Source organism: Marmota flaviventris, chromosome 6 (genome assembly GCF_047511675.1).
Source record: "Marmota flaviventris isolate mMarFla1 chromosome 6, mMarFla1.hap1, whole genome shotgun sequence".
NCBI lineage: Eukaryota > Metazoa > Chordata > Mammalia > Rodentia > Sciuridae > Marmota > Marmota flaviventris.
In genome coordinates, this window is record NC_092503.1 from 99,866,221 (window position 1) to 99,988,923 (window position 122,703).

Here is a 122,703-nt window from a genome sequence, read left to right on the forward strand (position 1 = left end):
GCTCTTCTTTTTCAAGGATTTTGAGATGAAGTATGAGATCATTTATTTGTTGGTTTTTTCTTTTTTTAAGGAATGAACTCCAAGCAATGAATTTTCCTCTTAGAACTGCTTTCAATGTGTCCCATAGATTCCGATATGTTGTGTCTGTGTTTTCATTAATCTCTAAGAATTTTTTAATTTCCTCCTTGATGTATTCTATAACCCATTGATCATTCAGTAACCTATTGTTCATTCTCCAAGTGATGTATGCTTTTTCCTTCCTTCTTTTATCGTTGATTTTCAGTTTCATTCCATTATGATCAGATAGGATGCATGGTATTATCTCTACTCCTTTACATTGTCTAAGAGTTGCCCTGTGACATAATATATGATCTATTTTTGAGAAGGATCCATGTGCTGCTGAGAAAAAAGTGTAACTGCTTGATGTTGGGTGGTATACTCTATATATGTCAATTATGTCTAGGTTATTAATTGTGTTATTGAGTTCTATAGTTTCCTTATTCAACTTTTGTTTGGAAGATCTGTCCAGTGGCGAGAGAGGTGTGTTGAAGTCTCCCATGATTATGGTATGGTGGTCTATTAGACTCTTGAACTTGAGAAGAGTTTGTTTGACGAACATAGCTGCACCATTGTTTGGGGCATAAATATTTATGATTGTTATGTCTTGTTGGTGTATGGTTCCCTTAAGCAGTATGTAGTGTCCCTCTTTATCCCTTTTGATTAACTTTGGCTTGAAATCTATTTTATTTGATATGAGTATGGACACTCCTGCTTGTTTCCGAAGTCCATATGAGTGATATGATTTTTCCCAACCTTTTACCTTCAGCCTATGTATGTCTTTTCCTATCAAATGCGTCTCCTGTAGGCAGCATATTGTTGGGTCTTGTTTTGTGATCCATTCTACTAGCCTGTGTCTCTTAATTGGTGAGTTTAAGCCATTAACATTTAGGGTTATTATTGAGATATGGGTTGTTCTTCCAGCCATATTTGTTTATTTATGTTACTAAACACAGTTTGTTTTCCTCTTTGATTATTTCCCCCCCTTTACTGTCCTACCTCCCACTGTTGGTTTTCATTGTTATTTTTCATTTCCTCTTCCTGTAATGTTTTGGCGAGGATGTTTTGAAGAGATGGTTTTCTAGCTGCGAATTCTTTAAACTTTTGTTTATCGTGGAAGGTTTTAATTTCATCTTCCATCCTGAAGCTTAATTTCGCTGGATACACAATTCTTGGTTGGAATCCATTTTCTTTCAGTGTTTGAAATATGTTATTCCAGGATTTTCTAGCTTTCAGAGTCTGTGTTGAAAGATCAGCTGTTATCCTGATTGGCGTACCCCTAAATGTAATCTGTTTCCTTTCTCTTGTAGCTTTTAAAATTCTCTCCTTATTCTGTATGTTGGGCATCTTCATTATAATGTGTCTAGGTGTGGATCTCTTATGATTTTGCACATTCGGCGTCCTGTAGGCTTCTAGGATTTGGGATTCTGTCTCATTCTTTAAGTCTGGGAAGTTTTCTCGTATTATTTCATTGAATAGACTACTCATTCCTTTCGTTTGGAGCTCTGTACCTTCCTGTATCCCAGTGACTCTTAAGTTTGGTCTCTTGATGTTATCCCATATTTCTTGGATGTTCTGCTCATGGTTTCTTAACAGTCTTGCTGAGCTGTCTATGTTCTTTTCAAGTTGAAATACTTTGTCTTCATTGTCTGATGTTCTATCTTCTAAGTGTTCTACTCTGCTGGTAGTATTCTCCATTGAGTTTTTAAGTTGGTTTATTGCTTCCTGCATTTCTAGGATTTCTGTTTGTTTGTTTTTTATAACCTCTATCTCCCTGTATAGTTGATCCTTTACTTCCTGGATTTGTTTGCGTAATTCATTGTCGAGGTGATCTTTCATTGTCTGATTTTGCTGTTCAATGTCTTCCTTGATACTCCAGATCATCTGAAGCATGTATATCCTGAATTCTTTATCTGACATTCCATCTGCTGCAGCTGTTACCTCTTCTAAAGTTGCATTGACCTGCATTGCTTGTGGTCCTTTCTTTCCTTGTCTTTTCATACTGTTTGCGTATCTTTCCTGCAGGCATGGGCGGCGGCTCTGCTCTCTCCTTATTCCAATTGGGGTGTCATGGCTACCATGCCGGCAGGTCACTGGGCCTGTTCTGGGCGCTGGCGGCGGCTCTGTTCTGCCCCTACTCCAATTGGTGTGACGAGTGTACCACGCCGGCAGGCCACCGGGCCTGATCCGCCGGTCGGTTGCAGATTTGCCTACCCTGCAGGCGCGGGCGGCGGCTCTACTCTGCCCCTACTCCAAATGGGGTGACGTGTCTGTCGTACCGGCAGGCCACTGGGCCTGTCCCGCTGGTCGGTTGCAGATCTGCCCACCTTTCGGGCACGGGTGGTGGCTCTGCTCTGCCCCTACTCCAATTGGGGTGTCGTGACTACCCCGCCTGCAGGTCGCTGGGCCTGTTCCTGGCACGGGCGGCGACTCTGCTCTGCCCCTACTCCAATTAGGGTGGTGTGTGTACCACGCCGGCAGGCTCTTGGGCCTGATCCGCCGGTCTGTTGCAGGTCTGCCTACCTTGGAGGCGCGGGCGGCGGATCTGCCCTGCCCCTCCTACCACGCCTGCGGACCCCTGGGCCTGATCTGTGGGTTGGTCACAGGTCTGCTCACCCTGCGGGCACAGGTGGCGGTTCCGCTCCTCCCCCACTCCAATTGGGGTCACGTGGCCACCACCCCGGCAGGGCCTGATCCGGGCGTGGGAGAAGGATCTGCTCTGCCCCTACTCCAGTTGGGGTGACGTGTGTACCACACTGGCAGGCCACTGGGCCTGACCCGCTAGGCTGTCACAGGTCTGTTTACCTTGCAAGCGCAGGCGGCGGCTCTGCCCTGCCCCTCCTACCATGCCCAAGTACCACTGGGTCGCGGGTCTGCCCACCTTGCGGGTGCGGGTGGCGGCTCCGCTCCGCCCCCTCTCCAATTGGGGTCACGCGGTCACCACGCTGGCGAGCCGCTGGGCCTGCTCCGGGCGCTGGCGGCGACCCGGCTCCTCCCCTCTGGCTCGACGACAAATTGAGGAGACTCGGGTGTCTGTGCCTCACCCCCCCTACCAGGAGACCAACTGTTTCTGTCGCGCTGGTATTGATGAAGTTCTCTCCTCCGCCGCTTTCTGATGACATCAGATCTCTGCCATGTTGGTATCCTATGCGAATGGCAGCCTTTCGTTCCCCTTGCCGGGCAACCAAAGCAACGGGTGAGTCCTGACCGGCCCTCAGTAGGACCCGGACCGAGAAGCAGTTTCCGTGGGCTCCTAGCCCTGGGCCAGGGCAGTTCCGGGAGCCAGAACTCGGCCGCTCTGTGCTTGGTGTATGCCTATTAATTTGCTTTTGATTGGTTGTTTCTCATATTACCTTATTCTTCTCTCTCAACTTCATTTATTTTACTCTAGCTTCATATGAGAGAAAACATTTGACCTTTGAGTTTGAGTTTGCCTAATTTCACTTAGCATGATATTCTATATTTTCCATCCATTTATTGGAAAATGTCATAATTTCTTGTTTTTATAGCTGGATGGAACTCCTTTGGAGATATATATATATATATATATATATATATATATATACACACATATATATACCACAATTTTTAATCCATTTAAATATTGATAGATATTGATGAAATCCCCATATAATACCAATGATATTCTTCACAGAATTATAAAACACAATAATTAAATTCATTCGGAAGAAGAAGAGACCTAGAATATTCAAAACATTACTAATCAAGAAAAGTGAAGCAGGAGTAATCACAATACCTTATCTGCAATTATACTACAGACCTGTAGTAGCAAAAGAGCAAGGTACTGGTATCAAGATAGACATGAAGACGATCTGGGTTGATTCCATAATTTAGCTATTGTGAATTGTGTGGATGTAAACATTGAAGTGGCTATATCGCACTACTCTGCCGATTTTAGAACTTCTGGGAAAATGCCAAGGAGTGGAATAGCTGGGCCTATGGTGGTTCCACCTAGTTTTTTGAGTGATTGTACTAGTCTGCAGTTCCACCAAAAATGCACAAGTGTAACTTTTCCCTCATAACCTGACCAGCATTTATTGATGTTTGTATTTTTTATAATTGCCATTCTGACTAGAGTGAGATGAAATCTTAGTGTAGTTTGGATTTTCATTTCCCTGATTGCTAAGACATGTTGAACATATTGTCATATATTTATTGGCCATTTGTGTTTCTTCTTTTGAGAAATTTCTCTTTAGATCTTTTGCCCATTTATTAATTGTTCTCTCTCTCTCTCTCTCTCTCTCTCTCTCTCTCTCTCTCTCTCTCTCTCCCCTCTCTCTCTCAAGTTTTTGAGTTCTCTATATATTCTGGAATATTCTGGACATTAACCCCCTATCAGATAGGTTGCCGACCAAGATTTTCTTCCATTTGTAGGCTCTGTCTTCACACTTTAATCTTTTCCTGTACAGAAGCTTCTTAGTTTGATGGCATCCCACTTATTAATGCTTGGTTTTATTTTATTTTTTTCTGCTTTGGGGGTCTTATTAAGGAAATTGGTGCCAGCAGTTGTAAAGTCTTGATCTAATTCCTAAGTCTTTGATCCATTTTTATTTGAGTTTTGTTCAGGGTGAGATATACAGTCTAATTTTATTTTTCTACATATACTATTCAGTTTCCACATAATTTGTTCAAATGGTTATCTTTTCTCCAAGGTATACTTTTGATATCTTTGTCAAATATCAGATGGCTATAGGTATGTGCATATTTTTCTGTGTCTTTCTATTTCATTGGTCTTCATGTCTTTTTTGATGCTAATACTCTGCTCTTTTGCTACTACAGGTCTGTGGTATGATTTCAGTTGAGGTATTGTGATGCCTCCTGCTTCACTTTTCTTGCTTAGCAATGCTTTGGGTATTCTGGGTCTCTTATTCTTCCAAATGACTTTTAAAAACTGTGTTTTCTAATTCTGTGAAGAATATCATTGGTATTTTATCAGGATTTCATTGAATCTGAATATTGCTTTTGGTAGTATGGCCATTTTGGCAATATTATGTCTGCCTATCCAAGAACATAGGATGTTTTTTCATCTTCTAAGGTCTTCTTCAATTTATTTCTTCAGTGTTCTATAATTTTCATTTTAGAGCTATTTTACCCCCTTGGTTAGATTAATTCCCTAATATTTAATTTTTTTGAGATTATTGTGAATGAGATGGTTTTCCTGATTTATTCCTTCACTTAATCACTGCCTATTGTTTTCTTATTCTCAATTCTATGATTTCAGCAATGATCTTAATTATATCCTCTCTTCTACTGGTTTGTGGGTTAGTTTGTTCTTCTTGTTCTAAGGCCTTGAGGTGAATCATAATCTTATTTATTTGGTATCTCTATAAATTTTTGATGTAGGCACTCAGTGCTATAAATTTTCCTCTTAGAACTGCTTTCATACTGTCTCAAAGATTTTGATATGTTGTATCTCTGTTTTCATTATTTTTAAAATTACTTAATTTCTATTCTCATTTGTTCTTTATTTTTTATAAAATCACCATGTGTTGATGTGCTTTCTATTATTTTTCTTGCTGTTGATTTCTAGCTTCATTCCATTAAGATCTGATAGGATACATGGAATTACACCTTTTTAATTTTTTTTTTGTATTTGGTAAGGATTTTCTTAGTCGTCTAGAATAGGATCTATTTTGAATAAAGTTTCATGCCAGGTTGAGAAGAAGGTAAACTCAGTTTTGGGGGTGAAATATTCTGTAGATGTCTGTTAGGAACCATTTGATTTATAGTGTTGTTATATTGAAGATATCTTTACTGATTTTATGCTTTTGTTGGGGGAGGGGCAGGTACCAGGAATTGAACCCAGTGGCACTCAACCACTGAGCCACTTCCCCAACCCTATTTTGTATTTAAGTTAGAGACAGGGTCTAACTGAGTTGCTTAGTGCCTTACTTTTTCTGAGGTTGGCTTTGAACTTGTGATCCTCCTGCCTCAGCCTCCTGAGCTACTGGGATTATAGGCCTAAACCACCATGCCTAGCTGATTTTATGTTTTGATGACCAGTCTATTGGTTATAAAGTTCCATTGAAATCCTTCAGTATTATTGTGTTGGAGCCTATGTGGAATTTAATGTCATGGAGTATTTTTTTTCATGTACTTGTATGTGTTAATATTTGGGACATAAGTGTTTACTATGGTTATAGCTTCTTGTTGGATTATTTCCTTTAGTAGGATGTAGTGACTGTCTTTGTCTCCTATGATTTATTTTTGCTTTATCAGATATAAGAATAGCTACTCCTCTTTATTTTCTTGGATCATATTCCTGGAATATATTTTGTCATCCTTTTACCTTCAGCCTGTGGGTGTCTTTGCCTTATAAAATGAATCTCTTGTAAACAGCCTATAGTTGAATCATGTTTTTTGATCCATTCTGCCAATCTGTGTCTTTAAATTGGGGAGTTGAGACCATTAACATGCAATGATAGTATTTATATGCATTTGTGGTTTCTAGCCATTTTGGGTTTTGCTATACTTTATTCTGTCTTGATTTTCATTTAGTATAGTTCCTCTGCATGTAGTTTTTCTTTGTGTATTCTTTACAGTGATAGCATGGTACTTATGAATTCTTTTACTTTAGTCTTCTGTATAAAGATTTTATTTCTCTGCAAATTTGAAATTGAGCTTTGCTGTTTATATTAAACTTAGCTGTGAGTCCCTTTTATCTAGGGCTTGGAATAACTCATTCCAGGACCTCCTTGACCAGATTGCATGGTCACTGTACATTCCCAACAAAAGGGGTTGTTAATACCCCTCACCCCTGCTAATTTTCATGTTGTATCTCAGCTGCCAGTTAGAGTGGCATAAGATTGAAGCTGTTTGATATAAACTTCAGCTTCCCTTCTCACCAATGTGAGGTGTGATGGTTTAGGAAGCAATATCATTTTGTCCAGTTAGACTAGTTTGCTCACTCCCAGGCTCAGGAATCTCCCCCTGAAATCCAATTGTGGGGTAGAGGGGGCAGATATTCCACTCAGTGCTGCCCATGAGCACAGCTTTCCCTGGCTTAGTTCCTGAGTGTATTCATACCTGGACTCCTGGCCTGCTCCAGCTGGTTGCATTGGACACCCAACACAAAAAAGAAGCAAGCAGGCTCTCCTTTGCCCTTCTAACTGGAATCCCCCTGCTTATGGTCTACTCTCCACCTGTTGTTCTCACATTCCACCATGCCAAGCCTAGATCACTAGATAAGTACCTGCCAGGATATTGTGGCTGTGTTTGGTTTGGTTTGTTTTTTTCCAGATCTCCTGGGTTTTACAGATGCCTTAGCAGCATGCTTTCCCCATAACAGCTACCACTTCTGCTCTCCTTGGCCAGTTGAGATATAGAACACACTGTTCTGGTACCAGTATGCTCTGCAGCCTCTGGATCAGCTAAGATTAGGCAGCATTTCTTTTATATCAGGTATCACATGAATCAAGACTGTGATTCCTCTCCCTCTGCCTGTGGTGTATCCACACCCTGGCACCTGTGGAGCTGTGCATTAACTCCAACGTATTCTTTCTTCTTTGTTTATTATCCCCAAATTTCTGAGTGCAAAAACTGATTTTAGTGTCTAATATTCAACTGTAGTGAAATCCCTCCATCACCTACCTGGCTGAGATGAAACCTGCTGCTTTGATCTCGCAAAACAGCACAGCCTGAAATGAGCTTCCTGTACTCCACCATCTTCCTTTCCTGCACAGCTTTTTGTCATAATACATCTACTTATCTTTTAAGGTATTTTTTATGATAACATTAGAGAATGCAAAATAAAATTTATAAAGGATCATGTCCACAATTTTTAGTGAAAAATTATTTCTTTATATGAATATTGAAATAGAATAATATCCACATTGTGTGTGTTTGTGTGTGTGTGTGTGTTCTGTGAAGTTTCTGTTTGTATTTCAGCTTTTTTGAGGTGTAGTTAGCAAAAATTATTTATATTCAACATGCAACATAACATTTTGATATATGCATACCTTATGAAATGACTGCCACAACATATATCCATCACCTCACATGAATTTCAAATACTTAAGACATATTTCTTAGCAAATTTCAAGCATCCAATAATTATTAACCATAGTCTCCATGCCATACATTATGTCTCCATAAGTTATGCATTTTGAAATTTCAAGTTTGTACCTTTTGACCAACGCTTCCTTATTTGTGCTATCCCCTGAGCCCTGGTAAACACCATTCTGCTATCAGTTTTTATGAATTTGACATTTCTAAACTTTAGACTGAAGTGAGATCATGCAATATTTTTCTTTGTCTGGCTTATCTCACTTAATGTCCTCAAGGTTCATCCATGCTGTAGTAAAGGCGGTATTTTTCTTTATTTGTAGCTGAATAATATGTTTTACTGTATTTATACCATATTTTCTTTATCCACTTATCTGTAAATAGACAATTTGATTTCATATATCTACTATTGTGAATAAAGATGCAAGGAACATGGGGAACAGATTTTTTTTGCTATTCTAGTCTCATTCTCTTTGTATATATAATATATAGATATATAGATATAGATACAGAGAGATAACTATGTATATGAATGATTACTGAATCATATGGTAGTTCTGTTTTTACTTTTTTAGGAGATTTTATGCCGTTTTTTAGCATTACTGATTTACCTATTTACATATTCACCAACAATATATAAAGGTTGGAGGGGGGTTTTTTGTTTTTTGTTTTTTACAAAAACCTTGAAAACACTGGTTAGATTTTGACAGTTTGAAAATAGATGTCCTAATGGATGTAAGCTGTAATCACTTCCTGATTTTAACTTGTCTTTCTTGGATGATTATGAAATTGGGTGACTTTTCATATATTTGTTGGCCATTTATATGTCATCTTTTAAGAAATGTTCATTAAGAGTCTCTGCCCACGTGGCTGTATTACCAATGTGATACTGCAATCTGTACACGTGGAAAAATAAGAATTCATACCCCATTTGAATCAAATGTATGATATGTCAAGATCATTGTAATGTTTTGAGCAACTAATAAAATAAATTTTAAAAAGAGTCTCTGCCCAAATTTGAATATTAATTCCTAATTGGATATATAGTTTGAAAGCATTTTCTTCCATTCTACTGGCTACTTTTCCAGTCTGTGGATTATTTTCTTTGCTGTGAAGAAATGTTTCAGTTTGGTGTATTCCAACTGGTTTATTTTTGCTTTTGTTGCCCGCGTTTTCTGAGACATATCTTAAAAAATCATTGACAGGACCACTGTTATAGAGCTCCCCTCTGTGTTTTTATCCTAATAATTCTATGGTTTTAGACATTAAATTTAAGTGTTCAATCAAGTTTTAATTGTTGAGAATAGTATGCAATTTCTTTTCTTTATTTTCTTTTCCACTTGTGTATATCCATTTTTCCCAAGAACATTTATTGAAGAGATTGCTTTTTCCCTGTTTCATATTGTGTGGTCATAATTCTGAGGTTTCTCTCCTGTTGAATGGACTATGTGTCCTTTTTATGACAGTATCATAACATATTAATTATTATAGCTTTATAGTTCCTTTAAAATTGGTTCCTGTGATGCCTTCAGATTTGCTTTTTTTGCTTTTTTTACTTTAGCTACATAGGACTTTCTATGCCAAATAAATCTTAAATTGCTTCACTATTTCTGTTAAAAATGACATTGGGAGGGATCCAAGATGGCAGGCCAGAAAAAGGGAGCATTCTGTGTCCTTCCGTGACCTGGGTCTCAAGTAGTGAGAATACTGCTTCTCTGCAAGCAATATTCCTGCTCCCGAGCAGGAATCACAGCCACTGTGCCCATGAAGGGCTCCAGGTCTCAGTGTCAGAGTAGGTCTCCCAACTATTCACCCACACAGGACTACTGGGTGCCTGAGCAGGACCATCAACATCAGCACCTGTGCAATACTTTCAGCCACGTACCACAGCAGAAATTCCAGACCTCACCCTACGCAGCACACTGGGCAGCTAGCTACCCACTTGCAAGAACTCCAGCCATCACTTCCATGTGGATCCCCATCTACCAAGTAAGGCTCCCTTGATTGCTGCCATATTGGGACTTTGCAGCAACAGAGATAATCCCCTATGCTAGGTGTCCTGCCTGCACCAGGGGACATCACACAGGCTCTGAGCCTACAGCCATAAAACTACACACCACAGAACGCACCTCTGAACACACCTCCCAATGCCATCGCCTGGCTTTCCCCAACTGACCCGACACCTCATTGCTGAAAGCAGCCATTTCCATCTTGGGTCACCTTCATCACCATCTTTAGTGGGGGCAACTCCCAGTTTGAACTCTGGCTGGCCAGGTACCCAGTTTCTAACTCTCCCCTTTCCCCAGAAGCCGCTAACCTGGGACAGTGACTGTCCAACACAAAACAGCTCTTAGCAGCAGGTGTGCAACACTCCCAAAGCACCACACTCAAGACCCTCAGAGAGAAAGGTCCCTTATTAAGAAGTAATAAGGGAGAGGGTGAGTGTGATACAGTTTAGATACTATTTATAGAGACCAGAAACTTGGAGGTCTTCAGGGGAGATAAGGAGATAAGACTAGGCTCTCACATCATATGAGTGGGCCCAAAAAGAGATCCTTGAGGTGAAGTTTCCCTTCAGGGACCAGGGGTGCCACACCTCACTTCCAGGTGCCCTCCACACAGGACCAACCCTCCCACCCTGGTCACTTTTACCATCCTGAGGGTGGAGATACCAGCTAACAACAGACGACCCAACCTATCGGATGAGAAGGGAAGCAGGAAAGATACTGATCTCCAACCAAAACAATCCTTATTTCTTCCTTTGAGATTTCTTTTTTCCTGCTCCCTCTCTATTCTCCCACCCTCACATCCCCAACATATGTGAAACCAAGTACTTTGTATAAATTAGGATTTTGAGGAATTGAATGTCTGAATAGTATATTATAGTTGTGTTGAATATTCTTTTTTATTTTTCCTCCAATTGTTACTATTTTAACATTTTTTTTATTTTTCTTAATATATAAGTGTGTTTGCTTTATGTACTCTACTGCCTTCCAACTTACTTGTCTACCCAAAATTACTTCCTTTCTATTCTCCTGCTACTAACTTTCTTCTTTAGATTTCTCTTTCATACTTGCTAAGATATAATAACTCAATATTCTCACCTACTACCTCCTTAGCGTATCTTCCTACCACCAGAAACTGTAAACCCTTTTATAAACCTACTGAGTATATTGTAGATAATAATTGAATTCACCATGTCTGTACATTGTGACCAAACTGTAAAACATCTTAGTAGCAAACATTTGTTTTTAGGGTGTATATTGTTTATATTGGGATTTGTTAACATTGTCCTTCACCTCAAAGGAGAGGTATTGGATCCCTACAGGGGCACTATGAGCCTATAGGGTAAAAACACTAACACCTCAGATCCACAGTGCTAGAAGGGAAGACACACAAGCAACATGAAAAGACAAGGGAAAAAAGGTGTCCCCCAAAATTAAGATACCACATGATTAGAATCCATGGCCAGCACAGCAGAAGAAATTGCAGAGAATGAGTTCAGGATGTACATAATTTAAATGTTCTGTGAATTAAAGGATGATATAAGAGAGCAAATACAGACAGCAAAAGGTCATTTTGACAAAGAGCTACATAAACAAATACAGGAAGCAAAAGATTATTTCAATAGGGATATAGAGGTTCTAAAAAAAATAAAAACAGAAATCCTTGGAATTAAAGAGACAATAAACCAAATTAAAAGTTCAATTGAAAGCATCACCAACAGATTAGACTATTGGAAGACAGGACAGAATATATAATCTTGTAAAGAATGTACAAATTGGAAAACCAAATTCAAGAGGCTTACAGGATGCCAAATGTATAAGATCACAACAGATCCACACCAAGTCACATTATAATGAAAATGCCTAACACAGAGTATAAGGAGAGAATATTAACAACCATAAGATAAAGAAATCAGATTATATATAGGAAGAAACCAATTAGGTTATATGCAGATTTTTCAAATCAGATCCTGAAAGCTAGAAGATCCTAGAATAACATATATTAAGCTCTGAGAGAAAATGGATGCCAACCAAGAATCTTGTATTAGCAAAATTAAGCTTTAGATTTGCTGGTGAAGTAAAAATCTTCTATGATAAACAAAAGTTAAAAGAATTTACAGCTAGAAAAAGTTTACTACAGAACATCCTTGGCAAAATATTCCATGAAGAGGAAATAAAAAACAATAATAAAAATCAGCAGAGGGAGATATTACAGTAAAGGAAAAACTAATCAAAGGAGAAACCAAGTTAAGTTAAATAACAAAAATGGCTGGGAATACAAATCAACTCTCAATAATAACCCTGAATGTTAATGGCCTAAACTCATCAATCAAAAGACAGAGGCTAACAGATTGGATTAAAAAAAAAAAAAGACCCAACAATATGCTGCCTCCAGGAGACTCATCTCATAGGAAAAGACATACACAGACTGAAGTGAAAGATTGGGAAAAATCATACTGCTCACATGGACTGCAGAAAAAAGCAGGGGTTTCCATCCTCGTATCAAATAAAGTAGACTTCAAGCTCAAGTTAATCAACAGGGATAAAGATGGACATTACAAACTGGTCAAGGGCACCATACATCATCAAGACATAGCAATTATAAATATATATGGCCCACACAATGGAGCATCTATGTTCATCAAACAAATTCTTCTCAAGCTCAAGAGTCAAACTGATCACAACACGATAATTTTGGATGACTTTAACACACCTATTTCACCACTGGATAAATCTTTCAAACAAAAGCTGAAAAAAGAAACTCAAGAACTCAATAATACAATCAATAACTTAGACTTAATAGACATATATAGAATATTTCATTCTTCAACGAGTGAATACACTTTCTTCTCAGCAGCACATGAAACCTTCTCTAAAATAGACCATATATTATGCCACAAAGCAATTCTTAACAAATACAAAAAAGTAGAGATACTACCCTGCATTTTATCAGATCATAATGGAATAAAATTAGAAATCAGTGATAAAATAAAATAGGGGATGGGTTGTGGCTCAGCAGTAAAGTGTTCACCTAGTGTGTGGGGGGTGCTGAGTTTGATCCTCAGCACCAAATAAAAATAAAATTAATAAAATAGAGGTATTGTTTCCAACTACAACTAAAACAACATATTTTTTAAAATAAATAAATAAATAAAAACTACTCCAACACTTGGAGACTAAATAATGAACTAAATAATGAATGAACAATGGGTTGCAAAAGACATCAAGGAGGAGATTTTAAAATTCTTAGAGGTAAATGAGGACACTGATACAATATATTAAAATCTCTGGGACACTATCAAGGCAGTACTAAGAGAAAAGTTCATTGCATGGAGTTCATTCCTTAAAACAAGAAAAAGTCAGCAAATAAATGACATAACATTATATCCCAAAGCCCTAGAAAAAGAAGAAAAAAATCAACAGCAAAAGCAGTAGAAGATAGGAAATAATTAAAATCAGAGCTGAAATCAATGAAATTAAACAAAAAAAAATGAAAAAAAATTGACAGAATAAAAAGTTGGTTCTTTGAAAAAATAAATAAAATTGATAGGCCCTTAGCCATGCTAACAAAGAGGAGAGAGAAAACTCAAATCACTAACATATGTGAAGAAAGAGGAAATATCACAAGAGACACTACAGAAATACAGAAGATAATTAGAAATTATTTTGAACATTGTACTCCAATAAAATAGAAAATATTGAAGGCATCAACAAATTTCTAGAGTCATATGATTTGTTCAAATTGAATCAGGATGATATACACAATTTAAACAGATCAATTTCAAGCAATAAAATAGAAGATGCCATCAGAAACCCACCAATCAAGAAAAGCCCAGGACTGGATGGATACACAGCCGAGTTCTACAAGATCTTTAAAGAAGAACTAATAACTATACCCTTCAAATTATTTCATGAAATAGAAAAAAAGAGGGAGCACTTTCAAACTCATTCTATGGGACCAGTATCAACATGATTCCAAAATCACATCAAAGAAAGAAAACTTCAGACCAATATCTCTAATGAACATATGATGGAGTTGTCTGATATCTCGCGGACTATGGTGGATCTGCAGATATTAAGGAGTTAATGTCCTCAGAGCTCTTGGCAGGCCATAGCAAGAAAGAACAGCAGTCTGTTCTCAGGACATGCTCAGTTTTTGTGGTTAGACTTGCCATCAGTTCCTCTTGAAACTGTGGACTTCCTTCATGTTTTTCCCTTATGGTGAAGTTATTTGAAGAATGTTCCAGTTAGTTTATGCTTAGCTGCTAGTATAGATCTAGGACATAGATTAAGGAAATAAATGTAAATATAGCATTGTTTTTATAAAGATATTTTGGTATTTGTCTGCCTAACCTCAAGGTTGCATTCCACGGTTGGGAACACACTGTAAACTATAAAATGCTGTGCTTGCCAATAATAACCGTCCTTAGCTGCACCAAGCTTTGGATCACCTATGTCTCTTCTTTTGTCTTATGGAGCTCTTCAGTCCCCATCACAAACATAGATGCAAAATTTCTCAATAATTTCTGACAAATCAAATACAAAAAAAAATCAAAAAGTTAGTGCACCACGATCAAGTGGGGTTCATCCTAGGGATGCAAGTTTGGTTCAAAATATGGAAATCAATAAATGAAATTCATCACATCAATTGACTTAAAGATAAGAATTATATTATCATCTCAATAGATGCAAAAAGCATTTGACAAAATACAGCACCTATTCATGTTCAAAACACTAGAAAACGTAGGAATAACAGGAACATACCTCAAAATCATAAAAGCTATCTATGCTAAGCCCCAGGCCAACATCATTCTAAATGAAGAAAAATTGAAAGCATTCCTTCTAAAAACTGGAACAGGAAAGAATGCACTTTTTCACCACTTCTATTTAACATAGTTCTTGAAAAAAGGCCATAGTAATTAGACAAATGAAAGAAATTAAAGTCATACTGATAGGAAAAGAAGAACTCAAATGAGCACTATTTGCTGATGATAGGATTCTCTACCTATCAGACCCAAAAAATTCCACCAGAAAAATTTCAAGAACTAGTAAATGAATTCAACAAAGAAGCAGGATACAAAATCAACACTCAAAAATCAAAGACATTTCTGTATATCAGTAACAAATCCTCTTAAAGGGAAATGAGGAAAACTACTCCATTTACAATAACCTCAAAAAATTAAAATACTTGGGAATCAACCTAACAATAGTGGTGAAAGACCTCTATAATGAAAACTATAGAATACTAAAGAAAGAAATTTAAAAAGACCTTAGAAGATGAAAGATCTACAATGTTCTTGGATAGGCATAATTAATATTGTCAAAATAGACATACTATTTAAAAGCAGTACACTGATTTAATGCAATATCAATCAAAATCCCAATGACATTTCTTTTTTAAAAATAGAGAGAGAGAGGAGAGAGAGAGAGAGAGAGAGAGAGAGAGAGAGAGAATTTTTTAATATTTATTTTTCAGTTTTCGGTGGATACAACATCTTTATGTCATTTTTATGTGGTGCTGAGGATCGAACCCAGCGCCCCACACATACCAGGTGAGCACGTTACCGCTTGAGCAACATCCCCAGTCCCCAATGACATTTCTTATAGAAATAGAAAAGGCAATCATTAAATTAATCTGGAAAAATAGGAGACCCAAAATAGCCAAGGCAATCCTTAGCAAGAAGAGTGAAGCAGGTGGCATCACTATACCAAACCTTAAACTATACTACAGAGCAATAGTAACCAAAAAAAAAGCATGGTATTAGCACCAAAATTGTAGACCAATGGTACAGAATAGAGGACACAGAGACTAACCCACATAATTACAGTTCTCTTATATTAGACAAAGGCGCTAAAAACATACATTGGAGAAAAGATAGCCTTTTCAACAAATGGTGCTGGAAAAACTGGAAATCCATATGCAACAAAATGAAATCAAACCCCTATCTCTCACCATGTACAAAACTCAATTCAAAGTGGATAAAGGACTAGGAATTAAACCAGCAACGTGGCACCTAATGGAATAAAAAGTAGGCCCAGATCTCCATCACGTCAGACTAGGCCCTGACTTTGTTAATAAGACTCCTATAGCACAAGAATTAAAATGAAGAATCAATAAATTGGATGGATTCAAACTGAAAAGCTTCTTCTCAGAAAAAGAAACAATCAGTGAAGTTAATAGAGTGACTACATCTTGACAGCAAATTTTTACCATTTGCATATCAGATAGAAGACTAATCTCTAGGGTATATAAAGAACTCAAAAAGCTAAACACCAAAAAACAAGTAACCCAATCAATAAATGGGCTGAGGAACTGAACAGACACTTGTCAGATAATCATACTCAATCATCCCACAAATATATGAAAAAATGTTCAACAACTCTAGCAGTTATAGAAATGTAAATCAAAACTAAGATTTCATCTCACTCCAGTCAGAATGGCAGCTATTAAGAATACAAACAACAATAACTGTTGGAGAGGATGTGGGGGAAAAGCCACATTCATACACTGCTAGTGGGACTACAAATTGGTGCAGCCAATATGGAAAGCAGGATGGAGATTTCTTGGAAAATTGGGAATGGAAGCACCATTCAACCCAGCTATCCCACTCCTCGGTCTATACCCAAAGGACTTAAAAACAGCATAATACAGTGATAGAGCCACATCAATGTTTATAGCAGCACAATTCACAATAGCTGAACTGTGGAACCAACCTAAATGCCCTCCAGTAGATGAATGGATAAATAAAATCTGATATATATGCACAATGGCATATTACTCAGCAATAAAATAGAATAAAATCCTGGCATTTTCAGGTAAATGGATGGAGTTGGAGAATATAATGCTAAGTGAAGTTAGCCAATCACACAAAACCAAATGCCAAATGTTTTCTCTGATATAAGGAGTGTGATTCATAATGGGGTTGGAAGGGGGAGCATGGAAGGATTAGAAGAACTCTAGATAGAGCAAAGGGGTGGGAGGGAAGGGAGGGCATATGGGGGTAGAAAAGATGGTGGAATGAGATGGACATCATTACCCTAAGTACATGTATGAAGACACAAATGGTATGAATACACTTTGTATACAACCAGAGATATGAAAAATTGTGCTCTATTTGTGTAATATGAATTGTAATGCATTCTGCTGTCATATATAACAAATTAGAATAAACATAAAAAATTTAAAAAATCACATTGGAATTGTTATTGAATCTATAAATTACTTTGAATACTATGGGCATTTTGACAACATTGAGTCTTCTGATCCAGAAACACAGACTACCTTTCCATTCACTCATATCTTCTTCAATTTATTTCATTTGTGTTTTATAGTTTTTAGTTTTTATAGTTTTTAGTTTACTTCCTTGGTTAAATTTATTCCTAAGTATTTTTATGATGCTATAAATGATAAATTTTCTAAATTTATTTTTCAAATATTTCATAGAAAGTCTATAGAAACTCAGTTGATTTCTTTTGTGCTAATTTTGTGTCCTGAAAAGTGACTTTGTTTGTTAGTTCTAAGAGTTTTGTCATAGAATTTTTAGAATTTTTTATATGTAATTTATAATCTATATATACAATCAAGTACTCTGCAAACAGAGATAATTTCGCTTTTCCTTTTCTAATTTGGATGTCTTCTGTTTTTTCTCTTGCCCAATTGCTTTGACTAGAATGTCCAGTATCTTGAGGATTAAAAGAGATGAGAGGACAATTTTTCTCTCATTTTTGATCTTAGAGGAAAAGCTTGTAGTATTTTTTTTAGGAATCTTGACTTATAGTTTTCATTTCTTTAGTGTCCTTATCTAATTTTGGCATAAGGGTAAAGCTTACCTCTTAAAATGAGTTTGAAAATGTTCTCTTCTTATCAATTTGAGAATAAAAATGAGAAGGATCAAATTCATCCTTCTGTAAATGTTTGTAGAATTTATCCATGAAAAGTCCTGGACTTTGGATATTTTTAAATACTGATTCAATCTCTTGTCATTTGTCCCTTCAGATATTTTTCTTCATTCTTTAGTATTTATAGGTCATATGTTTCTATGAATTTATTCACATTTAAATACATAAAAATGGTACTTGAACATCAATACAGTTAAAAGGTCCAAGACTAAAATTTAGAGGTACTGCTGCACCTGCTTCTTATTTAGGACTACTTTTGGATATGTATAGCTGTTATTTTTTTTTTTTTTTGGTATCTCTTTTTTCAAAATCATTAGGCATTTCTGAATTTATGTTCCCCTCTTCTTCTAGTGCCTTCTTGTCTTAATCAACAGTTCACTTCCTCCAATAAATCAACAACTTTATTCACTGCAGGATTCTAAATCTTTATATTTTGGGAAAGACCCTTAAATTTCCATATGCTTTCTACAAAATAAATTTTATTTCAGTTATTTGATTACTTTCCTCACTTCCTTCCAAGGACTTAAAAAGATAAAAGCTGATATACTTTTTAAAAATTTCAACCACAAGTTAGATAACATATTTTTATCAGATGGACCATCTTACTTCACATCAAGACCTATTCCATGAAAATCCTCCAACAGTGAACCACTAACCTAGACCATGCAGAGAGAAAATACTGACATCCTTACAAACAAATATATTTCTATAAATTCTAAGAAAACTAGGTTCAGATGAACTAATTTCTAATTGAAATATATTACTTTATAACCTAAGGAGGCTTCATCCAAAGAAATTCTATAAAAATTTGTCTTAACAGTATAATTTAAAATATAATATTTATATACAATGACAATAAATCTTCCATAAATACTAATTTACCCAATATATGAAATTTTCATTAATTCATAAATACCTAGTGTGTATCAAGCAATGCCTATTGTTTTGAGGATAAAGAATGGCCAAAAAAGACAATGCTGTTAATCTCAAGAAACTGACATCCTTATAGGAGGAAAATCAAATGAAATTAATTGGTATAAACATTTATATTTAAAATACATTTATATTTATATTGAAGTATAGATTTATATTTATATAGAAGTATTGTGATAAAAGTCTATGGAAATAAGAAATTGACCTGAGCGTAAGGGGCTACTATGAATGGAGCTGTCAAGGAAAACTCTCTGAGGAAGTAACCTTTTGCTCAGATCTAAATAAATTTAAAATTTAATTTAGCACTTGGTCTAAATTAAAATTATTTTTGTAAAGAGAAGGTTTTGAAAAAAACAAAGTACATAAATGAGAGTCATAAAATTCAAAGGAAATGAAAGTAATTTAAAAGACACATCAAATGAAGGTTCAGGGTGTATTTTTTAAAGCAGACTTCATTATATTGATAAGAAAGTATTCACTGGACATGACTGAAACCTCAAGTGAGTGCAAAGAACACTCTGTACACATTAAAATGATAGAAGGAAGATAAAAAGCAGGAGTTAAATTAAAGATCACCTATCTATATTTTTCCAAGGATGGCCCATATTTTCTCTTTCAATCACCTCTATAGGAAAATAAGATTTTTCTTGCTGGATTACAATATTGTTCTGTTATTTGTGCAATCATTCCAGCAAGAATCAAATATTTTTTGCATCAGACAAAAGCAAAAGCTTTCAAAACAGGGTTGTCATATTTGTGCTTTCAACTGTAACCAAATAGAACTACATGCATCCATCATTGAGCTCCCATTTCAGATAGAAGATTTTTATTCAAGAACTATAAGATCTTTTATTTTATAGAGGTTTATATACAGCTGAATATGATCACATTTTCCAGCCTAATTCTTCCTCTAAAATCTTTCTTTTTTTAAATCCAACATCTGTATTCCAGTTGGCTATCTTGAAAGATAGAGGAGATACAAAAGTAAAGAGTCAGTTCTAGAGCTGCAGTTGAGGCAAGTGCTACATTCATCTTTTAGGCTATACTGTGGGTTTTTTTTTTTCCTGCCTCAAAGAAACTTCATGATGTTTGTTTTACCCTGTTTTACAAAAGATACATAATGTGATTTGGGGTACATGAAGCCACAGGAATTGTTCTGTTTTACTCAGCTTTTTCGCTGCTGTGACTAAAACTTTTGACCAGAACAATTTTAAAGGAGGAAAAGTTTATTTGAGGGCTCATGGTTTCAGAGGTCTTAGTCCATAGAAGGCCAGCTCCATTTCTCAAGGCTCAAGGTGAGACAGGAGAGTGTGGCAGAGCAAGTAGTGAGTGAGTCTCCACTTGCCAGATACACATATGTACTCCAAAGCCACACCCAATTCCCACCTCCTCCACCCACAGCTTACCACTTCATTACCACTCAGTTAATTCTCATCAGGGGATTAATTCCCTGATTAGGTTAAAGTTATAACCAATAATTTCTTCTCCAAACCTTCTTGCATTATTTCACATGTGAGTTTCAGGGGGACACCGCACATTCAAACTGTAACAGGTTCCATTGCCATTCTCTAGGACCTATTCTGGTCATAGTTCCGTAAGAGCCAGTATGTACCCTACTCATATTAAGATATGATTAATTATGGTTTTAATTCTTTACTGTATAGTTTAGATATAATATATATCTCTACATTCAAATCATATTTGCTTTAATACTAATATTTTCTTGTATAACATAGCTGTTAAGTAAATGGCAAGCCATCAAATATGTTTGTTTTTATTTAATGAAAGAATTTAGGCCAATGAAATTAATTAGCAGATATACTTGGGTTTGTTATACTAAATTATTTTTTATTATTTCTGAAGTGTATATACTTTAGCATTTTCTTTAGTGTGGATATGCAATGGCATACTAACTTTTATTTCTCTAAAGTATCTTTAACTCCATTTAAAAGTATTCTTTTCCTAGTTGTAGGTTATAAGTTGTTTCTTCTACCATTGAAGTGTTTAGGCAACGTTGTGTTTTTGTTTTCTGGGTTTTGTTGATGTTGTTGTTTTGTCTACTTATTTTTCATGTTATGACTTAATGTGCATAGGGTGAAATATCTAGCTAATGGTGGAACTGTCAGATTGAAAGCCACATTGCAGGGAATTGGCTACTAAATAATTTGATATCGTAGAAACCATAAGTATAGATAAATTTTTTACAAAATTTTATATAAACAAAAAGTGAGAGGAAAAAACAAGTAAATTGAAATGGACATGGGAACAGTAAGTGTCACTACTTTTTAGAATGAAACATAGTTTAGCAAAATGAGTCTTTTTGCAAAGACAGCCTATTTTACACAGGTGAAATATTGGTCAGTGTTGTAACATTCAAATTATTAATTTTAAAATGACAAACATTCTTCTAACAACAATGGTTATTTAATTGTTAAAATAATTTTATGGTGTGTTAATTTACATAATAAATATTTTTATATCAATTATGTAGGAGGACTATAAAAGAATCAAGGATGAATAGGACATTTGTTCTATCTTCAAAGAAGCTTATGAAAGAATACGGATTTGCAGATATATATCAGGTGTCATAAAATAAGACAGGATAGGATTTAAGATGATGCAAAGCAAAGGGGAGGGTTTCTTGTGAGCAATACTCAGGGAGGGCTTGCTGTGGGAAGCCTAGCCTAGTCTTACAGGATAAGCAGAGTTCACTAATAAAAATAGAAGGAAATCTGGGCAACGAAATTAAAAAAAAAAAAAAAAAAGAAGAAGAAGAAGACCTAACAAAGGTGAGAAAACATAAGGCATTTTTGAAAATAGCCAGCATAATATTGCCTGGACATATCTTCATAAATCTACTGTGTTATATATCATGACAAAATTTTAATGTCATGTTTCTGGGCATGTCCACATGAAATGATTAAATAAATGATTTACCTTAAAACAATGATTTTTTTTTATAATAAGTTTTAGTAATTTAAATATCTTCACCCATATTTTTCTGTTAGGGAAATTAAATCCTTGTTTAAAAAATCCAATTATAATTTTAGTTATAATGTTTTTTCTAAAATATTATGTGGCTCACTATGGATGCTTCATGAATATGCAATCAGATGTGTCAAATCAGTATCTTTCCACTAGAGTCACATCCCTGACAGGCAAAGTATTCTCAAACCGTGAAAGCTTTCGATTTCCTTATAAATGTGCTCAAATTAGAAGTATTTCAAAGAAAACAGCAATTTTCTCAAGGATAAGTGAATATGAATTAAAATTTTATCCTCAAACTCCACAAACCAAATATTTATCTTGATTACCAAGAACCAACCACTGCAGCCAATTTTTATAGTAAAAATAAATATTCATATTATACTTTGATGCTAAAAGAAAATAAAATATCAGGAACCCAAAATTGAACATGAGCTGATTGAGATCTGACATCACTTTGTAATTCCTTCAGTGTCCTCTGATGTTGTACAGAACCTCTCTTCTTATGACAAGGATGCAGCACTGGATCTCATCCGGGCCTGCCCCAGCTCTAGGTGTTAGATTTGTGAATCTGGGGCTCTCTCTGAAGACTCTATAGTACCCACTCTATAGTCTGCCTTTTCTCTCTTTCTCAACAAGGAGAAACTGAATAATGAAAATTATTATACAGCCACAGCTCTCTCAATAGGTCACTCATTCTAAATAAAAACACCATGGCATTTATTATTAAAAAGAAGAAATAAAACTAAATCACTTGATTTTGAGAAATGTATTGAACAGTAATCTAAGATTTTCCTCAGCTGCAATTTTCAGACTTTGTCCATGTTTCTAGTAATCTTTCAAACTTTATAATTATCCCTCATTTTTTCAGCTATATTCAAGTCATATGAGACATCTTTCCTTGAATAAAGTAAAGAAAAACAAATTGCATTATTTATTAGCAAAGCAAATGTTATCAATCCTATTGTAATCCAATCCATGGCATAACCATATGTATTTTATTCTAAATTGTAAAGACAAGCTTGTTGTCTTGAGTTTATTATAACTTAATTGTTCACCATTGGGGAAAATGTATGGACAAATGATTCCAATGATTCATCTAATTGCCTTAAAATTATATCAGAGAAACATTGGAAGTTTCTTAGGACTTTTTAGTTTAAGAGGATTTAATTCTGTGAGTGGACTATGCTTTGATAATGTACTGACCAAAAGCCATCATTGTCTTTCAACTTTCAGTTTTAACTGGGACTCAGCCATTTTTCCTATTTCAGAGTTAGTGATTGCCAAAGTCATGGTGATTAGTACTTGTGGGCCTGATTGTGGTTTCTCTTGTCTACAGGGAGCTAACGGCCTCCACTTTATCCTTTTGTGCTGAAGGTCTTATCAACTGTGTGGACCTTTTAGCTCCATATAAAGCCCGAGCCCTGTGAGAAATAGAGCTCCATCAAAGGGCAAACAGAATTGCATGCTGTTCTCCTTCCCCACATTTATGGGTAATCAATGTCCATTTAGTTTTGTTCTCTAATGGATAGTGTCTACCCAGTTACATAAAATGAAGAATATTTTTATGCATGTTAATAGCACTTATTGAACTGTTTCTGGTGTCTTAAAGTTAGAAAAGAAATTTTTAAGCAGGAAGAAATTTATAATTTCAAATGATGATAATCCATTTCATATCAAGAACACATAAAAGGCCTATATTCCTAAGTAAGTATAATTTAGGTGTACCGTGTTACCAAGAACTTTCTTTATTGGACTTTAAGTATAGAATATATGAGAGATGGGAAAGAAAGATTATTTGGATAATAGATGAAAACCTCTGGAGGCAAAAAGCTACTCCTTATTAACAAGTATCTCAGTGGGGAGAAACTTCTGTGCTTTTCTTTTGCCAACAGAAACAAGGTTGAATTTGGTTCTTTTCTAGCCCAATAGGTGTTGCTACATCCAATAAACATCTGGTGAAAGAGGAAGGATTCAAGAGTGCAGAGACCTGGAACAGGATTTGAGGGATCCACTATAAGGAACAGCAGAGGGAATTTGCCCAAGAACTAGACAGATGAGGAGGTGAGATGTACTATGGGCTCATATATCCTTTCAGATGTTCTGTTAAATATTTATGCCTTCATATTAAAAATTGAAAAACAGCAAATGGGAATAGGTGATATTACATTAACATGGGTAATCTTAGTGACAAGTAGAATTGTATCTGATAACATATTTATGAAGAAATATATCACAGTACAAGATATGTCAATAGATATAAACACTTTTATAAGAACAATGTTGTGGTTTTTGACAGAGTTCTTATCCACCCTATCACTACAGGACCTAAAAAAGATGTATTTGAATATTCAGATGAGGTTCTTGGTGGCTAGGGAATGAGGAGAATTAATGAATTATGAAAAAGATTCACCTTCAAAGATTTGATCCTATAGTCTCCCCATGAATTTCAATAAGTTGGCAAAAATATAGTCAGATGAGGGATAGATGCAAAAACAAGAGGGTAGGTAGAGGCAGCCTAGGCAAAGATGGGCATAGATAAATAACTTACCTGTTCTGGTAACTGTTCTTTCTGCCATGTTTTTCATTTATTAGTTCCTCTTCGTTGCATTTCTGAGTGTAAAGAACTCCAACTTTTCAATCAATGTCTGTTTGCCTGTTCCCTCCACAGAGAGACTATTTTGATAAGACCTATGCCACCCTGAAAAATTATTGCTTCTTCCTTCATGGACAAAGAGAATTTTTTTCTGGAAATTTATTTGTATAAAATTTGTAGTCAGCAGTGGTGTTTTGTCCATCTTCACATTGAGTACTTAGCATAGTCATCAATAAATGTTTTTTGAATATAATGAATAAAAAAGCAATGAAAGGACTTGAGTCTAAGCACTGAAAATTTGATAAATTCCCCATTATCTTAATCACACACCTAAGCCTTTACCATTCCACTGGCATTAAGCTGCATTTTCTTCACTTTTATTTTTTTTTACTTCCTTTCTACAATATCTTTCCTTTTATTACCTTACCTCCTGTCATTTTCTTTTTTTTTTCTCTATTTAATGAAGGTCTTAATTTTTAAAGACCTTAATTTTTAGGTATAATTTTAAATTTACTATTAATTCAACTTTATTTTTCAACTTTTTATTTATGTCACAGAGCTTTTCTTGTCCTTAAATTTTTAAGGAATGAATTTTTAAAAATTTCTTTCTATTTCCACTTTCCCTGATCCATCCCACATTCACAAGATTCATAATAGAGTATAACTGAAGTTACTTTTTTCTTTTTTAAAAGTATAGACAATTTTTTGATGCATCTATGAGGAAGTGACCATCAAAGGAAAATTGATTTCTCCTGCCTGATGTGTGAGACTACTTATCCCTGGGGTCTTGCTCTTGATTAATCCTGGGAGATTCTCAGTCCTTACAGATAAATTGTATCCATAAACAGGATAATGTCCCTGGAACCACATAAAAATATGAAGATTTTAATTCTTTTTTTTGGGGGGGAGTATTTTTTATTTGTTTTAATTAGTTGCACATGTCAGTAGAGTGTACAGGTTTGAGAAGATTTTAATTCTTACATCAGAAAAATAAATAAGCAAATAAAAGATTATCAATCATAATTTCTATTTTTGTTTAAGAGGTCAAAACTGAAATGAACAGTAGAGGAATTTGTATGTATTCACCATAAGGAATGATCAAAGTTTAAGGTTATGATATGATAATTTTCCTAGTTGATCACCACCACTACCCAATACTTACATGGATCAAAACATCACATTTTGCCTGCACAGTGCTGCTTGCTTTTAATCCCAGCAGCTTTGAGGTTAAGACAGGAAGATCTTGAGTTCAAAGCCAGCCTCAGCAAAAAAGCAAGGCGCCAAGAAACTCAGTGAGACCCTGTCTCTTAATAAATACAAAATAGGGCTGGGGATGTGGTTCAGTGGTCAAGTGCACTGAATTCAATCCCCAGTACCACAGCAAAAAAAAAAAAAAAAATCACATTTTACCTCATATATACTTACAAATTTTATTTGTTAACCAATTATATATATATATATATATATATATATATAAACTCCCTAGGCTTTTCTTTTTCGAGTTTTTGGTTTTCTTTTTTTTTTCCATATTGTTTTATTGGTACAGGTTTTTTTTCCCTAATAAGCTAAATGATTTTGTTCTGATCAATTCTTACATTCAAGTATATTTTCCAAATAATTTATATTTTTTATTGAGGTCAGATCATATCCTTTCACCTTCAAAAATTATTTACATTTTAAAAGACAATATGGAATATTTGCCCTCAGTTTTCTAGCAATTCATTTTCTTGTTTTGGTTTTGAAATAGAGACACTTGTTTTGTGGAGGATATGCTGCTCAAACACAAGGATAATTTATATTACTTTTTGATGCCAAATACTTTGAAAGCCAATTCTCATCAGAATGTCCCAATAGATAGAAAATAAATCAGTTATCATTCTTATTTTTATAGATGAGCACACTGAGTTCCAGTGAGGTTAAGTGACATGGCAATATTGAACCTATGCTATTATAATTATGGTTTATTTCCCCTTCTAGCATATTCTTCTGCATCCATGTCTATGATAAAAATCAACATTAAAAGGTATCATACCAGTCCAACAGAAGAGGCAAAAGAAATACACAATATACAAGTCCTTGATAGAGCAGAGGTAAGTTCTTTATAGTAGATTACATTGTAAAATACATGAATCACCTTGGCATCCCTGTTGATGTTCAGTTTTTAAAACCAATCCAATTAATCTCAACATATGCACTTACATAGCACTGGGAAAAATAAAAATCAATTATAATATAGTTAAATATGCAATCATCTGTCAGAATGTCTCACTTCTTCATATTGTTCTGACTTCTTAGTTTCTGTCAACAGTATACAACTTAACTAGTTTAAGGTTCATGTAGAAAGGAATATATTAGTCCACATTGAAATCTCAGAGAATCACTGGACCTCAGACTCCAGTACTAGGAACAAATATCTCCTGCTACAGAACTGGATTGAGAAGACTCTTTATGACCCTTATAATTCCAGAAGAACTTTGGCATCATACCACAATTGAGAGTCAGAATTTGAAATGCTGTCACATTTCAAACTGCCAGCTTGAGAAATTCCATACTGAACTGGCTCAATTAGGGATTTGTCACTGATGTTCATTAAAAATCAAGTCTCAAGACAGTTTAAGTGCATTTTCCATGGTGGGCCTGTTCCTTTATACAATGATATTATAAATCAAAGTGTAGGAAGGTTGTGCCACATTGGAGGAAACTAAATCTTCTGTCTGATCTTAGTGAGAAGGGGCCTCCACCTAGCATTCAATTAAGAGAGAATTCAAATACGGAGGCCTATCAAAATGTGGAGGAAATGTTCAAAATATTTGAAGCATATCTGAGTGATATGACATCATTACATCTGTGAAAAAAATTATTTGTAAACATATATAGAAAATCTAGAAGAAAAAAAATTAAATACTAATCATTCTCCAAGTTTTTGTTTGTTTTATTTTGTTTTTGTGCAAATGGCCCATAGCTCATTTATTCTCAGGTACTTCCCTAGAAAAAAGTTCTGAGGAAAGTTTATTTTTAAGTTGTAAAATTTAAGTGTTCAAATATCTTAGTTGTAGTTGTTTGAGAGGTAATCAAAGCAGATTTCTAAACCCGTGATTTTAAAAGTTGAAGTATCATTGGGATTAGCTGAAATGAATCTGTCTGATGGTGAGACCATTAATGAGAGATACTGCTGTCTAGGCTTATCAAAGCTCAACTTCTATGGATTTAAAACATAATACTAAACTTTGTTTACCTTTAATATATACTTTTCAGCTTTCACTTTCTTTGTAAAACTTTATTGAATGCAATTATTTCTAGTGGCTTATTTTAGAAAATATTCTTCATCAATAAAGGCATACTATTTTGCTGTTGCTAATTAATCCAGTCTGTGATCTATCTTCTCTTTCCTGCATAATTTTTGTTTTTTTTTAATTTATCCATGTGTTTTAAAGTTTCAAAAAAAAAGGAATTTTCATTTGATGGCAGCATCATTTAATAATTTAAATTTTACTTAAGAAAAGTCCTTTGAAAATGTATTGTATTATGGCCACATTTGATGCTGTAGGAAGAAAATATCCATACAACTTATATATAAAGATATTTTATTTCAAAGTAGTTTTTCAAATAGGTTTACCAATTTTACATGTCAAACTCTACAAAATGTTCAGTAGTATAAAGTATTAGTTCACTGGTGATTGATGTCTTAAGAAATAGATACACATAATTATTTTGAATTATCATTAAAGTAATATTTAATTTCAACATATCTTTTTTCTCTGCTTCTCTATCTCAGTTTGCTTTTGAAGAGTTCATTGGCAGAGTTCAAATGGTAATAATATAGGGACAGTAGTAAGATCTCACTTACTTATATACATTCCAGCACCCTATTTTGGAAGATGCCCATAAAAGGGGAGAATCTGTTATTTTTGTATATTTTCACTATCTGATTAACTAATTTTCAAGTGATTCCAATCACAGAAGTCTAGATTCATTTCCAGAAAGCAAGGTGGGAGGACATGGGAGAGTGGTGTAGAGAAGGGCAGAAGAATTTTGATGATCCTGCTAGTTAACTAACACAATAAGAATGCCTTCCTTGCATGAGCTCTCAATTCCCCCACAGAGTCAGAATCAAAGCCTTTTCATCTTTTATTTTGCCCCCTTTTTAAGAATCTTTTCTTTACACTTCACTGAAAAGTCCTTCATTTCTCATTAATGCTTTAAGTACAAAGCTTGCTCTGGTGATGATATAATTTTTCCCAAGTCTAAATTAGATTTCATACAGAGCGTTACAAAGTCAAAAGGCAGAGCTCATGCTGTTCTGCTATTTTACTTAGTGTGTATATAAACCAAGAAGCCTGGCAGTTCAGAAGTTTATTTCCCCATTTCTTTTTTTAAAAAAAATCACACATTTGTAGTTCATCATTTGTTAAACCCAAAATATCAAAAGTGTACAGTTTTGATAGTACTCATCATTAGACATTTTATTCGTGTCCAGATTTCAAAAGGATATACAGAGTGTCATCAACAAGAATTATGAATGTAAGCCAGGAATGAGCTATCTAATTTTTTTTTTTAAACAAGTTCTATGTATTTTTATAGGGAACGATGGCCAGCGTCTCATTGTAGGGGGAGTTTCTTTCTGCCCAGGACGGTGTAAGCCACCTGAAGTCTAAAATAATTACTGAAGAACAAAAGACAAAGAGTCATATTTACAAAAAGCAGAGACCTTGATTGATCCATTTCACACAAGTGCTAGAACTAGACAAAGGAAAGATGGCTCCAGTGGTTTATTTAAGGGAGTACATCAAAGGCAGGGATATGGTTTCAAGGGCGGAGTCTTGCTTCATGAAGTCTTTCAGTCAGCAGGTTGATTGGCATCTTAGCAGGTTACACCCATCTCAGGTGCTGTGTGGGATGGGGCAGAGGGGCCTAGGAATTCACAGTGTGTCAGGGTAGTTAACCAGAGGAAATGTCCACTGGTCATTCCCAGGCACCAGATATTCCTATCCACTAGGCTCAATGTGTGGTGGCCCACATGCAGCCCATGGATGGCTCACGACAAATTTGCACAATGCAAAGCTCTATAAAATTCCAGGTGCTATTAAAACTCAACTTTTATTTGTTTCCTTGGGATTAATCATGATTATCTCATTCTACAGACATTACTGATAAAGAAAAATTTTGACTAAATATTGGAATGCACGCCAAAACTTTGCAATGGTTCATTTATATTATTTGAGCTTTAAAATATTGGATATTCATCAGAGAAACTATATTAAACATCTGTCTACAACAAAGACTACACTAAGAATTATTGAGGATATAAATCTCCTTTCTCAGGATTTCTTGAACAATGAAAAGAATATACATCATAAACATAGTTTTTCTTTCTCTCTACTCTCTGTCTGCATATATATATATATATATATATATATATATATATATATATACATACACATATGCAATATATATATATATATATACAAATATATATATATATTATATATATACAAATGCATATATATGTATATATATTTATGCATTTGTATATATAATATATATATAATATATATTATATATATATTATATATATATATATATATATATATATAATATATATATATATTTGGCACTATGTTATGATGGAAGAAAGCTCTGTCATTAGTGGTGCTACAGTCTGTGTGTTAATGAAACTATATCTTCTTCAGGTACATGGAACACCTCCCAAATCAAGTAAGAAATTTTATGAACTGTATTTATCATGTCACTCAGTACACATCAGAAGCCAATGAATGTTAACACGATTAATGTAATAATTGAGTTGAACAATAAAATAAACAAGTCAAAGAAGTTTAGTCACTTCCCTAAAATTCCAAAGCTACGTTTTCTGGTAATTAAATACACATTAGGAGTCTTATTGTATTCACAGGTGCTTTTAACACTGGATTAGAATAGGAAAAATGCTAATCTTATTGCTTCACTCTGTCTACATCTAAATCATTCCATAATCCTTCTCAGCACTGTTCATATGCATGCAAATAAATGAAATATTCTGCCAAATAATCAAAATGTGGCCTGATCTACACATGGAGCTTTCTCAAATCTAAACTAATAATTTTTTCAAAGAAATCTATCTCATGCCATGTTAAATCATGAACAAAAGCAAAAATTAGACAGAGTTCATTAAACACTAAAGAGATTGTAAATGGCAATTATATGCAATGATTGCAAAGTTAAGAATAAACTTACTTCCTTTGGCCAAATTTCCTCATGCTGGAAACATAACTGAGAATTAACATAGCAAAATACTAAAATAGATTCAAAAGAAATATAACATGCTGCAGAATCTGGAACAGTAAATGCCAAAGTCATTTACATTTCAGATGACTTTTTGCTATTCTTCTTCTTCTTTTGTCTCTGTGGGAACCTAGTTCACTAAGGAAAAAAGTTAAAAAAAAAAAAAAAAGACCTATATCTTACAGTTCTTAAAAAAGAGAACATTGGGACTCGGTTTGTAGCTCAACAGTAGAATGAGGCACTGGGTTCAATTCTCAGCACTACATATAAACAAAAACAAACAAACAAACAAATAAATAAAGATCCATCAATAACTAATAAACATAAAAGAGAGAGAGAACATTGTCATCTTAACTTCATAAACTACTATTTAACCATCTGGCCACAGACAGTGAACTACCCTTGGAAACATGGCTTTTCATGAGTAAACACATTCAAGAGCTATCCCACTGTGAATTTTCTAGTTTCAAATACATATCAGAGACCTAAATAAATAAAACATGTTTCTTTCAGAGCAAAATATATCAATGAAGTTAAGTAATCAAATCACCGCTTTTTATGTTATTGAATTATTTTTACACTGTATTTGTAAACTTACTGAGGGGTATTATCTGAGGACTACATGAAATACATATAGTTGTAGATCCAAGATGGTGGGCCTGAGGAAGGCTGCATTCTGTTGCTCCCTGACCTGGAATTTAAGTAGTGGGACTACTGTTTCTCTAAGAGTTATTAGAGGACCCCCAACAGCTGCTCCCACACAGGAACCCTAGCCACTGTGTCTGCACAGGTCCCTAGGTCTCAGAATCAGCGCAAGACCCCCAGCCACTGGCTCTCACAGGACTTCCTGTCAAGCAGGACCACTGCCATCAGTGCTTGCACAGGACCCCTGGCTGCCCACCCACACAGGAATCCTGGCCACTGCCCACACACAGAACATCCGACTGCCACTCTTGTGTGCACCCTCATCTACCAGTGTGGGGCTCCCACAGTTGCCTCCATTTTGGGACACTGCAACCACTTCCATAGTCCCCTACATGCGGTAGCCTGTACCAGGAGACACCGGACAGGGTCTGGAGATAGCTTCCAGCCACAATACTGCACACCACAGAGCTGCATCTCCAAACATGCTGCCCAATGCCACCACTTGGCCCCACCTGACCCAACACCCCATCTCTGGAAGCAGAAGCCTCCATCTTGGGACACTTTTGTTGCAATCTTTAGTTCAGGCAAATCCCAGTTTAGGACACAGGCTGGGGCCTAGAAGCAATATCAAAGTACCTGTAGTCCTCAACTCTCCCCTCTCCCCTGCAGCCACTAACATGGCACAGTGCTTGCAGCTATGCAGCCAGTCAGTAGCTCTAAAAGCCTGGTCCTGAACTGCCCAATACAAAACAGTTCTCTGTGATAGGTTCACAGCCCCCAGAGCACAGTCCACAAGACTTCTGGAAAGAGAGGTTCCTGATTGGGAAGTAGAAAGGGAGGGGGCGAGTGAGATACAGTTTAGAGACAAAATTAGAGACCAGGAATTGTGAGGTCTATAGGCGATATAAGGAGATAAGACCAGGCACCCACATCCTAAGAGAGGGACCCAAATGAGATCCTTGGGGTGCACTCTCCCATTGGGACCTCTAGGAGCTCCGCCCCAAGACCAACCTTCCCACTCTAATAACTTTCACCATCCTGAGGGTGGAGATACCAACAAACAGACAAACCCACCTATTGGATGATAAGGGAAGCAGGGAAGATAATGAATTCCAAAAAAAAAAAAAAAAAAAAAAAATCTTTGTATTTTCCTTGGAGATTTTTCTTTTCCTCTCTCTCACTTTTTTTTTTCTTTTCTTTCTCTGAAGGGAAACACGAAACATACTGAACTCCAACAAAAACAATCTTTGTATTTTCCTTCAAGGTTTTTTTTTTCTTTTCTCTCTCTCTCTCTCTCTCTCTCTCTCTCTCTCTCTCTCTCTCTCTCTCTTTCTTTTCTCTCTTTTTTCTCCTGCCGTCACATTCCCAACATTTGTGAAACAAAGTTCTTTTCATGGATTAGGCTACTGTGGACTGGGATGTCTGAATTTTATAATACAGTTGTACTGTGAATTCTTTTACCTCCTATTTCTACATTTGTCATTTGTCCTAATTTTTATATTTGTTTTTTTGTACTCTCTATTGTATTCCCACTTACTTGTCTCCCCCCAAACACTTTCTCTCTTTTCTCTTGCTACTAGCCAACTTTTTTAGATTCCTCTTTCATGTTTCCTAAGATCTAATAACTCTATATCCTCACCTCCTACCTCCTTAAGATCTCATCCTACACCCCACCCCCAGTTTTCTCTTTGTCCACCATCAAACACTGTAGACCCTTTTGTAAGCCTACTGTTTATATTGTAGATGATAAGTGAAATCACCATTTCTGTATATTGTGACAAAACCATAAACATCTTAGAAGCTTTTGGTTTAAGGCTGTATATTGTTTGTATTGGGATCTGTTAATATTGTTCTCTCCTTTAAAGGAGAGGTATTGGAACCCTGAAAAGACACTATGAGGCTATAAAAGGTAAAAACTGTTAACACCTCAGATTTGCAGTACTAGGAGGGAAGACACATGAATAATATGAGAAAAAAAAAAGAGAGAGAGAGAGAGAAGAAAGTGCCCCAAACAAACAAGATACTACATTTTTAGAATCCATGGCCAGCACATATCAAGGAAGAAATGTCAGGGAAGGAGTTCAGGATGTACATAATTAAAATGTTCTGTGAATTAAAGGATTATATAAGAGAACAAATACAGGCAGCAAAAGATCATTTTGATAAAGAGCTACATAAGCAAATACAGGAAGCAAAAGATTACTTCAATAAGGAATTGTGTGACTCTGTGTACAACCAGAGACATGCATTCTGCTGTCATATATAACAAATAAGAATAAATAAATAAATTTTAAAAATTAAAATTAAAAAAAGAAATACATGTAGTTGAATTAACACAACTTTTCTCCAGGCTTAATTACTCAATTGTGCTTTTAAGAAAATTGACTAATTAAACTTCTAAACAGCTAAAAGATACAAAGATTATAGTGAAAAGTATCTTATACAGAGCACCCTACATAAATGCCTAACTTAGAAAAAAAAAAAAGCTCAAATTTAATGAGTTGAGTCCAACTTAAGAAGCCAGGAATAAATTGTCAGAATAAGTGCAAAAAAAAAAAAAAATTGAAAGAAAATAATCAAGATGGGAGCTGAAACAAAAGTCCATAAAGAGTATCAATAAAACCATACCAATTTCTTTGAAAGAGAAAATGACTGGATAAGTATTTAATGAGCTTGTTCCAGAAAGTAACAAATACAGAGAGAAGCATAAAGAATAAATAATGTTAGAAGGAAAACTGAGAAATAAATTAAGCAAGATTATACCAATATTAATAATACTATCTATACTAATACCATAGATAATAAGTGAATATATTTCTATATATGAATTACTTCAAAGTAATTCAGGAAAAAATATAAATATACTCATTTAATGTTTACTTTTAATACATATTGTATTATACTATTGACAAATAAATTATAATCTTATACCCTCTCTCCAAAATAATTGAACAAAAAAGGGGAAATTCTTCCAACTCAATGAAATCAGAATAGTCTTACTATTAAAATCTGTCAACGATAGAATATAATAAAAAAAGAAAATCTATAGGAGAATCTCATGCACTGAGATGTAGAAATCTTCAACACAATCAAAAAGGTGTTTTAGAGATTTATAAAATTATATTTTATGTCCAAGTTGGCTTAATTCTGAAAAGGAAAGAGATTATCAACATAGAAAATGCAAGTATAATTTACCACATTAATAGAATAAAACAAAAATATGTAATCATCTCTTTCGATTTGAGAAAAGTTCACTTGATAAAAATTGGATCCCCATTAATGATCCAAAAACACATGAAGAAGAAAAAACTCCAGGCACATGATGACTGGTCTTACCACTTAACAATTAGTGCCATAAATATCTGGGGACTGAATTGGAGAAAACAATGTTATATGCATTTATGAATATGTCAGAATGAACCCCAGGATTATTTATAACTATAATATACTAAAATAGAAAAAAAAGGAAAGATCCCTCAAAGTGGTATGACTAATTTGATTGACTTCACTTCCCCAAACCTCCTCTTCATCAAATTATATTGCCTGAATGTATGAATATGAAACCCACTATTCTTTATATTTAATATGTACCAATAAAGCTTTTAAAGTGATAAGACTATATAAATGAAATACATCATTATAGTTTGCATCAAAAATTGGCAAAGAAGCCGTCTTGAATATGTTAGGGATAAATAAGGAAATTTAAACACAGACTGGGTATAAAAATTTATTGATATAGAAAGAGATTGATAAATGAAAATAGCAGATTACAAAACAGCATTCATAGTAAGACCATCCAAAATAGTGCTCATTTTTTTTCTCTCTTCCTACTTCAAGCATAATGGTATATTATTTTATAGCTAAAATAATGGAAAAACATTAGGAAATTGAAAATGCCATGTGTTGACAAGAATGAGGATTAATGGAAATTCATATATTGCTGGTAAGACTATGAATAAAGAGCAATCTGTCGTTGTCTTATAAAGTTAACAATTAGATGTCTCAAACCTGATGGTTTTATAATATATACAATACCCACACACATACCCACCAAAGCAGTTATTCCCAAACATTAAAATGCATAAATGACCTGGCAGATTTATGAAAGTTTTCTGGACTCCCCCCCATCAAAGATTCTGATGCAGTAGTTTAGTGGGGGAACCTATGAATATGCATTTTTATCAAGTGCATGGGTGCTATTCCTCAATAAGTCCCAAGTTTTCAATTTTGCAAACATAATAAATATTCAAATGTAATTTCAAAGTTACCACAAGTGGTATATTGTTTATTTAATTTATATTTGTAAAGATATTTTATATTTGGGATTATGGGATAAACTGTTAATTCTTCTGATCCCAGAACCATATTTTAGAACCACTGCACTCAAGAAATTAGTCACAAGCCACGAACTATTATGATGATATTGTTCATAACAGCCAATAAATCTAGACTTATGCTAAATATTCACTGGCATGGAACAGCATAATGAATTAATTACAGTTACACACAATAACATGGGTAAATTTTGGAAGGCTGCAGAAAATTATATACAGTATGACTACAATTTTTAAAAAGTAAAAATCACACAATATTAGACAATATATTGTTTAAGTGTCATGAATATATAATAAAACTATCGATAAACAAATCTCGGGATTGTGGTTCCCCCTAGGGCTGAAATAAGGCGTTAAGAATAGTAAGTAGAATGCCCAGGTAGATAAAATCATATTTTTAGTGTTTTTCTTTTATTTGTCAAATGTTCACTTTATTTTTATGTTTCAGTAGTTATGCACTTGTTGTAAATATTCTACTATATATTAAAAACATAATACATTTAGGAGACTGCTATAAAAGATAATATAAAATATTATTGGCTAATATGAAGATTGTTAACTTTAAAATGTTATAGGATTACTATACAATGGGTTCTTACAACTAAAGTGAATCTTTTCTTTTTGAAAGTACTTTATTGAAGTATGATTCACATACTAAACATTGTCTAACTTGATGAGTTTGGCAATAAGAATATCCGTCTCCCAAACCATAAACCTGTCCATCACCTTTAAAAGTTTTCTCTGGCCTTCTCATTTCTAATACAAGGACATTGGGAAGCAATGAAAATGATTACTGTGAAACTGCAGCTGATATGCCCCTCCATAATGGCTCACTAAAACCTGGCAAGTCTAGGGTCTAGGATTTACAAAGAATAAATCCTTGAGGTAACTTATTTATATAAATGATTCCGGGTCTAAATGGAAAATATTCTTTCACGAAATGAATACAGTTCTATCTGTAACCTTATACACCAGTACATTGTCATAAGAAATTTTGTAGCAGCTCAGACCTAAGGTACTTTTATTTAAGGCTATATTTTGATAGTGGCATCAAAGGTAACTTTTAGAAAATCGTAAATGCTCCCTGCTATATTAAAATTCAGAGGTTAGAGTATTCCAGTGTCTCCCTAAATACTCATTAAGGAACTTTCTATTCTAACTGCATCTAGGCCAGTATCTCCCAAAATGTGTTTTAGAAAAGAGTAATTAGTGAGTAAGACTGGACAGGGACTGTCTTGGTAGTTGCCTGCTGGTAGGCCTAGCACCTGGCATGGTAGCTACCACACTGCAGACGTATTGTAAGTATAGATTGCTTAATGAAACTCTTCCACATAAAAGGGTCTGAGGTCATATGTGGAACTACTGTGTGTAACTGAACATATTGATCACCACAGAGTGGATGATTAAAGTGAGTACAGAAAAACTGCTAAACTTTACTCCTGGATTCCTCTGCAGCCTAACTATGAAGTGTGGATCTTTCCGGCAGATAAAGTATTAAAGATATTATAGTCTCTACAACTTTTTCTTTATAGTCTCAGAAGACAAGTCTTTCATGGGCCACATCTTAGGAAAGATAGAACTAAACTGCTTACCTTAGAGGGTGTGGGAGATGGGGGCTGTAGACAGAGGGAATAATTATTGCTGTTTATTTTCTAACTAATGGGGCTTCTACTGGTGGTGTCTCTGAAGAGAAATCCTACTTGGCTAAATTTACTTGTTAATGGATTTTTAAACATTTCCATTATATATTTTATTAAAATTGTGCACAATAATATTCACAGTTGAACAGGTGAAGCTTTTCCCCATAATTTAATCACTCCATTCTTGATGGTGATAGGCTGATTTCCCACACTTTCATTGACATCTCTGGAGAGGATACTTCTGTAATCCTTTATCAGTTCCCATTTTGGTACAATGGCACCTGAAAGAATGATGTTTTACTCTCCTGAAACATTTTATAAAATGGTTGCTATGACATTCTACTTTCTTTTTCTCCCTTTCATTATCTTTGAAAATGGAGCCAGGGATGGTATTGCACACCTGTAATCCCAGCTACCTGGGATTCTGAGACAGGGAGGTCACAAGTACATGACTAGTCACAGTGACTGGTCAAGACACTGTCCCCAAAATAAAAAAGGGTTGGAAACATAGCTCAGAGTAGAGCACTTGCCTACCATGAGGTAGGCCATAAACTCATCCCTAGTACCACAAAAGAAAAAAAAATAGAATCAATCTCCATCCAAAGAAAAATAAATGTCCTGAGACAGATGACCATAATCTTTCTGATAGGCAATGGTGGTAAACATCATATTAAGTCCTGTGAAACAAAGAAAGTTGAATACAAAACTCTCTGTGTACAGATTATAATTTATTCCCCATATGTCAAGAGGATAAAATTGTGTAATAACAAGCATTACATTACTTAAGACACATGTATTAACTAAGGGACTAAATTCATGAACTGTCAACCACTGATAAGCTATTCCTTTATATAGCCTTAATTTCTAATATCTATATGAGATCAATCAACAGTTTGTTTTCCATGTTTACCCTGTGATTTATCTTGCCCTTGCTGTACTCTGTATCTAATAAAGCATGAGAGCTGACCCTGACTGCTTGATTTCATAACCCCCTTTTTTTTAATACTTGCCTTTCAATAGCTCAATGCAATTTGTTGATGAGAGTTTAGAAAGTGTGCAGTATGGAGAAGCCTCTATTCTCTTCCATTTCTGGCATATTTGACAGCCCCATGTCTTTCCATGGCTCCACCAGACAGTTCGGTCATGCTTACAGATACTGCTGTGAAAAACCCAGCCCATAGATTCCAGCAACCCACCTTTATCTTCATTTTGTCCTTCACTCTAGGAACGAAAGCAGCTCCCCACTGCTGCTGGCCTCTGGGCTGATTGACCAACCCTGGTAACCAATTGCTTTCACTATATTCCCTCTATTGGAAATACTGAGAAAAATTTCCTTTTTACTGGTTGTACCCCAACTAATGAATGTCATTCCAATTTATACATGATTAAGAGAATTTGCAAAAAAATTCTAAAGAAATCTTTTTCATTGTTTAGAATCAAATGAGATAAGATGTAAATGCAGTGAAACCAGCATGCAGGATCCCTGACTTTAAGGTCTTTTCTATGTCTTCCTTTTGCATATTTCTTAGTGTTACCTGAATAACGAGTTATTATTTGTTCAGGAGAGTGGCTAATCTTTAACTCAATGTCTTACAAGAGTAGAATTTCATCTTTCCCCAACAAAACCTTTATATAGTAACTAGTTTAAACTACACCCCATAAAAACATGTAACTGTCACATATTTCTGACTAACCAGGAAGAAAACCAGGTCTTTTTTTTTTTTTTTTGTCGACTAAATTTTTTTTTTATTGGTTGTTCAAAACATTACAAAGCTCATGATATATCATCTTTCATACATTTGACTCAAGTGGGTTATGAACTCCCATTTTTACCCCAAATACAAATTGCAGAATCACATCGGTTACACACTCACATTTTTACATAATGGCATATTAGTGACTGTTGTATTCTGTTACCTTTCCTATCCCCTACTATGCCCCCTCCCCTCCCCTCCCATCTTCCCTCTCTACCTCATCTGCTGTTGTTCAATTCTCTCCCTTGTTTTCCCCCCTTTCCCCTCACAACCTCTTATGTGTAATTTTGTGTAACATTGAGGGTCTCCTACCATTTCCATATGATTTCCTTTCTCTCTCCCTTTCTCTACCCCCACTCGACTCTGTTTAATGTTAGTCTTTTCCTCATGCTCTTCCTCCCTGTTCTGTTCTTAGTTGCTCACTGTATATCAAAGAAGACATTTGCCATTTGTTTTTTAAGGATTGACTAGCTTCGCTTAGCATAATCTGCTCTAATGCCATCCATTTCCCTGCAAATTCCATGATTTTGTCATTTTTTAGTGCTGCGTAATACTTCATTGTGTATAAATGCCACATTTTTTTATCCATTCATCTATTGAAGGGCATCTAGGTTGGTTCCACAGTCTAGCTATTGTGAATTGTGCCGCTATGATCATTGATGTGGCAGTATCCCTATAGTACGGTCTTTTAAGATCCTCAGGGAATAGTCCGAGGAGGGCGATAGCTGGGTCAAATGGTGGATCCATTCCCAGCTTTCCCAGGAATCTCCATACTGCTTTCCAAATTGGCCTCACCAATTTGCAGTCCCACCAGCAATGTACAAGTGTACCCTTTCCCCCACATCCTCTCCAACACTTATTGTTGTTTGACTTCATAATGGCTGCCAATCTTACTGGAGTGAGATGGTATCTTAGGATGGAGAAAACCAGGTCTTAATGTTCACAGTGTCATCCAATCTGAGACATATTGTCTTGGATAAATCAAATTATCTTTATGGATGGTGTTTCTCTCCAGTTCTCATGATGTGAAATGATAAAATCCCATAAATGTAAATTAGAGACTGGAAATGACATACACCAAATGTGTTGTTCCTTTCATTGCCTAATCTAGGCTGAAGTTAACAAGGACCACTTGCACCCAAAATCACAGCTCAGGAGAAGACACATAGATATCTACCCATAGTTCTTCAGCTCCTAGGTTGGGTCAAGGAATATGCCAATGCTAACTTCTGAAAGTTGTCTCAAGGTCCTTGCATGATAAATAGAACGAAACATGATCTTTAAAGTTACAAAAATTAAGCCAAGTGGGGTGGTGTACACCTGTAATGCCAGCTATTCAGAAGGCCGAGGAGGGAGGATTTGAGGCAGTCTGGACAACATAGCAAGAAATGCTTTTATAAAAGAGCTGGGTAGGGGCTGGGGATGTGGTTCAGTTGTAAAATGCTTGCCTGGCATGTGTAAGGCCGTGGATTTTATCAGTACTTCAAAACAGAGAGAGACAGAGAGAGAGAGAGAGAGAGAGAGAGAGAGAGAGAGAGAGAGAAGGAGGGAGGGAGGGACAGATGGAGGGAAGAAGAGAGGAAGAAATAAAGAAAGTTGCAAAAATGAGAAGTGACATTATAGAAGGAAAGGCTCTGACTCAACAAACTTCAGGAATAACACCATTCTGATCCCACTGGTACACTCCTGGCCCAGTTAGTTTCAATATCTTTCAGTTCTTGTTCTGTAATTGCTGGATAAACACACTTCTGTGCTTTCCTATGAGATTTACTATGGTGGAATTTGCTTTCTTTCTTTTTTCTTCTTTTTTGGGTACAGTTTTCTCCTTATTTGGAATCATAAGAAAGGTAGGGAATTGTAAAATGCATAATAAGGGCCCACAAGCTACAATGTAAAACTTGATTTTAATACCTTTATCCAGTTGAATAACAGAAGGAAGTGGAGTCACTTAATCCCATAAGTGCTTTAAAAAGGAATGTTAGTCATCTGGTGCTTTCGGTATTATAAATTTGTTACTTCCATGGTTTTCAACATCCGAAGAATATTTTTAAAGTGCTTTTCTATCCATACAAAGCCCTGCCTACTTGCCTCACTTGTACTATTTCAGTGGACCTCATTCTGACATTGTGCAAGGACCAGGACTTGCTTTTATTTGGTGTGTGTGTGTGTGTGTGTGTGTGTGTGTGTGAGAGAGAGAGAGAGAGAGAGAGAGAGAAGAGAGAGAGAGACAAAGAGAGAGAGAGAGAAAGAGAGAAAGAGAGGAAGGAAGGAAGAAAGGAAGGGAGGAGGGAAGGGAGGGAGGGAGAGAGACTGGAATGTATTTTCCCCATTCTTTTGCCATGCTTGAATTCATGAACCCCAGAACAGACCTTTCCTTGGGTGGCATAGATCTATGAAATGTAATTAACAGTCCCCAGTGAGATACGAATGAGTTGCCCAGGGTGGATTTTACCTGCCGATGCACCCTTTATCACTAACAATGACAGATAGTCACTCCCCACTGTCTTCTCTTCCAAACAAATTATTTGTACACAAAACCTTTTTGTAGGGGCTGTTTCTACAGGAACCCAGACTGAGAAAAAACAGATTATTTCTCAATCCTCTGGGGAATGTTGGCCAATGCTGACAAGGTGAATTGCCCTCCTGTAAGTTTTCTATGAGAGAACAGAGTGAATAGATACTTCTTCTGATAAAGCTTCAATGATTAATGAAAAGAACAATTGCAACCATCAATTTTCTTCTCTGCTTCCTCCCATTTTCAGCATGTCTGGCTTATCTAATCAGGGTAACTTTGGACAAACAACATAAAAATCCCCACACTGAAAATTAAGATGATATAATGCTCAGAAATTCAGGTCTTGGTTGTACTGCCATTGACTACAGATGGCTGTGCTCACTTACAGACCAGCCTTACTTCTTTATTTACTAGTTTGCCATTTAAATGGCAGTGAATTATTAAGAGATTATATCCTTTCCTAACCATTATTATGTTTTTGTTTGTTGCTATTTTTGTTTGTCTGACTATAGAGAAATAAAATCACAATTAGATGCAAATTAGTGCCAATTTAGCTTACTTTTAAAAATCTCAAGCAGTGAACTGTGAAACACTTGTGATAAAAGTGTATTTATTTTTCTGAGTCATGGTATCATGTTGCTGTTTTCAGGGGCAAATATGGTATCTTTCTAAATATAATTTTACAGCTAATTTTAATAAGCTGCACAAAGTATGCTTGCTTCCAAAAGTAAGAGTGTATGTGTGTCCACACTGTGCTTCTATTATTATCATTGACGATTTCCTTACTCAACATCTTCTCTGCCTTGGAGACCATTCCATAGGACTGTGAATAGTAGCTATTTTCTGTGCATGGTTGCTTTTCTCTTGTGACTAGATTGCACGTTTAGGTAAACGAAAAGAAACAAGATGTTAGCTTATTGAGAGAAACAACTAATAATCTATTTCCACTGCTTTCAGCAAAACATAAGCAAATTTGGATTAAGAAAGGCTTATTTAGTTGAAAAAAAGAAAGTCATAGATATGACATATTGATGAGTTTCCAATTTGCTTTTTGTTGTCTGAAATCTTCTTTGGTCCAGGAAAGCAGCCACATTGTTTTTGTAAATGAGTGCAATGACTTTTAAGACAGATCTGGTCATCTTGCTTATGAACAATTAAAGACAAAGGGACATTATCATGAGAGAAGAATAAAGACAATGTAAGAACTTTAAAGGCAATTAGCCACTCTGCTGCCTTTATTAATGTTTTCATATACTCAGTAATATAAAGAAAGCAAAAGTATAGAGCCTGAGGTAAAGCAAGCAAACAGGCAAAATTATATATATATATATATATATATATATATATATATATATATATATATATATATATAGTGAAGACACAAAGTTCCACATTGTGAAACTTCAATTTAAGAAGTTACTTAAATGCATGGCCTTATGGAAATTTAATATGTTATGGTTCATCTGAACTTGTCAGTTGGCCCCAAGCTGCAATAATCAACTTTTCAATGTCAGATTCATTTACTCCACGAAGAATCCTAAAATAGCCATTCTCTCCCCATGACTTTCCCCAGGAATTGGCAGCAATCTAAAGAAAAACAAAAATTGAGAATGGTGAGTTTAATACCTTGGTATCTTTAAATTCTATCTATAAAAACACAGGAAACTCATATGTATCTTTAACTGCCTTTGGCATTAGAGACTATAATAGCTAAGAACCTAAATGTTGTCAAAATAATAATAAAACAGTTTTATTACTAATGCTTTATCAGTATGGGCATATGTGTGTAAGCTGGCAGAAGCTAGAGCTGGTGTGACTTAACACATGCTTGAGAGTTTGAAATGCTACATCAGAGGATGACATACAAACTACAGATACAGAAGTCTTCACAACCATGTGCTAGGCACTGGAAGACCAAAGAAATATGATTCTGTGTTCAGAGTTTATAATCTAATAAAGGATAGGCAACATAAGGCTAGTGGTAAGGAAGAAATGAGCATCAAGTGCTATGGAAATCAGTGTAAATGCATCTCAATTATTTAGATAGTTCAGAAAACCCTTGTGGAAGAATTGCCACGTGAGATGCACAGTAAAGCCTAAATATAAATTCACCAGATTAAAAAAGGAGAAAGGGAGGTTCTGGGGAAAGGAAACAATAAAAACACAAGTACAAAAGCATGAAGTAGTGAATTGAGGTAATGAGCTTGTTATAATTAGATCCTAAGAAGGAAGTCAGTTATGAGGCAGAAAGGGGAGGTAAGGATATTGATACTCAGAGACAGTGGTAAAGATGATGTGAAGTCATGAGTTCTTCCCAACACAGGAGGAAGATGGGCAATTTTATGTTTTTATTACATTGTCCTATGTGATATGAGGTAGATGGATTTAAGAGAGAGACAGAACAGGGAGACTAGCTTGCAAATGCCTATAATGCTTCAAATGGGTAAGCAAATTGGGGCAGGGAAATTAGAGAAAGTATTTGAGAAAACTTCAGAAGGTAAAATCAAAAGGTATTAGCATTTTTTCTTTTATTCTTTTTCTTTTTAAACTATGATGATGGTTAGAGAGTTGGGATAGGTCCAAGATATCTCGTGGATTTAAAGCTTGAGTAAGTACATGTTGGAGCCAAGACAATATGGAGAATATCATGGAGGCCAAAGAAATGTACCAGAGGGAGTTAGCTGACCACAGCTTAATGAAACAGACAAGCCCAGAAAATCAGAGACTTTACAACAGCTGCCACACTGGCTCATATTCACTTTGCACTAGGCCTAAAATGGAATAATGGTCTAGGGCACAATCTACACTGATATTTTCAAGGCATATGCTGGTGCTTTGAGCTTTCTCTATTTCTCACCACACAAGAGAGGACAGATCCATTCAACTTCAAAAATTGTCATGACAACATTGCTTTAAGAAAGAGCAGATTACCATCAATATTTCTTTTTTAAGGTTTGACTCTTTGCCTCCTTAATCAGCCCTGACACCTTATGGAACACTCGCAAAGATGTGTCTAAAATTATGAATTCAATTTACCACTTCAAAGATGAAATGGACTTTGAATAGCTGGAAATGGGACAACATCAAAGTGTGTGAGAGCTTTAGCAACAATGAATTAAACTAAATTACAATTTCCATATTTTCTAGTCAGTACCAATATACATATTTCCAAAGGCCAGGAAGTAAAATAAAAATAGTCACAACCAAAGATAAAATTCTAAGAATATTAATATTGTTCAATTCTTGAAACTGGAGATTATTGACATCCCAAATTTATCATTACGTCTTTGGCAAGTCTGGGAAGGGTATCAGAAGGTTTTTTTAAGCAATTTTGTGCTACTGAGAGCTAGCCATGGATTTGCAAAAAAGTAAACATAATGATAAAGAATGTGACTTTGTAATTTAGCCCTAATAAAAGGCATCTCAAGACATATATTTCATTTATTCATCTTATCCTTCATACTCTCAATCCTTCCCTTTCCTTACCTGTTTTGTTCATTTCTTTCAAAAGTCTGAATTTGTATTTCATTATAGACACTTTTGCACTGAGTTGTAGTGTAGTCACACGTATAAAGTGCATTAATCTCGAGTGTACAGTTTAGTGAATTCATACCCGTGTTCATGAAGTTTATGCCTGTGTAATCTCCACTCATGTCAAGATATAAATAATTTATAGTGCCCAGGTCTACCATGTTACCTTCCTATCATCATCTACCCTCCTCCTTCCTATCACGTGTACCTCTCCTTGGTCTTTATAGTACTGAATAATGCAGTATGTACTCTTTTATGCCTCAAAAATGTCTCTGAGATTCATCCATATTTTGGAATGTCCACACATTTCATTCATTTCATTGTTGTATATTTTCATTGTGTGACTGTATCACAGATTTCTTATCCTTTCCCCGTTGATAAACAATAAACATAAATACACCATCTTCATATTCATCAATAGTACGTGAGTTCTTGTTATGCTCTACCCTCACACTTGGTATTGTCAATCTTTTAAGTTTTACCAATGTAGTGTTTGTATAGAGATATCTGTGTTTTTAATTGGGATTTCCCTGGTACCTAATAAAGTTGACCATATTTTCATATGTTGGCCATTTGGATTTCTTCTTTTATAAAATTCCTGTTCAAAGCTTTTGTCTAATTTCTATTTAATTCTTTTTGATCTTCCTACATACTTGTAAGAATTTCCATATATTCTATATGTGAATTCTTGCTGGATATCTTTCTAGGCAGGTAGGTAGGTAGGTAGGTAAGTAGACAGACTTTCTCTTGTCTATGCTTACCTTTACTATTTCAAAATTCTGTATTTGAAATAGATGTTCTTATTTTAATAAAGTCTTTTAAACCTTTTCTATAAAGTTAGTTCATTTTGTGTCCAGTTTATGAGAGGATTGTCTAATCAATACCATTAATGTATTTGCCTATGTTTCCTTTTAGAGACTTTATTAATTTGCAAAAACATTTAGGTAATATTATCCATCTCAAATTGTTTATCTGTATATATTCTAAGTTAGGAAAACTGTTTAGTTTCTTTCACATACATAAAATTTCTGTAGAAAGGCATGGGAAAGTTGGCTCATAGGTCAGCCGAGCCAGTGGCCTGTTTCAGTATAGCTCATGAGCTAAGAATATTTTTCATTTGTTTATATTTTAAAGAGTTAATTTTTTTAAGTCAAATATGTGACAGAGACTATATGTGACCTAAAAGCCTAAAGTATTTACCAGCTAGCAAAATATTTACCAACAAATATTTTGCAGATTCCTGTGCCGGCACCATTTACTAAAAATTATCTCTTTTCTAATTTGAGATACAATGGTATTTGTTGTTAAAGAAGTGACTATATTTTGTGCTTCAAATCTGCATTATTTGTTTTATTACATCAGCCCATTTCTCTATTATTGTGTTGATAGAATGTCTTCTTAATTACTGAGGTTTTACATTAAACCTTGAATTCTGGTAGTCTAAATCTTCCAACTTTATTCATCTTGACTGAAGTCAACTTAGGTTAAGATTTCTTTAAATTTATAGATTGACTTGGTGAAAAGGAACATGTTAATATAGAACTCTCAATTATGAACATGGTATCTTCCTTCTATCTACCCTAGTCTTTTTTTAATTTCTCTCAACACAGTAAAAATCTTACACAAATTTCATTGGAGTATTTCCTAGAATTTTAAGAAGTTATGCAACTTTAGACTGTGTTTATTTTCTATTTTGATTTACAATTGTTTCTTGCTACTGTAGAAAAATAAAATTTATTTTATGTATTTACCTAACATCCAGAAACATTTCTAAATATGCTTCTTATTCCCAATAATTAATTTCTATATTTTTTTGCATTTTTCACATATATAATCATATCATCTGCAAATAATGTCAGTTGTATTTTCATCAAACTTTTCCTTTATTTCTTTTCCTTTATTTCTTTTCCTTGCTTAATCCCGTTAGGTTGAAACTCCAGTGAAATATTGATGGAGGTGATAATAATGAATGTCCATACTTTACTTTGCAATGATAAAAGCATTTAGTGTTTTATAATTAATTATGATATTAGTTTGTAGAGTTTTATAGATAGACTATAAGACAAAGGAAGTTCCATTCTATTTTTAATTGGCTAATTTACATCAACCCAATTAAAAAAATTCTAGATCATGAATGAGTTCTGTAGTATACAGAATTTTAAGATGGGCCCCGAAATTCCTGTCCCTGGTGTACATTACCAGTGTGGTCTCTTCCACTTTGATGTGAACAGGATTTGTATAATACAATGGAATATATTATATGTATTTTGTGATTAGATTGTTATTGCAAAGTTTAAGATATGATTCAAATGCCCCCAAAATTAACTGTGACTTAACCAAAAGGGAGATTATTCTGCACATGCCTAACCAAAATTTAGTAAGCCTTTGAAAAATCCAACTTGAAGTCAGAAACTACATTTTCCTAATGTTCTAGAAGATGTAACCTGCTGCTTTGTGAGAACACCTGTGAGAATATCTATAAAGGGACCACATGAAAGGAACTTTGATCATCCTCCAGGATCTTAAAGTAGTCCCAGCCAGCAAGTAAATGAGGTCTTGATCCTATTACCATAAGAACTGGATTCTACCTACAACGTGTAGCTTAGAAGTGGACCTCAAGCTTGAGATGGAAAAAGCACCCAGTCAACACTCTGATTTTATCCTTGTAACACTCTGAGTACAGGACCCAGCTAAGTTGACTGGACTTCTGACCCATGGATCTCTGGGATGATAAAGGCATGATATTGTAAGCTTCTATATCTGCGATCATTCTTTAAACAATAGAAAACTAATTCAAGTGCTGACTTTTATTATTAATTCATTGTATGCATCAATTATGATAAATATGTCTTTCCCCCTCTTTGACTGTGATTATGTGGCAAAATAAATAAATTTCAATATTTAAAACTATCTTTGCATTCTAGAGATGAATCTCATTTGACAAAATATAGTATTTTTTAATATATTTCTCAGTGCAGTATTTTGTTTGCAATTCTGTGCTCCTAAGAAATATCAACTTGTAATTTTCCTCTTTTGTACTGTCCTTTTCAAGTTTGATATTGGTGTTATGTTGGTTCATAAAAAGAGTCAGGGACTCTTCCTTATTTTCTGTTGCTCTAGATATAAAATTGGTTTTATTTGTTTCCGGATGTATGGAAAATTTTGCCAGTAAAGTATGTTGAGTCTGAGTTTCTTTACATGATTGCTAGATAGAATGGAGTTGGTTTTTTTTCTTTTTTTTTTTTTTTACATCAACCCATAATTGTTAATGCTTTCTATTTTCATCTTGTAAAATTTTGATATGTTGTGTTTTCCAAAGAATTAGCCATTTTATTTATATTTTCAAAGAGATCGTCATAACTTTTTCATAATATCCTCTTATTATCTATTTACTATTTATGAGTATACAGTAGTACTTTTTTTTCATCTCTGGGTTAATTTTATTTCTCTCTGTTTCTTTTTTAGTTTTCCTAAGAATTTAATCTTTTCAAAGAATCAACTCTATTTTGTTGATTTTCTGTATTACATGTCTGCTTTCTTTCTCATGAATGTCTATTCTTAACTTTATTATGTCTTTCATTCTATCTTGAATTTGTTTTAGCTTATAAAATCAATATTTAAATCTATTTTTTTAAAAATACACCAATGTGAATATTTCTTCTTTTCTAATACACACATATTTCTATTAAATTTCATAATGCTTTAGCTAAATAACAAAGTTTGACATGGCATGCTCTGTAAAATTTCAGTCTTTTAATTAATCAAACTTGCCTTACAGCCTAGCACGTGGTCAATAATGTCAAATATTTCAAGTAAACTTTAAGTTTTCTTAAGAGAAAAACTCTGAGTTTCTGGTTACATAAAATATCTAATTATTTTTCCAATCTTCTATATCTTTATTTAGGTATTAGTTGCTTTTTCTATGAGAGACTGAGTGTGTTAAAATATTGTATCTATTTCACTTTTGTTCTGTAAGTTTTGCTTTATAGTTTTTGAAACTGTTATTTCGGCTTTTGTTTCTAAATGTTTTAATTTTGATTTTATGTTGAAGAAAACTGTCACCAGATATAAAATTCTAGGAAGACAGGTATAACTTCATCATCATTATCATCATCATTGTCATTGATGCACTTCAGCCTGGTCATATTGGTTTGTTGTTGTTTTTTGTTTTGTTTTGTTTTTTAAAGATTGAACTCAGGGCCATAGACCACTGAGCCACATCCTCAGCCCTACATTGTATTTTATTTAGAGACAGGGTTTCATTGAGTATCTTAGGGCCTAGCTTTTGCTGAGGCTGGCTTTGAACTTGCAATCCTCCTGCTTCAGCTTCCCGAGCTGCTGGGATTACAGGCTAAGGTTGCTTTTTGAAAGGTAAAAGCATTATATTTTTAAAATTGGGATATTTTAAATTTTTACTCTTTATCTTTTATTTTGAACTATTTGATTGAGACATTTTGGAGCACAATTTTCTTTACTTCTCTTGGAGTTTATGGAGCTTCTTGAATCCTTTGTGTGATATCTTTAGTTTTAAAAAACTTTGCTAGTAGGGATTCAAATATTCTGTCTCCCTCTTTGTATTGTCCTTCTGGAACTATAATTATATGCCATTTTAAACAATTTGATTGTGTCCAACCTATATTTTCACATTGTTCTGGATTTATTTTGTTCTTCATTGTATATTTTCTTCTGTGTAATATAGTATGGTTATATCTCATTGAACCTTATTTAGGAGCATTAATTCTCTGTGCTATTTAACCCATACTATGGAACATGGCATTAACAAATTCAAGAATCCATTTAAATTTAATTAATTGATTAAGTAATTTTGGTACCAAGAATTGAACCCAGGGGTGCTTAACCACTGAATCACATCCCCAGCCCTTTTTATCTTTTGAGACAGGATCTCACTAAATTACTTAAATCCTCGCTAATTGCTGAGACTGGTTTTCAACTCGAAATCTTCCTACGTTAGCCCCCTAAGTCACTGAGATTACTGTCATGCACCACTGAAAAATAATTTATTTGATTTAATTTTTTATTGATCAACTTCTCCATCTTTTCATTTGTATTTTCCTTAATTTTTATAATGTTATTTTTTAAAGCCTACATCAAAACATCAAAAATATCATCTATTACATTTGATAGTCTTTAATCTTCATTATTGGTCACATTTTTCTTCTTCATGTGTCTCATAATTTTTAAATGTATACTAGAATTTTTTATGGCAACTTAGAGACTGCTTTTAAATTTTTTTTTATTTTATTATTATTTTTAATGAAAAGAAGGCTAGCACTTTCTTCCAGGTACATATTTCAAGGGATAAATCACCATATCTGTATCATCAGGAATTCAATAAAGTTAGGACTGGAGAGAAGCTTTTGTCCATAGCTGGTTTTAAATGTTTTACGGGTATGTGATTTTTTCTAGGTTTTTCAGGTAAATCTGTTCCCAGGCTTTGTGATGCTGCAGGAGATTTCTCCCTTCCTTTCCATCCCTTAGCTCCTCACTCTATTCTCTCACTCAGGAAATAGTCTCTGGGAAGAAATGGCTGTGTGTTTGGGGTTCCTCTGGATTCCCATCCAGCTGGATTTTCTTTCTCTTAGAAGTTTTCTCAGCCTGTTACAAACCCAATTCTCAGCTTAAGCCCCGACCTACTAAACTCTCCCAAGACAGAAAAACTCCAGATTCATATCTCTCATTTCTTTTAAAACACAAGTTTGGAAAACTATGCTGTTATTATTTTCCCAATTAGTGGAATTTATAGCTTGTTGTTATTTATTATATTTTATTCAGCAATAGAAGCCATCCAATTATTGTATTATAATAAAAAGCCTATGTTGTAGGTCTATTTGTAAATATTTTGAAACATCTGTGTATAAGTGGGAAAATAAAACTTGCCTGAGTTTCTCAGTGCTCTCGCAAAAAGTCCTAGACTCGTGACAAACAAAATGTATATAATATAAAAATAAGGAATGTTTGCTTTCACTTGTCTTAGAAATATTTACTCTCTGCATGCCAGGGAATTAAATCTACAGCCATTTGTCTAGTTAACTAATCTGATCTGAAGAGATATTGAAACTCCTCTTATCTCCTCTACAGAGCTAAAGAGAGCACAAACAAGGTCCTAAATTAAGCCCCAAGGTGCCAGAAGTACTGGAACATTATCTGCCTTAGTATTTACATGTCAGAAGGGAGGAAACCCAGTATTTGCACACATTATCTGGAGTTTATCTAGCTCTCAGAAAGACATATTTATGTTTCTAAAGGTGAGGGTGAGAACACAGTATCCTTTCCATCACATCCTAATAGAATAAATGTTTTGTTCTTTTACTTTGGGAAAGGAGGAAACTATCTTTCTTCAGTATACAGCTGGAGATAATCCATTGTTCTCTGTCCCTCAGTTACAGGACACCTACTGCTAGCTTCATATAGTACTTTCATCTGCTCTCATCACATCACTTATATGACTATTGTGTGGGTACCCATAATGCAATGCTGTGATGCTCTTCTTCCTATTGATCTGGTTCTACTATCAATTACAAATGCTTTGCTTATGATCCAGGTGTTTGTGTGTGTGTGTGTGTGTGGGTGGGTGGGTGGGTGTGTATGTAGGATAACATCTCAGACATTTTACAACTTTTTTATACAGCAGTTCTATAATAGTTAAATATTTCATATTTTCATTAAATCACTCTTAAGTTTCACAACAAATTAAGATTATGTTAATGAATGGACTAACTTTTCTCAAGTGCACAAAACTATTCACTCACTCAATGACTATTGTTCATATTCCCACTGTGTGTCACCCTAATTTTGCCCTTGGGATACATTGCTGAATAAGGCAAACATGCCCCTAATCCAAGATGAGTATACATGACTATGCAATGTAATAGAGGAAGAATCCATCCAAATGTGCAACATAAAAACTTATTGCAAATTTCTGTTTGATTTTTATATTCCTACAACTTACATTCAACAATTTATCCAAAAGACTCACAGCAGAAGGAAATCCTGCTTTCACCCCATGAAGTAGTTTTCTTTGAAAAATGCTTGATAATTAGTACTTCAGAATTGATAGTAGCTACAAAAAAATGATTGAAAAGGACAGTGTGTAGGTATGTAGTAAATATATCACAGTGAGCATGAGCACAGATGTGTGGTGGGGGGTGGGGTACATATACAACACCTATGAGCTCTGGTTAGAAATTGTCAGAAGATACATTATTTGAATAATCATTATAATTTTATAATCATTTATATTAACCATTAGACATTAATTGTTATCTACTAAAAGTTTTTTTTAGTGAGAAAAATATTTTTAAAATTTCAGTTTTTGTGTAAAGAATCTTTATACTTAAAGCATAATAACTTCATATATCAACCAGACAATTATAAGGTATGGTCACATACTTAAAGGATTAATTATGGGAATTACTTTATCATGAAATCTACCAAATTATTCTGGTGAGTATGCATACTGATACCCAGTGTTTTGTAAGCTATAGTACACTTCGTACTGTGTATTACAGGTTGTTAAGAGAATTACACTTGCAGCTATTGACAAGTAACATTACCTAGACTTTATACTATTTCTGCAATGAAAGTAAATAAAGACTTGAGAAAATTGTCCAAATTCATAATTAACTGAATGCTTGCAGTATCACATTCCAATATTTTTTCAAGTTACTTCTTACCTATACAATTATGCTATTTTTGAGACTAGACATTGGTTATTTCTCAATAAAGATATAAGTGTGTGTTATAATTAGCAAAAAAAATTTAACTTCTAGAAAATATATATGCATATATAGTACTATATACTGTATATGATATAATATAAAAAGAAATCAAGTTGATTGGCATGTGTATATGCATATATGAAAAAAGCTTAAGCATTATTTTAACATATATGACAAGGAACAAAAAGTTGTCCTATTGATTTTCAATTTGAAAACAAAATATTGATTCTTATTGTACAATTTGAAATAAGAAGACTTGAGGAAAACCCTCATTATAGTGTAGATGACTGCAGTGAACTTTGTGTTAGAGAAAACTCTAAAGTTATGAAAAACAGAACAGAGACTTAGGATGTGACTAGATAATACAAAGCAGAGAGCAGAGGGACCCAACAGTCTACACTTCACAGCAGAAATTCAATTAATAAAAGTTACATACCCAAAATTTTTCTTTCTTCTGATGTGCTCCTCTCAGTATGCCCCATCTACAAACAATAGTAGTGTTGTTATGAATGTTTTATTTGTATGCAGTTTATTGTCATTTAACTTTCCTTTGCCCCACTCTGTTTTACAATGAAGATGTTATCATTGCCCTGTGGGAAGTCTTTGTATAACTTTCCTCTTTATTCTAACATCATTTATGTGCACATAACAGATTCATCTATATCCAAATACTTTGAAATATAATTCATTGACCAAAAGAGAGATATCCTAAGGCAAAGGGGTACAGTGATTTTCAAGTACTTAAATATTGCCCCCTCTCTATCTAGCCCTCTGAAATGCTATCCTAAAAGAAATAAGCAAATAAAAAAATCTTGAAGACTACTGATGAAAATCATAATGGAAATGTAGATGATTGTTATAGATTAGGAACTTTATATAAAATATTTATATTTATGTATTCTTTAATTAACTGGTAATATGCCAAATTTATGTATCCATCAGTATATAGTGTGACTATTGAAACTTATGTTTCCAGTATTAATTCATTTTCATTTCCTTTTTGTTTTTTCCAGGTACTGGGAATTGAACTTGGGTGCTTTACCACTGACCCTTTTTATTTTGAAACAGTGTTTTGCTAAGCTGGCTCAACTTGGGATCCTTCTGCATTAACCTCCCAAGTTGCTGGGATGTACCTTCCCTTCATGCCTGACAATACTGGTCCATTGTCAGTGTAACATATAACAGTTCATAAAGAACCTAAACTTTTAATATTTAATTCTATTAAGATAGTAAGGTAAGTATTATTCACATGTTCCATTTACAGAGATAATGGACATTTATCCAAAATCACATAGTAGGAAATGTTAGGCCAGGAACCCTATCTCATGTTCTTGTTAACATATTATATTGCTCTTTTCCTTATACAACCTCCAACTGCAGTATGTCCTAAACAACATTGATTTTAATGGAGAAAGCACATTGAGTACCACCTTCATGGAGTTTGAAGTATTGTGAGAATATAATTAATTCTGCCATTTGTCATCTCATTACCTATTCCTAATATCCCAAATCCCATCATCAGAGTTCCTTTGCACTAAACTATGACCCACCATTACACTACAACCATTCCTAGGAGAGATACACTTAAAAATGTATTTTTCAATATGTCAGTTTGCTGAAGTCTGTCTTTGATGGAATTTGGAATAGAAAGATGGTATTATAGCAAAAAGTTACTTTCTAAAGATGACAGGAGATCTTCTGAATCCTTTATCATAAAAGCAAAAGAGACAAAAAAGTGATAGGATGGGAAAACTCTAAAGACAAACTTTGCACAAATTTCCTTTGTCTTGTTTCTGATATGGAGTGATAACTGTACTGATCACATCTCTTTTTGTGTTTTACGACACTGTTCAAAATGTTCTGGGCAGCTTGTGTAAGTCGGGTTTGGTTCAATTTTCAAAACCATTTCATAGTTTTATAAGTGATTTACATTTTTGCAACTTTTCTTTAAAAACTCATTACCACTGGAAAAAAAATTGATTAGTCATAATGTAAGTGCCCCCAAATATTCAAAGCCCATTGCCTATTTGAATTAGTAGATCACATCTAAAATCTTCAATTACTTATTTTCTATTTATTTATAAAACAACTTTCAAAATAATTTCCAAAGTCTTTACTAGTCAAACTTTCTTTTCAGATGATCTGGATGATCTTTCCAGGTGATCTCACATAAAGCCATTTGCATAAAATATAAAATCTAAGGCTAAATCAGAACCATCTACAGAATCATTCAGTGCTGAGATTATACACGCAGGGCAGAGACCTCATATTATCTGAGATTCCAACAAATAGGGTAAGAAGTTATGGAAAGTCCTGCTTAAACCACTACAAAGACTCCTACTAAGAAAGATCTCTCAATTAAGAAACAGCTATCCAAGCAAGACAAGCTTGGCCCAGTTATGAAGCCTTGGTCTAAAGGGAAGAATAGCAACTGAGACTCCAATTTCTTGTCTATAACTCAGATCTGTCCAAGCTCAGCTCCCACATTGGACTTGGCTAAGGTAGGACTTGGAAAGGGACTCAAAGACTTGTCATTAAAAACTAAAAGACCTATTTCACTAAATACTGCATTTTGTAGAAAACTTTTAATAACACTCAAATAAAGGATAAACCAAAAGTGATCAATGTTTCTTTCCCTTCTTGTAAGCTTGTTCAAACTTCTTGAACTCTAGTGCACTGAGAGTGAAGTACAAGAGGACAAAATAGTATTTAATAGAGGAAAGAGAAAAAAATAAACAAGAAAAATATACCATAGAATAAGTGCTGCATTTACAAATATAACCATTTGATATAATCCTAGGGACCCTCAAAAATATTGAGATAATATTTAAGGGATGAAGAGTCACAATATCATATGGGCTTAAGATTCAGCAACATGAAAACCAGACATAATTCCTCTATCAACAAATTAAAGACCAGAGAAACAAAACATTTCATCACAAAGGGGAAGATGTATTTTGTAACATACTTGTGTAATTTTTTTTTAATTTTAGGATTACTAAATAAATTATATGTGAAATAAATTGTCTTAGTTCAGGGGCTTTTAAGAAATATGAACTTCTTTCCACATGCCAACATATTCATTATGTTTCCATATAATTCATTGTGATTATCTAAAAAATATTTTCGATGATGTAAAATACTGCAATAATTCCTAACTCACAAATCTATCAACTCTTTTCCAGAAGCATGTTTATTATAACTTTAAAGTGATTATAAAACTAATTTATTTTTAAAATACATTTATTTTTAAAACTTTTTATTCATGCATATAATTTATGCAAAGTAGTGAGTTTTGTTATGTCATATTTGTGCATGCCTATGACAATTTGGGCAATTCCATTCCCCAGTATTTCCCCTTTCTCTCTCCTCCTGCCTCTCCAATTTTCTTGCTCTATTCTACTGGTTTTCCTTCTATTTTCACAAAATCCCTCCACTTTTTTTTTTCTCTCTAGCTTTCACCAACAAAAGAAAACATACAACACTTCTCTGAGTCTTGCTTATTTCACTTAACATAATGCTCTCAAGTTCTGTCCATTTCCCTGAAAATCACATAATCTTGTTTTTTTATGGCAGAATATTAATTCTTTTTTATACATACCACGTTTTCTTTAACTATTCATCTGTTGATGAACACCTAGACTGGTTCCATAATTCGATTATTATGGATATTGTTGCTATAACATGGGAATGTATATATTTCAAAATAATTCTATAATTCTTTTGGATAGATTCTGAGGAGTGTATAGCATACAGTACTTTCTTTTTTTTTTTTTTTGGGTTTTTAAAATAACCACTATACCACTTTCCATAGGAGCTGTAATAATTTACATCCCAATGACCATGTGGGTTCCCTTTTTCTTGTATTCTCACCAGCATTTATTGAACAATACACTCATTTTAAACTAAGAAAGAACACCAGGATTCAGATTATTATAAACCTTTTCAAAATGGACAACAAAATAAGTTAGTCAAATATTCAACTAGAAGTGAGAGAAGAAAAGGAAAGTAAGGCAGTTGAATGAATTTAATAGTTTTAGAGATTTGCTTCTAAAAGAAACATTTAAAAAAAGAGTGTTAACCATTATGCAAAATTCAAATAGGAAAAACACACCACAAAGAGAAAAATATCACTATAGAAGACATTGTTCAGTTCACCTATGTTATAGTCTCTGGGTGAAATGACAAGCAAGATCCATTCATCAAAGAGTTTAACATTTGCACTATGACCCTCGACTATCACTTCTGTCTCTCATCTTCTGAAGAAAGTTCCTAAGATGGTAAGCAAGTATCTCAGAATTACAATGGGGTGTTGTAAAGAAATAAACCTGTGGATGGTTTTCTAAATATCCCATGCTCTGAAAGACTAGGAAAAGTCACTTTGTCCCAAATGATTTCCTTTTGGTATTATAGAAAAATTTATGTGGTTCAAACCTTTATTCAAATAAGGTTGACTAGTGCAAAGCAAGATTGCTTATTCACTTTAGAAGAAAATTTATATTTTCTTAATCTGTGGAAAACATTTTTTCTTAATATACTTATGTATGTTTCTGAATTGTGTACTTTTACATTTATACCATTTATACCATTGGGCTGAAAATTCTAGAAATACACATATATTTCCCCAATCTCCACTTGTAAATCAATGACTATCTTTGTGGACATAATGTTTTTTGTTACATTTATATTCGATATAAAAAATAACTATTTCTCTTTATATATACCTATTAATTTTAAGAATTGTATACAAACGAGTTCAGATAGACTAGCACCTTATTTGGCTGAGATTATTTCCATAAGCTTGCTAAGTAGGTTCACCAGCTTGAGAGATCTTAACACTGACTTTTCTTGCCTGAAGGGAATCCAATTAATTTGAACTTTATACTATTCTTTTGAATTTTTTCTACCTCATCAAGTTCAATGTTTTCAACTATTCAAGATTTATTAATACATCCTTTCTCTCAAAATTGAGGAACGTTTTGGGAAATGCTGGTTTTGAAAAAATCTGGGCAGGTCTTAGCCCATGAACCACATTCCATGAGTGTCTTCTGGGCTCTCTTTCCCCCCTGTGCTAAGATGCAGGTACATCACCTCAGTGCCTCTGTCCATCAGGTTTTATCTTGCTCCTCACTTTTGAATACCTAAAAAACAGAATTCTATTTTATAATATGAAAAGCCTTTAAGGAAAGACTTTTCCTTGAAGTTCCTCAAGTAAAGCCTTACAATACCTAAAAAGAATGATATAAGATTTTGTATTTCTAAGGTTATTGATGTCTTTATGTCCATTCCCTTTAAAAGAGACATTTTTAGATAACAACATTAAGTGATACTAAACTTCTTAAAATCCCATTTTAAGCTATGTCTAGATAGTAAAATGATCATAACAGAATAATTAATTGGGGTAAGATCTTAAATGATAGATTTTTTCTCCCCTTTGGTTTTTGTAGATTTTACCATGGAGGCCCATACACCCGGTGATAGTAAGATTAAACATAAGAGATAGCTGGAGATACAATTTTATTGAAATAATATTTACATTCCCAAACATATCCCTTAGAAGGGAGCACAGAATGTCTTATGAATCTTATCCATTAATTTCTGCCTTTATTCAACAAAATATAATTTATTCCAGAAAAGATACATATTTTGCCTTCAAGAAGCAGAGTATTTCGTGAGAGTGATGCTGGGAAATAGAAAATAAACACAAATACAAGTAATTAGAACTCACACAAGCACGTTTTACAAATGTCCACAGGTGTGGATGAATACATGAACTGTGCTGATGGCAAAGACAACTTCCTTCACAGATCTGAGTAGGAGCTTTTTGGTTTGAAATGGGAGTGTAGAATTTGAGGAATGATAGGTGCAAAGTTACAAGAGAGGCATGCAAAACCCCATCTCAGAGTGTTCTAGGAGCAGCACTTGGTCCTGTGTGGAGCAACAATGGCAGAAGCAGGAAGTGAAGTGAAAAGAGCTGTGTAACTCAACTGGAAAGAACACCCAGGACCACCAAGCTCAGAGCTTACAATCTTGTGAGTAAGAGTCATCCAGCTATGGGATGGAACACAATCCAGAAGTGCTTTGAGAAGGGCAACTCTGGTATTAGTGTGAAGCATGGATTTGGGGGAGGGGAGAATAGAAGCAAAGGAAGAATATGTAGTTCAAGCAAAAAATAAAGAAGTTCTGCTTAAGACTATAAAACCCTTCTAGCAAATATTGTTTATTCTTTTGACAGCTTTATTCCCAACACTAGAATAGTGACTCTCAACATTTGACTCTAAATAGATATTGAACTGGTAGATTAAAGTATGGTGGCAATGTGAATGAAGAAAAAGCCAAACATTTAAGAAATACTTAGGAAATAAAAGTGATGGAATTTGTTGATTAATTTACATGGGCAATAAAGAAGAAGAAAGCATCAAGGGCTACCCAAAGTTTCAAGGTGAAATTAGTAGGTCTGTCTAATGTGCAGTAGTTGAGGTGAACTTCACCTTGCACAGAGACATGTTCCTGGCAATCAGGATGTCTTAACATTGCCAAAGACTGCAATTAAAAATTTGCTTCACCTTCTGTTGGGTTCTTTCTAGTGGTGGTGGTTTTGCATATTAACCTTTAAATAGAGGCATTTCAGGATCACTGACAAGGAATTCAGCTAAGGGAATTCATCAAAGAACCAAGGAAAGTTGACTGTTAAAAGAAATTCAGAAAAAGCCATTCTGCACAGTGAAAAATTCTTTTATAATGAGAATAATTATTTTTCCAACTTATGTATCAAAATCACATTGCTTAAGTATTGAGATCCTTACAGTAAATCTCACATCCAAGAATCTGAAGTTGTAAGAATAAGGAAAAAAAAAGTTTTATTTTATTTCTACAGTAGGTATATCACTTTGTAGCAGAATCACCCAGACAAAAATGTTGCAATGTCTCTGAAAATATGCTATTTCTGGGGTCCTAGCACATGCCCAATAGACTGAAAACAAGAATTTCAATTTATGTTTTCTTTGTAGGCCAATTCTGTATTAGCAAATATAGATCCAAACAGATCAAAACAAAGTCTATAAATAATATACACATAAAGAAAATTTATGTAGTAGAGTCTAACTGAACAGGAAATTTTGGAGTAAATAGGGAAGAAATACACCAGAGAGCTTGATGTGAAACTGCAACGCTTTTTATTAAGGAAATTAATGTTACATAGGAAATAAGTATAAAGAGACCACCAGACAGGCTTTGGGTCAATAACAATAATATAATACTCTGGACATAACATTTTGCTTTCAGAGGTAAGACTGAAGATAGAATCTCAGCTCCCTGTGCATAAAGATTTTAAAGATAACTGCAGTAAGAATGAGGCAGAGATATTCAGGCTTTTATTTCCTTATGAATATTCTACCAGAGATGCTTAGAAACTTCATTTTAAAAACTGTTCTTGCCTAGTGAGTGTGGCAGTGTTGAAAATGATAAGGAGCTATCAAAAAGTGCTAATTAATGCTAGATCAAAGATGAATGGAAATAGACTTCACAGGAAAGAAAAGAGAAATGAGAGCATTCCTTGCACCCCAAAATTTATTTTCTACTTAAGTAAAACATAAATCAAACCAACGTTCACTAACTCTAAGATTGAGTTTATTTATTGGTATGTTCTGCCAAGAAACTACAAATTCTATCATAGATTTGAGAAGCAGATGTAGATTTTGGAAAGATTGTTTTTGCATAAAATATTGCAAGTTATTATGTATATCTAATATTAATTAATCATCCAACCAACACTCTGGAGTGCCCACATATTAAATGTCCTGCCATATCTAACACATCAAGAAGCAAAAAAACTCACGTTTCATATCATCTGTAATTTGTGCTATCTGAAGTAATATAGAGAAAATTGATGAAAGGTTATACCCAGTTTATAATCTGGCCAGAATGATTTGTTGTATGAGAGAGATAATTATCCTTCTGCATTTAATATGTTGACTGATGTGTGTCAAAAATGTGTCCAATTGAGGCTGCTCAGTGGTAGAGTGCTTACCTATCATGTTCTAGGCTCTGGGTTCAAACCCCCGTACTGAGAAAAAACAAGAAAGAAAAAGTGGGAAAAAAGTAAAAGATTATGTAAAATGTACAGGGGAAAAGAGGGAGAAAAACAAAACAAAACCATCCATTACTGTCCATGACAAGTAACTAAGTGGTACCTTATCAAGAGAATCATTGAGGGAGCACTTCAGCCTTTTGATGTTAGGAATATTAATTACTTTTTTATATTCTTATAGAATTGTAACACTGGAAGGAGACTCAGAGATCATGGTATACTCCAGGAAATGTTCAATAGAATAAATCACCATTAATGATAATTAACTAGGGTAATGTCTTCTGAAGAGCTTCTGTAATGCAGAACTTTAGCCCATTTATATTAGGACTAGACATGGCTCAAAGAATCTTAGCACTAGAAGGAGGCTCAGAGGTTATAGTGTACTCTGTGATTTGGCTAACTATGGCTTACAGTCTATATCTGGCCCAATGTCTAGCTTTCCTAAATAATATTTTATGGAATCTATCCTCATTCATTTAAATATTATGTCTGATGATGGCATAATTGAATACAGTAAGACCATATGACCCACAAAATTAATCTGACTGTAATCTAATTTCTTTATTTCACAGAAGAGGGAATGAGGCCCCAAAAGAGTAGTACCATTCCAAGACTGTGTGTCAAATGCTAAATTCTCACAGGTGTCTGAGAAGCAAGTAATAGCACAGCAATCAAAACTAGGAACTGAGGAAGGAAGGAAAGAGTGAAAACATTTCTGGCTATAATAAGAAAGAAAAGTACAATGGGTTTTCAATAATTTGTAGAAGATGACACTGAGAAATGAGGACACATCTAACATGAGCATGAAATAATGTAAGGAGTTGGCCACATGAACTCATAGAGAAGTGATTAAAGTTTTGGAAGGAAGAAGGTTGCAGATGGTCATAGGAAGATAAAGCTGGTGATGGTGAAGGGCTGGAGCTGGGGCTCAGCGGTAGAGCACTCACCTAGCACATGCGAGGCCCCTAGTTTGATCCTCAGCACCACATAAAAATAAATAAATAAAATAAAGATATTGTATTCAACTACAACTAAAAAAATAAAAAGCTGATGATGGTGAATAAGGTGGATTAGTAAATGGTGAGATGGGGTTGGAAGCAGAGAGAACATTTAGGTACTTATAGGAATATTCTAATCAGAGTTGCATTCATCACATCCAACAGTCTCATCTGTATCCAGAAATGTAAAGAACATAATTATTACAATGATGAAGCTGAAGAAGAACAATATTGAATGCATATATTTTGAGGATGAAAATAAATCAAAGTTATCACTTAATGTTATAAGTTGTACTCATTCATCATCTGCAAAATTTGTTTTTGTTTTTTTGTTTTGGTCACAACCCTCCCCTTTTTATTGTAGCAAAGACTCACACTAGCCTTCTTTTTGGTCTTATTGAAGTAGTTAGTAAGATACTAGATGTTACTGTGCAAAGAAGACATTGAAAATTGCCATAGCAAAATATTCCTTATAACAGAAACCCTGACTCAAAGATATATCAAAATCAATATATATAAATATATGCAAATATATGATGCATGTTATATATGTATGTGTATATAATACACACACATAAAATACACATATATAAAAATAGAAAATAGGAAATAGAATAAAATCTAGATGCCAGATTCTGAAATAGTAACCTTGTAGCATGTGCTATATACAGATATATAATGGTGACCCTGCAGGTGTTCTCTTTCAAGGGACCCTATACTATTGATAGACATCAGAAGCATTCTTAACTTCGGACCCCTGATGCCCCCACCACAACCAAATCTCTGGAAATTCACAGACATAAACTTTCCCAAATCTCCATCTGAATTCCATTATAGTTGAAATTTTGAGGGCTATACTTATCACAACTATATTATATTTTAGGAAAAAATAACCAAAAAGAATTTACAAAGATAATTTTGGAAGGAAATGCTGTAGTAAGGGCTAATGAAAATCATCTCATGCTCACCAATCTGAAGTGTCTATGAACATTAAAACTAGTTGAAGGACATTCCATGAAAAAACTAAAGCATTTCTTTAAACTTTGTAGAAGCCATTGTCCCCAGTTCTCAGTTCTTTGTGTATCTAAGACATTGTCTACAATCATTCCTGAAATGAATTAATGTTCCCCAACTAGGAAATTATAACTTCTAACCATAGTGATTTTAAATGATCCAACATGTAAATGACCAAGTTTCTACCACTTACATGGCTTTCTTGCTACAAATAGAATCATATTATCTAAGATCATGAAAAGAGACTGATGTTGTGGCTCAGTGGTAGAGCACTTGCCTAGCATATGTGAGACACTGGGTTCAATCCTCAGCACCACATAAAAATAAATAAATAAAATAAAGTTATATAAAAAAGATCATGAGAAATTACATCACATTTCCCAAAGAAATAATTTCCTCCTATAGTCACATTTTTCTTTTCATTATTGTCCTTATCTATCTACCTACATTCTCATAGTAAGCTAGATAATAAATGCATAAATAAATGATAAATTGAAAAAAATGTAAAAGTATATCATATCATAGATAAGTTCTCATTAATACCATAATTAAAATCACTTCTATTTTGTACTTTTAAAAATAATCTTTAATGAAAATAAGTTAAAAGTTTTACTAAAGAAAAAACATGGAGAAAGCATGAATTTAATTTTTTTAAAAGTGTTTAATGAGCAGCCTATAATGTGACAGATTTACTATCCCATCTAATTCTCACCACAAGGCAGTGAGGAAAGCATTATGACATCAATGGAACTGCTGAGAAAACTGAGATGTAGAGAGTAAGTAACCTCCCAGGGATCACCCAGGGAGGACACAACTACATTTCAATCTGAGCTTGACTCCAGTTCCCGCCTATTTTCTGCTGTATAGCATTTCTTCACAATCAAGATTAAGTCTGCTCTTAACCTGGAACAAAAAGATCTCTCGCATGCTCTCTCTCTCTCTCTCTCTCTCTCTCTCACACACACACACACACACACACACATACACACACAGTTTTGTAAACCATATTTTTCTAAGAATGACTTTTATAACACTCCTACCATACCTTTCCCTAAATTAAAATAAACCTTTTTCCTTTTGCAATGGTTGCTTTTTTGTTTAGTTGTGTTGTACTGTGTCAAAGACAGTTCATAGTAATAGGGGTGACAGAGTTAGATCACAGCTGGTCCTTGTTAGAGATAACAAATCAGTGAAAGACCAAAGTCAAACAAGAGAAAACAAGTGGAACATAAACTGTCCTGTCAATTTGATTCAGTACTGACAGACAAGAGAGGATTCAATCAGCACTCAAATACAACAAAAATAAAACCCATTTATCAGTTCACTGTCCCACTCCACATCTACTTTCATGTCAGTAAGTTCACATTAAAAGATCCCAGCAGCCCTAGGGGACCTCCCAATAACTTCCCTAGGTGACTGATTGATAGTTGCATCAAGTCAATGGGTCATAGTTTATTTTCTTTTATATTATTTATTAAGGCTCTTCATATTATTCACCTCTGTATTTCTAGCACCTAACAATACCTAACATCATTGCTCAATAAAATTTATTAAAAGTTTGAGTTGAAAATCAATGTGAGAAGTATCTACGTGAATTAAATGATCACATCTTTTTTCACCCTCCAGAAGGTTCAAATATTTTTGGAAGCCATTCAACATAATAGCCAAAAAATTTTCTTAGCCTTTATATAATTATAACTTATTAGTTATTTTCCCTTCCCCTTCAATCAAGTAAGTTCAATACACACAATATGGAAATATGTGAGTGTCAAAAAAAAACACATAAAACAAATTGAATTTGTCAAGATTTAAGGTATAAATAAAGTAATTTTCACATACAGTCATAACAATACATACAAATTCAAAGATTTAGTGAGAAGAGCTGTCATTTTTCTTTATTTTTCTGCAGACTGCCATGTCAGCAGGCTCAAAGAACATTTTCCAGTTCCTTTTTTACTTAGCTTCTCAGTATGATTACACACTACTAACCGTTCCTACTTTTTTAGAACACTTTTTCTCCCAGGTGTGAGTAACATAAAATCCTCTGGTTTTCTTCTTTCCCTGTCTGGCCATTTCTCCTCAGTTCGCTTTGTCAGCTACATACACTTTCTCCACTTAACCTCTAGATGTTGGGTTTCTTCAAGCTTTGGTCCTTTATATTTCCATATTCTTTCCCATGGGCCATCCTCCACTTCCATGACTTTACTGCCATCAAAATGCTGACCATTTTTCAATGGTTTGGCTTTGGTTGCTAAAAGTTTACTGTTTTTTACTCCAAAGAATATATATAGTTGTTTACCTTATATTTTCATTTGAATACCTCCCCAAATCTCAAACTCAATATATCTAAATTAAACTCTTGGTTCTCCTTCTGTATTTATGATCTCCATATCAATAAATGACACATCTGTGCAACTTGCTGTGCATGAAGGATACTTGAGAAAAACAGAATTATGTGCATACTTCTTGATTACTATAAAGATAATCTATCTTGAATCAAGAATTAACACACAGTTGAAGATTAAACCTTGGAAACATCCAACTTAAAGGGGAAAAGAACAATTACTCTTCTATTCCAATTGGTGAGTTCTAGAAGTTTTGGGCAATTTAATAAGCCTGAAGAAAAGATTATTTTTAATGTTTTAACATGTACTGTAAGGGTAAAAGAAATTGAAGTTAAAGCGTAAAAGTTAAAGGGTAAAAGACCGGGTGTTGTAAAGTTTAAATTTCTGTAGCTGTTAAGACAATGCTTGGAACTGCCCAGTAAATATTTCCCCTGACTATTTGGATTGTTTAATAAGGGCTCTGTGTGGTCGCACATAGGCATTGCAGGGCCTGGACCAATCAGTTTAAATGTAACCCCCTCCTTAGGAATGACCTATCACTCCAGCCTGACCTGTTCCCGCCAATGAATGAACCAATCATGTTTAGGAGTTGTTGTTCAATTTTCCCGCGCCTAATGATGATTTGTTCTGATGTACACAAAGCCCTCCGCCCTCCCCAAAAAGTGTACTTAAGCAGTGCTCAGCCCCTGCTCGGGGCTCTGGGCTGCTTTCCCTTCTTGAGTGGGCACGGAGCCCCAGCATGCTGGTTCAATAAATCCCCCTTCTGCCAATTGCATGAGTGGTCACTTGGTGGTCTCTTTCTCCGACGTTTCGCGGGACCCTTACAGTACAATAGCATATTTCTGTACATATCAATACTCAAATTTATTTTTCTTTTCTCAATTTACTCTCAATATGGTCTTTTGATTAGCTAAAACTAAAGGCTTTAAATTTTTCTTCTGCGAATCACTGCATGTGGAAAGATAAATAACCAAGCAAATGAAGAGAAACTGTGTTAGGTGACCTGCTTACAACCTGTTTGCCAACCCAAGAGCTCATGATTCACATCTGAATCTTAGCAATATTGTATATTGCAAATATTCTTGAATTTATGGGATGTCTTGTAAATTATAAAAACAAGAACTTTAAATTCAATAAAGTTAAAGATCTACTTTGTTACTTTTTTACAGCAAACAATAATAATCATTATTTTAAATATGTATATATACCTACATAAAATTTATATTTCATTTAATATACTATTTTATATATTTTTCAAATGCATGATGCAAAAATATACAAAACTTCAAATAAAACAAATATATTTCAAACCAGTTTCCTCTCAAGAATGTTTAGGAAGGGAGCTTAATTAGCTATGCATACCTCCCATTTGGAAGAGAAGTGTAGGAAAGTACTAAGTATTTGCAGTTGAAAGACACCATAGTACTCAAATTAAATGTTTTGCATTGTCTATACTAATCATCACACATTCATTTGCATTTGCTAAATAAGCATAGTAAAAGTGTTCATTCAGCTGTCTTAGACTTCCTTGTGCATCATAAACATCTAATTAAAACATCTGCTCAAAATTTACCAATTTGCCAGGGGTTAAACATAGCATAGCAGGGAAATTCAGGCTTAGTATTAAGTTATTATTCAAAAAGACAGAGGGGGGAAATGATGAATGGGGAAGAACAAGTGTTGGCCCTAATAAACTGTGTCAGATAATTGTGTAATTGCCCTTATTAATGCCTTCTGCTCCCTGAATCCTTGAGATTTATGTCTGTAGAAAATGTGGGGAAATACATCAAAACTTCAGTTCTAAAGTATTAGTTTGATGCTAATTTAGGGGACAAGTATTTTTATAGATAGATACATGGATGATGACAGATGGATGATGAAGATAGATATGATCGATCAATCAATCAAAGGTTTATGGTAACAAAGTAGTATGACAACATGATTAGGAACCTAATGTAGACAATCATGGCTTTCAGTCATGCAATAAGGCTGTCTCCTTATCCTGTAAAATATTACTTACTTATTATTGCCTGATTATTTTTCTCATAAATATTTAAAAAACTAAACCAATAAGAAAAGGATATTAAAGAATCAAAAAATCAACAAGACTAGAATTACTACAGCCTCTAGCCCAATTATTTTTCTATTTTCTCTAAATCCCTAAATCCTCTCGTTTTATACCTTATTAAGCTTTCTGTCATTTTAGTAGCACATCAGCTTTCGTGTCCTAGCTACTTTGTTTTTCTGACTCTTTAAAGCAGCTAGCTACAAAGCCATCAGTATTGGATGAACTCAACTCCCTTTCTTTTCATGTCCAGCTGCACAGTTGGCCCCACTGCAGAAAACACACACCAGAGGGCAGAGTGGCACTGCTGCCACTGCATGGCAGGCCTTGGGGTTCCTCTGGTCTCCTCCCTCTCCTGAACATCTAGATGGCCACTGAAAATCCTCTTTAATTTCAGCAAAATTCTGACAAAGCATTCCTCTCACCACCTTCTACAGGTAACCTCAGCTTTTACTTCCTGGAGAGATAAACGACACAATGTGATAGGAATTTTCATCAATATACCTCATCCTAATTGCTAAGACTTTGTCATCTAACCTCACCTTCTATCCCAATATAGAAGAATCACCACATAGTCCCTTACAAGGTCCATTTCTACACATACTCTTTGAATTTCAACCCGTACAGCCTTGCAGATTTCTAAGAAATCTCACACTGACTACTTTTCTTTCTATTATTCTTTTCTGTTAACTTTCCTGGCCTTTGCTACTCTGTCTTCTGCACACATCATTTTGTGGTCCATCATTAAATACTGGATTTTCTCATGACTTGATCTCAACTATGATTCTGTTTAATCTCAGCCATCTTTAAACCTTATATCCCCTGGCCTCGAGATCAAGTGTATCTATCTGCTTGTTCTGTCATTCACTTGTGTTTGGAATGGTGGTGCTGGGAATCTAAACCAAGACTTCATGCATGCTAGGTAGGAGCTTTACCACTGAACTACAACCCCAGCCCTCATCTTATATCTCAAAGTAATCCTCAAGTCATCAGGCCCAATAGTGTACTCCTTCCCTATCACCTTGTATGACACCACTCCTCATCCAATTTATGAAACTATGATTCTAAGAGTGAACCATCATGGACTCTTCCCTTATCATGCTCCATTACAGCCCCACATGGTGTCCACTAGCTTTTCTTCTTAACTATTTCTTGCTCTACCCATATGTCCCAAACTTTTTCACCATTTTACTCAGCCCAAAATATTATTAGTTATTTAGGGTATCACAATTTGCCTCTTTTTATTACACTCTTTATAGTCAGAGTAATATTTTTAAAATGCAATAAAGTTCAAGCCACCTTCCTACTTAAAAAGTTTAATAACTTCCTATTATTCCTTAGATTATTAATCAAATACTTAATATCCTTCACTAAAATCTTTATAATGGCCTCCAAATTTTTGCCTCCTGAGATTCAGCAAACACAAACTTCTTGTTCACAAAATGTCTGCATTGTAGTCTCAGGGCCTTGAAACAATCTGTTCCCTTTGTTTTTATGCAATTCATAAAATCTCAGCTCAAACTTTATTTCTTTTTATCTTTCCTTTATAAAAGGTCTCATAATTTCACATTTTTATGTGTTTTTATTTAATGTCTAGTACTCAGCATTGTACCAGGAACACTGTGGATTAGCTTTTAATATTTGTTGGGCATACAAAAAAGAATAACTTAGAAATCATTCTATTATGCCCAATTTGAAGTCATATAATGGATTTATATCAAAGTTTACAGAAATTTCTGATTCACATTTTGATGATTCACTTAAACCAGATTTCTTCACAGTAATTATTAGAAACATAACCAATTTATATCATTTTGCAACAGTATTTTTTAATGTATTTGCTGGAGGTATTTGATTCAAATTTTTAAAAAACTGTAATCATTATTCAAATTATACTTGGAAATATTTCTTTGTTATTCTTAAATCTGTCATTCTTTGGCTATTCTAACATTTGTTTACCTTCTGGCCTACATTTCACAATAGTTGGTCTCCTCTCTCCTTGAGTAACTATTCAATATTCATATGTAAAACAAATGAACAACAAAAAAAAAGTTAATACTTTAGAAATACACATAAAGTTCAGTATAAGGACTTTGGCCATTATAAAATAACATAGTTTTCGAGTTACACATCTCGGAAAATTGGGAATGGAATCACTATTTGACCCAAGTATCCCTCTCCTCAGTTTATACCCAAAGGACTTAAAAACAGCATACTACAAGGACACAGCCACATCAATTTTTATAGCAGCATAATTCACAACAGCTAAACTGCGGAACCAATCTAGATGCCCTTCAATAGATGAATGGATAAAAAAAATGTGGCATATATACACAATGGAATATTACTCAGCAATAAAAGAGAATAAAATCATGGCATTTTCAGGTAAATGAATGGAGTTAGAGAAGACAATGCTAAGTGAAGTTAGCCAATCCCAAAAAACCAAATGCCAAATGTTTTCTTTGATATAAGGAAGCTGATTCATAGTGGGATACAGAGCAGGAACACTGGAGGAATAGAGGAACTCTAGATAGGGCAGAGGAGTGGGAGGGGATGGGAGGGTGTATAAGGTTAGAAATGATGGTGGAATGTGATGATCATTATTACCCAATGTACAGATTTGAAGACATTAATTGGTGTGAATATACTTTGTATACAACCAGAGATATGAAAAACTGTGGTCTAAATGTGTAATAAGAATTGTAATGCATTTCGCTGTCATGTATAAATTTTTTAAAAATCAAAAAAATACACATCAATCAGTAGCATATAAATTTGATTAGGACCAGGATGTTTGTCTATTTTATTCATGGACATACCCCAGTACCTAAAACAATACCTGACACACACATACATACTCAATACTTACTGAATAAAACATTATTGAACATGATGAAAATAGTCTTTAAATTATTTTATTTTTCTTTCTTAGTGACATGTGGAGTAATTTTCAATACAACTCTATTCCATGAGCAGGGATGACAATATAAAGAAAAGTCAATGTTTATCCCAATTACATCCCTTAATATTCTAAAATTTTGACCTGCTGAATTTACTCATTTGAATTCCAGCAGGGATTCTTGAGAATCATAAGCAAAACAAAAGGAACTTATGCAATACTTTACCAACTTCAGACTTGGTGGTTAAGTAAGACTCAGAATGTTGGATGGACAGGACACAGAATAGATTGTGATGGGCATAAAGATGTAGGATATAATCATAATATAGAGAATAGCAGCTTTGATGAGCTTCTCAAATGTTGATTATAAAATAAATTTTTTTCATGTCTTACAATTAAAACTTAGTTTAATAAGTAATATTTTCTTCATATTAGTGTATATAATATAATGACAAGTCTCAAAATATGTGGGTTTTTATTCAATTAAATGCTTCTATAAATATAGCATCTATAATTAGGATGGACAGAGGTTTTGGAGAAAAGAGAAAGGATGGCAATAAGGAGTAAAGCCAGGAATTACAAGTTTGCATCCTGTGCAAATTACCCCCATCCTGTGCTTTACGAATGTGGGAATACATACACAAAGCATAAAGCTGTATCATCTTATGGTGGAATCAGTTGTGGATGTATCTACCTCATTCTCTAAACTCCTTAAGATTAAGGTTAAATAGTAATCCTCCTTGTGTTCCCCAGTGCTGGGCACTTGATAAAAGCTTAAATTCATTTCCTTTTTTCTTCCCAAGTTTAAACCTAATAGCTTTGTCTTCTACAGAAAGGGCAGAAAACAATTTGTTGAGATAAATTTGTCAGGCACTTCATAGGAATATATTAAGTTCTTTGATAAGGAACATTAACCTCCTTGAGCTATTTGATTGTGCTTTAATTCACTGATGCATTAATTTCCTGAATGTAGTAATTACCAAATAAGGAATTGTTAATGGGGAAATGAATGAAAATCTACTGCTCTGGAGCACCTAACAATGCCCAGGTGACCAAAAAAAAAAAAAATTGAAAAAACTAGATATATCCCCCCAAAGCAATTTCCCTACTGACAAGGTTAGCCTCATTAATTGTCATGTTGTGAGGCAAATTTATAAAGATCCCAATTATCTAGGAGTTTTTGAAAGTAAATATAAAAAACACTACTACAACTATACACTGGATATGAGGAATATAGAAACAATGGCAGAGAGATTAAACGTAAACAGATTTATATCTTTTTCAAACTCAGCATTAATGAATATAAGAGTAGAGTGAAGAAAATATGACTAGCATGACTACATAGATGGTAGAGATGACCAAGGATAGGTTCGAATAAACCAAGAGAGCCTCCAATGTCAGTGTTGTAATTTAGAGAATTCGTGGAATGATAGGAAAAATTATATCCATCACCTAATGTGTAGTGGAAATTATTTTCTAGATTAAGAACATTACTGAGAAAACAAAAATTAATTATGAAACATATATACGGAGTTTGGAAAAATGCAACTTTCAGACTGATAAAAAATGAAATCAAAATAGAGTTGAATTTTCAGGTACCAGTCACAGTATGAAGAAGTTTCATTCCATTTATCTTCCTGAAAAGTCACTGATCAATTAAAAGTAGAAAAATGAAGCAAGTTTCAAATCCTCAATATCTTTTTTTCTATCTTTAATGAATCATGCAGCAGACATAATCATAAAACCTAACATTGAGAAATAATAGAAAAACTCATTTTGTACTGTACCAAAAAATAAGAATTGGTGGTGAGAGATGGCACTCACCACTATCCTCTCCTTTTACCTCTGGACCTAAAGAGAAAAAATTATCCCATTAAAATATGTAAGACATTCCAGAAATACTTTTCAAGCTATTCTCAAGGACCATTTTCAGGCTATGACAATGAGATGCCATAACCCATTTGCACTACCCATGTTAGCTAATTGAGAAAGAAATCACAGGGAAGCTGGTTGCACCAACAGAGTCCCAACCAGCCTTCCAGAGGTAATGACTGAAAGAGGGCACAGGGTGAAGTGAAAAGGAAGGCAAAGAATAGCACATGGCAGCAGATTCCTGCAGGAGGGTTATTATAAGTCCCACCAAGCCTTCTGAGTTATAATGAAGGACCAAATATTTCCAGAACAAAAGCAAGGGTCAATCTGTTGAGTTTGGGTTTAACATATACAAACTTGAATCAAAGCTGAGGAGTTCATCAGCTCTTTCCAACTACTACCTACTCTACTTTTGAAGAAATAGTTACCCTACTTAAAGATGAATAAAAACAAAGGAGAACTATCACAAAATACAAGCTAAAAAATTAATTTGTTGAATAGAAAAAGCATTAAGTCTATTATGGTTTCCCCCATGCATTAGGTGATTTGGCAACATCTGTGAGTAACTAAAAACATCTGCTCTTTGGAGTTTCATTCTAGTACTAGAGATAGATGGTATATGATCAACGTTAAAAGATAATTAAATTATACACTGTGTTAGAAAGCGATGACTACGTGACCATTTAGAAAAATAGTGCAGGTGAGGGAGTTCAGGATTGCTGGAGCAGAGAACAAGTAGCAGATTAAATAGGAAATTCAGAGAGAGGGCTATACTGAGAAGTGAGATCTGAGCAGAGGTGAGATGGAGGCAGAGAAACTAAGGAATTGAATATATGGTAAGAGAGCATTTTAAGTAAGATCCTGAGTGAGGTGGGTATTGCTGACACGGTACAGAACTTCTAAAGTAGGCAGAACAAGTTACAGGGGAGTAGAAGCTGAGATCATAAAGTTGATGTGGGTGGGAGTAGGTTCTCAGGTCATGTAGACCATGGTAAAAATCTTGACTTTTACACTGAAGGAAATGGGAAATCATGTAGTGTTCTGAGCCAAGGAGTGACAAGACCTGAGTAAAGTTTTAACAGGAAAATCATTGTTTCTATGTTGAAAATAGACTGCCAGAGGGGAGAGGTAAATGCAGAAAGACCTGCTAGAAGTGACTTCAGAAATCCAGGTACAAAATATTGACTAATGGTGACTCAGGCACTGCAGTGGAGGTTCAGAGGGGGAAAAATGGTTGGCTTCTGAAGTCAAAAATTAAAAGTTAGTTGTGAGGAAAAGAATAAAGGACAACTCCAGGGTTTCCCACCAGAGCATAGGGAAAGATAGAGTTGTCATCGACTAAAATGGAAAAAAAAATGAAGCTATTTCACAAGGATAAAGGGAAAATTGGGAGTTCTGTTTTAGAAGTGCTAAGTTTGAAGCATCTCTTTCCCTAATAATGTGCATGCAGGTTTGAGATATTAAATAGACCTGGGAACATGCAAATTTGGAATTCAGTAGAGAAGTCCTGGCTAGAAATATAATTCAGTTGGTGCTAGCTTTCAGTTGTTCTCTTCTTAGAGCAAACACCAGGCAAATCTTGCAAGGTGTTTGCTGTAAGAAGAGAACAACTGAAGTATGGAAAAGGTGAAGTCAAAAGAAAAGGAGCTTTTTCTTCTTCTAATCTAAGAAACACCAGTATGTAACAACATAAATAAAACTGAATACAGAGAAGAAAAAGGAGAAATTGTCTCTGCATAGCTGAAAGGGACTAGGGTACAATATGCAAGCAAAAATTCAGACTGGAGTGTGGATGGCTCAATTATGTAAAAGGTAGACGAATGATTATGAGCCAGTATGTATGTGCTGGTAGTGACACTTATGTTTCCAGGAAGTGTTTTCTGATTGCTTCAGTCTTTTCAGGGAAATAGAACACGAGGTTATCATGAAGAACAAGAGGTGGGAAGGTGTTGGAGATTCAAGGAAAAAGAACAAGTTGTGAGATAATCACCTAAAGAGTGGGAGAATAAACAAAATAGTCATTCAGAACATGATTAACCGATAGTATTAGACATCTATTTGAAATGTGTCATTATAAATTAAAGTGAATCAACATAGTTGCAAGTTTTTATCAACTATGATCAGATGCAGGTACAAAACAGATTGATTCAAATTGAATCCACAATTGAAGTCTGCAAGCTAATTTAAGTCAAACAAGGGGCAAGAGTCCAGGGCATGTGTGGAAGGGGAGAGAATATTCACTGTGGGATTTTAACCAAGTAAGGAAGACTATGTGGGCATGAAGGAGAAGAGAAACAAATAACGCTGAAGGTAAATGGAATAATAACACATTGCAAGCATATGAAGAAATGTTGGGGTCACAGGAGAATAGTGTTATGTGTAGAAAAATAGGAAGTTCTAGAGAATGAAATGCACAGATTTGTGATTAAATTTCTATAAAGAATGCAGGAAGAAGATATATTCCATGCTTGTATAAATATACCAAAATATATTCTACCATCATTTATAACTAAAGAGAATTCTCCCTCCAAAAAATGCAGGAAGAAACAGGTGAAGAATCTAAAGCTCAACATGAATTATTCAAGGAAACTGGAGAAGTCAGATAAAGACAAACTACAAACATGATTTCTCTAAATACAACTCAAATAAGACCTTAAATGACAACGAGATGAGAGGAAAGGAAAAAAAATAAGAAGATTTCAAAAGCAAGAGCCATTTGGAGAATGATTAGCAAATACAATAAACTTTGGGAATAGGCAAATCGCAGTAGAGAAATCATATACAATAAAATGCTAAAGAACTATAAGATAAATATCATTATAAGAAAAATAATAGGAGATGTAGAAAATCCGGCATAAATAAAAATGTGTTAAATTCAAGGATTACAAAAATTAATGAGTGAACTGGGTGCAGAGGGGCACACCTGCAATCCCAGAAGCTAAGGAGGCTGAGACAGGAGGATCACGAGTTCAAAGCCAGCCTCAACAAAGGTGCTAAGCAACTTAATGAGACCCTGTCTCTAAATAAAATACAAAATAGGATGGTGATGTAGTTCAGTGTCGAGTGCCCCTAAGTTCTATCTCAGGTACAAAAAAAAAAAAATTAATGAGTGTTCAAATAGAAAGAGTCAGGTCATTTTTTTATGAAAAGGGAAAAAAAAAAAAAAACCATCTGGTATCCTCAGACTTTCTTCAGGAAAACTGAATGTTGCAGACCCTAGAGCAACATCTGCAAAATTCTGATGGTTTATAGTCCAGGATTTTATTCCAGTTATGTTATTCATCAATATAATTACTTTTTTGAACATACAAGAAATTAGGTAATCAAGCCTTATGAGCTCTTCTTAATAAAAAAATTACTAGAAAATAAAGTTCAGTAACAAAATAATTAGTAAAAGTTAAACTAAAGGATAGAAGAACCACTGTCAAAAAGTACTCACTTATTGACTCCACAATGCATTATATAGAATAATGTGTAAACGCTGTGTACTTTAAAGTTTCACAATAGAATGCAGATATCTTTTAATCATTTGATGTGCATAAATAGTAGCATAACTAACCAATATCAGAAGTATGATAGAAGGAGATGTGGGAAGAAGTATAAGAGTGACAAATTTACTCATTTTATCTGTTGACAACAAATTGATAAATATTAAAATATGCAGCTAGGGCTGGGGTTGTGGCTCAGTGGTGGAGTGCTTGCCTCACCTGTGTGAGGCATTGGGTTCAATTCTCAGCACCACATATAAATAAATGAATAAAATAAAGGTCTATAAACAACTAAGAAAATGTTAAAAATATATATATGTAGCTAAAGTGAGCTACTATATCAATCACTAATTCTTTTAATATACATCTTAATTTCCATAATATTATATTAAACATTATTATATTCAAGTAAAATTAATCTAAGTAAGAATATTTTAATATGCCATATCCTATTTTTTTCCTATTTTAGTTTGTCTCCCTAACTTTTCATCAACAGAAAGTGAGAGAAATTTTCTGATTTTTTCCAACAATTGTTATGCTAATAATTATTTATTTTTAAGGTTTGGTTTGGGATCATTTCTTTTTAAGCTCATTCATTTTAGTGGTAAACATATGCAACTTATATATATATTTTTTTAGTTAAATGCACTTGTTCCATTGGACTTAAGAAAGCTAGGCACCAGGAACTGCCATAAGACTCTAAAATGGTGTGACTATGCAGAATAGACCTAATAAAATGAAAAAGGGAAACACCCATCACTTGAAAGAATGTTGAGAAGCTACGATTTTTATATACTTATAATGAAAACATTAGCAAAAATTTCCTTCTTATAAATTTTTAAAACTTTAGTACCCGATTTTCACATGAAAATTTTTTCTTTTTCTCTTTTCCTTTCTTTCTTTCTATTGTCTTTATTTTCCTTATTGTTATTTATCTAGGATATAGATAAAAGTATTCCAAATTTTAATAGAGGTTATCTCTAGATGGCAAAATCATATATCACATATCTTTTCTCCTAGCTGTTGTTTTTTAAATCAATATCCTACATTAACATGAAGTACTGAATTTTTCAATTCTAAGACATATATTTTCACATTCCTGAATCAAGACAAGTCATAGATCTTTGGATCCTTGATTAAAGACATGTGATAATTCTGTAATTGAAAGACTGGAGTATTTTAAATAAGTGAGAACTGAGGGTTAATGAGACACCTGAAGGATAGATTGTCTATATACCTTAGAATTATACTCAGGTTTCCAAAATCAGTAGAAGATAACAATTTTGTTGTAGGTGAGGTTGTTTTCTGCAGGCTTAGTAAATTTGTTGGGAATGACAAGCTCAACTAAGAATGAAGTTATTTACAAAAAAAGGAAAGATGAAGAGAGAGAGTTTTGGATGGAAACAAAAACAAAACTTTTCTGTAACATTTTCTTCGAATTAGAGTGAGATATTTTGAGAACAAATTTGCAAACTGAGACACAATCAGAATGAGACTGAGAAGGTTCAGTGGGGAAGTGTTTTTTTTTTGGGGGGGGGTGGGGTGAATTGGTTTTATAATGGTCTGTCTTTCAGGCCCTATTTGTGAAATTATTTATCCCTGAGACCCAACCACCAAACAAAATTATAAACTTTGTTTCTTGCCCTTGCATAGGTGAATATATTTTACTTTCAAATTTGATCAGTGCAATTTCCTCAATTCTCATATAAATATTTTTAAAAACCTTATATCAAGCTAAAGATGATCTTACCCTCTCTTGTTACTTAATAACTAACATTTGTAACTCCATTAAAAATTTTCTCCCTTGATCATAATACACTTCAGAATTGCACCTTCTCCTTGATTATGTCAGATATAAGAATTTACTCCAATAATATATTTCAAAGGGAAATACATTCCCTTGTCCTTAGAACAGATTCTTAAGAACATATTCACAAATGGGAAGCAGGAGATGATCATCTTTCCTAGAATATTGAGTTTGGCTACCATGGTCTTCTTTTTTAATTTGTTCTTAGATATACATGATAGTAGAGTATATTTTCTTGACATAATATATACACAGGGAGAATAACCTATTCTAATTAGGATCCCATTCTTTTGGTTGTACATAATGTGGAGTTTCACTGGTCATGTATTCACATTTGAACATAGGAAAATTATGTCTGATTTATTCCACTCTTTTTAAAATAATGACAAAATAATGGCCAAGTTTGGATAATTTTTCAATTGGTAAAATAATCTCTCTCACAAAGGGGAATTCCAATATCTAAATACATTATGTATTATTATGTTCAGTTTCATTTTCCATAAATGAACCAATAGCTTCCAAATAACAAAGCTTTTAAGAATTTAAGAAGACTTTAAGTAATTAGAGAAATGCAAATCAAAATTACTCTAAGATTTCACCTCACTCCAGTCAGAATGGCAGCTATTATGCATACAAATAACAATAAGTGCTGGCAAGGATGTGGGGGAAAAGATCCATTCATACACTGCTGGTGGGGCTGCAAATTGGTGCAGCCAATATGGAAAGCAACATGGAGATTTCTTGGAAAATTAGGAATGGAACCACCATTTGACCCAGCTATCCCTCTCCTCTGTCTATACCCAAAGGAATTAGAAACAACATACTACAGGGACACAGCCACATCAATGTTTATAGCAGCACAATTCACAATAGTTAAACTGTGGAACCAACCTAGATGCCCTTCAAAGGATGAATGGATAAAAAAATAATGTGGCATATATACACAATGGAATATTACTCAGCAATAAAAGAGGACAAAATCATGGCATTTGCAGGTAAACGGATGGAGTTAGAGAAGATAATGCTAAGTGAATTTAGCCAATCCCCAAAAAAACAAATGATGAATGTTTTCTCTGATATAAGGAGGCTGATTCATAGTTGGGTAGGAAGGGGGAGCATGGAAGGAATAGACGAACTCTAGATAAGGCAGAGGGGTTGGAGGCGAAGGGAGGGGGTATGGAGTTAGAAATGATAGTGGAATGGGATGAACATTATTATCCAAAGTACATGTATGAAGACACAAATGGTGTGAATATACTTTGTATAAAACCAGAGATATGAAAAAATGTGCTGTATATATGTAATAAGAATTGCAATGCATTACGCTGTCATCTATAAATTTTAAAAAATTAATTAAAAAAAAGAAAAAGGAACTGCCTTACCCAGTAAGTTTGACTGCATGTGTCCGAAATTTTCGATATTTTTCTGATTCTTCATTTGTGCTGGTAACATGTCTATATATCCCTGTCTTATAGTAAAAGAAATCCTCGTGGACTTGCATTATGGCTAAATAAAACCCAACAGGAGAATGGCAGAGTTTTAAAAAATCATCTTTAAAAGTCTCCAGAAATTCTATCAAAACAATGAATGAATAAATTGCAAGGAGCTAAATCTATGAAGAGATTGTTTAATTCCCTCATCATTTTCTTTTCTACTTAATTGATTGATTATAATACTTTCCTCTTCTCTTATAAAAACAAATTTTACTTACTTAGAACATTACTTGACTACACATTATACCTTTAAATGCCACTCAAGTCTTAATCAACAAAGGCACTATTACCAGGAATGGAGCCGGGCCACTGCAGTAGATCAATGATTGCTATTTCTAATGTCCTGTTTCACCACAACTTTCTCAAAATCCCAATCAAGCCAGCAGAGAAAGGTGAGTATAGCAAATTTGGCTTAAAGCAATTTTCCTTAACCTTATAAATAAATACAAACCTTTCCTTGCAGAGTTTGAATAAAAGGCAAAACCCTGGCAAAAGAATACTCTGACAGGATTTCATCCTCCCTGCTCTACAGAGCTAAGCCAGTGTTGTATTATTTAAAAAGTAGAGCTGATGCTTCCTAAAACTCTCCTTCACGCCCTCACCTGCACTATTTCTTTTCTATATTGTATGCCACTTTGTAGAAGGAATTGGACAGTTCAGGGTGAACACTTTAAAGTTCTTTTCCAAAGGATGTGAATTGAAGATTTTCTAATTGGGATTAAATGTGTATAGTCTGATAATGATAAACAGTGTTAGTCTATCTTAGTTTGACATGGATTATATAAAAAAAAAGGACTAATTTCACTAGCACTTGGTAGATACTAAAATTAAATTAATATTCCAAAGTCAAATTATAACTTTTTAAATTTTCCACTTTTTATTTCATTTTTTAAAGTTACATGTTTTTTTTTTTTTCTGATGCTGTTCAAATAGTCTCAAAAGAGGTTAGGCCTTTTTTATCTACTATAAAACACATTCCCATAGGATTTAAAGAATTTATATAACTGTACTCCATGCAGATTTCTACTTTTGTTCTCTTTTCATCACCTATACTTATTTTCAATTGTACAATTTTAGAAGCATGCACAGTTTTATTTATTCAACATTCTATTCTTTTGACAATCTTTTGTACTGAGATGGGGGAAATGCTGAATGTTAAACCAGGCAACAATGAGCATACAATCACATTGCATCTACAGCAAGAGCCAAACAGCTTTCTATCCATTCATAAAAATGTGAAGATATTGCTAGTGATTTTTCTTCTCCATAGAACCATTGATTCCTTTAATTCTTATGATTTAGTTCTTCCATAAGCATTATAAATAAAATATATCCTCCATTGCTGAAAAACACTGCTAACTAAAGAACAAGGTGAGAAACTATCATAATCAATGCAAAGATGACATTGCCTTCAATTTCTGACACCAAACCAGAGTTGATGAATCCACAAACACATAAATACATAAACTACAGCAGTGCAGTTCTAATCTTGGAAAGCTGCAGTAAACTCATTGTACAAAACTATAACATTCATGCATGAAGAGAAGAAGGAGCTGTCTTGATTATTGCTGTCTTGCCCCTGGCTTGAGTTGGCAAGAAACAGGTTCTCAACAAACATTTTCTGTGTTCAATAATTCACATTTTTATTTTATTGGTTTGAATTTTTTTATCTTTATTTTTGATTGATTATGTGAAATTTATGCATATGGTAATAAAGCAAGTCTAAGGTGTTCTCAACTTTAAATAATTATGATTCAAATTTCTCTTGAGTCATTAAAAATAGAGAAAGAAACCCTTCAAACAACAAAACAATGGTATAAATATTTAAAAGGGTTAGGTAAATGGCCAAAAATAATTTAAGTGGCAAATGTCAAAGTTGGACCTTTAAAAGTTAATCTAGTGTTCAAAAGTCTTGGATCCTTCAAGTTTCCCACTCTTACAACAGCCAATGATTTATATAGCTGTAAAGGAGAAAGAAGCTTCTCATGTTTTTTCAGATTTTGTGTAAGGTTCCAGGATTTCTTAAATTCACAACATGTTTAGTGTGTTTTGTTTTCTCCGTAAAACATAATTTCAGCACAATTAGAAACATCCATGATCTTTTTCTGTATGCTGAACTAATCAAATCAGCATTCAGGCAAAAAGAAAAACTTTCCAACAGTTTCTTAAGTATATATCAAATATTTTAAATTTAATTTTTTTAAATTTTTTATTCCAATGCACTGATAAATAATTGGGCTTTTTGGTGTTCACAACCTGAATTCCACTTTATGCCTCATTGAATTTTTTTCTTCCATGCACTTCAAGGCTATGTTTGTTTAGAGAGGGAATATATTCTGTGTATTTTTCCTTTTCCACGTCAATGTTACAAAATAAAATTCAACAAATAAGCAAAAGTAACTATTATCAGAGATGATATTCTGAAAATCAAAGTCAATATACAGTGAGTCATTACATAATTTTGTTATTAACTGTTAGTTTATCTCAAAGAACACATTTCCAAAATTGTCAAGTTTGAGGCCTTTTGTAAGACACAAAAATCATATTGGCTTACTTGATTTCCCTTGAACTAATACAAAAGAAATGTATCTAGTTTTGTTTCTATTACTAATCCTCATTTTTTCCAATCTGTTACCTAAGGTGAAGGTGAAAATATCTAACATTATGTATGACTCTTACATATAATTAAAGGGAGGAAAGTGAGCTTGTTGTGAATTAATCACTTGGCATTTCATGTTTGAATGTCTGTTAGTCCATGATCACTTGAAAATACTCAGCACTTTTATGAAATTAATCACTAATATTTAAGAGTTCAATATAGAAGTGAGTCTATCTCTTAAAGTAAAATGGCAGATAATTAAGTGATTAGCTAAGCAAATCTCATAACTGAACTGATTTTAGAATTATTAAATGCTTATGAAGATTCCTAAAGCAATTTTTATTAAATATCATGCAAGTTTACCTTGAACTGGTCCATTTTGCATGATTTCCATCATTATCTCAGTTTCCTGGAATGGGAAATATCAATGAGTATCATCATCATTATCAATAATACTACACCTACAGTTTGACAGCTGTAGTACAATTTAGGTGTTATATAATCCGAAATGATTTGATCACTTGCAGTTTATTTACTCTTAATCATAGTTTGAAATACTCACACATGAAATATAACATTGATGAAATTGCTAAAGATGTGCTCATTTTTTGTTGAGTTTTATCACTAAATGATAATTTTGGAGTGGAGAGAAAGTGTATTAACTTTTTATTGTGACAAACAAAAAATATCAAAGCTAAGTTAAAGCCATGATTAATCAGTGGAGATCACAACAGCTATCTCAGATGTTTAGTGAGGTCCCTCTACAGCTTCAGTACAAATATTTCTGTGTTGCCACCCAATGTACCCTCAGTAGGGAGGCAGGGAATTTCCTCCCTCCCTGTTTCTGTCCCTCCCTCCCTCCCTCCCTTCTGTATATATTGAGCACAAATTACAGTCTAGAAACTATGATAGAAACAAACACTGACTATGCACCCATCCTCAAGATATTTATATCTCAGTGGTGTAAACAGACATTCATACAACTAATTTCATTATTATATAATAAGTTATATTATCGAGAGAAGCATAGATTGTTATGGCTACAAACCACAAAAGGAAATTAATCCCACTTAGAAGTCCAGTAAAACTTTAAAAATGATGAAATGTTGCTCGAGACTTTGACATTTGTGTAACATTTCACCAGATGGAACAGTGGGTTAACACCTTGGATCAGAGAAATTATCACCTAGCTAAGTACACATGCATGGATGAGTGTGATATATCTGGAGAAAAGAGACAGACACATCAGAAGCATTGTGTGCAGGTGCACAGGGCAAATGCTGGCAGGACATGAATCTATAAAAATAGTAGAATAGACTCAATTCATAGAAGACCTGTTTACCATGGTAAAAATACTGGACTGTATTTTGGAGATTACTGTGAGTCACTGAGGAGTCAGATATTTTGGAGTTAAGAAGACCAGGTGACACTGCTATCATGGAATAAAACTTGCCTAGGATTTTAACATGACAAACTGGAATCTAAGACTATTTCCTATTGTGACTATGCTCACTTCCATTATCTTGGGGAGTAAAGGATTGATAAATTTAGCACCACCACAAAAAATTCAGTGAAAGCAGGTTTGACTTAGCTTTACTTATCAAGTTTGTATACACACACACACACACACACACACACATACACACACTATAAAACATAATTTAAGAACTTTATTTTCCTGGTCATATTGTAAATTAAGCCCATTTTGACACTAATATTAGGAAAAAATAGAAACTGTACTCAAAGTCTTTAATGGACACTGTAAGAAAAAAAATCTGAAAATATAATGTTTTATTTTTAATAGTTTTAAAGTTTTTAAATAGTATTAACAACAGAGCTATATATGTTTGAGGATGTCGGCCATTATTAGTTCTTGCTATTTAGACTTACATTGGAAGACACTCTGTATGCAGGAGAGCATTGGTAAATCCTGTTAGACTTCTCTATGCTGTTGGGACATGGCTTGGTGGCATGCCTTTTTCCCCGCCCATCAGACCTACTAGCCATGGCACAGATATTATTGGTGTTATTTTGGTCCTTAAAAAGTGGATAGCAGGCATGAGATACCAGTCTATGAGAAATAAGCAAAAAACAAAGGTAGTATTTAGGGAAATGCCATAATATTCTGTCTATGTTCAATCTTGCTGAACTAAACATTCATAAATTTTGCTGGTTACCTACATGCATAATTTTAAAAATATCAACTGACTCCAACAAAGCAACTCAATGACATTGCATTGCTCTCTACCCCTGTATTATTTGTTCATTATTATTTTTGAAATTTTACTTCAATCCTTTTTTAATAATTCTATCTTCAATATAGGATTACCTGAGGATGAAAAGTAGCCATTAATAAAGCTGCTAGTAATATTAAAATATAGATTATAATTATGTATAATAATGTAGAAGAGTCTAATTAGATATGAAAAAACAATCACTTTGGTTATTTACAGATAAATTATGTACATTTAAGAATTAAGGGTTTTTTTATGGTTTGTTGATATTTTATTTAAGTTACAGATACTATCTTTCATAAGACTTTAATGATTATATGTCTGTAGTTCATGATACTTTGGGGAAATAGTATAACAATTATATAACATTTAAAGTAGAAACTTATGAGATAAACACGATGCACAAAAATTTTTTTAAATATTTTGATTTCTGATTTTGAAAGTGAACTTAGCAAAGTGCAAATTATTTGATTCGAAATATAATATAATCCTATTGAATACAAAGGTCGATAGTAAGGGAACTGAAATTACATAACTGATTTTATATATATTTAATGCTGAAATGACCGTTAAAAAATCCACTAAAATTGGTTCAAAAAAATGTGACAGTGTCCAACAGAGTATGAAAATCTCAGCAAGAAACATGATGAAAACAAAGCATAAAATATGCCACATTTACATTTATATTAAATGCTGAGTGGTATAGACTGAATTGTGTGAATCTAAAATTAATATGTTGAAGTTGTAAGGCCCATGTGATGGCATTTGGTGTTGCCCCTTTGAGACATAATTAATTCAAATGAGAGCCTAAGTGTGGGACCCTCATGGATGGGATTCTGTGCCCTTATAAGAAAAAGGAAATAACCAGAGCTCTTTCACCACCATGTGAAGACACTTCAAGAAAGTGAACAACTGCAAGCCAGGAAGAGAATCTCTGCCTTGTACTGAATAATCCAGCACTTTGACCTTGGACCTTGCAGTCTCCGAGACAAAATAATCCCTGTTTAAGTCACCAGACTCTGACATGTGGTTATGAGGGCACAAGCAGACTAATAAAATGAGATTTAATTTGATCTCAATAATAATTTATATTTTGAAACTCCTGAAAAACTTTTATCTTTATCATAGCATAAAACAGAAGCCAGTCAAACTCTACTACACCAGGAAAATTTCAGCCCAAGCTGCCCATTCAAATTACCATTTTATTAGGCAAAATACATGAAAAAAATGTTAACAATTTAATGCTACCTATCAATATCTGACACTTTCCCTCTTTCATAACATCTAACTGTTGTATGACAAGTTAAGGCCACTGACTGGATGGTGAAAGAATGGGAGTCACTCCACATTCTACTAGTTGTCAGGTGCAGTCCTTAGCCAAATAATCAGCTCTGAAGCATATCAGCTCTCCAGTAGCCACATGGTGCTGTGCTGGTGTCAGCTGTGAGAGTAAGGATTTGCAACCTGAGAATTTTCACCAACTAGGATGAACACAGTAATGGCACTGATGAGCTGAAGCAACTCTAAGTTACTTTTTTTGTGTTATTCTTCTGAGATTTTTAATCTAATTTTTCCTCCAATTTTATCTCTATTCATCGACCTAGCTAACTAAAAGGCACAACTGAGGAATCAGCAACATTGATTACTGCAATCCCTCTGAAGGAACTCACTGGAACCACTTGGTGCAGAGCAGCAAGAAGAAAAAGCTTGTTTGAGTCGTCAAAAGAAAAATTTATGTTAATTTAGATAAAAATGTACACATTCTTTTTTTTTTTTTTTTTAGAATTTTAAATATTTATTTTTTAGTTCTCAGCGGACACAACATCTTTGTTTGTATGTGGTGCTGAGGATTGAACCCGGGCCGCACGCGTGCCAGGAGAGCACGCTACGGCTTGAGCCACATCCCCAGCCCCCTGTACACATTCTTTAATAACTATTTCCAATAGCTTCTTATCTCAGAAGATACCACATATAGTATATATCTAAAAGTAAAATTTATTTGTGTGTATATATATATATATATATATATATATATATATATATATATATACTTTTAGATTTTTCTTCTTTTTTGTTTTTGTAAAAAAAAAAATCTCAAAACATTTTTCCTTATTGTCACTTGAGACAACGTTCATAAAAATCTTAGAAACATGTGTTGGGCAGCTATTTACCCACGTTTTCTCAGGTACCACCAGGCCCTGTCAATGCTTCCACTGTTGCATCCATGACGGTTCTTAGGACAGCACGAGATCAAATTCTGAGGGGACAGATTGGCTGTGTATCGACCCTTAGACTGAATTGCTATTCTGTCAGCTGCCACACCTGTTTCAAATAGAATACTGATTAATACTCAAATGATACACAACATGATGTTTCTAGTAATCCACATATCCTTTTCTGTTGGAACCTTAGTTTTCAAAATTGTACATTATTTGAGATTAAGAACAAATGTCATTAATAGATCTATGTATTTCAGTCAGTTCAACAACAACATAATTTCAGTCATAATGTTTGTATTCTATTGATATTACTCCTTTAACTTAGGAAACTGAAAGCTTTGCTAACTTGTTCCTTTCATGTTCTGTATACTTTTGAACCTGTCATTAAGGAATCTGTCAAGTGGCAGTTTTCTTGAGGCCAATATGTTACTTATACTTCTATCTCTGACATGGTATCTTGCATGTAATTATGGTTAAATACATTTTTAAATGAATGTAAGTAAATTGGAGAAATTAAGAAAATGGATTGTAAAAATATTAACTGAAAATTCACCCATGTTAATTTGATATATTGGAGTAAATTGAATCCTTCCTTTTTAAATTGATATCTAATTTAACTACCCAGGAGAACATACTTCAGCTAATTCAAACTATTATAAATTTATCTAATACCTTAAAGCTACATAGCACACTTTTATGCTTGTAATATGTTGAAAATAATTATCTTAATCTTATTTCAGTAAACATAGACTTCACTTTTATATACAAAGTGAGTATGTTTTTAGCTAAATATACTTAAAACTATCATTAACTCTTATAATTAATTAATATTACTAGTCAGTGACACACAATAATATAGTTGCAGTAATTATGTATATTATATATGATACTACATTGTTGGGACCTCTGCTGACCACGGAAGTGCAATCACTGGGGAAAGAAATCCCCAGTCTTGTGGTTCTGATTTTGTGATTCTCCATGTATGTGACAGTTAGAGCTTGAGAAAGGGCTTCCATATACATGCCTGAATGGCCCCAAGATATGGCTTCCGCAAACACAATAACTCCCCAGCAATGGGACACACATACCTAATGGGGTATTGTTTCTGTAACTAGGGTAACGGGGCTCTGTTTCTGCAACTAGGGTAACAGGGCTCTGTTTCTGTAACTGGGGTGCCTAGGCTACCCCAACCTGGGGGACACTCCGATCTCTGATTGGCCCCTGCCTTTGTCCCCCCCTTCTCCTCTCTCTATATAAGTCCTCTCCTTCCACAATAAACTGAGTTGCTGCGCCATCTCAGCTGACTCAACTCCCAACTCGGTGTGATTTTTGCCAGGCTGGGTGGCGGGCCGGGTCGCGACACTTACCCTCTCGCTCAGCCGGGAGACACTCACTAGCTGGTCTAGTGATGCTCCTCAACCTCTGTCAGAGGGTGGTCCAACACTACATATACTTAGTGATATGTATTATATAATTTATAATACAGTTTTAACTATTATTAATATCATTGTTAATAACATTAATTAATGTTACTAGTTATATTGAGAACCACAGTAATCATTTATGATTGACTATTCTGTTTAAATAATTCCTTGGCATTGTAGTAGCCATAAGTTCATCCCTCCCTCAATACACTTACTGAGCACTACTAGGTCAAAAGCATGGTAGCTTTAAAAATTACAATAATGAGCAAGAATTAAAAATATATATAATTCTGCCTTCATAGAATAATAGACTAGAAAAACTAACCTACTAGTAGCAGAAATCTACATATCGTCATTTTGAACATGATTTCATGATATTGTAAATGATGAGACCATGAAAAAATTAGGGTGAGTAGTATTTTAAAAACAGATTTTTTTGTTGTTGGATAACTATAACTGTATCATTTTTGATGTTTACTATCAGGCTAACCCTTACTCATTCTTAGTTAAAGCCAACAGATAGCTTTTTTCTTTCTTTTTTTTTTTTTTTGTATTCATTCTTTTTCTCAGGGGAAGTCAATTTTCTTCCCATCAGAATTATGTGTGGGGGCTGGGATTGTGGTTCAGCAGTAGAGTGCTCGCCTAGCACAGGCGTGACCCAGGTTTGATTCTCAGCACCACATAAAAATAAAAAAGGCATTGTGTTGTGTCCATCTACAAAATAAATAAATAAATAATAAAGATTCTCCCTCTCTTTCTAAAAAAAAAAAGAATTATGTGTGCACTGGAACCCCTCAAAATATTCATTTAAGTTTTTTTCTAAAATAATTCATTTTAAATAATGCATTTACAAATGGATCTCTGTATATGAATTTTATGTAACTACAGCATGTGTACCATTCCATAGTGCAATTGCTAATACAGTTTATATGCTTAATAAGTATTAAATCTATAACCTCCACTTCCTTCTCAATTTCTGTCTATTGAGGATGCTAGGATACATTTCATTAGGAGTAAATGGCACTATACTAATATTTCTGAAATCCTCAAGGGAATAATTCCTTGTATCATAAAAGAAAATAGAAATCCTTTCATGCTTTGACATTCACTATAAGGATTCAGAATCAAATATAATTTTTTTAAATATTAGTGAAATTTAATTTGTTCAAAATACACTTTCATGGTGTCAACAGTAGTCATGTCTCCTGTCTTGGCTCTAGGTGAGTCACCTAATCTACTGGGCTCTCTTTATAAGATGGGAGGATTGAAAAGGAGGACCTCTAAAATTTACTCAAGCCACATCAGTCTAGATTTCCACTAAAAGGTAAGTGTTTAAAATCATAATGTTATGCAATCTGTTGCTCTATGTTATATAGACATTTCTGGATCTCACTGAAAGTTTCATCCAAATTTACCTGAAATGCTTGGAAAAGGTCAGAAAATTTAAGAATAACTCAGTTTAGTCTATTGCTTTCTGCTCTCTTTTTAAAAATTTTATTGAATGTTACCTCTGAGACACACTATTATTTTCCCTGTTTGTTTTATTCTGTCTCCAAATTTACTCTGTGGCACATATAACTCCCACCATTCCAACACCTTTACCTCTTCAGCTTCTGTCAAATGCTTGAATTTTATTTGGTTACATAACCTTTTCTATATATGTACATCCTTTAAGTTTTTCTTCTATTCCATGTTGTAGCTTTTAGTTTCTCTTTAAAATATTTTTCTTATTTCAACTTCTACCTCCGGATACAATTTTCTGTATATCTTTAGAACTTAGTTCATTTTTTAAAAAATTTAACACACACATACAAATATAATAGGTCCAATTTACCATATGTACTACATGAAATACAAAACTGAGTCCTCTGAAACCACAAAATAATTTCAAATAGTCTTTGTGGGAACTATTTGAATTAGGTGGGAGGACAATCTAGACTTGGCCCTGTGCTAAGTCTATCTGTGAAGCTGTGACCTAGAGATACCAAGACAGCCTCCAAATCGGCCTAGCAAGTCTCTCTCAGTTTTCACTGCTAACAACTTTCCTTAAATGTCCAGAAATACTAATCTAGCTTAAATTTAAGGCTAAGTTGTTACATATCACCTTGGAGGTGTAAGTCATTAACCACATGAATATAAGTGGGCAAATGATGTAAATGATTAAATCTCTCCCAACCCATCTGAAACAGGTCTTAGAAAAGTCCCTAACTTGGTAAATACAAACAACAGAGCTACAGAGAGCATTTACACAGGAGGTCTGGGCAGCAATGTTAAATTAACAGATGCAGCCATTCCAGAGGTGAGCCTGGCCAACACTCCAGTTCTGCTAAAGGCATCTCTGGAGTAACTCACAGATACCATGAAGCAATGACATATAGACAAAGATGTCAGCCTACTTCACAGCTGGCTGCTCCAAGAGCCTATGCATTTACTTTGTAATGTTGTCAGTGCTTTAAATTGTTTTTGAGCACTCTTTTGAAATTATCTATAAACCTTGAACACAAGATCTTTGATAGTGTCCAGTTCTCATCTTGTCAACTTTTTTAAATTGCTGAAATACAATCAGTACTTTTTTGAGGATAATTTTGGACATAAAATCTTAGGGTGGGCCTAAGTAACTTATTTAGTTGACTTGTGAACTTCTATTAAAGTAGCTATAAAAGAAGCATTCTTTACATTTTTGGATTAACATTAATATAAAACTGTAAGTTAATTTTATTTAAACATCAGTTATATCACTTTAGAGTCAGAATTATTTTTATTTCAGATGAGAAAAAACATATTTGATAATTTAATTCTAAGCTTTACTTCAGAATAGTCTAATAGCTAAATATATATATATATATATATATATATATATGCATATTTATATATACATATATGGTGAACTTACTAAAAATATGTAATAATTATGTGAGGGTGTGTATATTCATGTCAGGAGTACAGATAATTCTATGGGTGCAGAGGAACCTTAATACCCTTCTTATTATCTGACTTTAACTCTCAAAAATTGAACAAATTCTGGCAACTTTACTTTGTTGAACTTTAAATTCATTCTGTATCTAAAATTAGATGTTAATGATCAATTTTTAGACTAAAACTTATATTCCTCAGATAGTTTTCTCTTGCCAGAGTATGGTTTTATTTTAATTGACCATATGTTAATATTTAAATATTTTAATTTAAAAACATTTTTAATTACCCTCTTAGGCTCTATAGTGAAAAGGGAGTTTATGAGGAAGTAATTAAAATGACTATTACTTGCGGTGGAAAATGCCCAGGATGCAGCACAATTTTTTTGATCCAATGGCCCATGAGTCCATCCAGGCCACTTATAAGAAGCAATAAAAAATTCTGGAAGATCTGTCTTGGCAGGTAAAGAAGCCTAGAGGAAAGAAAGTCAGATAAATCAGATTTTCTCAAATGCATCCCAACAGCCATTATAAGAAGATATCATGCCTTTTAATAAAGCTTATAATTGACTTTCAATTTTCTTGTATATTCAAGTTTCTGAATAAAGCATAATTATATAGAATTTTTACTTCACTCTGTGTTTAAAAATGGCAATTCAGTGTGTGGAATTATAATACAAAATCACAAGAACAATACATAGAATGCTTTTTCTGAGTTACCATGCAGTGCAAAAATTTCAGCCAAAGTTTCTGTCATCTTGAATCAGAGTTTGTTCATCCATGTGAAAGACCACATGAGGTTTTCTAAATTTGTCCTCATAAAGAATGTTTTCTTTTCTGTCTCTCCCATTTTGGAGAGTGAGTGTGATTCTGAGGTGAAATTGGCTTTGAGATGATGCACTTATAGCAACTACCTATTAACACACTTGGAGCCCCAAGGAACACATCAATTCTACACCAGTTATTGGGAAACTAAAACAAAATGAATTGGTTGATGTTTATTAAATTTTTGGAGATTAAAAAGGACATTAAGTGTGTAATAACAAATGTGCAAAAAGTCCACGTTAAAAGCCTGAGTCAATCTTTATTGTTGTCTTTCAAAGACTGCACATTAAATGTTATGAAATTTTTTTCTGTTTATATCTCAAACAAAATCTGTAGCACCATACCATATTCTCTTCTAAACTGTACTAGAGAGTGATGACTTTCACTTCCAAAAAAATCAGAAATCAAACCAAAGGAGGATTTGTTTATTAAATTTTCTTCTTAGGTTACATGTCCACACCCATACACACACACATGTGCTTGCTCATAAATTTTTGAGAGTACTTTAAAATTTTTCAAAGTCTTTTAATATTCATTATTTTTTTATATTCTTAGCAGCCCTATGTGGCATAATTAGAGCAAATATTGTTGACTCCTTTTTGTGGATAAGGTAACTGATTTCTGAAAGCTAAGACATGCTAAGGACTCTAAGCTAAATAAGATTTACTTCTGGAACTAGATCCAGGTTTTAGAGTTCTTAAAATCATTCTCCATTTCTATAATTTTTCTACTTTATCAGAAATACAAAGATATACTACCTTGTAGCAGAAGTAAAATGTCTGTAAAAGATAAAATTTTACCTGTTTAAAAGTTTTCTGATTATAAATTGAACAAGTGAAGCTACTGATCTGATATCTTCCAAGGAATTATTTCTGACAAGTACATAATAGCTTCTAAGTCTAAAGCCAGGAAGATTTAGAATTTACATATCTCTTTAAAAGGTATCCATCCAAAATAATTTATAAATTTTAACATTAACAGGAGCACTCAGTTTTGATTTAGAGAACTATTACCACCTGATAAGAAAGTTATTAAATCTTGCATCCATTACTAAAAACACTGCTACTTAGATAATGGAATAAAGTGCCAAGAACATCATTGGATCACAGTACAGTCCCTGCATGATAACTTAAAGAGTAGTTTTATAAAAAGACAAGTGTTTGGGATTCTAATGCCATTAGATGGACGATAACACAGAACCTCAAAGTTGGAGGAGAACAAATTTATTGCTCTGAGTAGTTTCAGAGATAAAAACTCTGTCTCCAAGGTATCTTTCTAAATGGGGTAGAAATACACATACCTTCCCATTTTTTTTTATTATCAACCAATCAGTGTGCATTTAGGCATTTATCATGAAGTTGCCTCAAGTTTCCACAAAAATAAGTGGAGCGTCAGTTATTATTTTATTACTTTAGAATTCCAATTTAATAACACCTAGTATATATCCCTTCTGCTCTGCTGAAGCAATAAAGATATAACTATTACTTTATACACATTTCAGTGGCATTAAGTTCTTCAGAATGTGACTTCCACATTCAAAGACTACCACAGTACTTTGCACATGGGAGACAATAAATCTGATAATAATAATAGGATATATATATATATATATATATATATATATATATATATATATATCAGTAAATTTCATCTCTTAAAAATGTATTTTCCCCTGAAGGCACTTTAAGTTAAATTATTATATCAGCATGCATTTGTTGCTTTTATGATTTATTCCTTAAAAATAAAAAGTATGACTGGGTAATCCTTCTTAATAAAATAAGGCATAGAGAAATAACACTCAAAATGACATTTTTATTGAAAATATATTTATGAATCCACTAATCCCAATGAATTCATAAAGTTCATCTATTGAATTTTTAAAGATTTTTACCAATCATTTAATATTGCTTTTTCTAAAAATAAGCCTCTGGGACTTAAGTGGATCAGGCATATATTATCTTGAGATTCTTTTTCTTTTATGATATCAGATAATCTAGTATACTAAACACAGAGAACATTTTATATCCCATTATTCCATACATATTGTAATCCTCTAAAAAATAAGATTGCTTTTATAACTCACAAATAAAGGTAAGCCTTACAAAATAACAACTAAGGAACTGGTAATAGAATTCTGATTTCAATGAATGATAGGTTTTTTTTTTAAAGTTTACACAATTTGTATTTTTGTCAAATGATAATTTAATAAAAGAAAAGAATCAAAAGAACCATCTAAGAGTGAAAGAAATTCCAAAATTGGTGTTTCAAATAAAATATCAATTTAATTTTAAGTAAAATTTCCACTCTTCCATGTGAGAATTTTTAATTCTTTATATTGTCATGTTGAAAAAAGTTCAATCATAATTTAATTATATTTTCAAGTATGTATTAGCCAAATTTGTGATTAAACTTAATATTTACCTTGCTTTAATGTTTTTATTTAAAAATTAGAATTTAAAGATATTATGGACAAATATGAGAATTAAACATAGTGATAAACAGTGGAGAAATTGTTTCCAATAACTCCCATATCTTATTAAAGTAAAATCTCTGAAGGAGTAATGAGAATGCAATCAGAGAGCAGCTTGAGACAAACTGATCAATTTTCTCAACCACCTCAGAATAAGCTCTTTTCATCCTTACTGTTGAGCCTATACCTACACACAATCCATTATGCGAATTGCCCCCTCCAGCTCTAATTGCATTTTTGTGCCACTTTTATTGGATAATCAGAGACATCTGAGACTGAAATAAAGCAACAGAAAATATAACTCTGTTCTGATTAGTCTTAGATCAGTGGCTATGGATATCAAGAATTTTTTCTAAACTATTTGATATTAAAAAAGAAAGGGCTAATTTTCTGGTTGCTAGTGGCTAAATGAAACTCTTGTCTTCAATGGTATTTGCCTTCATGCCTTAACATTTAAAGACTTATCCTTTGATATTTCTCTGGTTTCTAATTATAGAGTAATTTTCAATGATCTTGTAAATATCAATACTCAGTGATTGTTCTATGGCAGGTCCTAGCACCTCTTCTAAAGACAGCAAAATGACTGTTTCCCACACCCCTCTGCTATTATTACCATTTTCAAGCTTATGAAAAAGCGTTAAGAAGTTTCTTTAAGAGACGACTGGCTCTTGACTTTCACTGTTTTTTTCTGGGTATTTTGATTTTTGTTACTGGCAGGAATTTGGGCAGTAGAGATGGACATGGAGCAATTTTGTTGATCCCTCATATGACCTTGGAAATAAAGGCCCTGTGCAATGGAGCAAAAAGAAGAAAGAAGTCTGGACATTCAGCCCCATTGAGTACAATTCCATTGCAGGACAACCCACTTCTAGATTTGCTAGTGAGACATCAATGTCTGCATTGTTTATGTCACTGTCACTTTCAGTTTCTGTGCCTCACAGCTGAGCCCAGTCATGACCAGTATAGCACAGAATTATTAAAGCTACTAGGGTAATGCCATCTTTCATCGACCCCATCACATGATCAAATGTTAAGAAAGAATTCCAATTTCAGAGGTGTTAAAAAGTGAAGAATGCATATATCTGAAAATGGATGAACCACATTTCCTAAAATGAGTTTCTTAGAACACTAGCCCTGAGGGATTTTAACAGGTAATTAAAAATGAAGAAGCTGATTAATCAAACAGTTCTAAGGAACAATTGTTTTTGAAAATTAAATAGATATTTGTCTTCTCTGCAATGTGTTTTTACAAAATGCGAATTTATGTGAGGCTCTAAAAAGTGAAAATAATGTTCATGATTTTTTCCAATACAAAATACTTTATTTCTTTTCAATTCCTATCATTTCTATTGTGAAGCAGACCAAAGCCTCAGTGTTTTGTGTAATAGACTTTGGGAAGAAACAGTATATATGGAAAAGATAGACCCAGGCATGGGAAAGCCAGAGTAGGTACCTGTTAAATCAACACACGAGATCACCTCAGGAATCTACTTTTTATCAGCCCAACGTATTTGTTCATACAGACGAAAAAATAAATTTTCACATTTCTTTTTGAAGATTTGTCCTGCAGTGATCAATTTAGTCCCACTGCGTTGGTCAAGTCGTGTTCAATTATACCACAGTGCTACTCATCTGACTGTGACTAGTATAGAAAGACAAAACTGAAAGCTGGAAAACCGATTTGAGACACAAGACATTCATTCTGCCACAAGAGCAGGTAAACAGGGAGTGAAGTGGCATGTGTCTTTTCTAAAGGTTACGAAGGGTTTGGGGTTCCACTCTGAGAAGGGAGTTAACAGAAAAGAGACTGGAGAGACATTTAAGTAAATGTTTTGATGATTTTTGAATTTTAAAATCCTTAATTCTATGTCAGTTAAAATAACTGACATCCTCCTCTGTCCTTGGCTTTTCTCTCAACTACATGAGAAGATTATGAGGTGAGCTAAGTGAACATATATGTAAACAAGGACACTACCAAATCTGCCCATGTCCTCCTCTGCAGCACCAATGCCACTGACTGTATTTTGGAACTCTGAGCCCATATGACTTATATGCATGTATGTGGGAGCCAAAGATCAATTTTAAGGGAAAATATGGTTGTTTTTGTCCAATGTTATGTAAAATACATAATTACAGAACTGTATTTTTTACTTTTGTAGTCAATGTTTTCGTTTCTATAGAGGCTTCTATTTACACAGGGTACATATTCTTGGAGTTAAGTTGAAGATATTCATTTGGTCAGTTATTCATAATTAAAATTTGTTTTCAATAACCTAGGATTAGTCAAAACCTAAACTTGGAAAGATTTGACTTTTCCAAAGGTATTTCTCAAGTCTTAGTACTTGCCATCATTGAAATATTTCATAGAGGTAAGGAAAAAATAAATAAATTTCTCCTATTTTAACTAATGACTAGAGAAATAAATCCAATTAATCAACTATGTGTTATCTAGGTAATGATGAATTATCCAAATGATTCAATGATTTTTTTAAAAAAAATTCTCACCTAAAAATTGGTGATTTTTAAAGTTATAATAGTTATATATTATATAAATATTATATATTTATTTATTATAAAATTATTTCATCTTCTAACTGGTACAGAAAAATTATAACATGTTTCTTTATTAATTTATCCAACTAGACTCATTCATATTGAGTGACTGAGAAAACATGTTTTGCTAGTTAACTTAAAAAAATTATAATATTTTTACCTACACCAGTCTTATGTCACATGACATAGTATAGGTCTATAGGTTTAAAATATTATGCCAGTCTTAATTTTAAATCATTCCACCTTAGATATAATACCTAATTATTCTTTCTGAGGAGTCAGCAATAATAAAAAAAAAAAAAAAACTATTACATTTTTTAAACTGAGCCACATATAAAAGTAACCTTTTAATTTCCACATTTCTGGGTGAAAATAGTCTTTTTTTCATTCAAAATATTTTCAATATTTATAATGAAATACAACACAGGGAGGCTTTTCAAAGCTATCTTCCAAATTCAAAAGTACTTGTTTGCTAGTCTGGAAAACAATCATATGCAGAGTTGATTTGATTTGATCTGAGAGTATAACAGAAAAATTTTCAGGTTCATCAGAAATATGTAATCTCCATCAGAACCAATGAATCAATGCCTACACCTCTCTATATGAAATAAAATGCTACAAATGATGAAGGTTTGGATACTTAAATTCTGGAAGAATTGACCTGTTTCAGAATCCTGTGATTCTCTAGAAGTTAATAATACAAGGGAGAGAAACAATGCTTAATTCTAAATACTAACACTTCTTTAACACCTAACAGTATCCTAAGTACTTTGATAAGCACTGCTCACCCAGCATTTCATGAACTCATACAACCCTAAGAGCTAGGTAAGACCACAGTCACCATTTTATGAAGGAAGAGAGAGGCAACAAGTGGAGCAGCCAGAATGAGAACCAAGCATACTGGCTGCACTGAACACACTGCCTCTATGGAGCTTTGTTTTTGCAGTGCTGAGGTTCAAACCCAACCCGCACACATGCTATAGGAGGACAAGCTTATTTTGGCTCATGGTTTCAGAGGTTCAATCTATCCAATGACTTCATAGCTCCAGGTGGAAGGTGAGGCAGAACATCATGGAAAAAGAGTATGGTGGATGACAGCAGCTCAGGACATGGCAAACAAGAAGCAAAGAGAGAAAGCTCTGTTCACCAGGAACAGAATATAAACACCATAGAAATGTCCTCAGAGACCTACTTCCTCCAGCTGTACCCTACCTGTCTATTAACAGTTATCAGCCATTTAATCCACATCAGTAGATTAGTCCACTGACTAGGGTACAACTCTCATAATCTAATCATCTCACCTCTGAACATTCTTGCATTGTCTCACAGATGAGCTTTTGGAGGATACCTCATATATAAACCAAACAATTATCATCCAGAAAGGCCTCTCCAAAGTCTCCAAGTTACCTGCTTGCCTCACTATAAACATATTTCTGTTCCTCACCGTAACTAATCATACTCTGCAAATATGTGTTTTGATTGAACTAATTCATATAGGTTAAAAAGAGTTTTCACATTTATACAATCAAGGACATTTTTGCACAACACCTATTAATAGTCCTCTAACTTCAGCACAGTAGACACATTATGGGCAAATAGTGACTTATGCTAAGGAATGAAACCAGCAAACTAGCCAAACTAGGCAGGAAGAGAAGAGCTTTCTCAGGAACAGAAGATAATTCATCACTCACTTTTTCTACCCAGAGAAAAAAAATATATCTTGAGTCAATGAGCATCCTAGCAATGCAGCCAGGAAAAGGGAGAGACCTAGGGGTTTGGGGACAGTGGAATTTCTCAGCAGGCTAGAAATCATACCACTATTGGCAACTGCATAATTCACTATACATATAAATCAGTCCATTCTGTATTGTTGTTTTTATATATTTATTTATTTTTTCTTTGCAATGCCAGGGATTAAATCCAGAGCCTTGCACATGCTAGACAAGAGCTCTTCCACTGAACTACAGCCCCAGCCTGATATTTCTTTTTAGAAGGGGCTGGGGTTGTAGCTCACTGTTAAAGTTCCCACTTAGCATGTTCAAGACCCTGGGTTTAATTCATAGCAACACAAAAATAAACAAAGAAACTAACTAACAAAATTGTAAAATGGCGAGAGGTGAGGGAAAATTTCAGTTTCCTGAAGCATTTTCCTTTTCACTGTGGTTGGAGTCTGACATCGTATATTAGGTGTTTTCTATGTAGTCCCCAGGCTCAGAATTAAACCAGTTTTGATCTCTCTGGCTTCCAGCTCAACTCAGATCCTATTGACCCCATATGTTTTTCTAGAAATCCTTGTCATATTTCTGGGAATTTCTTTTATTTGACCAGTTATTAGGACAACTCCAACACTCAGAAACAGTCCATGAGCCACCATGCCCTAGAAATAAGAAGCTGTTTTCTTGCCTGTTTTCATTAGCAGTTAATGGAATTCCCCATATGCCAGGAGTTTCCTTATTGCTTTCCTGGAATTACTTGGCAACCATATGCATTAATTTATACCACTAACAATTTAAATTTTCTTCAAGTATTAGTCATTAAGAATTTTCACTTATATATCAACACAGAACCTTTTATGCAAATAAATCCCTAGGAGCCAATAAATGATTTAGAATTAGATTTTTTTCTCCTACGGTGAATGGCAACTTGAGAAAGAAATATACTTCATTTTCTCTAGATTATAAATCCTTCCAAGCTACAAAAAATAAAATTTAGAAGAGAAATGTTATGAATAATACTGAGAAAACTCCTTAATAAATGTTTGGTCCAACATGGCCCTCGAAAAAAAGAAAGTGGAAGAATAGACCTTAATAGGTAAGTATTTTCTTTAACAATGCTGCTTCTTTTTTTCCCAGATGGGGACAAAAAAGAGAAAATAAAACTGTTATAATAAAAATGACTCTTTTCCAACTGATCTTTTAATTAGATCACTAAAAAGTCATGAATCTGATGAATCTGAACTATCACGCCAAAGATTTTGTCTTACTGATTGTAGCAAAAGATCCAAAAATATCTTTAAACTGATCATTTCGGAAAATTATCTCTGGTTAGGAGATTAAAAGGCTTTTTTTTTTTTTTCTGCTTTGAACCTGAATTGGCTAAAGCTAACTGACTCTACTGGAATGCTAAGGACTATTTTGGGGAACAGATCCTTGTAAATGTCCTGGATCTGCAATTTAATTCTGCAATGGCTCTTAGCCTCTCTGACTATCATTGTGACTTAACCTCTCTACATCTTAATTTGCTTGTCTTTAAAATGTGGGTAATGATAGTACTGATGACATCAAGCGGCTGAGGAAATTAAATGAGATAAAGTATAAAAGAGCTTAAGACACCACTCAGTAAAAGTCAGTTATTATTATCTTCTCTGAGCTTAATTATAATTTAACAGATCTTGCTACTAGAATTTGAATTGGAACAATAATTCAGGTGATCAGAGCTCTGTAAATTTGAGTTCAGGTGAAATGTTTAATGAGTCACCAGTGGGTTTACAACTCATCCAGCTGCAAACAAAAACCCTGCTGTCTCCAGATGCTGAGAGCGTCTAGGCAGCCAGAGCCTGACTTCTTCATTGCAGACTAGAGAAGTTGCACTCAGTGGCCTGAAGTCCCACCCCGCCCTGGGCATCAGTGACAGCCTTGCATAAAATCAACATCTCAACTAGAAAGTGCATGTAACGGGTAACACCACACACTGGGGTGGAAAGTAAACTCTGAGTGAGTTTACCTAGAGAAATAGAAATTTCTTTATGCAACTTCTCCATTAGCAGATGATAATACATCTTACAAAGGAAAACAAAAACCAATACAAAGTACAAAGCGTAAGTCTATTGGACACTCAGGCAATTTTACAAAGGAGTTTTCCAGGTCACTCTGCAAAAGTGAAGGTATTTTCTTAATGGAAATTTTGAAGATTTTGAAGATTTTGTTAATCATCATAACAAGCATGTTTAAAGTTGCCAGCATTTATTTCAATCTTATATGATACTGAGTAGTCCAAGAGGCATCAAAACAGAGTTTAGATAAACTCACAGAATAACTCTGTAGTTAAAAATAAAATAAGGGTGAGGACTTGAGAAAGCACTGACAAGCTGAACAACCTGTCATAAAAAATATGCTTTTCTGTGAAACTATAGGCAACACCCCTTCATTATTAAAGGACATTATGTGTAGTTGAACTTTCAAAGTTCACATGAGACTTTTGTAGGATAAAACAACCATTTTGGGGAAATATTTTCAAATCGATATAAAGAAATTGTATTTTTGTAACTTCAAAGGCTTACAACTCAATATTTTAGTTACTTTGAATTGCTTTGGACATACATATGAAATACCCCTATGCAAACACATGCACAAATGTGAATCAGGAAAAGCACTTACTGTCATCTCATTCATGCTCAGAAGCATGGGGCTGGGTGGCAAGGTGCCAAGGCGAAATTTGAAACCTTCTTCTAAAGTCATTCCCCAGAATTGGCTGTAGTTCTGCGCTGTCCATCTGCCTTACAAACGAAAATATATACACACATACACACAAATGCACTTGCTGATTAAGTAGGTATCTGTTTTCTTTATAATTTAGATTTGAAAAGAAATTTGCTAATAAAAAGAAGTGCCATGAAAAAGTGCAAGCAAAATGGTTGCTTTTTTTAAAAAAATTACATCTGTGATAATAAATTAGATGTTGAAATGGTCTACCTTTTGTTAAATGAGTTAATTTGTGTAAAGTCCTTAATACTATTAATTACTACTAATAATATAAAATAAACTGATGTGAAGTTTGGTAACAAAACGTAGATTTCTTTCTAGATATATATGTTGTGTTCTTAGAAAAAATGTACTGTTTCCAAATTTAATATTGACATTTGAAAGCAAAATTTCTTTAAAAGATGACAGTAGATGAAAAATGAGAAAGTTAAGAGTAATTTATTCATTGCTTATTTGAATCATTTACAACTCAAGGGCAAGATAGTTTTACTACTTAAGTCAAGTATAAATTTTATCCTGTTTTGTTTATAATCAAAATTATGTACAATGTGATAGGTTCTTACAAATGATTATAAATGCCACTCAAGTTTTAATAATGTGCCTGGCAAGTTAATGCTCTTCTTTCATAAGGCCCATTAAGCCATAAATTTTAAACCACCTTATAGCTATGATTTTAAAGTAAAATCTTCATTCACCTAAGGAATTTCAATAAGAAAACCCCTGAATATATTTGATACTGTGGAATTATTTGAGAGACTAACAGGATCCACCTTGGAAAAAATTGTGAAATCAGTGAAGTATGTTTTCATTGTCCTACACTAACAGCTTGCAGGTATCAGGTCAGAGACATCTGTGGGTCACTTCATTAAGCACTCAATTGAGTGAGTAGGAATAAGCATTTTAAAAAATAAAATAAAAATAGAAGGCAGCTGGAGAGGTAGCTCAATGGCAGAGCTCTCAGTAGTAGAACACTGGCCTAACATACACAAGGCCCTGAACTCAATCCCCAGGGCCACAAAAACTAAATAAATATAGGAAATATTAGATCTTATTAAAAATAGGGAGGAGCTGGGTGCAGTGGTGCATGCCTGTAACACCGGGGGTTGGGGAGGCTGAGGCAGGAGGATTTCGAGTTCAAAACCAGCCTCAGCAAAAAGTGAGGCTTTTTATGCTAAGCAACTCAGTGAGACTCTGTCTCTAAATTAAAAAAAAAAAAAAATAGGGCTGAGTATATGGCTCAGTGGTTGGGTGGCCCTGAGTTCAATCCCCAGTGCCCCCCACAAAAAGGGAGGAACCCTACTTTACGAACCTATTTTTAAGAACCATTTTATGTTCCTTTATGTGTATGTATACCAGATCACAGAATGTGTGTTTTACTGTGATATAGTTTCAAAAAACTGTGAAAGGCCCTATTAACCTGCATTGTTCTCCTTGAACTGGACTTTATCACTTTTCCTTAATCCAATTTAGCTTTTATAGAACCTTCTTAACTTATCTGTCATCTTATCTGGTAAATACCAGAAACATAAAAATGAAAAAACTTTCTCTACCCTCGAGGTGCTTGTACCCTGACAAAGACTAGAAAGAAAGAAATGATTTCAATATGGCAACTTCATTAGCAGTAGGTCAAAATGTGATCAGAACAGAGGATTCAAACATAACTCTGCCTGAAGGAGTTGGCACATTTTCATAGAAAGTGAATTTAATGCTTAGCCTGGAAGGATGAGAATGAGTTTGGAGGCCAAATGTGAAGAAAAGCGAACATTTATTCTAAACAGAGGTAACTCTTGAGCAAAGCATGAAGATTTGGAATTAGTTTGCGCACATAGGGAGTGGCAGATAAGTTAAATGATGAGAGGGGATGGGGGGGCTAGAAAGGGTGTAAAAGGTGTGATAGTGAAAAACCTTTACATCTAGACAGTCATTCATGCTAAGAATAATTGTTTTTCAGAAGGAATGAAATGAAGGATTTTCAAGAACATAAGTGGCAGAATCAAGGCTTTCTTTTGGAAGGATAGCTGTGAAAATATAAAGAATACACTGGAATTTAGTCAAACTGAACACAGAAAGACAACCATGTCGTTTCAAATGATATGTGATAAGGAAATGCACTAAAATAGAACCTAGAGAAACGTTGCATATGGGAATTATTTGGATGTGGTGACATGTTTAAAAAAAAAAAAAAGGGTGGGGGGAATTGAGCTAACCTCAAATATTTTGGTTGACCAGATGGAGGCAGATGACAGTCACCAAGGATAGGTCAAGGTTGATCCCTTCAGTTTGGCATATGTTGATTTTGAGAAACAAATGCAAAATATAGGCCAAATTATCCTCTATACTAGATTTTGAAGTCGTTAAAAAAAAAAATCAAGTTTAGACACTTGACAGATTCAAAATGGCCACAAATTATTTGTAGCTCTCTCCATCAAGAGAGAATCTACTTGCCTAGCCTTTAGATGTGGATTGGCCTACTCACTTGCTTTGCCCAAAGAAAGCAATGGAATTGATGTTGTGTAGCTGTCAAGCTTAAGCTTCAAGACAGAGCTTGCACAGATTCCATCTACACCCTGTTGGAACAATGCCCTCATGTGAAGAAGACAAAGCAAGCCAGCTGGAGACAGATGGCAACCAGCACCAGCAGGCAAAAACAAAAAACAAAACAAAAAACAGAAGTAAGGCCATCTTTGAGAGTTCAGCCTCAATTCCCAAAGAAGTCAATAGATATATGAGCAAGCCCAGAAGAGACCAGCAAGAGCCTCAGTTGAGTCCATTCCAAATTACTGACATGAACAAATGAAAAGCTTGTGGCTTTAAAGTGCTAAGTTCCAGAAGGGTTTTGTGCACTGAGCAAATAACAAAAACAGTTGTGGGTCTCCCTTTATTCTACTAATTTGCAGATTATTATTTGTGCCAATGATTTGGTCCTACATTCTGCCCTATCATTACAAATCCTTTTACAAAAGCTTGACATGTTGGCACCTCAGCTAAATTAACTGCTCCAAGACAGAAATTATTGCATCCTCATCAATGCCACAAATGAACACATTTTATTAATGTTAATTGATTGTCTTGAAAAATAATGCAGGGACTAAATAAGCACTGATAGACATTATGTGGAATAAATAAAGGCTAGAATCTAAAATACTGCCAAGATTCGGGAAAGAAATATTTTAAAGCAAAGGTTTATATTTGTTTATAAGTTATTTTATAATAACTTATAAACAAATATAATATTGAATAATATATTATAATAATATTTTTTTCACACAAAAGCAATTTAAGCTTCCTGAACAGAGAACAACAAACAGCAGAAAATTAGAACTTTCTTTTAAATATAAGAAATTTCCTGCTTTTGTTTCCCAGTGAATGATTTTACTTTTATTCCTTTTCTTCATATCTTGTTTCTTTTAACTTTTTCTTTTTGGTCTGTGCATGTTTCCTTTTCCTCAAATATCCTTCCCTTTTTACTCTTTTTAAGTCATGTACTCTTTAATGTTTGCTAAGAAAATGCAAATTTCATACCTTTAAAAAAAATTCCTAAAATACCCTGGTTCTGTGGCACATACCTGTAATCCCAGAGGCTCAGGAGCCTGAGGCAGGAAGATGGCGAGTTCAAAGCTAGGCTCAGCAAAACTGAGGCACTAAGGAAATCATTGAGACCTTGTCTCTCACTAAAATACAAAATAGGGCTTGGGATGTGGCTCATTGGTTAAGTACCCCTGAGTTCAATCTCTGGTACCAAACAAAAAACAAAACAAAACAAAAAACCCCTAAAACATGCTCAAAATAAACAAATAATGGGGAAAAAAGTTCCTTCTCCCAAGGAAGGCAACATTCCCAATAAATTCTCAACTTCTGTGCTCCTACTTATACTTTTTTCCTACTATGGATTCTTGTGTACTCTATAACAATGGGAATCTGGGCTTATCTACCACAGTTTCTTGGAAGCATGTGCTAGTTAGGTCCAGCATTTAAATCCTCTTAGGAACCTTTTCAATTCATTTGTCAAGATCATGTTCCTTGAGAATTTATATGTCACCTAGCCACAGAAAACCATAATTGGTTTTTCCTAGAAATACTTAACAGTAATCAAGTTATCACCTAAAATATTAACCACAAACACAGAGAAGAATTGAGAATGATTTTTTAAATGTTAATATCAACAAAAGTGACTTTCTATATTTTGTCTTCCACGAAAATACTTTGGGCACATTGAACTTCAGTGTTCCCATTGTGCTGGGAAACAAAGTGTTTTAAGTGTAGAAGAGAATGAGATTTCTATTTTTAAAAACAACATCTCAGAATGACTTCACTTTTAGAGCAGCTGGACAATGGATCTTTTTATATGAAGCCTTGTACAGAGTGTGGAAGATGCTATCAAGGGATACATAGTGATACATAGAGATTTGATCAATGGCAGTGGAGAAATTTTGAGACAGGTATTGGCCAGCCTATCCCTCTCTCAGTTCTGTGTTGTGCTGGTGCCTACATCTTCATTCTCTCGATGTAAGTGGTGAAGCCACCTCATTTTTAATCTATGGGAGAGCATTAAACAATTTTTCCAATGTTTAAGTGTAAGTCATTCCTATCTTTATATTACTAGCAAAGTGGTTCAGTCTGTCTTTTGAATGAGCTATAAATGAATTGGCTAAATATCAGTCACTTTAGGAAAACTGTCTAAATTAACTTGTTATCTGAGGTATCATCCAGATAGAATACTATCCTATGAAGGTTATATCCTATCTAGGATAGCTGAGCACAGGATTGGCTTGGTGATACAGCAGCAGAAAGAAAATGATGAGTGTGATAAATCAATATTGCCAATATCCTAATTTTGCCTATATACTTATTCAGTATAATACTTCCTCTACTCCCCACACCCACACCATGACACTTCTCTTTCCTAAATGATTCAATACTAGATTGTACCATTCTTTTTTATGTGTTAATTTTAATTTAATTATTTATTATTCACCTTGTGCATTCTAAGTGTACACACCTTTTATCTCCATTCCCAATTTCCCCACTCTTTCTTTTGAATAATGACCATTTTTAGGAGTAAGTAAAAAAAATTGTTTGAGATCTGAGGAGTAATTAGCAGGGCCAAGAAAGTGGTAATGCAAGATTCAGCTCACCCATAGTCTCCTTGATTGACATGTTCAATTAACTCTGGACGAACAAGGCACGTGTGCTGGGAACATTTCCACTGCTGTCCTGAGCATGTGCTATAAAGATACAAGAATTACAAATGTGGCCTGGCCTTTATAGAGTACATTTCAGAATTAACATCAAGAGTTGTATATTGTAAAGATATAAAACATAATTTCATGATTAATGTTAACCATATGGTTGTTTGATTATTGGTGAAATACATCATAAAACAGGTATTAGCAACCACTCAATGGGCTCTTAACCTCTGCTTCAGCAAATAATAAATGATATGGCAACATAGTTACTAAAGTTTTAAAACAGGATCATTTGGCAATTAGATTTGATTCCCTTGTATGGAGAAACTTTCTCTGTAATCTAAGCCTTTTAAAGTAGCATGTTTTGTTTTTTTGTTTTGTTTTTTTTTTTTAATGTAGTCATGCTAAAAAAACACAGCTTGTCTGTAGTATATTAAAATCTGAAGTATATTAAAATTTTTGTTGTTAGAATGCATACCTAATGCAAAACTGCTGTATGATCAAGGCTCATTATCAAAAACAAAACATCAAGCTCAGGTATTAAAAGATACATGCATGATTATATTTTCAACATTCAATAAATAGGCCTATAAAAATTTACAAGTATATGATGTCTTATGGAATATGACTTTGTGTATACATATTTAATTTTATCTATTTGTTTTGTTTCAAAACAAATCTTCCTTTTATTTGAAGAAAAAAATTCATAGACAGTACAATTCTGTTCTGAGTAAATTCATTACCAGGAGTTGCAATTTTCCTTAATTACTGATCCTTCTTCATAATGTTGACCATCTCTGAAGCAACCTGTCAATGTAACATGTAAACAAATTAAAATTCTAATCTGGATAAAGTGCATTAGCATTACAATTAATGTAAGACTGTGGTTAGTTTTTCAAACATGAGAAAGCATTTAGTGCCAATCTGATCCACATCTTGTTCATGTCCAGGTTGATAAATCAAATTCTTCTGGCCTTGTTTATCTTTAAACTGCATATTATGTTCAACAGAGAGGATTTATAAAGCATGAAAACTCAATTAACAAGGAATTAATCACTAACTATGCTGCAAAAATAATGTGTTTAAATAGGTAAGCAATATAAATATTTGAGTGTAACTATTTGAATCAGTTTATAGTACTTATTTTAAAATTTATTCAAGTCTCATAATTGAGTATAATTAATTATATATGACTAGAGCAAGTAATTAGTAGTGTGGCCCAAAATACAAAAAAATAATTCATTGAATTTACCTTACAAAGATAAATTCTACTTTTTTCTTCTTTGGGATTGGATCAGGAGAAAAATTCATGAAATCAGTAAGACTGTAGCCATTTGTCTTCGAAGTCCAAATATTTCTTAAATATTAACTGAAATTAATTGATAACTGTTTTATAGAATCGACTATTCAAGAGACCTATGGTGAATCATCATAATATGAAAACTATGAGTAAATTGCTGTGAAACTAGTACCCCAGTTACAAGTTAAATAATTTTTGAAAATATTATTTGATGAATTAGCAAAAGAAACTTTAAAAAACAGTTGTTTTTAACAAAAACATGTAATCTATGTACCATATAAATGATCCCTGACTTATTTATAACATCATAGTGAAAAGTATGTACTTCAAAAATTCTCCAAGGGAACTATGCCACAAGTCACATCACTAGCCCCAATTTTGTTTTTTTGTTTTGTTTTGTTTTTTTTTAGAGACAGGATTTCACAGAGTTAACTAGTGCCTTGCTTTTTAAAAAAATATTTTAAAAATTTAGTATTAGGTGAACACAATATCTTTATTTTATTTATATTTTTATGTGGTGCTGAGGATTGAACCCAGTGCCTCATGCATGCGAAGCAAGTGCTCAGCCACTGAGTTACAACCCCAGGCCAGTGCCTTGATTTTTCTGAGGCTGGTTTTGAACTCCCAATCCTCTCACCTCAGCATCCTGAGCCTATGTCTCCTGGCTCCTTTGATTTTTTTTTTCAAAAAATTGTTTCATGGGAAACTTTTCACAACTTCTCCCTGCTTAGCTTATACTACAGTTTACCTTTTAATATTCTGCTTAGTAAATCTAAGCCTTTAATATTTGCATCTATTGGCCCTTTCCCATCGAGTTTGATAGTCCACAATCATGGAGAGAGAGACACCACATTTCTTAATGCAGCAAATTCAGGCTATGGGGAAGAATTAGCTTTCATTCAAGTTCAAAATTTTAATTGCTACACAGTAGCAATAAATTAGATATTTTTAATAACTGGCACCATGTATACGGAGACTCTAGAAGTTTTTACTACATAAGAGCAATAAAGAATTTTAGAACAATCCAAGTTTAGGTGTAAATCTAAGGGATGAACTTCCCTGTTTGTAAAGGAGAATGGGGCCAAAGCCAGAAGATTTTTAATCATAACCTCATGAATCTTGAGTATTAGGCATACTGGTTGTATAGATAAAAGGAACCAAAATTACAAAAGTCATAAGGGAAGGAGACTGTCCCTTCTCTGACTTGTACTCTAGCTAATAATGTGGAAGTCAAGAGAAGTCCACCATGAGGTCTGCCCCACATCATTAGCACTAAACCTAGTATAAACCAAAGCATTTCTTGTTCATCCTTCCTTAATGTCAAGCCAGAAGTACCATGAGAAACTACATTCACTTTCCTCTCACTGAGATTTGGTTTTTCTAACAAAATCCATAACCAGCTACCTCTGACCTTGGTCAAACTGCTGACACAGGCTTCTGTTCAATACAGACACAGTCCTCTCCATCCTTTGCTATACTCCTTTCCAGTGTGTTTCTCATTCCCCCCACAGACTGAGAAGAATGTTTTAAAGTTTATATCATGTTACCTCCTGCTTAAAATCCTCAAGTTGTTTCTCATCAAATTTAGAATAAAGTTAAATTTTACCATGACCTGTAGGGTTTTACCCAAAATATCTCTGCCCTAAATCTTTGCCCTATTTACTCCCATTGTGCTGGCTGGGATGGGGTTTCCTAGAAGAATGAAGGGTCACCATGACAACAGTAAGGAGAAAAAGAAATTGATGAATATAATTTGGAGCAAAAGCAAATGGAACTCACTCATGGATTGATCTTGGGGAATGAGGAAAAAGACGAATTGAGATGGTTCATTAGGATGTTGGCTTGAGCAATAGAAGGACCGTGAAGTTATTAATGAAACAAATGAAGTCTTGTGGGAGGAAATCCAGAGTTCTACTCTGGGTATTTTAGACTTGGATTAAATCTAAGTTAGATATCTTAATGGAAGTGTCAAGTTGACAGTAGTTGTTAGAAGTACAAAGGTAAGACAAAACTGAGCATGAACTTGATGGATACTAAAATCTGGGACTGAGTCAGTGTCTATTGGAGGAAGTAAACACAGGAAAGAAAAGGTTCTCTAGGACTGAGCTCAAAACACTGTAGCTGACACTCAGAAGAAGAAACCAGTAAAAGGTAGACTGTGCACAAGTATCAAATTCAGGAGAAGATGGTATCATGGAAACCAGGAGAAGGAAGTATTTCACACAAGCAATATGGTCATATTTGTTCAGTACTGTTGACGCATCAAGAACAAGAAACAGTCTTCTCCTCAAAACTTCTCATGGTGAAACTATTAAATTATATGTAATTTGTCAATAACTTCACTATGAGAAATTTCAGTAGAGTAACTGAGAGTGACATGCTCTAGGAATAAGTTCTTAAGAGGCTATGAAGTAAAGAAGCAAACTTTCAGATATTCCCATTAAAGGGATGAAGGAAATGGGAAATGGGATGGCCAGAAGAAAAGGGAAAAAAGTGTATGTAGAAAGGAAATTGTGTGTGTGTGTGTGTGTGTGTGTGAGAGAGAGAGAGAGAGAGAGAGAGAGAGAGATACAGAGACATAGGGAGAATTATAAGTGATGAACTTGAGAAGACAAGAGAAGATGGGATTCAGAGCCCAAGAGGGGAGATCAGTTCACTATAAACAGCAACCCGGATGGATGGAGGTAAGTTGAAAACTACAATGGTGGGTAGAGAGAATTCCAGTCTGATAGATTTATTTTTTTCAGTAAAATATATATGAAGCATCTTCAGAGTGAGTTAGTCAAATTGATTGCACACATAGCATCTTGACTGAAAAGTGAAACAAAATATTAAACTAATGACTATTGAAACTGACGGAGTTTTGCAACTTTAAAAGCCTTTAAGACAAAATTAGGTAAATTAATATTTGGAGAGTTCGTTGGTCTTGTAGGTTTGAGGAAAGATGATAACATGGTGGTACAATGTATTTTGAAATACTTCATCAGAGTGTGTTATAATTATCTTTGCTGGTCTAAACTGCACTGTAGGGAAGCAGTCACTTGCCCTAATTAGAAGTGCACACCCCACGGGCGGTCAGTGGCATTCATTCTGAAAGGCCAGCCTTCAGGGTAGCTGCTGCAAGAGTTTCCATTATCCTTATTTTCATCAGCACTAGAGTTAGTTAATGAATGTCAGAAATGGGCTCTCATTGGCAAACATCAGTGGGCTTGTTAATCAGCATAAAAGTTGTTAAGTAATCGGCTCTCATTGGTTAAATGGATAATATTCATTTATGTGGATTAGTTAAATGATTATATCATAGTCCATCTTTGTGCACACAGTATATATATATATATATATATATATATATATATATATATATATATATATATATATGTTAAGGTCAAAGTCTTGAACCTTTAGTCCTGGTGCCTATGGACTGATCTTTGTGCAGTGTCCTGTGTCAGCCACTGAGAAGAAGAATTTCTCCTTCCCTGATACCCACCATGAGGTAACAGTCCTATCTCTGTCATAATATTACAGGTATCTCCAAGAAATTTTTTTCATGCAATATAGATGTGGGAACACCTAAAAGGAGAAAAAGTGGAGTTTTCATGGAGCTTACAGAGGATCTATGAATTAGATATTTCTCTTTACCAAAGTGTATTTTTGCAATGGTCAATATGTGTAGCAGAATTTGAACTGTGATTTATCTTCATTATAATATGCTTAAGGATGTTGCAAAGGAGTGAATCAAATGTGTCACTGGCTTACATACTTTTTATCACCTACACAAACACAGAACTGCACATTATCAAATTAGCTTAGGTCTGTTGGTGACAGATGGTACATGAGCTATTTTCTTAAGATCTGCTACTCCAAAAGGTTATGCCTAGAATGTCTCCTCTGTCTCTGTTTTAAATTCTATCACAGGTTTTATGTATCTGGTATTTGAATATTCAATTACTGGAAACTACCATCAGATATGGGCGACAAACACAGAAGTAAGATATTTATTGATATGTTTGTTCTACTTTCAGTTATGGAGAATTGATACATTTATTTTTTAATTCTTAAGAAAATGTATAGTTTGAATTTGTTGACTTAAAGAGTTCTTAGGGAAGGCATAAGAAAAATAATTAGAAAGTAGTACCTAAGGAAATCACTGAAAATAATCTCTAATAGATTATAAATGATCAACATAGCATCTCAGAGAATAGTTCTTCATAAATTGCAGGAAAAACTGTATAAATAATATACTACTGTCTTTTATTTTAATTTTGCACTTTTCTTTCAGTTTTGTGTAGTACTCTTTTTCTTTTCAACTAATTACTTCTCAAAGTAAGATAAAACAAAAGGAAAAATTACCTTCATGAGAGTCAATTATAGTCTCATGTGAACTTTTTACCACTAAATAAAATGATTAATTGCTTACCTCTGTAATGAATGGAGTAAGAACTTTACCTGGTACATAAGTTCTACCTAAAATATGAACCTAAATTGCAATCTTCACAAAATTCTAGCTCTTAAGCAAAATTGGATGTTGAAGAAGTGCTAACTGCTCTTCTGAATGGACCATATGCTTTAAATAAGAAAGGCTTAAATATATTTTAGTACATCAAAAGCACTACAGCTTGTACAATGATGCCAAGACTCCAGATTGAAGCCAGGTGTGGTAGCTACTCAGGAGGCTGAGGTGGGAGGATCACTTGAGCTCAAGAGCTCCAGTCTGGCCTGAGCCACATAGTGAGAATACCAGCTCAAAGGGGGAAAAAAAGATATTAAAAATTGAAATAATTGTTTAAGTCAAAATGCAATCATTTAGATAGCCATTGTTTTCAGAGAACTACACATTCTTAAATTGGCGCAGAGCCTGCTGTGGTTGTTCTCATTATCATTCTTCATTATTTTTAATCCTGTAGTAGAACCCCATTTTAGGGAGGCACATTGCCACACAACAAAATAAAATGAGGTTTGGTATCCAGCCTCTCTTGATGGTTAGCATGGCCATGTCACTACATTCTGGCAAAAGAGATAGGAATGGAGGTGTTCTTCCGTGCTCTAGAATACTCCTTGTAATGTGGGGACCACACCCTCATTCTCAATTTCATCTACTGGGACTTAACTGTGATGTATGGAGTACGAGGAACCACACAACATGGGGGCTATGTTGTAGTGCTGTGTAGGAAAAGAAAGCTCAATGGAGCCTGGTGCTTCAATGACATGAAAAGTCCAGACTAAAATAACCTCATGTGTTAAAATACGTATGTTAATTAATGTTGTCAGCAATCTGATATAATCTTCTCTAGTACATGGTATTTACTGAGTAAGTACTAACTATTTTTATATACTCTACTTCCCAGGGGAGATTGTTGGATTATATTATCATCCACAATGAACACAAATGGGGCATTTGATTGTTACTAAATTTCAATGATATCTAATTGTTTCACATACCTAAATCTTCTTACCCACATAAGGAATATGTTTCTCAAAATCCCAGGCTTTATAATACACTTCTCTTATCACCCCCCCAATGCTTAATTCAATGATAGATGCATAACTAATTTAAATATAAATTATTCTTGTAAAGGTGCCAAATTTCAAATGAAGGTAAGAATTGACCACTGAAACAATGGGTAAATAATACTTTACAAATATATTTTAACACTTACCTCTTGTATGAAAAAATCATACTTTTGAAAATATTTTTTAAAATTACATAGAAATAAATTATTTATTTATTTATTATTTATAAATAATCTATTTATTAACTTAGCAAACACTGAACTTCAGAAAATGAAAATACTCTAGATATCATTTCAATCCAAATCAACCAATGTTTACTAAAATTCTCCCATCTCATGGCACTGTAACTAGTGCACAATAATTAAATCATCGTACTTCCCCTCTAATCAGCTTTCTATATAGTTGATATAAAATAACTAATCCTTTTCAAAAAATAGAATAAAATAATGAATGAAGGCACCAGAAGGGTGCTTGAAATAGTTGTTGGATCCATAATAAGTGCTCAATAAATTTTAAGTTAGGAAGATGAATAGTAGGTTCAGTAAGGTGATAAAAAAAATAAAAAACATGCTACTTAGGTGTGGTAAAGAGACATCTGTTAATTGTCTACTATTTGGAAGGTGATCTAAGAGGTGAATTTACCTTGATCAAAGAACCTGATTCTGTCACTAATAGAAATCATTCTTACATAAGAATATGATCCCCAAGTAATAACATGATGATAAGACATGGAAATACATACATACCATATGGAACACAGTGCCATGTAATATCACATTATTAGCATACAACAGTATTATTTAAGTTCACCAATTATTTCAATGATTATACCAATGTGATAAAATACATAAATTCAACAAACATACATGAGCATTACTCAAAGTTATCACTCTCTTTAAACCCAAAATACATACAATAGTAGTGACCTAGGGTTTTCATGTACATTTGTGTAAGCTGGGTAGTGAATAACAGTGAAGACTCTACTGACAGAAATTACAGATATATGAATGTTTTCCTTGATATAAAGAAGCTGATTCATAATGGGATATGAAGAGGAAGCAGGAGAGGAATAGACAAACTCTAGCTAGGGCAGAGGGGTTCGAGGGGAAGGGAGAGGCATGGGGTAATTAATGATGGTGGAATATAAGGATCATTATTATCCAAAGTATGAAGACACAAATTGATGTGAATATACTTTGTATACAACCAAAGATATGAAAAATTGTGTTCTATATGTGTAATAAGAATTTTAATGCATTTTGCTGTCATATATAAATAAAAAAAGAAAGAAATCATAGATATATTGATATTGGCAGAAAATGAGAGAAGTGGGCCAGGAAAGGAATAGCAAATGGTGGGTAAATAGCCAAATGGAAAGAATATGTGTTACCAAAAGTGACATCAACAACTCATCTCCAACTGATGGCTGTCATGCATGACAATGGGTCCATAATTGTCACATCTAGCAACATTTCAAAAGGGACTAGAAATTTGGATTTTTAAAATGAAAACTCCTGAATTTTAAATGCTTCTAACACATATTATGCTATTTTCTGTTGTTCTATTTTCCATGTATCTGTGAATCAATAATGAGATTTTATCTCTTTCCTTCAGATTATATCATATCATTTTTTTCTTAAAGAATTAACAAGGACCTTCTTGTTAAACAGTAGCAAAGATAGTTAACATCCATGTTTTGTTCTTAATTTTAAAGGAAACACATAAGCAAACTTGTCATTATGCATACTGTTTATTTTAGGATTTTGATATGAAAATATGAACTGTGACAATGAAATGTATTAATATTTCTAATAAGAGAATTGAGAAAGGTTTCCAGATAGTATATGACCTTTCATGAATAAGTGGCATTTATCTACAATAGCAATAACCAATATATAATATATATTTGTTAAACTATATAATTCAAAACAAATCTTAAAATGATCCAAAACTAATGGAACAGTTAAGGCCACTAAGGAGAAAAATAATTTAATTCCATTTAAAGACATTTTAATGACAAGAATAAGGGAAGAGATATTCTACACTCTTGGATGAGATGTATTTTTAAGACTAAAATGATAGAGTTCAGTTGTCTTCAAATAAAGTTTTAAATTCTTGTGCTTACCAGAAGTTTCAGAGAATAGAGGGGGGTGGAGAATGAGAAAAAGTTGATCAATGGGCACTAAGTTTCACTTAGATAGGAGCAAGAATTTCAATGTTGCAACACAGAATGTCCATAGAGAATGTGGATTGCAAAAAGGTGGAAGAAAGCATGTTGAAAGCTTTTGCCAAAAAGAAATGATAAATATTTGAGGAGATAAATATGTTTAACTTGATTTAAGCATTCTACAATATATGCATGCATGAAAACATCATGTCACCCCATTAATACATTTTTATGCTTTTATGCAGAAATTAAGATAAATTTAAGTAAAATTATAAATTTATGAAATATTGCTCAAAATTTAGCTTAAGTTTTGAGGAACTAGATAAACTCTTTAAAAAAACACACAACTATATATGGAGCCAAGCTCTGTATGAATACCTATAATTCCAGCTACTTGGGAGGCTGACACAGGTGGATCACAAGTTTGAAGCTATAATTGAGACTCTGTCCTAATTAGAATATGATATACTCCATATTTGCACAAACATGTCAAAATAGAGTCTACTGTAATGTATAACTGAAAAGAACAAATATAAATAAATAAATATGTCTGAGGATGTAGCTCAGTGGTATAGTGTGTATCCAGTATGTGCAGGATCCTGGATTCAATCTCCAGAAGCAGAAAAGAAAAGAGAGTAAAAAGTGTTTATGCAAGATTAAATGTCTACATGCCCTAAGTCACCCTATAACAAGGTGAAAATAAGTAGATTTGCTCTGCTAAATATTAAGATATATTTCTGTCTGTGCATGGCTCAAGATGAAATCCCAGTATTTATGAGACTGAGAAGTTCAAATCTATTAGTAATCAGAGAAATGCACATTAAAATAGCAATGAGAAATCAAGGTTTCCTGATCATAGAAATAAAGATTACAAAGCCAGATGGTGCCAAGTACTAAAGATGTGGGGTAGACAAGGCCTTATAGTCCCGGGGGAGTTTGGACTGATGCAGCCACTCCTGAGAGCCATGCGTCAGGACTTAGATTAAAGGAATATATATCCCAAGCCCAGAAATCCCAGTGTTATCTTTGGCACACAGATCCATAAGAAGACATGTATGAAGTCGTCCATCATGGACTTTTTTATGGTACCAGAGAGCTGTAGGTAATTGAGTTGCTCATCCATCATGAAAAAAGCAGGTTGGTAAATGACAGGGAGGAACATCACAGAAAACTAGGCATCAGCCAAAAGCAACAGACTAGGTATACATTTTGGAAACAGAGAGCTCCCTCAAAAGGGTGCTGGCTGGAAAAAGCCAGGAGTAGAATTTAGTCTCTAACATAATAGAGATTATATGAATTATTAATTCAAGCACACAAAATAAAAGTGCACATAAAAGCCAAAGAAGGGAAAATTGGTTGTGGAGGAAGATGGGAATGAGTCATAGACATAAAAATAAAAATGGGGGTGGGGTGGGGTGGGGGAAGAAGTGAAGAAAGACAGAGAAGAAGTTAGAAAAGGAGGGGGTTGGGGGAAGAAAAGAAATCCATCCACAAATAAGACATAAAGCTTCATGGACCAAAGATGATACTGTGCCCTAATAAGGTTTAGCTAACTCAACTTTCTAGTCCAGAGAGTATAAAGCATCAGCCTTATATAATACCTTTAATTTTGTTTTAATACTGTCTGTGTGGGTCAAACAAACTACATCTTTCAACTGGAATGCCGTGTGAGACCTCTTGCACAACCACTAGTGTTGGCATTTAAGAATATTCTTATTGAATCCTTCTTAACTTCTTTTATTTTCCTACCTAATGACTGACTCTGCAGTTTCTTATAAACTTATGCTGCACCTACTACATTCTTAAACCTATCTCCCCTCACTCTAGTCCCTAGCTGGCATGCACTCATGCTTCATGACTCAGTTCTAATGTCCTGGGTCTCACTGGCTTCAGAACTTTGCTCCCGTAGCAATCCCTTCGAAGTGTCTTTAACTTTAGTAAGGTCTCTAGAGAAAGACTACAACTTATGAAGCTTCCACTTTAGTGCCATCTGAGTCTATAATTGCTACAAAACTAGTCCACACCACTTTATTTTCTCCTCCTCAACAATATTACTCAAAATATAATATAGATGTAATTTGTGGGGACAAGTAAAAACTAAAATTTGGACTCTTGTCCAAAAATTATTAAGAATTTTAAGATGGTAACTTCAGAGCATTAGACCCAGCATGGGATGCCTGTGAGCACAGGGGGCTTTTGTGATTGCATGTTATACATCTAAGAAGGCAACCCTATTCTGGCTTAACATCTTTCAAAGATTTATCACAACCAAATAAAACCTCTAATCCCTAACATGGTCAGAAAGTCCTGTCACAGTATGACCTCTACTCACTTCTCAAACCTCATCTGGGTTCACTTCTCCTCTTCATCACTCTCTGGAAACAATGGATGTTGTCCAGTTCTAAGACCATGAGAAGTTCCTCTCTCTCAGATCTGCAACACTCTTATCAACTGTTTTCCTGTTCACCACATTTCTGTTCCTCACCTATCAGCTTAAATGTTTTCCCTCGGTGACACCCCAATCAGGTAAATGTTATACATTATGTTACATCTTAATGTTATATTGTGGTATACCTTCTCAGAACACCCTAAATATTTTCTTCAGGGAATTTATCACAACTGGCAGTTGTACAGCAAATTTAATAAGTATCTTACACATGCCCCCCAACTTGACTGTGACTTCCATGAGACTAAGATTTTTGTCTCTTTTCATTATTATTATTTCCTGCTTGGTGTCACCAGCACCAAGCACATTGCCTACCACAGCACAGATACTGAATGAATAATTGTTGATGAAGGACTAGTTCTCCCATTCTTAGTGGAGTATCTGCCTCTTCATAGGATGAAATAAATGTTTGCTGAGCTGCTGTCTATTGATAAAATGCAAAGCCTAAGACAAAGGCAACTCTATGGAAAATTTTAAGCACAAATATATGGTTTAAAGAAGGAGTTTTTGTTTTTTGTTTTTTTTTTTTTTTCAATTTGACATTACTGAAAATAAAGGTAATTGCATTTGGATTTTTAAATGAGATCTGGGTTTTGAAGTAAGGATATCAAGTCCCTGATTTATATATGTTATGTTCCAACTAAACTTTATCATCATGAGCACCCACTTAGTAGTATGACAGAATTCTAATTAACCCTAATCTTCTGCTGAGGAGATCTGATACGACAAGAGACAGAGAGAGCGGCTCAGATCTAAGTGTATACGTAGTATTTTTGTCCCAGAGCTTAATTATATCAATTACTCAAAATCACTAGCTATTCTCATATAATTAGAGTAGTATAGTAAATTCCGCTATTCTCTTTGTGGGTCATGTGCACTTATCCATTCAATATTATACATTCACTACTCTATATGAAGCTCTCTTTTCTTTTAATGATCTGAAAACCCCCACACTGGCAAAACAAAAATACATATGAAGAATTTACTTGGTATTACTTAGGTAAGGAGAGTGACTGACTTTATTTTGCTTTTTTCCTGGTTTTGACAGCATTTCTAATACCACAGATTCTAATGCTAAGGATCCGTTTGGCCCAGGAAATAATAAGAAAAATGTTACATGAATCTGTGGATGATCAGGTATGTGAGAGTCTCCTGGAGGTTATGCTCAATAAAGCTTGAGAGTTCTAACGTCAGCACATTTTATAAAGAAAGAAACAAAGAAGAGTACCAAAACTGGAGACAGATCAGCGCTTACTACCCTCGGACCAGAACTTTCCTGAAAGTGCCAGTATGATGCAGATGTCCTGTAACTGAATCAAAGCACTTTAATAATCCAAAGAAATATATCCTGGCATTCATAATGTTTATGTTTACTTAATTGAAGGAAAGAAAAGGGAAGAATGGAAAGGAAGGAGGAAAAGAAAGAGGAGGGTAAGAGGGAAGGAGGGGAGAGAAAGGGGGAAAAAAAGGAAAGGAAGAAAGAAAAGATTGTCAAATCTTGTCATGCACTAAGACAATGCATAATCACATCCCCAAAACCTACCTTCTGGGTACCAAGGCTGTGTGTGAGGAGGCCATTCTTTCTCTTCGTGGCAAAAGGACTTGTAATCAGGACAGCAATCAGAATTTTCCCTTTCACAGAATTTATCACAGTAACACAATGCATTTGCTTCATAGAACTCAGTAACACAGCCATCATCTCTGTCTTCACAACAACCAAAAGTTCTACAGTACTGCCCTTGGAAAATGGCTCTTTTGAATAGAGTACCTTCCAAAATGGTGTGATTCCTAGTGAAATAGTCTCCAAGGTTCACTTCTCTTTGAGATAAATAATGATTTTCCATCCAGATTTCTGTAGTCAGATAAGAAAAGATTAAGATCTTATATCCGGTCCACATTCTCTGGAGGTTGAGGAGCACTTCCTCTTTCAATTATATCCAATACTGTTGGTCTTGGGGGCTTCTCCTTGGAGTAAGAACTCTGATTATCAAGACACCTCAGCCTAACCCCTGAAACTGAGTCTTCATGTGAACCGAGTATACTTCCTATAGTTAAATATTAATCAGGAATTTCAATGTTTGCCCAAGATAATACAAATGTTAGACATAGACTATTATAATATAACAAAGTTAAAAATTTATATTTCATATAATGTCAAAGATTGGTCTTACCCTCAAAATAAAACCTAAATTCTTATGCATAAATGATACATTGAAGATTGCTTTCCCCTAATAAGTCTAGAGTCTTAAATCAAAACCTCTATGGTATGTCCATGGCCCAAATTATGGCTGTAATACTACTGGCAAGGTGTAAGAATTTCAAAAGTCAAAAATGCAATTATTTGTTTCACCTATTTGCACTGTAACTAAAATCCAGGCTCTCATGAAGTTGCCTGCTAGGATCTGTCATATCAGTTACAGTTGCTCTAAATCATGCCTAGTCCCACACTGGCTTGATTTTCCATCTGCACACCATTTACACCAAAAGCATTTTGATTTCAAGGCTTAGTGGAGCCTGATTCATCTAGAAATTCCCTGAGGGTGACCTTATTTCTTCCCACCAGTATCCCTACTTAGCATTAAGGGAAACTTGTAGTATCTATAAGGCAATTCATAACCAAGAAAATTTAGTATTCTCTGCTAGACAGCTGTGGAGGAGGGGAGTTGTAAAAGAAGCTCAAAGGTGACGATGTCTTTAGTCTTTCTGTAGAGCTGTGCATTTACAGTGGATTTTGCTAAACTGTATTTATTCATTAACTATAATAACTTGGCTTTGGGATAAGTAACCAGGAGACGATGATTCAGCAAGAGTGGCTGGGTGGACTCATGGAAAGGAGCTGTCTTGGCAATGAGAAACCTGGACGCCGGTCCCCAAGCTACTGTTTAATTGGCTCTATGACCTTGGGATAACCGTTGCTTACCTCTTTGGCCCTCAGTTATTTTTCTATAAAACAAGGGTCTCCCTCTCCGAGGCTATTTCATAATTCTAATTCTTCAAACTTCTGGCTTCACATTTTATTCAACTCACTTTTATAATCCTCAATGTGCCACTTTTTTTCTGATACTTCCTTCTCAGAATATAAACAAGTGTCTTTTTTTTTTTTTTAGCTCTGCATCTTGCTGTCACTATCCATTATTCCCCTATCTCTTCAACCCAAGAAATGCTGCTTCTACCCCCTTGCCACTCAGGAAGCCACTAAATTACTGCAAAGTATTATATTGCCAAATACTTCCACTAATGATGTCTTAATACCCAATTCCTATTGCCCCACATCATCTTTATGATGCATGTATCTTTTACAGCATTCTAAAAGTTTACATGTTAAGTGTACTCCGAAAGAAAAAGAAAGAAGGAGAGAAGGAGAAAAGGAGGAAGGGAGAAAGAGGGGGATAAGGAAAAAAGGAGAGGAGAGACGAGACTGGGAGGGAGAAAAATAGTAATTGTGTGAGGTGATGGATATTCATTACCTTGATCATGGTGATTATTTTACAATGTCCATCAAAACACAAAGTTGTGCACTTTAAATATATACTATTTTTACTTGTTGATTACACCTCAATCTGGGGGACAAAAACAGGTTGCCTAAGTGTTATCCTAAAGGAATTCAAATTCTTTCATTCAAGTTTTCCCACCTACTGGCAGCATGTCTTTGGGAAAGTGACAACTACTTCAATGGGTCAGTTTCCTCATCGGTAAAATTAGAGGAATAATATCATTTGGACAATATTGTAGGTGCAGTGCATGGGACATTTAAATGAAATAACATAAAACACTTCACACATCACATGTCGAGTGTCAGTTGTAATCAGTTAGTCATTATTGTCTATCCTCCACGTGGAAACTTTCCTCCTTTGCTTTCTTTGATTTCATTCTCTCCTGATTCTCATCTAATTCTTCATAAGGCTCTCAATTGACCAGCTTGCTCTTGGGTCCATTTCCTTCCATTCTCAATGATCATTAGAAATATGCTTTAACTAATGACCTCGACTCTCCCTACCCCACCAGCCCCCACACCTCATATTCCCTCAAACTTCTAGCACTGGATGCATTTAAAAGCCATGGGCCACAAGACCCTGTGCAAGACAAGTCCCCAACCTGATTTCCTGACTTCAACTTATACCACTTTACCACTTCCTTATATTGGTTTCATCTTCATATTAGGGTTCTTGCCATTCCCCCAACATGCCTGGCACTCTCCTATCTTAGGACCTTTACAGTTGCCCACTGAATACCTTCTCAGGTACTCACATAGCTCCACAGCTCCTCTCTCAAATCATTTTGAAATGGCACCTTCTCAGAGAGGACTTGCCCACACTCCTTATAGGAAAGGACAACCATTCTTCTGACCCAGCGCTCCCATTTCCAGTTTTCTATTTACCACTGATAGATTATAATTTTATTTAATGGTTTTATTATTTTCTGCATTTCCTCTCCAGATAGTAAGATCTGAACGTTATAAAATGTTGTCTATTTTGTTAATTCCTTTATCTCTAGCATCTATAACTGAGCTTGGTACTCAATAGGTGCTCAATAAATATTTATTTAATAAGCAAATAAATCTCACAATTTCTGTTTTTTACCCTGTAATCTCAGATAAGCAATCTATTGAGTACTATTGAAAATGATTTACTAGACCACAGAACTGGCACCATTACAACTTTGGGGGAGTTATATCTGAGTTCTTAAATGTTGCTCACATTTCTTTAATATGTCTACCCTTTCTTTTTTTACTGTTTCTTTTTAGTTATATATGACAGTAGATTCCATTTTGATAAAATTATACAAACATAGGTTTTATCTTACTCTAATGAAAACCCCATTCTTGTGGATCTATATGATGGTGGAATTCACTTAGGTATTTTTTCTATATGTGCACGGGAAAATTATATCAGACCCATTCCACTGTCTTACTTATTCCTATCTTTCTCCCATTCCCTCCATTCCCCTTTGTGTGTGTGTGTGTGTGTGTGTGTGTGTGTATATATATATATATATATATATATATATATATATAACAAGTTCAGTTGATTATATTTGTATATATGTAAAAATTATATATCTCACCATTTCTTTATCCACTCATCTGTTTAAGGGCACCTAGGTTGTCTCCATAACTTGGCTATTGTGAATTGTGCTGCTATAAACTTTCTCTCCTTTTTCTTAGCAACTATTATAAATCTACTTGATTTCCTAACCCACTCCCTCATTTTCTAGAGATGTGCTTCTCTCAGAAGTTATAAAGAAAACAAAGAAAAGTTAGTCCCACACCTTCCTATCATCAAACTCATAAGCCTATCTACTTTGCAGCCATCCTTCCCATCTTCTTTCCGGAAGGTTAAGGTGATATCCATGTGCCAGATAATTCCTC

At 34.2% G+C, this 122,703-nt stretch overlaps 1 protein-coding gene across 1 annotated transcript; it reads right to left on the reverse strand.

Annotated features, from left to right (window-relative positions):
• Window positions 1–43,120: 43,120 nt before the first annotated feature.
• Window positions 43,121–119,233, reverse strand: Tinag (tubulointerstitial nephritis antigen). The gene is made up of 11 exons (XM_027938270.2): window positions 118,879–119,233; window positions 106,655–106,718; window positions 105,861–105,950; window positions 100,621–100,735; window positions 90,746–90,869; window positions 86,013–86,163; window positions 83,498–83,678; window positions 81,971–82,016; window positions 78,898–79,021; window positions 53,375–53,420; window positions 43,121–43,255 (listed from the first exon to the last, which is right to left on the reverse strand). Exons 1-11 carry the CDS (start codon window positions 119,231–119,233, stop codon window positions 43,121–43,123), a joined length of 1,431 nt encoding a protein of 476 aa, XP_027794071.2.
• Between the last annotated feature and the right edge of the window lie 3,470 nt (window positions 119,234–122,703).

Bases quoted from the DNA above. Each gene is read 5' to 3' on its own strand.
- Tinag (XM_027938270.2), bottom strand. From the start codon at position 119,233: ATGTGGACCGGATATAAGATCTTAATCTTTTCTTATCTGACTACAGAA. The intron at 90,870-100,620 runs GTAAGTGCTTTT...TCTTTCCTCTAG, and splicing joins TGAGCATGAATGAGATGACA to GCTTCTTTACCTGCCAAGAC. The intron at 79,022-81,970 runs GTAAACTTGCAT...GGTTTTATTTAG, and splicing joins GCAAAATGGACCAGTTCAAG to CCATAATGCAAGTCCACGAG.